This window comes from Phasianus colchicus, chromosome 19, assembly GCF_987193195.1.
Source record: "Phasianus colchicus chromosome 19, bPhaCol1.hap1.1, whole genome shotgun sequence".
NCBI lineage: Eukaryota > Metazoa > Chordata > Aves > Galliformes > Phasianidae > Phasianus > Phasianus colchicus.
Window position 1 is genome coordinate 7,360,885 of NC_143454.1, and position 115,209 is coordinate 7,476,093.

A 115,209-nucleotide genomic window follows, 5' to 3' on the forward strand; every position below is an offset into this window, starting at 1 on the left:
GTGCTAACAGTATATCACTAGGAGTTATGTTCAGCTTACAGTATTTTCATCTAGCAATCAATCCTGGGGCCTTTAATGAGTCAAGCAGTCTTGACTGGCGTGGATAATAAGACTATTTATAAAGTAAATTATTTCAGGATGGATTCTCTGGGACGGCAAAGAGCAGAAATGCGTCTGTACCCTTAGTAGGCATAATACAAGGAGTGACAGCACAATATTTTTTCACACAGAGGCCACGCACGTTGGACATGCTTAAAATTAAGTCACTGCTCACAGAAAACAAGTGCTGGAGGGATGGTTTTGTGGGAACTCTTGTGAAATAAATAAAGCACTGGTGGATGGACCTGCTAGAAAAGTCATCTCCGCCTATGCGCAGTGCAAAGCAGTGCTGCAAAATCACAGAATGGCCTGGGTTGAAAGGGACCACAGTGCTCATCTGGTTCCAACCCCCTGCTGTGTGCAGGTCGCCAACCAGCAGCCCAGGCTGCCCAGAGCCACATCCAGCCTGGCCTTGAATGCCTGCAGGGATGGGGCATCCACAGCCTCCTTGGGCAGAAAAAGGTGGCTGCTTGTTTTCTTCCAGATTCTCGTGGCAGCCTCGCCGAGATGCGATCGCAGCAAATGGCCAGGGGCTGTTGTTTGGGGATTTTTTTCCCTTGTTTTCAGAGACCAAAGATTCTCCTGGACCATTTAAAAAGACAAAACCCAGAAAACTAACGCGGTTGGACACCATCTGCTCCCTCCCTTCAGCCGGTTATCAATTCCCCCTGCCCCAGCCCAGGACAGATGGCGCCCATCCCCTCCCAGGCTTCCCGAGGGACGGGACGCCCCGCTCCCGCGTGCAAGGGACGAGAAACGGGGGTGTCGCGAACCGGGGCGGTGCGGGAGGAGGCTGCGGGGGTGATGCGCGCCTCGCAGGGCCGCTCTCCCGGAGCAGGGGACGCGGGCGGGCGCGGCTGGGTCCTCCAGCCCTCCAGAAGGAGCTGCTCGTGCCCGGAGCGGCGCCGGGCGGCCGTCCGCCGGGGGAAGATGGAGGCGGGCGGCCGGGAGCGGTGAGAGCCGCGGGGCGAGATGTGAGTGCCGGCGGGCAGGGGAAGGAAGGGGAGGGTGGGAGCGGGTTTTAGGAGGTGGGGTTTGGAAACCTCCTCCGCGGGCTGCCGCTCGCGATGACCCCGGGGGGAAGGAGGAGGAGGAGGAAAGGGGGGATCGGCTCGGTGAATGAATGGGCGGCGGCGGCTCCCCCGCTCCATGGCCGCTGGGCTGAGCCGCGCCGCCGCCTCCCTCTCACCGCCGCGTTTCGTGTCAGGCTCGCCCCGTTCGGAGCTCCCCAGCCATGTTCAACCAGCAGCAGTTCCAGCAGCAGCTGCTGCAGCTCCAGCACCTCCTCCAGCAGCAGCAGCACCACCACCCCCCGGCGCAGCAGGGAGGCCGGTAAGCGCCGCTACGCGAGGCCGGGGATCGCGGGCCTGTCCCGAGGGAACCGCTCTCCTCCGCCTCCGGCCGAAGCCTGGCGCCGTGCCTGCCCTCCCCGGGCGGGGAAGGCGACGAAGGGGAGCGGGGGACGGCGGGCGGGGGCGGGGGGTTGGACGAAGGCCCGGAGGCTTCGGGGCCATGAGGGGCGGCGGGCCGGGCCGCGCTGCGGGGAGGCCGCGACGCGGGGTGCCGGCGCTGCGAGCCGGCCCTGAACCGCACGGCGCCGAGCGGAGCGATGAAGGGATGCTGCGGGCAGCAGCCTCCCCTCGACTGCCCTCCTTCCCTCCCCGCCCGCGGTGGGGTTGGGGGGGGGCGGTGGATAATGGAAAATGCCTTTTTTTTCCCTAAACATCCCCGTGGTTGAGCCGTGTTAAACAGGGGCACGCGCTTCGCTGTTGTATTTTTATTATTATTATTATTTTCACATTTATATGACGCGGATTGAACTTGTGTTCTCTTTATTTTGTATTCCCTCCTATTCCCCCCCCCCCCCCCTTCCAATCTCCTGGTCAGGATGGGGTCATTGGGTGCTGTACAACTGGTCTGTGCTGTGGTACCGAGCTGGGGCTGTGTGAGTGACTGGGAGATGGCATTTATCTCCTTTGAAAAGTAATAATAAAAAACCAAACAAATGGTGTCTGCCAGAAACGAAGAGGCGAATAAGCAGGGTTTCTTACCGAATCTACGAGGGAGAAAACAACTGTTTGGGATGGAGCGGACGTCCCCGATGAGCTGAGATTTATTGCACTCATAAAAATGCTCTGAAATGATGTGTTTAATTGCAGTCGCTGGGCCCTGTGAAGCTGTGGAAATTCGCAGCAATAGGGTGTGATTTCAAGAGAAAAGCAAATTTTCTGATTTAATAAGTTACTGAAGCAGCTTTATAAAGCGTATGATTTTGAGGAAAATGAGGGAATCTTTCTGTTCTGGAAGTATTAATCTCTCTAAATCTTTTTTTTTTTTAATCTCTAAAACCCTTAACATGCCAAAATGAGGCTGACTGAGAAGTGGCATGGAGAGCTCAGTACCTCTCAAAGTATGATTTTTCCAGCATAAATTTCTTAGCTCTGAGACTGGAACAATCCAACAAAGCAAACGTGAGGATTTGCCGCTGTAAAATCTGTCAAGAGGTTGAGTTGATATTTATTTTTTTTGTCAACACGGTTATTTTGATCCATGTTTGTACCTCTTTCCAGCCCTGACAGATTTAGCTGTGTCAGCAGTCATTTTTAGAGGAGGCCCTGACCTTGCTATTGCCTGCAGAAACGACTGCCTGAAGAAATGCCTGCTGCTTCCCTCAGACTTTTGTCTCCTGCCTGCTCCACCCTCCTTGGGACCTGAGAGTCCTTTTCAGCACAATTCTTCCTCCTCCTGTTTTAAATGCGAAGGCTGTGCTTCATTTTATCGCCCTGTTCTTGCAGTTAGGGGGCACCATTTACAATTCTGACCTGTCTGGTTCGATGTGGGAGGTGTAGGTTTTGGAAAACGTTCTTTAAGCTACTGAGAACTCCCTGTTTTTCCAAACTTTTGTCGTTAAATGTAGCTGCTGATCTAGATCACTGGTTTTGACAGAAGAGCTGCTGCATAATGCTGTAGAGCTGCAGTCAGCTCCTGGGTTGTTTTTTTATGCTGCTTGACAGGCTCTGTGTGGGCTTGGTGCTAAGGAGTTCTCTCTGACCTCAAATTTCTTGATAGACAATCTGTCAGCTCTGGAAATTCCAGGAGAGTGGAAGAAAGAGGATACAGTGTTGGTGTACGGTATCTTTTCATGCATGTATATGAGGATCTCGACTCTTTGCTACTCTGTCGGGTGCCTGAAAATTAGGGGTATGGTTTTGATTGGATTCTTATGAGTAATACCTTCTTTTCCAGTGGTTTGCCACCGCCGCCACCACCACCACAACAGCAACAGATGCTGAGCTTACGGGCAACAAATCAACCATCCCTACTCAATGCCAATCCTATGCTTCAGCGGGCCTTACTCATGCAACAGATGCAAGGTACTGTCGTTATGGGAGACGCTTACTGCAGTTATTTAATCACTCTTCATGGGTTGAAACCACAGTATGGCTGTTTCTTCCTTAACCATTGCAGTGCTTGCATTTGGCATTTTTGTTTGTCATCTTTTTCCCCTTCAAATTTGTTCACATTACACATCGTGAATGTTCTTCACTTGATGAAAATCCCACGTGCCTTAATGTTCACAATTGAGAGTAGCACTAGAAGCTACCAGATCAATACAAAATATATACATTGGAAAATGATTTTCTCATAGAATTGGTGGAAAGAGTATTTTTCAGCAGTGTATTTAGAAAAATAGTTGGTTTTTTTTTTTCCTAAATCTGCTTGTCTCACTTGGGGGACTTAATTTATTTCATTGACTGTTATGTATATGCTAAACTTGTTTGCAGAAGTAGGTGCTTGTCTTTGTCCAGGCTTAGTGGAGTGCAGACAAATACAGTACATTGTGGTGAGAAGTGATTTAGGTTTCAATTGTTGTGTGAAATTTTGATTCCCTGAAATGACTGTCATTTGTCTGAAGTGTAGTATCACTATTTTTCCATCATTACGTTTCCACAAGTTGATTTTTTGGTACATTTTCAAGACAAATTTATGAAGCTGCCTTAATAATAGCATTGCTAATGTAAGGATATGAAAACATAGCTTTTTCCCTAATATCTTAAACTGACAGCTGTTTTCAATACAGAAGATCAGTACCTGGGACAGTTTTAAAGTGCCTATTTTAGATGAATGCCTTGAATTTTTGTTGGATGTATGAATTGTGCCCATATGTGTAGACAATAGATCTATTCTGCATATTGTTAACTTGCCTTTTGTTCTCTTGCCCATTTAGTAGAGGGCTCTCTAGTGACTCCAGTGGCTCTCTGTAGATCTTTGTCAGGTTGTAGGGAAACTCACAGTAATAAAAAACAAATCATACTCTGAATTTATATATCCAGATTGAAATGCATGTTTGTGGCAGAGGAAGAGAAGTCTGACGAGCCAGTCATTCTCCTTTCAGATACATTGGTGTTTGCATAGCCTGGCCTTTCCTCTAAAGCAAAATCTCTTATTGAGAAGTTGTATTTAATTAGCATGCCAAAGACCTCAGGCAAATTAGATATGAAAACAGGAGAAGGTTTATTAATGAGCACTCGGCAGCTCTTTGATTTTGTGTTGTTCCTCTCTCTTTTCAGCTCTACATGCTGAGTTGAGTTCTGACTTCTCTTTCAGTGATTGCACCAGCTAGCTGTGGGTAATGTGTAGTACAGATGTGGTGTTCAGTGTGGCCCTTCTTAGGGATCTGATTTTTTTTTTTTTGGTCATTTCAGCTTTGGGTTACATGTAAGAATATCTGATGCTTTAGTAGTTCTGAACCGGGGAGACACTGGGATGAATAATTCATTGTATGTGGCTTTAGCAGTAGGAATAGGAAAAAATAAATACTTCAATTGAAATATATTTATAATTCTTTAAAGGAAGTAAAGCAAGAGCAGGAGATGACTTCTTGCCTTATAGGTTATTTTCTTTTTAAATACTGCTACGTGTTTTTACAGTAAGAGATCATTTATGCTAAGTAGTAAGAGATGAGATCAGTTCTGAAGACAAACATGAGGGAATACTTCCTGTAGTGTTCCAGGCTTTCAGCAGCGTAGCTTGACTTCAAATTTTGTGTGTCCATCTCCAAACTTCTCTGGCTTGTTTTAACAGCTGCTAAGCAGTCGGAGGATGCAGTCATTCAAGTGAGAAGTAAAAAATTGCAGTGTAAGTCCAGGTTCCTGGAATGGTGGTCAGAATCTGAGGGTGTAGCTGAGACATCTGTGCACTTCCATTCCCTCACCTCTGAAATGGGGTTAGTATGGACCAGCTTCGTTAGGAACTCTTGAGACTTAGTAGTCTGTGGATGCTGAGAAGAGCTGTTCAGAAAGCAGAGCATTATAATTGCAAATGGCAGCTTCTCAAGAGTCTGAGTTCAGGTTGACACATTGAGCTTGTACGATAACTGGATGGCAGAGAAGACTGTGAAATCTCCTGTTTGAAAATTCTGGTGTTGTTTTCAATGAAATGCTGTTGCTGGCCCGTGCTAAATAGCAGCCACGCCATGGTGTGAGCTGCCAGCTGCACAAACGTGGGATGAATTTTCGTTTATTACTGAGAAATTCTGTAAAACGATACCTTGCTTTGTTGCAAATGCAAATACTGGTGTGCTCAGATCAGATAATTGCTCTAATGATCTTAGCCTGCAGGGACAATTATAATTACATGGCTCAATATATAGTAATAGATGCTATCACAGCAACTCGTTCAATGGGGACTAAAAAGGGTAAAGCATAGAGCAGTCATACAGTACCTGGGGAAGGACACTGTCTTGTGTGGATGAGCCCTTCCCTTCTCCCTGCTGTGTGTATGGGGGTAAGATTTTCTCTCTCCTTTGCATGCTGATGTGCTGTGTTTGCATTTGTAGGAAACCTGCGTGGATTTAACATGACAGCCCCAGCACTGCAGCAGTTTTTCCCTCAGGCTACAAGGCATTCCCTCCTAGGGCCACCACCTGTTGGGGTCTCATTAAAGCCAACTCGTCTGGGCTTCCCCAACCTTCCCTTCCAGCGGCAGAACCGGATGTTTCGCAAGGTGGGCTCCAAGCTTCGCACCGTTTTGGAGCTCAGTGCTCCTTTTGCACTTAGAGCAGTTGATTGTATTGTAGATAAAGAACAAAGAGAAAGGAGAGAGCCTACAATGAAAAGTGTTTGCACCACGCTGTTGGCAAAGAAATGGAGAAACAAGTCCATCCCTAAGGTTCTTGTTGTCTGTGTTTACATTTAGGATGCAAAGATTTCTTGTCTGTATCAGGACAAATAATTTGTCATAGCAGAACTGTTTAAACCTAAAAGAAAAGGAAACTTTAGAATTAATATCTTCCAAGTAATGACCATAAAAAAATGCTTTGCTCTTCAAAGGCCAGACTTTTTACCCATTTAGCTTTCCAGAGCTGTTTGTTGATCTCAAAAAACTTGCTACTATCATGGATATGTAACTCTGCCTTTTGGGGCTGCTTTTGATCCCTTTTTAAAGATAAGGTTCGTATCTGTTCATATGAATTTCATAAAATTTAATTTCAGAACAATTCTTAATGTTCTGGAGAATGTTTCAAAAACCAAACATTCTCCCCTTCCACTATTAAGACCCATTTTGTGTCCTGAAAATGGTTCTCAGATTAATTGATCAGTGTTCCCTCCTCTTAGATTAGCATTTGCATATCTCTTCCTGCTTTGTCAGAAAGATGTGCTGGATAAGGTAGACTTCCACACTTGGACTGTGCCTTCTGCTGAGACTCTCTGCCTGTTGCAGGACTTCCAGAGGGTCCCTGACAGGAAGCGGGAGCTAGATGCAGGTTCTTCATCTCACATGCATGGTGATGAGAAAATAGAATTTAGAGGGGAACTGCGAGCAGGGTCAGAGCAGAACAACTCCCTGTCCACAGGTAAGAGTGAGCCTATAGTGAAACGAATGCTTCTAGATTATAAACTCCTCTTGGTTGTTCCTGCAGCAAAGGCTGGAGACAGCTTTAGTCTTACCTTCTCTCTAACTGCAAATACCAAAATTAACTGTCACAGCCCTCTGCTTTTGGTGGTTTTAAAATACCCAGGTAAAAAGTATTTTTTTGGTGTTTATAAGCCTGCCCCATATCCCTTGCATGGAAGGCTCTCCAGAGGCACCCTGACAATGAGATTCTTTTAAGATGATGGAAGAAAAAAAAAAAAAAACTGGTTTGAAATGTAAGCTTTCGCATGGCCTTGACCATGCTGAACTGAATGTCTCACAGAGTCAAACACCTGAAACAGAACCAGTTGCAATCAACATGCTGAGGAAGAGTTGACTTAAGCAAGTACTCCAGTTGTCAGAATAGAAACTGGCACTGAATCTCATAGAATATCCCCACTTCTGTGTTGTGATTGAAAAGTGCATAACCTAAAAACACAGGCACGTGGTGAGGTTGTGGTCACTGTGTATGTGGTGGGGAAGATAACCTGATGAGATGGTTGCTTTCTGATGGCCGTGTCACCTGGTTAATGTTCCATGGTCTGTGCTCTTGTCATCTTGGTATGGGGCAAAGACTCATTTAGTAGACATAAGCATAGATTTCTTACTGAACCACACCTCTTACAATCACATCTGCAATAAAATTCAAATCTCCTAGGTCATTATTAATTTATTTTATTATTCAACCTTATCACTACAGTTCTCAAGTTCGGAATAAGCAAGTGTGTATTATTATTTGCTGTAAAATAGTTTTATAGGCATTGGCCATTCACTGGGACGTGCTTAGGGTGGCATGGTCTGCTTTGCTAAGGAGATCTTCTGTGTTCCTGCAGAACCAAGAACTCCGGCAGAATCTATGTTGAACACTGAGCCTGCAGCAAAAAGACTGAAGAGGTATTTATTGAATGTGGTATTGAAATAGTTACTGGCTTTAGCATTATTGTCTAATTTTATTTTCCTGCAATTAGGGCAGTGCTGTACTGGCCTGATGTCTGGTATTTAGGAGGTATTTCAAAGGATCGTGAACGACTCAGGAAGTCTGGTGATGCTTACTGAGATATGTTTGCAGGGGTCTCTGTTATAGGTGGCACAAGGATAGGAATGAAAAATAAAAGATACGTGTTAGGCAAGTGTGCAACAAAGTAATGCTTGCTCCTGTGTTCTCCTGCCAGGATTCTCCTAAGAAGCAGAGAGAGCTTTACTATTCTGAGCTATTTCTCTTAATTTTCTTGCCTAAGTGCAATAAAGGGAAATGAGCAGCCAGGTATCAGCAGAGAGGAAAAGCCTTGGGTTGAGTTAGGTTATGACAGGAGTAAGAGAACATAGGTGGTTTTTTTTTTTTTTTTGAGGAATGGGAAGGGGAAGGGAATCTGTACTCCGTAGTATTGAAGCCTATATTCAGGAGTGTTGAGTTCTGCATCCCCTCTGTAAAGATTCTCTTGCCAGTACCCCTGTCTGTTGGGTAAAAATAAACAAAGGCAATCCTATTATCTGCAAGGCAAGCTGGCCATTGCAGGCCTGTCTTGGCAGTCCCTGCATTCCAGAGGGTGCAAGAAGTAGATAAGGCTGTATTGCCATCTAGTGGGAAGGCACGTAACAGAGCTCCTCACGCCATCTGTACAGTGCTGTACCTCTTCCAGAACTGTCACTATTGCAGGGGGAGAACAGGAAGGAGTGAATAAAGATTTCTGGAGGCACTGATTTGAGAATTCTCCAACATATGTTAATGACTATGAGTCAGGGCTCCTGGGTCCTCTGATCTTCCATGTTAACAATTCACCGTGTGGTTCTGGACGAGTTTCTTCACCTCTCTGGTTTCCCATCTGTAGATTAGAGATTAATGGTTAGCTTCAGGGAGAATATTCCAAGATCGTTTTGATGTTTCGATATTACTTTCATCGTGTAAAACATTAAAGAGTGATAAATATTATGTGAGCAGAGACCATTGTGAATTATGGACTATGAACTAGCAAGAAAGTGAATAAATTCAGTTTAGGCTAAGTCAGAGGCTTTTGAGCATGTTTTGTTAATCTGTTTGCTAAAGTTAATTTAATTTTAATGACATTAATATTTAGTAGGTATTTAGTAGGTATTAATCAACGTTCTGTTACACTGTCACATGCAATAAAAAAAGTATCAAGTCTGAGCAATGACAGATCTCACTGCAGCAAACCTGCTTCTGGGAACATCCTTTCCAAAGCAATAGCTGAGTGCCAGATTTGATTCATATCTTATGGCTGGTATTTAGTTGGAATATATGACTCCTTAGCTTTTTGGAAGTGTTTGTTTATTTTTTATGAACAGATGATGGATCTCTGAGAAAAATAGCTTACTGTTCTAATGTTGCCTTTCACAGATGAGGATAGCTCTCCCCCACTTCGTGCCACACTTTTATTTCTTGTTTCATCATTTCATTTTCCATTGGCCAGGAATACCAGCCTCCTCCTTCACTTCAGGTTTTTCCCACTTCTGCTTTTTCTCCTATGTGCCATCTGTATGCCTGGAACAGCATCCTCATTCCAGTGTGGAAAGCACTCATCTTCAAATCCTCCTTGAACACCCATTTCTTCTAGCACGGCCTGACAAGTATCCATATAACACCATTTCCTTCTTGGCTCCTGCTTGCGATGGCTTTTGCTCCCCTAGATTGCTCCCTAGACTTTCAGTTTAAGCTGCAAACCCTTGCCCTGGAGTGCTGGCACCATCTGTGTGTGGTACAGCATTGAGCCTGTTGGCAGTATTTGACAAATAATGTTAATGCCAGCCACTCTTGTTTTCTTCATGCTTGCACTGCCCAAACTCTGCTGCATATTTATAGCTTTGTAACCCAGTTACATTATCACTTATCAATCTGATAAATCATGTGATACTTGTGTATTTTGATCGCAGGATTCAGTACCTGCACAGTCTGGATTCTTGTCTGTGCAGAATTTGCTGCTCCCTGTTGGCAAAAGAATGCTGGCCGGTGGGATATTGGGCTGGCCTGAAAGAGAAGGCATTCAAACCATGGTGAAAGTATTACCTTATGGGAAAAAATAGAGGATAGAGAACGATGTTGTAAAATATGCTCTCTGCCCTCTGCAAGTCAGCTTATTTTTTTTCTCAGCGATCTCCTCAGGCTCTTTTTTCTCCTTAGCAGATCAATAGCACCAAAGCAAACAAAGCAAAATCGTTTGATATGTGTTTCATAGGGCTCCACTCCCCCAAAAGCAGTGCAGCAGGGACTCTGGAATTAAACACTATTGAAACAAATAGAGCAGGCAGTTATGATGAAATCCCTGTGAAATATAACTGAGAAACTGTTCAGTTCTAACAGGTCTCTGTCCCCTCATGCACATAGCAACCTGGAGTGATGTCCAGATACTGCAGCTTCCCTGCAGGTCGCCAATCAGGAAAGGAATGAGCTCTCAGAGCTCTTGCTAAGAATATTTCCTGTATGAGCTTATTTCCCTGCAGGCCTCATGCAGAAGAGGGCAGTGATTCAGAGAATCAGTTCTAACTTTCTTGTCCAGATTATTTGGCTACTGCTTCTGAATCTGTTCTAGAATGCCATTCTCCATTGTTTTCATTCATTTCTGCTGAATCTCTGCCTGCAATACACATCCAGTGGCTTTCTGATTTGGGGGATTTAGTGGAGAGTGTGATAGCCTAGATTCCAGCCTATGCCTTTGTCTTCTGAATCTCTTGGTCTATAACACTGCAAATAAGGTTGTTTTCTTGATATCTTTTAAGTGTGACTGAAGAGTCTGCATTAGAGAATGCAGCAGGCAGCAAGGAAGAGTTGAGCACCCATGTCCAAGCTGATGGTGAGTTCCTGGGCACCATGATTTGTATTTTTAGGACGCTCCCTGCCTGAGCTGCATTTAACATTCAGCATCTCTAGATCCTGTGAGTCTTCAGAAATGTCCTCCCCCACATAAAGGGTGGGGAAAGGAGGAGAAGATGTAGGAACCAAATCCAAACATAGTCCCCTAAAAGCTGTTGCTGTTGCCTAGCAAATGCAAATGATGAGAAGAGTTTCCCCTTTAACAGAGCTTATTTGGAAACAGGTTTGTAAGCTGGGCTTATGGCCAACAGCATTGTGAGGAAAGCTCCCTGACTTCATTCACCTGCTGCTTTGTTTTTTGTTTTTTTTCTCATTGCTATTTTGATTTAAGGCAGCTGAAATGACTCTCTGTCCCTAGGTACAAATAATGTAAAGCAGTACGCAGCTGAAAGTCTCTCTAAAGAGAGGAAATTCTCTGAGGAACCAAAGGCTCCTGAGGTGAGTAGATGCTGTTCCATGCAGGCTGGGGTGGTACAGAACATAAAACCTCCCACTCCATCCCAGAGATGCCCGTTGCCACTGGGAACCAGATGGCACCCACGTCTGGAGCTCCGTCTCCTGCTGTAAGCTGTTGTCCCTAGCAATAAGGCATAATATGTCTGCAATTATTGTGCAGTCTGCTCTGACTTGCTGCTTCTGTGCCTCTGCTAGCCTGTACCTCACCTACTGCTGCCTGTTTGTGAATGCTGGGGTCTGCTAAGAGTTCAGAACTCAGACGGAAAGATGGAAAGGTGAATTGAAAGAACCATTAACAAATATCTGTATTAAAGGGACATGGCTAAAAATACACCTTTTGTTGCTGAAGAGTAGATGTAAAAAAAAAAAATGGGGTGATGGTAGTAGACGTGCAGCTGCTATGAAACTTGCCATTGCATGTCTAAAATGCAAGTATTTATTTTTAGTGTCTTCTACTTACGCTTTTGACTTAATCTTGACTCCTTCTTCTGGCAGGTGTTGAGCTCTGGAGGTTCACTGAAAGTGACTATCCAGCAGAGCAGCGAGAGCAGAGCTATCAGTACGACAGCTCTGAAACCAGGGCAGTGGACGTGCGAGATGGGCACAGCTGATTCCAACCCTGAATCAGCCCTTAAATTCTACTGTTACATCTGCAAGACCAACTGCTGCAATCAGCAGGTATAAATCCACAGGTCTGACTGGGATGGATGGTCAAGAGAAGTGAATTGGATGGCCAGCTGCCATGGGGAGGTGCATCATGAGACTTGCTAGCCAGAGAAGCATAAAAAAAAAATAATGACAAGCATGCAGATAAAGCAAACCCTTTCTGAGGAGCTGGCAAGCAACCTGCTAGAGAACAAGTGTGGGTGGATCCCCAGGCAGCCGTGGTCTTAAGCTTTTATACCATTTCATTGTTATACAGCATTTAAGAGAATGGAAAGTGTAGCTCATGCCTATTATTATTCTGTATTTTGAATATTTTTAAATGGATCTTTCTCTTAACCTTTTCTTAGAATTTCCAAACCCACATGGCTGGGATTCAGCACCAGCAGCGACTTGGGGAGATTCAGCACATGAGTAATGTTTGTTTTGTTTCACTACTACCTATGGTGAAGGAGCAGAAGTTGCTGGCGGAGAAAGATGGGTGAGTGTTGGTCTGAGGTAGCAAACACAATCTCAGCAGGGATCTACATGAGTTCCAAAATTCCTCAGTGCACCAAGGTGCCCCTGCGCTCCAGGATAATGTACAAAATCCTTCTTGTTTCTGAGGCCTTAGGCTGCTTCTGGCATCTTCCTTCCTGATAAAGGATAGTATTGTGAACTTTGACCTGGTGTGTAGTTCTTAATCCAGTAGATCAAACTGGAGAGTTGTTTTAACTGGTGCCTTTCTGTCAGCATGAGCTGTATTCCCTACGTAAGGGGCTGGAAAATGAAAAAGATAAATCCAAGCAAGTAAAGTTAGTGATACTGAGGAAAATAATGCTGAAACAAATTCCACATTGCAGTGTTCCATGGGGAATGTAAAAAGTTATGACTTACAGATGTTTCTGCTGTCACTTCAGAGAGACCCAGCAGCGGTGGTGTAACACGTGTCAGATACACTTCACAGGGGATCTGATCAAACATCGCAGGACCCAAGAACACAAGGTAATAACCATAGCACAGATTTCTCCTTTGCACTGACCTTTTGTGGGGGTTGAGTTTGTGTCTAGCATCTCCTACTCCCCCAGCAAGAGAAAGGTGATTGGAGAGATGCATGAAGTTGTGCTGGTTGCACTCTCACGAGGGCACTGTCATGCTGCCTACTGCATTTGATCACTGGTATAAGGCTGAAATTCCAGCTGTCAGTATGGCCTGAAGCAACTCTGGTTTAATTCTCAACTTTCTAAATAAGCATGGTCTACTGTATTTACCTAACCAATGGAATGGAGGAATTGGTTGGCAGCCTTTACGCTTTTGAGGTAAAGTTTAGGCAGGTCACTGTATTTACTGTGTGTGTATTTCGTTCCTAGGGAAAAACTGCTAGTAAACCTTTTATAAAACACATTTTTGTCATGCACTTTTTTTTGTGCATGACATGCACACATGCACACATGCATGTGCACTTTCAAAAAAGTGATTTTCCATCCCTTTCACAGGTAGGAACTAGTGATCCCTTTCTCTTGCAAATAAGACACTTTTTTTGTGGTTTGCCTGTTTTAGACACAGGGCTGTAACTGTTTTACCGAAGTTGAAGCTGTATTTCTTTAGAGTGGTGCCTTTTGTGACTGACTGGTCTTCTCCTCTCTCTTTAGCTGGCCAAACGCTCACTTCGTCCTTTCTGCACTGTCTGCAGCCGCCATTTCAAGACCCCTCGCAAGTTTGTGGAGCATATGAAGTCCCCTGAGCATAAACAGAAAGCCAAAGAGGTAATGCTGCCAGAGTAGAGAGCCACCCAGCACTGGAGGCAGCTACACTGCAGATTTCATTAGCTTTCAGCTTCCTTGACTACTGCAGGGATAAAGGGAAGGCATGCAGTTCTTCAAACCCTGTTTTAAGAGAAATTGTGTGAAAAAGGGAGAGGAAATGGATATGTCTGCAAGCAAGATAGCTTTGTGCCCCTCTTGCAGTTCCATCTACTGCAAGATGTGATCTGTTCAGAGCCTGGGGCCTTCTGTGTTTAGATGGAGAGTGCAGAGTTGATCTTTCTTTTCTGTACCCGTCAGGTGAGACTGGGAGAGAAGGAATTGGGCAGCCCAGAAGATTCAGAGGAGTTGATCACAGTGGATGCTGTTGGCTGTTTTGAAGATGATGAAGAGGAGGAAGAGGAGGAGGAAGAAGAGGAGGGAACTGGTGAGGGGGAAGACCTTGATGTAGTGCTGGTAGAGAATGAGGATTCTGCTGCCAAGCAGGTATGCCATGCAAATGAGGACTGATCTATCTGAGAATCCGCTGTGGGTTGTGTGACTTTGGTTGTTCTTGTCTGCTTGAGCTCAGGGTTTAGAGTCTAGTGCCACAGTGCAGCAGGAGGGTGAGGGCCCTGGAATTCTTCTAGAGCGCAAGGCAGCGCAAAAGAGAATCAAACACTGTGTGTGGATGCAGAATCACAGAATCACAGAATAGCCAGGGTTGGAAGGGACCTCAAGGATCATGAATCTTCAACCCTCCTGCCACCAACCCCCTCATTTAATGCTAGACCAGGCTGCCCAGGGCCCCATCCAATCTGGCCTTGAACACTTCCAGGGATGGGGCATCCACAGCCTCTCTGGGCAGCTGTTCCAGCACCTCACCACTCTCTCTGTCAAGAATTTCCCCCTGATGTCCAACCTAAATCTCCCCTCCCTCAACTTAAAACCATTTCCCCTCGTCCTGCAGTTATCTCCCTTTCAAAGAGTTGATTCCCCTCCCAGAGGGAAGAAGGGTATTTCTACTGTGCTACAGCTCCTACTGGTATCTTCAAACATTACCTTGTTGTGAGGAGCATAAGCAGTGTTTTTGTCAAGGGAACAAATTTCTTATCAAAGACATTGACATAGTCTCTTTGAATAGCCCAGCAGCAGCTTGGTCTCATGGCAAATGTGTAGAGATTTATCTCAATACATACTATTTTCCCAGTAAAGAGCTGTTACCAAGAGGAGGTAGACAGCTGAACTGCTTCAGGCTCAGAATGTAAGAGATGCTTTTAACCCTTGCCATGAAGTGGCCTCTGACATGGGGTATCTGGCACTAGCCAGATGTCGTGCAACTCTGTCTCTGGTATACGAGTCCTCTGTTTTGCTTCAAAGTTTACCAGAAAAAGGGAAGGGAATTGACATAGATATGCTAGGCACTAATGTTCTTTTGGTTTCCAGAGTGGGCTGAAGGAAGTGTCTTTGGAGGATTACAAAGGAAGTGAGAAGTATTGCCCAGATACAGCCTATGGTAAGCAAACACAGAAGCACTAAGGCCCACAGAACTTTCTCCGGCTGTGTGCCATAAGAGAGGATGGTCTCTGTCAGCTGCTGTTACAAATTCTTTGGCTATATTGCTTCAGCATCTGCATCAGACTGTTGCAGGTCACTGCTGTGTGGAGAAGGGGCCAGGTTGTTCTCTAAGCCAATGATAAGGGATGTGATGGATGTTTGTCAGCTGCCTTTTTGAGGAAGAAATGGCGAGAGCCAGATATCTTACCAAGGCAAGAAACAGAGCAAATGGGATAGGAGTACTGAAGAAACTAGGTAGAAAATGAGGGATGCTCTGGAAAAATGGAGCCTAAAAACTTATTGATGAGAACACTTTCCAGCAGAAATGCAGCTTACATGGAAATACTGAACAGTACTGATGGCATCAAGCTCTCTGCCAGAGCCCAAACTGTGCATGTTTCCTCTGCTTCAAAACCCCCACATTCTACTTAGTGGTTATTCAGACACGTTTCTGGACTGGTGGGCAGTGTTGCCTCCAGATGGCTCCCTCTTGTCCCCACCTTGTAAGTGATTCTGACTTCAGATGTCTAACGGCCACTTGTATTGTGCAGAGGGCAGCTCTGCAGAGGCTGTTCTGTGCCCAAGGAGAGTGCTGTTTACACCAATCTTCCATATCGCTGTAACCTTCCACTATCGTGTGGCAGATGGAATAATGATTCATGCTGTGAATGTTCTCTGCGTGTTCCTCTTGCGCGCCTGCTGTCTTCTGCTTGGTTTGATCCCATTACATTAGATCACATGTCCTCTGTAGTTTTCCATTGTATTCCTTTCTTTTTTTTTCCCCTTAATGCTATATGTAGTTTCTTTGCTCTGGCAGCCAGATTTCTCTCTGAATATCAAGCGCACAGCCATTCCATGGTAAGACAAGATATTCAGCAAGTCATCTTGCAAACCCCTCATTAACAGAAGCAAAGCTTTCCAATTTCCTTCCTTCTTTCCTCCTTCCCTGGTTTAACTTCCCTTTTAACATACTTTCGTTATTTTGAGTTCCATTCAATGTGATCTGTGATTTCCCTTCCCCTCCCGTTTCACAGGCCTGGATTTTCTGGTCCCCGTCGCAGGTTACCTCTGCAGGCTGTGTCACAAATTCTACCATAGCGACTCTGCTGCCCGGCTCGCACACTGCAAGTCCCTGATGCATTTTGAGAACTTTCAGGTTAGACCCTTTGGCGATTGCATGGCCTGGCATTTGTTACTACCCCTGTGCGTGTCTCTTCAGTGAATCCGCCACGTTAGTTGTCTTGTCTTCAGTTCATTTCCATCACCCTTGGTGTCCGTTGTGTCACAGCTTTCTCCTGATGTGCTCCGTGCTTGTCTCCCATCACCCCCTTCAGATCCAAAACCAGTCCAGTCCTGCTTCCCAGCTACTGCTACTGTCATCTTGTTGCCCGTTTCTGGTTGGAAGTCTTCCTCAGAGTGTCTGATCTGTTTGCTGAGCCTGTAGAGTCTATTGTTTAGTCTAAGCCTCTTCTTTTCTTTGTTAGACAGATTGCAGGTGGGTCAAAATGGGGAAAGACCAAAACGGAAAGAGGCTATTCTTTTTAAAGAGAGCTGATGCTTATGCATCTTTCCATGCAGTACAACAGTGAGCACAGGAACAGCTCCTTTAGGCAATGTTTCAGGTGTGATCCGTCCATGAAGGAGCCTGGTAAAATCAGATATTCACCTTAGAAATCTGGAAATGTAACAGCACAGTGCTCTGATACATGGGAACTACAAGCTGAAAAAGTCCATTTGTCCCCAGGGTCAGCCTGCAACATGAAGTCAGTCATTCTGTCTGCAGTACTTTCCTAGAAACTCCTTAGCATAAATCTCTGCCAGCTGATGCTGTTCTTTTGCTTTACTGGTTTCACCTGAAGTAGCAGCATTGCTCCTTGTTGCTTCATATTTAGAAACTTTCCCTGCTAGGCTGTCTTGGAATTTGCCTCCATTGTTCTGTCGTTGTTGGCTTGCTAGGGGTGAGGTGCCTGGATTAGTACCTTGAGGTGGGTGTGCAGAGTTTGCACTGGCTCTGCCCTCTCCTTTGCCTACCACTGCCCATGTAGGAGAGCAGTACTCCTTCACCCTGGAAAGAGGGGAGGATCCCATGCTGACTTTGTTACCTGCCAGCACACAAAACATGTTTCCTGAGCACAGATCCAGTCATTGTTGCATTTTAAGAGTCTTCCTGCTAGTCTTTCAGACAGGTTAACTGTTCCCAGTCAACCACTGTGTCCTTCAGCAAGGATTGGGGTTGCTGCAGAAGCCAGCACTTAGGAGCTGTGGATTGGGAATGGCAAATAGCAGGAGAAGCAGCTGTTCTTTGAGGGTTGCTCATCCTCTCCTGCAGCTCGTCATTTCTGGAATGAAGGAATTGGCCTTGCAGCTTCCCTTGCTTATTTTAGATCAGCATGGAGTGAAACTGCAGCAGCAGTGTGTATACCTTCTTTCTGGCCCATTTAAAAGCTGAAATCAGATACTCTTCAAATGGACACTGGAGTGACTTACAGGAATTATTTGTGGCAGAAGTCCAACCTTAAATATCTGCAGGCTAACATCTATTCTGCTTGGCTGTGTCACAATCAGAGTGAAATCATTTCCAATTTCAGAGTATTCTCATCAGAATAGACTCACAGAGGATTTCAGAGCAGAGAATTGTCTGCTGGTGAGGCAGTTCACAGCTTCACTGTGAAAACAAACTAGCACACTTATGCCTGGTTAAATTTGGGTACACTGTTATTACTTGACTCACTGACTTTGCTCCAGTGCGTTACAACATTACACATATCCCAGTATTTGAGAATGGGGAAAGAACAAGCCTGTGATGATGTACTAAAGTCAAATGTAAAGCTGTCTGTCTGGTGTGCTCTAATTCCACACTGCAGACTGCAGTAGCACTGCTTAGACAGTGGTGAAAGCCAGTGTGCTGCAGATAATTCTGTCATTGTGAAGTCTAATGCTAGTGCCAGTCCAAGGCACCTTTTGGCAGAAGGATGAAAGGGAGTTGATGGTAAAGAGAATGGCTGTGGAAAGGAGCTTTGTGTCATTTTCTTACTTCATACTGCATCTGGGTCTTCAAAGAGCAGATTCCTGCTGCATGTTAGCTAAGTAGCATCACTGTTTTTCTGAAATCCAGTCTTGAAAAAATGGCTAGTAGCCATTTTAATTTCCTTACAGACCTCTACTGGTTTATCACGGTAGCTCATGTAAATGAGTCATTTTATTGAATGTGTGCTCACCTTTATTCTGGAGATAACCTCAGTACCTTTTAAGATGAGGATACTTGAGATCTCTTAGTATTCTTGCCAGCAGCTTTGCACGGATTGTATCAGCAGAATGAAAAAGCTTAAGCTTTCAACTTAAGCCTTGCTGTGGCTGTTAAACATTAAACCACTCCTCTCTAGGTAAGGGCAGGGCATAGCCTTGTGTATCCAGAGTGCGTGTCCAGTGTTAGGTCCTGGCAGCAGCTGGAGCAAGAGCTGTCACTTGTGCTGTTGTATCTACAAAGTCCTGAATCTGACTGAGATCAACAGTTACCAGACATGATTTTTGTCTCAGGAGTCACAGGTGCGCCATGCACTCACTCAGCACTAAGTAATTACATTTTTAATATCACTGCTTTTTCTCACAGGAGCTGGCCTTTCCCTGCTTGAAAGCCTCTGCAGCCAGGCCAGGAGACCGGCTCAGTCAGGTTGTGCTCTTGCAGAGTCTAGCTGTCACTCACCATTATTTTTGTACAGGTTTTCCTGGACCAGCTGCTGCTCGCTGCAGTGCCAGTATCTGGCTGGACTTGTGTCTCACGGTGGTTTGTTTGTGTTTGCAGAGATACAAGGTAGCAAGGCATCGTGCCACAGCTGCCTATCCGGAGGCTGCCTTGCATTCCCAGGGCTCCAGCTCCCAATTGCTAGATGATCAGAAACAGTCTCCTGCTACAACAGAAGATACCAGCAAGAAGATGAATGCCAATCATGGGATAGACAAGGAGGGTACAGAGCTGTCAGCACTGCAAGAACAAGCTTTGAGGTCTCCAGAGGGTAAGGGCAAGCTGGCCACCTCTGTAGCAGAAAGCAAAAGCCTAGCCAGCATGACTGATGTGTGTGGAATCATGGTTGTAGAAGAAAGCCTACAGGAGAGCGAATCCACTGCCACTTGCCCGCTCCCCGAAGAGAGCAGCGCCGCAGGGGAGTTGCTGGGACATGCTGTGTGTGAGGAGGAGGAAGCCAATGCAGCCAGGCAAGGGGAAGGCACAGACCACTGCCAGGATCCGGGGAGCGGAGGGGGGTTGGGACAGAAGGAAGCATCAAACATAAGCCAGGAGGCAGCAGCAGAGCCCTCCTCCCTAGCCAAAGGTGAGACTGCCAGTCTTACCTCTGCTGGGTGCAGACGCTCTTCCAGGCGCAAACCCAGATAGAGTGGCCTTAAAGGGAGAGCCCTTTACACACCATATTTGCTGGAAATGTTTATTTTCGGAGTCTTTTAATAGAGCAAAAACCTTCAACTTTACTGCTGTTTTTATTTTAAGAATAAAAGAAGCCTGGCTTTAGCGTGTCTAATATGGGATGGTGTTGATTATTACTTGTATAGTTTGGATACTGAAATCATGCTTTGATTGTTGAACTTGAAAGAAGAATGTAATGTGATTATTTTTCTTTTTCATAGGGGATATGGTTCATGAAGTAGATGGATGCAGACATTTTTTCTCATTTTCTTCCACTAAGAATACCACGTAGTTCCCCTCTGCTTCCTTCTAAGGCAGAAAAGTTTATTTCTTGGGAGACTGTGCCCAATTCTGCTCTTCAGAATGGTTTTCTTTCAAAGATGCACACTCTCGGACCACCACTGTGTCCTAAGCTAGGCAGAATGTGCATCTTGATCATTTGTTAATACTATAAGGCTTAATACAGTCTGTTCTCATAGTGGATACTCTCAGGAACAAATTTTGTTTCAAATGATTTTAATAAAACAGATTTCTTATAACTTCTTCAACTTTCAAAAAAACTCCTTTAACTCTACAGAAGTAGAATAGTTCAGACTTGCCTCACAGTGGTGGCACCAGGCCATCCTGACAAGTTCACAAAGTTTCAAACCAGAATACTCATGATTGCTCCTGTTAAAATATACAGGGAGGGCTCTGCTCTCATCCCATGGCAGGCAGAGCACCATACCACCAGTTCAGTGGGGCAAACCAGGCTGCTCTGCCTCTCTAAGCCTGAGTCCTTAATGGCAGCTCAAGGAGTTAGGCAGCTTCTGATTCTAAGTCAAAATCATCACCTTGGTAGCTCATCTTATCTGCCTGGAAGGGAACAGGAAACTCCAGTGATTTGGGACTACCTGTCAGTACTTACAGTGAATGTGAATAATGGGGAAGCTGTAGTTTCAAGTCAGCAGATCATCTATGGCCCCCCTCCTCCAAGTCTGTACCAGAGCTGCCAGAGAAAGCCTGGAGTCAGGACAACCCCTGCCTAGTGTGCTTTGTGAGGGAGGGGGCTAGAGCTATAGCATTCCTCAGCTGGAGTCAGCAGTACAAAACACCACGATCATTTTTCTACTTTGTGAAGAGAGCTTCCTTGCAAACAACCTGCACAGCCTCAGGCTTTCTGCAGCCAGCTTCAACCACGTTACGTGGCCATGCTTGCGTTAATGCTGGAAGCAAAAAGAGCCAAGTCTCCTACACCCATTTGTGTGCACCCATCACACAGCTAAGGAAAACAGAACATGGAGGTGAATGGCTGGGCACTACCACAGGAAGGATTACGTAATGGGCAGAAGGTAACTCTTCAATTTTTGATAAACCAGTGACCAGTAATTGTTCCCTTAGCAATTAAGTTTGGGACCAGTGCACTAGACAGGAGGCTGTGGTCCCTTCATGTCAGCTCCCATGCTGTGCTGCTCGCTCTGCTGCTGGAACTCCAGGCGGGTCTGGCGGTTTGACTCCAGCAGTTCCTTCAGGCAGGCATGGAGGTGATCGTTCTTCTCTTCCAGATGATCCAAGCAGGAGCTGATCTGGTCCAGCATGGAGTTTATTGCTGCATATTCTAAAAGCGAGAGAAATAAGAGGTTTTTTAAGGCAAGTATGTTGTCACTGCAGTCAGTGAATGCTCTTGCAGAACATGCCCACAGCATTTTGGCTGTCTCTTACCTGCCACCATGTGGGTGAAGTAAAACGCAACGGAATGCTGCAGGTATTGAATTCACTTGTCAAGTGAGACCAATGGGAAGCTGAAGAACTGGTAACAAGATCTAAGGCAAGTTACCTGGGGACAACACACTCATTTTGGGCAGCCTGAAAGCCTTTGATCTCATATGTAAATAGCTGACCATGGGCTGATTAGCAGCATGCAGTGATGCACGTATCAACAGGACCAAATCCCAAGGGCAAGTCAGCGGTTAGAGCTGCCTTAGGGATCAACATTCCCGATGAGGATGCAGGCATTCTAGCAGTATGTCCAAGCATTTACATTCTGTGAATTACATGTTTAAGGCTCCCAGGCTGAGATGTGACTCACGAATGCCTTCCTGGGTTCAGACTGCCAATGCAGCACAGCCGTTGCTGTGCCCACACCCTTTCCAAGGGAGGTGTGAAGCACTGAGCCCAACTACAGTGTTTTTGTGCACCGTTAAGACTTTGGGTAATGTGAGTTAAAACCAAACTCATTCAAAACAATCCTGATAGCTGTTTTCCTAGCTGATGTTTTATTTAAAGAATCTGTTTCAAGTCTTAGCTTCACTGCAGTGGCGTTTCAGTCATGTGGATCAGCACTGTTAATCCCTGTGATGTATTAGGGCTCAGGCAGAGCAGTGCTGTGCTCCTTCCTGAAGTGGGACGGGCTGGCAGAGTGCAGGGAGGCAGGGACCCGAAGGGCTGAACCCGGGGAAGATGGTGGGCAGGGACTGGGAGGTAGCGCTGCGTGCTGGCTCTTCCCTCTGAGAGCACCGAGCCAGGCACAGCGCGGTGCTGAGGGATGAGGAGGAGGTGCTCGCTTCACTCCTATGGGTGATGCTGGGGCTGCACCAAAATCGCTCAGCCCAACTTTGCCCCACTCGGTTGCTACCCTGGTGTATTTGTATGGAAGTTTAACCAAGAGATGCTGGCTGCAAGCACAGCAATCACGTCGCTTACTCCTCTGACGAGAAAGGTGGCAAGAAATAGGGTTTCCTATTTGAGGTCAGGGAAAGCGATCCACGGCCTCAGCTCAGCTCACCCAAGAAATGCCCACAGCTCCAGCAGGCAGCCCCAGCTAACTGCAGAACAGACAACAGCTTCATGGAGACCCACAGCACAGATCACCGCGGGGCGACACAGAGCAGCGACCGCAGCCTCGAGGTTCAGCTGCGCGGGGCCGAGTTTGGCCCCGAGCGAGCCCAAGGCCCGTCCTTCCCCGGGCCTCCTACGACAGCCCCGCCCCGCCGGGGGAACCGCAGCGGACCCGTCGACACGGGGGTTCCGGTGAGCGCGGAGGGCCGCGCTGCCCGCACGCACCTTCCTCCCCGAAGCCGTCCCCGTCCTCGTCGCCGCCGTCCCGCCCGGCAGGGCCCAGCGCCACGTGCGGATCGCCGTTCGGCCCCGACATCGCCGCCGCCGCCCTGCCGAGCGCCGGGCTGCCGGGGGGCGGGGCGTCCGGGGGCGCCGCTGGCCAATGGGGTGACGCGGTGCAGCGCGCGCGTCACGTGAAGCCGGGCGGGAGGCTGCGTGTAAAGTCTGTGGTTATCGGGCAGGGGGCGCGGCGCGGGAGGGCGGGAACTGCCGCCTATCAGCCGCGAGGGGTCCAGTGACGCCCCGCGGTTCTGGGGTCGCAGCTCCGCCTTTGCTGTCGGGCTCCGGGCCGTAGCTGAGCACCGTGGCGCCGGTTCTGCGCAGTCTGAGGCGGTTCGCGCCGCCCTGGGGTCACCTTCACGTTTCTGCCGCAAAGGACGAAGGCAGCGCGCTGCCTCTCCTCGTCCTTTTCCGCTCACAGCCGTCCGTCACCCGCCGTGCGGGAACCCAGGCGCCCGAGAGCCGTTCCGTGACTGAGGGACGCGACCGGGGCAGAAATAACGCCGCGTTAGGCGGCTCAAAGCTCTGCGGTTTCACACCGCAGGATGCCGCCTTCCTCTCTTTCTGACTGAAGCGCTGCCGCCAGCGAGCCGAGCCGTGACGGGGCGGCACCGACCGCCAGCGCCCCTCAGCGCGGCCGCCATTTTGGGGCGTGGAGCCGCAGCGGCCGCCCCGCCCCGCCCGTCTGCGCCCCCCGCCCCCGTGCCCGCAAGATGGCGGCTGCCGGCAGGGCCTGGCGGCTCGCAGCGCTGCTGCCGCCTTGGCGGCTGCGGGCCCCGTGCCGTTCCTTGTGCGGCGCGGCGCGGGGCGCTGCCGGCGGCGGCCGCTTGCTGCTGGGCGCTGCCTTCGCGCTGGGCGGCGGTGCCGGTCTGTGCCTGGCGGCGCGGCAGCGCCTGAGGGAGCACTCGGCCGCCGAGGTAACGCGGCGCCGGGCCCGGCGGCGGGAGGGACGGCGGGGAGGCGCGGGGCGGCGGGCATTTCGTCTCCGTGAGGCGCGGGCCGCCGGTGTCCCGCTTTGTATCGGGAAACGGCTTAAAATGAGGTGAAGGAAAGCCCGGCCGCGTTTCCCCCGGAGGAGCTGTGAGAAACGCCCGTCAGAAGGCCGGGGCTCGCCGCGTTCCCAGCGCCCGCTGAGGGCCGCGCGGCCAAACGCGCCGCAAATGAGAAACGAGCCGAGCGGCCCGCGTTGTGTTACGACGTGTTACCGAGCGCTGCGCGTGTCGGGCTGCTGGAGCCGGCAGGGAGCGGCCGTGGGGCGGGGCTTCGTGTCTGCGCCGCCCCGGTGCCTCCGTCGGTAAACGCCGGGGGTCTGGGTGCGGGCCGCTGTGTCTGAGGGCTTCGTGTCGGCTCTGAGCCTCTGCCGTCGGCGCAGCGCTGCTTCACCGCACCGCAACAAACGGCAAAGCCTCTTCCCTGCACCCAGGGCTCCACAGAGGTTGTAGAACACCGGACTGTGTGTAGAAGAGTCTGCTGCTGGATCTCGCTGCTTTGTTTTGGCTGTGAATAGGAATAGGAGTTTCCAACAGGTTGAGCGGATGCTGAGGAAAAGAACAGTTGGTCCTGTGAGGTGAATGTTAGTGATGTTGTTTAAAGAAAGCCTTTTTGAACTGAGATACACTGATTGTCAGGTGTTGCAACTCAGTGACTATGAGTTTATAACAAAAATAAGGGTGAGATAAAGATAACGTTTATACTTCTTAATAGAAAACAAAAGCTTTTGGTCTTTTTTTCTTCCCCAGCTGCCTGCAGGGAACCTGCAGCTTACCCTCTACCAATATAAAACCTGTCCTTTCTGCAGTAAAGTCCGAGCTTTTCTGGATTATCATGGGCTGCCCTATGAAATTGTGGAAGTAAACCCGATAATGAGGAAAGAGATCAAATTCTCTTCCTACAGGAAGGTGCCCATCCTGCTAGCTGATGCTGGAAGCCCTCTGGTAAGTTACTGTGGGGAACTTCAATAGGGAAATTTGTATCTCTGGCTTTTCATGCACTGTGTAATCTTATAATCATACTGTGTTCTTTTAAGGCTAAGATTTGTTCCTTGTGTAGTAGCCTCTGCCATGGCCTCGTGAGAGGTGTTTTCAGTCTTTCTAGACATGTTGTTTTATGTAGTGACTCTGTAGTCCAGTGATTATCTGGCTTCTCTTAGCTCTTATGCAGGACACACGTTTCATGTCAGAGATAAAAAGGTCTGCTTACATTTTATGGAAAGAGATCGCTCACGAGTCAACTCTGTGGCTTTTTAGTATCAGTGTTGCTTTTTCTGCTTTGTTGCTGCAAAGTGCTTAAATCCAAAACCTAATGGTATTGCCTGTGGACCTGTCCCTCAAGTCCTCTGAATGGAAGATAGATTTGAAATGTGTATGGGAACTGATGAGTCAGGGCTTGAACCACTGATTGAGTACCTGGGGAAAGGAGCCTGTCAGTCCTGAGAGCACAGCTGAAGGCAGTTCAGCTGTGTGACCAGAAGGGGTGGAGCCTGGCTGCACCTCTCTTAGACCTCATTTAAAGGCTGACTGCCACAGGGAGGGATTTCTTTCTGAAAGTCTCTCTTTGGTGAAGCTTTCCCCTGTGAACCTAGAATCTTCTGATACGGGTGAGCAATCTTCTTCCCTTCCTTTATAATGCTTTTCTATTGTGCTGTTCCTTCTGTTGTTACACCTTTGTTATAATTCCTTTCCTATTATATTGATTTGTCCATTTGCTGTAAAATGATACTCTAAGGTGCTTGCAGAAGAAATCTGCGTGTAGGGCTGCCTGTGGAAGTTCATGAGGAAAAAAGGGACTGCAGCACTAATTTGGAAGTCTCAGCATGCAGGGGGAATGATTAAGAAATTCTTTTTTAGTATCACCAATTTCTGAAAGTTTGTTTTAATTCTGTTTTTCAGCAATTGAATGACTCTTCGGTGATCATCAGTGCAATAAAGACCTATCTCATTTCCAAGTAAGAAAACAAAACAATGGAAGAAGAGTTGAATATGACTGGTGTTGTGAATCTCACCTGTGAGATTTTCTTTGCATAAAAACTGCTTAAGCATGTGTTAGGGTTAGTCCTGGAACTAAGCTTACATTTAGTCATAATGTCCAGAGTGAAATCAAATTTCTGTAGCTGTGGTCTGTCCTTTGGATCCACTTGAGAAATGTAGGAAGTTTTATGCCTGCAAAAACATCCTGTCTGACACAGGGAAATAAGATACATTAATAATTTGAGTGCAGCTGTTCCAAAGTCTTTTCAAAACTTATCTCATATAGAAATTGGATCCACGTGCACTTAATGTTTTAAGTATGTGTCTGTCTGTATGTTCTTTGCTCTTGCCCAATTTTGTAGCAGTCTGATCAGGTGCTAACTGTATCACTGTCCACAGGAGGAATAGCCTAGAAGAAATTGTGTCCTTTTATCCTCCCATGAAAACCGTGACTGAGCAAGGCAAGGAGGTACTTGAGTATGGGAATAAATACTGGCTCATGCTGGATGAGAAGGAGACGAAGCGAGTCTATCCTGTCAAAGAAGTGAGAGTGTAAGTGCTCTGAAGTTTGTGGGTCCTTCAAGTAATGTAAAGCCAGCTCCAGAGATCCTCATGGGTAGTGTGTATATTAAATCCTGTGGGTGCTGGCAACGTCTGCCACACTCCCTCGGTGTCTAAAACCTGGGTAGTTACTGTGGCTTTGTGTGTTGTATGTAATTTGAAACAATGCTGTTGGGTGACCGAGTTCCCTCTGTTGTGGTCATACCAGCCTTCAGTTGCCTTCAGTTTATTTCTTGGCCTTTATGTCACAGAGGAATGCCATGGAATACTAGTTTCCCAAGGGTGTACTTGCTGCTTTAGTTCTTAGGGGGAGGAGAAGCTAGTGCTCTATCTTCAGTCTTAATTACAGATGGAGATTGGAGGAGCCTTGCTGAAGATAATGCTCCTGAGTGCATTTCAGAGAGGTCACCAAAGCACGTGTTTAGGTAGGGGTTTTGACACAGTTGTCCTTGGTAAAACCTCTGGCTAATGTCACTGTGATTCTCTCTGCCTCCTCTAGCCCTGATTTCCATACTTGGACTTCCATTCGCTCACAAGTCTCTTTCAATACCTGCAGGGAAGAAATGCAGTGGAGAAAATGGGCAGATGATTGGCTTGTTCACCTCATCTCCCCCAATGTTTACCGCACCCCCAAAGAAGCCTTGGCATCCTTTGATTACATTGTCCGTGAGGGGAAGTTTGGCACTGTGGAAGGTTTCTTTGCCAAGTACGTGGGGGCCATTGCCATGTTCTTCATTAGCAAGAGACTGAAGAAAAGGTTGGTACCACTGAGCACCAAGTGCACAGTCATCACTCTTAATGGCCATAGCTGTGAACTTCAGAGCTTTAAAGAGCAGAACCTCACTTTGAAACCAAACCATTTAATGCAGTGTGAGTAACAGCTGTGTTTCCCTACCTGTGGAGGTACCAAGCTCCTCATCTGCTCTTTACACACTAGCTGTCCCCCTCACCTTAAAATACCTTCCTGATTTCCCCAGCAAAGACCAGCCCAAAAGATTAGAGATGATGAAAGGTTCAAGAACCAAACCTATGTTTTCAGTCTAGTTCTTTTCTTTGTTTAGGCATCACCTTCGAGATGATGTCCGAGAAGACTTGTACGAAGCAGTTGATAAGTGGGTAAAAGCCATTGGCAAAAATAGACTGTTCATGGGTGGAAGTCAGCCAAACCTTGCTGACTTGGTAAGTGGTTAATAACTGGTTAATTCCTGTTTCTATGGTTACATATATTGCAGATTACCTAGTTGTTCATCCATGTGAAATGATGAATATGAACATAGGCAGAGAAGGTGATTTACATAAGCTACAGGCGCATAGAACGCTTTGTTAAAATAGAACAGTATTTGCTGTTTTTAGAGAACACTTTGCTGAAGGAAAAGAACCTGCAGTACTCATCTGCAGGTGGGTGTTACAGATTGTGTGGAAGAGTGAGAAAAGCAGTTTGCAAATCAGAACAACTGCTCTGAACAGTGGGTGCTGGTGAACAGAGCCTCACACCTGCATGGGCTTTATTGCACTTGGTGCTGAGGAAGTGTTCTTTGCGGGCAGTAGTGTGGAGCAGAGTGATTCCTTCCCTGGAATACAAGGGAAATTTTTTCCACCAGGGCTTGATACTGAGATGGCTTAAATTCTACTCCATAACTGCATATAGATTCTTTTTTGTAACTATTCCCTTAAAGAAATAGTATGTGTGTTTTTGCTACCTTTCTGCCAGTTCAGTCTTCCTTACTGTTCAGAGCCGTGGAGCGTGCTGTAGGCAGGAAAAGATACTTGCTTTCTGTTTTCTGGGCTGCAGATGCACTCTCATTGATACCCCAAGCCATTCTCCACCAATGACTTTCTCAGTGTTGTTCTAATCTTCATCCTGTGGCACAGGCAGTGTACGGAGTGCTGCGGGTCATGGAGGGGCTGGAAGCCTTTGACGACATGATGGTCCACACCAAGATTCAGCCTTGGTACCAGCGCATGGAAGAAGCCATTCAAAGAGCTGCAGCCTGATGTCAACTGCAGCCTCCTTCCTGAAGTACTTGCATGGGGAGAAAAAAACTCAAGAAGGAATGGTTTTTATTTTTTAAAGAGTTGAACGGACTGATCACACCTCATGAACTGACACGCAGGCACAGAAACTGTCCTGTTCAGGGTCCTGAGTTTCTGCAGGGATCCTGCAGTGTGTAAGTGTAAATGAGATGTTTAGAAGGATGGGAACAGGTAAAAGAAAGGTGTTTGGGGCACTGCTGGAAGGAAGAAGCTCAGACTGAACTGAAGAAGCACTGAGCAGACTTCTTTTAGGTGAGAGCCATGCTCAGAGCACATTACTGTAAGAGCAAGCTGCTTTCTTGGCTAGGGAGTGTTACAGCCAGATCCGGTCTGATGGCTCTGAGCAGCTTTTGCTTCAAGCTGTCTTCCTCCATTCATCCACATGTCTTTTCCTGACTGAGACAGTGGATGCTAGATTTTAAATAAGAGTTTTTCTGCAATAGAATCTTGTAAACCCAGTGCTGTGGGAGCTGGGGGAGAGTCCCCAATTCTGGGAAATGAGCCCTTCCTCTGCTGGGCCGTGCTGTGCTGCCGGGCTGTGAGCTTTGCCATGTGAACGGTTCTTCTGATGATCCTGTATGGTGTGCGAGGATAAAAGCTTCTCTGACAGGGACACGTGTGAGCTCTTACCTGCAGCACCCAGACATCACACCCTGCACAGGCACCGCTACTGCCAAGCACTTACCTGGAACACCCCTGAAAATCAGTTTGTTTTGAGGGAGGAGAAAAAATAGAAGGGTTAAGAAGGATTGGTGCGCGTGGGGGATGTGTGAGGGTTGCTGCTAGAGCAGCTGAGGTGGGAGCGATGGCTGCAGGTTGGGCTGTGGGGTTGCTCAGCCCTCAGCGGTGCTGGGGTCGGGGTTGGTGGTGTTTCCCTGAGGGAAGGTCGGAAGGAAGCAGCTCGTTGCTGCGGGCAGCAGAGCCCGCGTACCCGCACCCTGCGCTTTGAGGGGCTCTGCGGGTGCGAGAACCGCTACGGGGACAGTCCTGGTTTGCTTTTTCCTTCAGTGTACAGATTTTAGAGGGAATGAGTTGCGATTTCAGTTCTGCTTTGGCACTGAGGCGAAAGAACGTTCGCAGTCGGCGGCTGTTCTGCTCATCGCTTCCGCGTTTGCTGGAGCCGTTCCGCGCCGAGAGCGGCGCCCCCCGCCCCGCCGCTCAGAACGAGGCTCCGCGCGCCTCGCGTTGCCATGGCGACGGGGCCCGTTGTGGGCGGGGCGGCGCGGCGCGGGGGCGGCGCGCGGCTGCCGAGGAGGGTTTGAACCGCCCAATGGGAGAAGCGCGGGCGGCGGCGGCGCGGCGGCCCCGGAAGTGCTGCTGCGTCTCCTGCCCGTGGTGCGGCGCCCATGGCAGCGGGTGGCACCGCCGCATCGCCGCCGCCGCCGGCGAAGACCACCTGAGGCGGACCCGGCCGTGGAACGCGCTCGGCACCTCGCGGTGAGGAGCAGGGGTTGGAGAGGCCGTCGGGCGGCTCGCGGGGCGGGGCGGGGAGCGGGCAGCCCGGCCCTCGTGCCCTGCGCGCGGAGCCGAGGAGATCCGCGGCGCGGCGTCGCCGTGCGGTGCCTCTGGTGACGTTTGTGTAGCGCAGCTGTTGTGCTGCGTCCGCCGTGACGGCGTGCTTCTAGAGCAGCGCTGGCCGCTTTGCGCTTCCGATTCCGAAGTGACACAGCGATCCGCCGCACCGGCCGCCCGTCCTTCCCGCGCTGCAGCTCGGGCCGCCGTTCCTCGCCTGCAGTCGGTGTGACCGCCTCAGTTCTGCCTCGGTTACGGCGGCAGCGCTGCAGATGAAGCGCAGGAGGGCAGCGCTGCTCCTTTCCCTGAGCCGGGTGATGCTGGCCGTGCCGCAGTATTTCCTCGCCCGGTCGGTCACTGCTGTGTTATGGTGCTACTCACCAAAACCGGACGTTTTCCATAACTGATGTGGTCGTATTGCCTCTATTCAGAGCAGGGTATTACACGATCCTTGGCAAACTGTCAGATTAATCACGAGCTATGCATGGTTATCTGAATTCTGTTCTAGCAGCAGCACGGCACAAAACGGCACTTTAACACCTGTACCGTGTCCCGTTATGCAGCAGACTGTGAGGCAGTGTTTCCATAAGGTTAGCAGTGAAGCCCCGATGGCTCTGCACGCACTGGGCACAGCAGCCAATCCTTTCTCCCAGTCCCATCAGCACTCCCAGACCAGCCGCTCGCTCTGCTCCCAGATCAGGTCTGCGGATGGGCTGGTTGGCCACCAGTGCTGTATGTGTTTGCTGGGCTGTGCAGCACCAAGACTTGTGCTGCAGGCTTTTCTTTCAGCTTTTCTGAAGATGATTAAGAGTTGCTGTTAAGCTGTCTGGGTAAGCTCCTCTTGTGTCATTCTAGAAAACAGTTTTCCAATGTTTAAACCAACATAAGTGATGACAGTCTCAGTTGTTTCCTCATCCTGCACTTGTCAGAGGAAGCAATGGCACACTGACTCTTGTTTGAATTCATACATCTGATATATTTGTGTCTGCGTGTTGCCTTTGTTTGAAAGGAGGAGAACGTTCTGAGATTGGCACTGTTCCCCGTGAGCTGGACGTGGTGGTCCTTAGGGGTCCCTTCCAACTTGGGATGTTCTATGACTGTGTTGTTTCTGCATCAGGTTTCCCTCATCCATCGAAAATGAAATGACATCAGTATCTGCACAGAGCACAGTGTCAAGAGGAGCTAAAAGCCTTAAAATAACTGTAAGTAATTATAGCTGAGCTGACAGAATTCTGCTGTTGGATTTTTCTAAGCTTTACAGCTACGTTGTACTGAAGAATCATTACCTTGAGGAAAGATTCGTACCTACACGGATTTCTTTAACCTTGTGTCTCTGGGCTTTTCTGTGCTAGGCAATTAGTGTGTGAATTTTTACATGTATGCATTGCAGAGGGAAAATCTGAAGAAGGATCTGAAGGCTTTGAAGCATTGGTTTAACTTCAAGAATTTGAAGTTAAGCACATGTGTAAGAACTTAGAGGTTCAGAATGATCTTTTTGTTTCCTGTTGGCTTTTCTAAACTTAGCTGTTAAATTGATGCCCTTTTCATCTTCCTCTATGAAATTTCTATTCAGAATATGATGGTGTTGGTTACTGAAATCCTTGATTTGCTCAATTTTCTGGGGCTTTGAACATCGGTGACTCTTGCAGGCACCCTCTATCAATACAACTGCTTTTGTTCTTTAATGGCCATAAAAGAATTAGCAGCAGAGGCATGATTTGTGTTAACAGCTTTACAGCATAATAGTATGCATTTCAAAATGGCAGATGCTACTGAAAGACAGCACATGCTTTGACCAAAACTGGCCACTGTTGCTCTCTGGCACGGAGGGAAATGTTGTTATTTCCAGTTTCCTTATTCACAGGTTTCCTTTCATTGTATTGCCCTTTCCCGTCTGTGGGAGAAGAGCCATGAAGAACCGTTCCTCATCTCCCCCTTTGCACGTCCATGTGGATGAAAACACCCCTGTCCATGTCCATATTAAAAAGGGTCAGAAAACCACACCTGCAAAATGCCAGGTAGGAGTGTGCAGCTGGGTGTTTGTGAGGGCTGCAGGGAGGAGACAGTCCTGGAAGCACCACAGAGTCTTTGAGGTCTGTTTTGCCATGGTGTCAGAACTGAGACCTGTTGCCTTGTTAACTATATGCATAGCCAGTGGTGAATTTCAGTGATGTGTTTTCTGTGTTTAAGATGATTTAATTATGCTATAGAATATATGGCTTGTTTTCATGTTTAATTAAGCGATTGGTGCTGGACTCCATCATCTCTAGAGGTCTCTCCCAGCCTCTACAATTCCATGATTATGAGAATTGTTGCTTTCAGTGTGATGTAGCTTGGGGGATTTACTCGTTTTATGTCTTGGCTTTGCGTTCTCATATTGTTATTTCTTTAGCTTCGTCCCTGTTTTTGTAGGAAGGGTTTGGGGTAAGGAAATAACTGAATGTTCCACATTTTGTCTTGATTGTATTACAATTAACATGTTTAAAAGAAGAGGGACTGGATTCAAACCATCTTCTGGCATTAAGCACCTTGACAATGTGCAGAGCTACACAGCAGAGAAGGATCTCTTTATGCCCTTGTCAGCAGTAGACAGAAGGCTGTACTGAAGCTGAGTTGTAGCTGTTTTGCATCCTTCTGAAATTAAGAGTGTGAAGTTTTTCTCTACAAGTAATGGAAGTTGCTAGCTCATTCTTATGTCTGCAGTCATGCTGTTACAAATTCTCCACTAATTTTCTCTTTGTTGCTAATGGCAAATCAGGGTCTGACACTGAAGTCACCTCCTCCTATTAATTAATTGCCCATAGGATACTTTGGAATGGCTTTTCTTGCTCATCAGGTATTAAAGTTGTGCAAACACACTTTGACTTTTCATCATTTAGAGCACCTCAAATTTAAAGCAAATAAATGTGGATGTGCTTTTGACTCTAAAACAAGGAAAATGCTTCAGGGGCTTTTCATAACCAATCACACTGTATAATTCTTCTTCCTCTGGTAGTGCTGTCAGTTGATACAGATGCTGTACTGTGAGATTAATCTGGAATGGAGAAGGAATCTACCAGGTTGTTCCTTTTGCACCCAAATGGGTTTCATTGCATTATTCTTTGTATATCTCCCTACAGAGGAGACTTCCTTCCCCATGCTCTGTCCCCAGATCTTCCTGCTGGCTGAGTAAGGCTTTCATCACGTCACAGTTGTGGCTATTTCAGTCATACAACAGTCTTTACATGATAAGCAACAAGAATACATCAGCTGAACGTGCAATAACCTTTCCTTCTGGCTAGTGTTAGCCTCCTCTGCTGGCTCATCTGATCTGATGTACCACTGATTTTTCATGTATGTGTGTGGATGATCTTCCATTTCTTTTTGCAGCAATAAAAATTGTACATAGTTCTTAAAAGGTCTAAGTGATTGTTCTTATTTTCTCTGTTTCTTCTTTAGCAAAAGCACAAACAGAAAATGAAGGGGAACACTGTGAACGTGCGCCGAGCAGTGCAGGTGAAAACAAAGGCCCCCTGGATGCCTCCAGGAAAAACATCAGTCCTTGATTCCACCTACAAATGGGAGGTATGGCTGCTTCTGCTTCCCCAAGCAAGGTTTAGCTGAGGTTGAGGAGAGCAGTTGTGTAGTGTATCAGGCTGGAGGGGGCTGGGCTGATATTAAAGAAGGGCATTGTCACTTGCAATCCATTTTGAGTGTTTCTTGTACATCTTTTTCATTTTTTAAATGTAGAAAAATAGGAAATTCATTAACAGCTGATATCCATCTCATGTGTTTTCATCTCTAGAATGCAGACAGATTTACTCGTTAGTTCCTGCTGTGTTTAGCATTGATGTGATCTGACCTGGAATATTGTGTGCAGTTCTGGGCTCTACGATTTAAAAAGGATTTTGAGATATTTCAGTGCTCCCAGGGGAGAGCAGCAAAGCTGGCTGAGAGGCAGCTAAGGACTGCATGTGTTAAATCATCTTCATCCCACTTCACAGCTGCAGCAACTGCATAGTATTTTTTCTATTTTCTTCCTGATTAGTTGTCAGCTTAAGCTTTTCAATTCCTGGCTCTTCCAGGATGAGAATTTGAGTTTCTCTTTTTTTTTTTCTATTTTATTCTTTCTGCATTTTTGAACTTTCACAAATGGAAATAAAAGAACTGATTACGTTCTGTTTTTCCTCCCTAGTCTTATTGCAGTGATGTGATGCAGTCTCTAGTTTTGGTAGTTAGGTTTAGAACACAATTTATACCTTTCTGTGAAAAAAAGATGCCATTTATTGTGTTTTTTATTAGGGTCCAACTCACCGCCTGGAAATCACACCTCCAGATTCCGAAAAAGTGATGTCAGTGTTGCGCCTGAGTGATCTCTCTACAGATGAGGAAGATGCAGTTTACTGCAAAATGAATGAATACGAAAGGAAGATAGATAGCCTGATGAATGTGGTGGGAACACTGAAGAACGAGGTGAGGGAACCAAAGACCTGCTGATTCTGGCTTTATAGCTTATTATTTGGCAGGAGGAGACCAGAGCCTTGATGAAGTGAAGACTGCTCAGCCTGTTGCTTATTTTGATTAAAGAAATCAGTCTGAGCTGTTCAGAAAATCAGAACTAATTTACTGAAAAATTCACTATGCCCTACTATGAAAGTTCTTTAAGCCATGTCAGTTTCATAAGGTATCACTGTGCTTTAGTTTCCAAAGAATCTTTCTTCTACTCAAGCCCAAAATCTGAGTTGTTGTCACTCCAGAAGGTGAAAAGCACAGCTTATTGATCTTCTATTCTCAAAGAATCCACTTATTCCTCAAAATAGTTTCTTCTGATTCTCCCTTAAAATACACAGACCAGTGATATTGTGTTTTCCAGCTGAAGAGCTTCTCATGTACTTGACACCATTTAAAAAATGGATAGGAGAGGTTTCCAGATTTCTTTAGATGCTTGGAGAGAGAGGGAAGGGTAACTATTTATTTCCTCTGAGGGCAGCAGAAATTGTATTCTTACATAATTTATGCAGAAAGTTCAAATCAGTAAATGAGAATAGAATTTGAGTGTATTTTTAATACTAAGCCTTTTCTATTCCATTTGTGCTACAAAAAATTAAAGAAGTTACTTGTGTAATTGTAAATAATAATAATAATAATAATAATAAAAATTCTGTTTTGATACTTAGTAAGTGAATTGAATCGTGGCATCGTTTAACTAAATCCATGCTGTAAGATCACTTTCATTTTGTTAGCTGCAATTCTGTGCAAGCAGGGGAATCTCAGATGACCTTTTCTGCTGTAAAAACAAACCAACCTGGTGCACCAATTCTCAACCTCCCTCCATATTCTCTCTTCTTGTGTGTTTTCAGCTGTTTGTTGTGCTCCCAGCTGCCCAATGAGGGGTGCATGAGGAGCAATGGTCAACTTGTGGTTTATCTGAAATTCTGTTTAAATATCTTTTTTAGGCTAAGTTGCAGAAACAGGAGCAAAAGCAGCAAATGACAAAACGTCTGCTTGAGGAGCAGAAAGAAGAACTGAATGAGGTCACACAAGAGCTGGTAGAAACAGAGCATGAGAACACGCTGCTCAGGCGCAATATTGAACGCATGAGGGAAGAGAAAGATCTGACTATGTAAGAAAGCTCCAGTTCTCCATTGTAATTAGTGGTATTTACAGGACACCTTACTGCTGATGTTATTTGAGGGTGTAGTTTGTACCCTAGGTTGTGGTGCTGCTGAGGAACTGATGGTTTTGGTTTTTTTTATCATCTGTTACAAAGGGGAATTCAGATGGCAGAAGCTGCAGAGAAGGATTCTAACGTGGTCATAGGGATGGAAAAAATCCTGCTCTGTTGGGAAGCTGAAAGAGGTTGGCTTCAGTAGCCTGCTGTGGGGTTGTCATGGCTTTGCAGTTAATAGTTTGAATGTTGAGATATTCTTTGGATTGTGATTGTGTTGATACGACAACAAATAAATGCGAAACTGAAAATTAGAGAATTTCTGACTTCTGGAAAAATCACACTGAGGCCCTCACCCTATGGGAGGGCTGAATTGTGTTTTTTTCTTAGTGATCCCTGAAGATCTGTGATGTTTTTGTATGTGTCTGAAGAATTAGGGAAGTTTGCCTCCATTGGGGCATTAGTGTTTGGAGAGTTCTTTTTCTTGAAAAGATCACCAGGTTGTTAATACTGTGGATTCCTTCTACCAAAAATATGAATACTGCTGAAGTTACAACCTCTAGCTAAAAATTTGGAGCTGGATGCATTAGTATTTGTTCTTGTTTCATGTTGAGCCACTTGAAGCCTTATCTCCAGTAATGCTTAAGGTCCCAGGGAATGCCCAGCATTGTATTTGGCCTTAGCAGTGTGTGTAAGCTTTGGTACAAACTAAATTTGTCCCCTCAAGTTACTATTTCATAGTTGTGATCCTTGCAAGTTTTGTAGCCTTCTTACTGTCTTCTGTCAGAACAACTCCTATGGTGTGAGAGGGTGAACTTAGGTAGCTTTTATCCTTTGTTTAGTGTATTTTTTTTCTGTTTTAATCCAAATCATTGTGTATTCATACTGTCTGGTACAGCTGCCAAAGCTTCATGTTCCCCTGATGGCTGAATTCTCATTGCAGGCTACAGAAGAAGTACTTGCAGCATGAGAAAGAATGCCTGATGACCAAGCTGAGTGAGGCAGAGAGGGATGGAGCAGCAGCAGCCAGAGAGATTCATGCCCTGAAAAATACAATTGAGAGGCTCAATGTTGTAGGTGTTGGCTTTTTGTTCTGGCCTTTGCTGCATTGTACTGTTCTATGGCTGTCTTAAAAATATATATAAATTGTTACAGTTCCTGATCCAGAGAAATGTAAGAAGTTGAGGGACTTAACTTGCTGAAGATGTTAGTTAAATCTCTTTGGAAACTGGGTATTTATTTGCAGCATCCAATCACCTTCTGTGCATGTGGTGCTGACTATGGCAGTACCCATGCTTTTATCAGCTTCATACTTCAATTCCAGGGTTTGCATGTGAACAATACCCTTCTTTTTTTCTTCTTCTTCTAGGAGAAACACATGAGCAGCTCAGACATTAACATGCTGACGAGACAGAAAGAGCTGCTGCTACAGAAACTGAGCACCTTTGAAGAAACCAATCGTACACTCCGGGAACTTCTCAGAGAGCAGCACGAAAGGGAGGTGGGCAGTGCTGAGTGCTGCAATGGATGAGTACTGAAGGCAGTGTTGTATAATGGACTGAAAATGGAACTTGAGAGCTCTTTAACTCTTTATTGCAGTGCTGCCTTTGACCGTTGTGTCAAAAAGGATGGTTTTGTTTATTTCTACCTACTTCACTAAAATAAGGTTGAGTTTTCTGCTGTGGGGATGTCACAGCATCTAAGCCTTTGGCTACATTAAAAAGTATAGGCACTGTGCTGTCGAATTTCTCATCTGGAAATTGCTATTCTTCCTGTAGCTTTTGTTCCCTTTGAACACAAGCAGGCCAATGTTAACTATTCTCTCAGCCACCAGTGTGACTGGAGAAGAAGATTGAGTTCTTTTATGTGACTCTCTCTGAATAATGAGAGAGTTCTAAAAGTTCTTAATTTGCCATCGTGCTTCTTGTTATCATCTTTGTGTGGGAGAACTGGGAAAGCTTTTTGAGATAGGTTTTGATATGTGAAGTACTGAGCAAATTCCATGCTTGGTATCTTCTGGTAATTGCTACTGCAGCAAGGGGGAGACCTGTTGATTTCTGCAGTTCCATCTTCAAAATCTGTCAAAAGCAGGCTTTTTAGTTAACAGTTTTTCTCACATATTTATTTTGCAGAGGGATGCTCAGAAGATACTGCAGAAGCAAGGTGTGCTGTTGAAAATGTTGGCTGACTCAGATACGGAGAAGTTGGTAAGCAAACCAAAATATCTTATTCTGCAGGGAGAGAGAAAATTGCAAGCTCTTTGTCTGTGTTCAGCCTTCTGGTCTTACTCTAATGCCTTTTAGAAAAGTATTCTTGTGTTCGTGGTTGTTGGAGCCCCTCTGATTAACAACCTGCATTACAAAGTGAATCGATTTTCAGAGCCTTTCAAATACGGAGCTTAGATTGGGGATACCACAGCTGAGACATACATACAAGGATACTATTATGATTTGCAGTATTCTGCTCTGAGAAACAGTTTGGGATATTTAAGTGTGTCCTTATCACATCCAGTTCAAGCACAAATGATTCTGCTTGACTTTTTCTTTGTGCTGGATGTAGAAAGCAAGAATTATACTACATACTTCTTAAAAAGGTATCTCTGGGAGTGGGAAAGAAAAAAATAGCTACTACAAAAATACCCTGACAGCTGGGATATTGTTCTTCAGTTTGGATATCATTTTATTGTTTCTGTAGGTTTATCATGTTATCCTTATTGATAGCAAAATATATATAGGGTAAGCCTTCTGCTCTGCTTTTGTAACTGTGAATGATCTGGCACCATTTTTTTTCCCATTTCCTCCTCTGTAAATTGAGAAAAGTGTTCTTATATTGCCAGAAATTATAAAATTTGAGATGCAGGCAGTGTCCTTAATCTATGGACTATGTAGTCCTATCAAGTTCTGGTTTCTGATTGGGTGTTCAGAGCCCTTTTAAGCAATTGTATGTTTCCTTATTGCTTTCTGTTTGAGGAGACAGCAGACTTTTTTTAAGGCTAAAGGTGGTGTTGCTGTGGATACCAGACAGAGTTGTGGATCCAATGGTGTCTGGAGGGAGGCAATTACACCTGTTTCCCTCCACCTGCTAACCTGAATGTGTTTGTTACTTAAAATCTGAGTAGTGTTTGTTTTCCAGCAACTTCAGATGAGGCTTGAGGAGAAAGAAAAAGAGATCAACGATCTTGCTATTCAGATACAGGAAGAAAAGGTAGCTTCCTTATTCTGTTTTCCCCTTCTTGCTCCACCTTCACAAATAGTCCAGAATATGGGTTTGTACCTGCAGCCAATTACTTGATAAGGAATCAGATGACTGATTTGTTTATAAATATATTGTTTATACGTATATATTTATAAAAATAGACAGCTACTTATTCCCACACAGCTGTGGGCTCAATATTCCGCTGGGAAGCATCCATCACCAAGATTAATAGGCAGTATTCTCTCCTTGTTTGGGCCTACTACTGAATTACCTTTCTGCTTAAGGACTGGTGGGTTCTTGATATCAAATTCCAGTTTGCTCCTCTGTTTAAGAAGGAAAAGGCAAATGTAGTGAATGAGATGTGTTTCACTTGAGGATGTTTTTCACTTGAACAAATCTTCCACGTCAGTCATTTACGTCTGATATAAAATAAATGGTTATTTATTTGTTGCCCATTTTGCTGGAAAAGAGGAGCTGTGAAGGTCCATCTAAGAAAGGTGGAGATGGCTAGAGACAGCATCAGATTTCTTCACCAAATGGCTATGTACTGGAAACTTCCTTCTTACTTGCTTACTGAAGAAAAGCATGTGAGACTTGTTTGCTTCTTATTTAGGAACAGGCAAAGACAGCAGGTGAGCTCTCAAAATCTTTGGAATCTGTGAGAGGCCATTTACAAGCACAGCTACGACATAAGGAAGCTGAGAACAACCGTCTGACCACGCAGATCCGGGTACGTTTTCCTTCATGTACTGTGTGTGCAAGTGGTTGATGAGAGTGTTTCATTTTGTTAAGCTCTACAGCTGCGTAAAGTAACAGCATTATGTGTAAGTATCTCAGTTAATAAAAAGAATGTTTTTGGGTAGGTCAGAAGGCTCGTAGACCCATATTTCCCTTGGTCAGGGTGGAAATCAGTATTCTGGAGAGCAGCTTGTGAAAGAGGAAATGAAGACTTTCTCAGGAAATATACAAATAGGAATGAGGACAGACAAGTTTAGTTCTGAAGTACCAGGAGGCTGTAAAAGTTATGGCCCTTTAAATTAGAGTGAGATTTGCTTCATTCCATTGGTGTTTAAAGGATGCTTGAGAGTCAACTTTTAATTCCGATATGTGGAATCTTTTATATCAAGGTGGAATACTGGGAATGATTTTTGTTTTTTAAGCCATTCTAGAAACCAGATTGGTAATAAAGACTCTCTTGAAGGACTTAATTTTGGCATCTTCAAACTAGTTTTTCTCCTATATTATTATTTTGTAACTTGCAGTGAAATAATTTGTGTAGCTAGAATAGGTTGTAGCTTTTTGTTTACAAGCAGACAACACTCTAGAATGCATTGGGATTAAATATATATATATAGCTTTGCAGTCTTTCAGCTTCCTATATCCATGTGGGCATAAATGCTTTTTTTACTCTTAGAGTTTGTGCTGATGTATCTGTTAGCTTTAGGGCAAGGTTAAGTAGCAAGTACCTACAAGCTAAAGGTTTGAGGTTACATGCCAGTCTTTTTCCATTGTTTCTAGGAAATTAGTTGCTGCTTTTGGTATGTAGGTATAAGGACATTATTCCCTGTGCTGTGTTTTCTCCCCCCACGGCAGAATCTGGAGCACAGTGAAGCTCAGCATAAGGCAGAGGTGGAATGTATCAAGGAACAGCTGAAAGAACTAAGACAGAAGGCAGACCGTGATAAAGAAGCCCTGAAGAAAGCCCTCCGTGCACAGAAGGAGCGGGCAGAGCGGAGTGAGGAGTGTGCAGGGCAGCTGGCTGTACAGCTGGCAGAAAAGGTACCAATGATACACAAAGAGAGACCTCATTTCAGGTTGTACCTCTAAGCCTTTGGTTTCTGGAAGCAGCCCTGGGGAAAGCCTCTGCTTTCAACTAATGAGGTTTATTTTTGTCTCAGTGCCTTGGCCCATTTGCGCTAAGTTTAGAATAAATCCAGTTTTCTCTGCTGTCACAAAAGTAGCAGGTCTGACTTTTTTGACCTTGTTCTTCAGAACTGTCTGAGTATTGACAAAAGCCAGGAAAATAAAAACTTGTGGTTTTGGCTGAGAATTCTGAATGAAGTTGTTTGTTAATCCACAAACTAGTTAGAGCAGAAAAGTACGAAGGCTTCAAAATGCACTGGAATTTCCTACTGAAAACTTACTGAAGGATATCAAGTCAAAAAAGAAAAGTTAGATGGTCAGAAGGGAATGTGGATTTTATGCTACCTTGATCTTTTAGTTCTTTTTAGAATACTGGAGACCAGAGCCAGTACCAAAATTTTACTTATGCTTTATACTCCTGGTTATTCATTTGCTGTCTTCCTTTCAGTGCTGTTATGTTTATTTTCTAACAACAGTGTTGTTGAAGACCTCTATGTGAAGAATCGGGAAGAACAAAAAGAAATGCTATGATATTTTTAAGTCTTAATGAAGTCTCTGCACATATGATGCTTATTCATACCAGCATGCTGTCTAGATATCCCACATCTAGTCCAGTGACATTTCTGTCATCTGTGTTTCCTTTTGATAGGACAGTTACGTTGCAGAGGCACTTTCTACTCTGGAGTCTTGGAGGAGTCGCTACAACAAAGTAGTGAAGGATAAGAGCGACCTTGAATTGGAGATGGTTACAGTGAACAGGTTAAAATAAGATCAGTATGAAGAAACTAACATGAGCGTGAATGAGTTTGTAGTTCAAGGGTGATTTAATTGAATACAATAATTAAATAATTTGAGTTGTCAGTAAGCATCCAAGCAAAACCAGCCCTGTCAATGGGGTAGCAGAGTTTGGAGGGATCAGGAGACAAAGATGTGGCTTCTATTGTTCACTTGCCACAGCAAAGGTGGGCTGCAAGGGTTTACTCAAGCTTAAATCTCTCTGATCCTTTGCCTTTTTTAATGCTTTTAAATAATTGGGGATTTCTTTCTTTTGAGATATTTGAGATCTTTGCATGAAAGGGATTAGTTCATGGCAGTTTTCAGATGATAGTAAATAAAAGTGTATCACTGCACTACAGTTGTTGCTGCAGGAAGACAAAGTAGGTAGGGATATGAGACAACAGAGAATTATCTCTTTATGTGTATCTTAGAGGCAGTGCATTTGAGTTCCAGGGAGACAATTCAGGTTGGTTTTTGGTGAATGAAAAAGATTGAGGTAGCTGAACAGAATGTGGTAGATACGTATATGTGAATAAAGCAGGAGGACAGAAGGATAGTGAAAAGCCATGTCTCTGAAGCTAATAGTGAAGAATTAGGGGTCTTACTCTTTCTTCTCATTTGAGGGTTAATTTTCTTTCTGCATGGCAGCCGTATTGCAGATTTGCTAGAACAGCAGGCAGGCCTGGAGGACAGGATGCGAGAGGACAGAGATGCCTTGATGGATAAATTGCACCAACAAACTACAGAGACCACTTCTTTCAGAATGGAAAATGAAAGACTAAAGGTTAGTGACTCAAAGCTGAGATGCTGCACAAAGAAGCAGAAATTATAATGAGTTTCTTGGCCTCCGACAACTGAAGTGAATTGCTCTGTTGCTGCTGCTTAGTTTCAAACTTGTTTCACCATCTCCTGAATATGATGGGGAAGCTTGCTAGGGAAGTTTGCTTATTTATTTCTTTTCCAATCTAGACAGCATTAAGCAGCTTGGGTAACAGTTACGTTCACACACTCAGGAGAAGATGCCTTTTTTTTCCAGGCTAGTGTGGTCCCAATGGAGGAAAAGCTGAATCAAGCACACATGGAAGTACAGCAGCTCAAGAGCTCTGTCAGGAATTATGAAGAGTTGATTGAAACCTACAAGTCACAGGTGGGCACCTTTTGGATTTCTTCCTCACACAGATGTGCTTTTTCTCATTACTGTTGTGGTTTATTCTGCTAACCTTTCCATTGCTCTTGGAGATTCCTGTGGTTTTGATTCTTTTGGCATTCACACTGCCATGTGCTTTAATGCGAACATGTGGGAGAATTCCCTTCCTCAGTATCTGCTGGTAACTGCTATCATTAGGGACAGCTATAGCATTAATCTTGATTAATGGAGAGGAGAAAAAAAGAAAAAGACAAACCCAACACAGGCCTGAATTATTTTTCTTTTCCTTACTCCTTTTCAGAAGGTAAACAGTGAGATCCTGTTCTTTGCTTTTTCAGTCTGATGAGTTCTGTCCCTGGATTGTTTGGTTTTGTGTTTTTCTTTGTGGGGGAGATTGGGAGAGAGAGGGAGAGGAGTAGATTTTGGACATTTTGGTATTTAGGAACATAAAGTAAAAGGGATGAATATGTGGCAGAAAACCCAAATGATATGGGCAGGAGAAGCAAAAAATGAATTTCCATTCCAAGTTTAGCCTGGAGTGATATGATGGTAAGAAACTTCTTGGTGATTCTTGAGCAGTTTTAGCTACTCCAAAACACAGCATGTGTGTTGAAAACTATAAATAACAGGTAAAGTATAGTTGTTTTTTGTATGCCCAGGTGTTGAAGACCCGCATGGAAGCAGATGATGTAGCAGCAAAACTGGAGAAGTGTGATAAAGAGAAGAAGGCACTTAAGGATGAAATGAACAAGGAGATCGAACTGGTACTAATTCCTCTAAGGGCTGATATGTTGTAGACATTCGTTGCCTTTTTTTGATTGGCTTTTTTCAGGCTTTGTTCATTCTGCAAAAATTATTGAAGATGTAACAACTTCTTGACTATATAATGTTCTTTAGAGATGTTTAGATTGTGTAGTGCGTTTTTTTGCTGTGGAAGTGGTGGCTTAGGATTGTGCCATTGTCTGCTATGGAACAGCTGTCTTTGTAAAATAGTCCTTGTAAAAAAACTTGTGCTTCTAGTAAAATTGAAGCCCAGGATCCATGGATATCAAATCATAAGGGGGTAAAGACCTTAATTACACTTTGCACTCCAATACCTGACAAATACCCACAGTGTCCCCATGGTGCAAATTAACAAAGCTTTCAAAGGAATACTGTTTAGACTAAAAAGTTTCTAAACGTTTGAAACTTGCTTATTTCCTTCGTTAGGCTCGCAAGCAGTTCCAGAGCCAGCTTGCTGAGTTGGAAAAGCTGCCTGAGATCCTGAGGATCACAGAGACACAGTTGGCAGAATGTCAGGACCAGCTTCAGAGTTATGAGAAGAAGAACATGGACCTGTCTGTCATGATTGCAGATCTTCGTCAGCGGGTAAGGGACTGGCAGAGAGCTCCTGCAACACAGCATCTCTGAGTCTGAGACCAAGATGAATTTCTGATCACAGGAAGGTTCGAACTGCTCCGTCTCTGTTCTTGTCTCTTGTTGAAAAGATTAAACGTGCACTGCAAAATAAAGGTGTGTGCCATGTCTTTGTGCTAGAAGCTAACAGTGTAGCTACCAGCATTCCTTACTGCTTGAAAGGCTTCTAATCCCTCGGTGCAGAACCATAACGGGACCTGAACTGCAGCAGTGACAACACTTGCAAATGTCAGCACTCCCTTCTGTTACTTCCATCATCTTGTTGGTTTTTCCTCCTGTGGTCTTCTGCTGATAATGCTGTCCCAACCTTGTTTTCTCGCCCTCATCTCAAGTGTTTTCTCAGTCCCTGTTTTACGTTCCCAGGAGCACTGTGTAGGGGTTTCAGGACAATTGTAGACAGGCAGGACATCTACAGTCATGCCTCAGGATGCAGCAGATAATCTTATAGTCTTGACAGCTTTCCTCTCCTTGGCTTGGAATGGTAAACCTTCCTCGTGTTTAAGTCTGTGGTGTCTCTGTAGGCTCCTGTCAGGTATGTGGCTGTTCTTAGTGCGTGTGCTTTGCTGTTCTTAGAGGTGTCTGCTCTGCATGCAAGCTTTTACCAAGCTGGCCTTTCCTTTCAAGTATTGAAGAACTTTCTCATACCTATCTAAACATTAGCTGAAAGCTCCAACAAAATGGATGCTATGTGTGTTCAGTGCTGTGCCTTCTATCCACTGTTCCTTTTCTAGGACTCTCCAGAAATATGAACTGAACATTTTCTTCTGGAGAGCAGCGTGCGTTTTAGGTGGTTGGTCGTGTGTGTAGTGACTGTTCTGTAAAGTAACCTATGGCTGTAATTTTTAGATTGAGCTCCAGGGGGACAAAATGGAGATGACAAGAGAGAGGTATCAGTCTGCCCAGGAGGAGAAAAAGCAGCTCACCTTGAAGGTGGAGGAGCTAGAAAGGTTAGAAATATTAGGCTCTCTTGTTCTATTAACCTTTCCATATTCTATTGTTTTGTTTTTTTTTTTTTTTTCCACAGAATTGAAACATCTTCAGTCTTGTTCCCATGCCCCCACTTGCCTCCAGGATTCTGCACATTTGCTTATCTCTCAGGGATCACTAATCCACTAGACAGGGAGTTGTAGGTTCTTGCAGCAAACTTGACAAACATTGTTAGAAAGGACTGTGCTTACACAGCAGATACCAGCTCCTTGTCCAGTCTAGCCAGACAGATTGGAGGTTACTGAATATTAGACTATTTTTGTTTGCGTTTATCAGTTCTTGTTAGTGACAATACCTGGAGAAAGGTGTGTGTATGAATACTCAGCATCCTTCAATCTTTGAAATTCTGATTAGAGAAATGAAGTATTTATTAGGACACAGAATCACTTTCCAGGCTAGTCAAGACCTGACAAAAAGGTAGTCTGAAACACTCTCCATTTAAAATGAATAGGTTTTCTTGCCTTGTCTTAACCTAGAAAACTAGAAACAACGAGTGCCCAGAATGTGGAGTTCCTTCAGGTCATTGCAAAGCGTGAGGAGTCGATCCATCAGTGCCAGCTGAGGTTGGAAGAGAAGACCCGTGAGTGCAGCTCCCTGGCTCGTCAGCTGGAAATGGCCATTGAGGATGCCAAACGACAAGTAAGGGATTTCTTTTTTGATGTTCCTGCAACTACCCAGACTGTAAAATGAAAATGCCACCTCAGCCTATGACACTTTTGTTTGCAACAGAAGTAAGAAAAGCCCTGGCTGACCTGCTGGTTATGTACAGGAATCTGTGCAAGTAAATGTATAGGGGATTTATGGACATCATTCTTCCACATTCTTCCACCTCTGACAAGGTTGTTTTCCTGTTGTTATGCACAGGTCGAACAAACTCGAGAACGAGCAACATCCAGAGAGAGGGCAGCCCAGTCCAAGATGCTGGATTTGGAGACGCAGCTGAGTAGGACTAAGACAGAGCTGAACCAGCTGCGTCGGAACAAAGATGATGTGAGTGATTTGTGAGGAGTGCTCACTGTGCTGGCAGCATCCTGGTAGCAGTCTGTCCATAGACAGAGGTCCCTGCAAAAGACGTTTAGAACTTGTTCTAAGCTGAAGTATGTGGAATAAAGCAATCAGGCTTATGTTCAAAGGGGATTTGTGTCAGATGGTGTCAGAGATATTGTGATCCTAGAAGTAAGACTCTTCTATATTATGTATCCATGCTGCTTGTTTACATTATTTTTACTTGAAATTGGATTGGCACATGAATCAGGTCAGGTTGGCTTTCAGAGATGTATGTTTAATTCCACACAACTGTGCCAGTCAGTTTAAAAAGGCCAACCAATTAGCTGCGTTGTCTCCTGTTATTTATTGTCGGGTTGTTGAACGATGTTGGGAATGAGCAGAACAAATGCTAAAGGCTGCAGCACCATCCGTGGCAGTGCCATCCAGTACTGTGCTAATCCTTGCTGGCCGTGGGGATTTCTTGGAACAACTGAAGAAGTGAGCAGGGTGAGTACTGCTGCCTTTCAGCCTCGTTCTGTGCTTTGTTACAGGCAGAGCGCCGCTATGAGAGCCGCCTGCAGGACTTAAAGGATCGGCTGGAGCAGTCGGAGAGCACAAATCGCAGCATGCAGAACTACGTCCAGTTCCTCAAATCTTCCTATGCCAATGTGTTTGGAGACAGTGCCTTGCTGGGCTCTCCCAGCCGCTCTCGTTCTTCTCCGTGAGGGCTGTGCTCTCTCTGCACCTCTGCTTTTAAGCACAAAATGAGTCCTGTGTCAAAGCCATACGTTGTTTAGAAATGGGTTGAAAATGGAGAAATTTCAGGGACTTAAGGGAGAAGTGTTTTCTTTGCAGCAGGAGATGATGGAATGATGGTGGCATAGAATCTTAGCGTGCGGAGCATTAGCAGTGCTGATTTGGTGATGGAGGTTGGCATTACTCTGTAAGCTGTGCCCCAAAACAGGATGGTTTTGCATATGGTGGAAAAGGCTCTCTTCATCCTATGCGCTCTGGATGCTTTCAGCTCTTTAAACCCAGCAGTGCTTTTACTTGTGTTAATGTTTCACACTTCATTTTTTTTCTTTTTTTTTTTCCCCTGTTTTCTGTACTGGGGGAGATCATGTGCTGTTTCTGCTTTTGTTGTTGTTACATGCTCTGGTGGCACAGTGGATGATGGGATGGTGGGAGAGAAGTCCACCCACCTCTCAGGGAAGCGTGAAGCTGAAAATAAGGGACATGCCTGGGGCTTAACGCTTACGAGAGATTATCTCCTGAACCACTGTGGTGTTTGTAAACAGTTTTATACCAGAAATAATGATTTTTTTATTATTTTTTTTTAACTTGACTCTTGTGTGCTCTGTGATCCTCACGTTTTTTAGCGTGATGCTAATTTTGCTTTACCCCTCACCCCAATCCCGGTCTCCTGAGCCTGAATAGCCCCAGGACTGTGCCCAGCCCACCTGCGTTCAAAGGAAAGGCTGCAGCTCAACCTCAGCAGCACCTCAGCCGGGTCTCACTGCGAATGCTGGATGAATGCTGGATGAATTCAGTGTGTGTGAAATACTCGGCTCATAGGAGAGTGGCTGCTGCTGCTTCATGCCTTCATCAAACCCAACCGTGCTGTGTTAACCCGGCTCTGTGGTGCTGCCCTAACGCTCCTCCTGTGAGCGGTTCCTTGTGGGGACAAACGTAGGCATTGCTTTTATTTTTTAACAGTTTGTATCTTACTGCTGTGTGATACGGTCACGGGGCACGATTTGTCATCAAGGTTTTCTAAGATAATCATTATTGGGGAATTCTGTCATTTTGTGTGTAACTTTAAAAAAAAAAAAAATCCTAAAGGTGCTATGGTAATAAAAAGAAATAAACTAAATTTTAATTGATTATATCGGAGCGTTCGTCTTCGCAGTTTTTCTGGGCCCGGCTCCGGACGCACCTGAGGCACCGCGAACTCGCGCACGTCGTGCCGCCCCCTGGCAGCGCCACAAACGGCCGTTGGGTCACAGAGCGGCGCCGCGGGAGGCGCGAGGAGAGGAGAAGCGGCGCAAAGCGGCACGGCAGCGGAGCCGCTCTTCCCGCGCTCGGCGCTTTCTGCGATAGGCGGTGCAGGGGGGCGCGGCGCTGCGGCTCCTGGGCGAGCAGAGAGGCTCAGAGCTCCGCCCGGCCGCCAGGGGGCGATGGCGGCGCCGCTGGGGAAGCGGAAGTCGCTGTGCGCCCGCTGGGGCGGCGGCGCGGCCTATGGAGGCGCGGGGTCGGCCATGCAGGCGAGGGATCTGCGCTGGGAGACGCTGGAAGCCCTGCGCGCCTCCAGCAAAGGCCGGCTGAAATACTTCCGTCACTCGGACGGGGACGAGGTGAGGCTCCTGAGGGTGGGGCGGCGGGCACCGCAGACGGAGGAGCGCCGGGAGCCCCTCTCGGCCGTAGGGCTGGGCGGTGCTGCGCGGAGCCGCGGGCTGTCGTTACCTTCGCGACAAGTTTCGTCTGGCCAAAATGCGTTTCTCCTCAGGATATCTTGGAAGGATGCATTTCTCCTCTGGTGCTGTCCTCCTATGCCGGCTGGGTCCTGGATAGGATGGCCGGTTCGTCAGCCCAGGCGGCGGCGCGCTCCGGTTGTGCGCCCGGAGGAGCCGCTTCTCACGCAGCTCCGCCCGCTGAGAGCTCAGCGCCCGCCTGCGAGGAGCCTTCATCGCCCTCACGGAGCGAGACCAAGGTAGTGAGTAACCGCAGCCCGGCTCTGAGAAAAAGAGCTTCCTGAGCGCTGCGAAACGTCTGACGCGTTTTGGGTTGTGCTCTGTTAATTTGTGGAGGGAGGCACTTTATAGCATAACGGGGGTGATGTGATGGGTATGAAGGGCGTCGTTCCCTTTAAAGGGGCAGGAGGGGGGAGGCTGAGCTGTGGAGCAGTGAAGTTGATGAACCCCTTGGGTTAGAGAGCTTCATGCACAGCAGTGATATTGAGTGGTGAAGGTTTGCATCATCTTGGCCCCATGGAGACTTGAGAAATATATCAGTGGGATCTGACAAAAGCTCTTAGGGAGGTTGAGGGCTCCTCCTGAAGAACAGTTTAAAAAAATAAATGAATACTGGTTTCCTCCAGCTTAACATCTTCTGTGAATGCACAGAAAGCCTGGGGGTTCCCTCCAGTCTAAGTCAGTGAACTCATGCTGTCTCTGCTTCCAGATTTAATGATTGGGAAAAGTGATCATCCAAACCTTATGTAGCTGTTGGAAGATACCTTAGAATTGTGAGGCTGGGTTATTTAACCGCTCTACAAATTGCACGTTGGTTGACTCATCTGTCTGTTTTCCATGAATAATGTGCAGTTTAAGAGGTTTCCTCCATGAGTTTCTGATAGTGTATTCAGTCACTGATTCTACTTGTATGCTGGCCTTGCAGGGAAGCAGTGATCCTGGTGTGCTGGAAGTGAATCAAGAAGTCCTTCCAATCCCTCCTGTATCTAAAATGGCAAAAGTCGAAGGCTGCATTCAGATGTACGAAGAGATATACAGGATGAAAGGAAGGGTAAGTAAAAACAAAAGCATCCTAAACCACTGCCTGGGACATTGGTGTAGGACAGCATCACCTGGACCACATTGCTGTCTCTGGACAGCTTTGTTTGTATTTCCTTCTGGTGAATTCGGGTGCTACATTGTGATGCTTCTGACACCTGTGCATCCTGCAGGAGAGGCTCCGGCAGCGGCAGGAGCAGCAGGAGCAGATGGTGAGGGCAGCATATGACATGGCAAGAGAACAGCTGAAACGGTTTGATGAAATGAAGGAGCTGAAGCGGCGTCAGGAGATCCAAGAATTGCGAGAAGTGATGGAGAAGAGGTGAGATTAGCTCTGGTATCCTTAAGATGTTATAACGTTTAATCAGAGGAAGGATTAATTTTTGAAAAATATTACAAGTAATTCACTGCGTGTGTGTGTTTGTGTTTTCTTGTTCATGTCTTTAACAGAATGCTTTTTCTGTGTCTGTTTTAGTTTAAAGGAAACTCAGGGACAGCAAGAGAAGCTGAAAGAAGAACACCGACACAGAGCAAAGGTGTGTGACAGTTCTGTGTTATCAAAGAGCATGGCTGTGCAGTGGGAAGTGAGAAGAGCCAACTCATGTATTTGCCAGTACGTGGCAGCTGTGCTGTGAGAAGATATTTTGTGGTGCTGTCCTTGGCCCTGCTGCATTGTGGTAGAAATGTGGTAAAGGCACAGCGTTGTAGGGGCAGAGCAGTGAACTGAACTGAACTGAATTAACTTCTGTTCAGAGATTGCTGAGGGCTTTTGTTCTGCTCTATGGAACTGGTCAAGGCATTGTCTTTAATACAGGAGGCACTATTCTTTAGGGGCTGGTTTGCCTTTTGTAGAGTCAGAGTATTTTATCTCATATATAAAAGTGGCACATTGGGATGTTCTTAGGCAGATCCTTATAACTTTGCTAACTTACTCGAGGAATGTGGAATATGCTTTCTGTCTTTAGCTTCTACCAAACAGTCCTAAGATTCCCTTTGAACCTCCAGGCTGTGGTTCCAAGGGGCTGCAGGCAGCAAAATTTGTCAGTCATGCTATTCCAGGCTCTGTAGTACTTCTTTGGGAGGAATTCAGACCATAACTGGTGAAAAATTGTGGGATTTTTGTGTTGTTGTTTTTTTCCATATGCATCTTCCTTTCCTCTGAAAGGACCTCTAAAGCTGCTGTTACTGGACTTTGTCTCATCCTCTCTCCAGATACTGAACCTAAAGCTGCGTGAGGCAGAGCAGCAGAGGCAGCGCCAGGAAGAGCAGGAGCGATTGCGTAGGGAAGAAGGGCAGGAAAGATTACGTCGCCTCTATTCAATTCAGGAGGAACTGCTGCAGCTGAACCAGCAGATTGATCCCAATTACAAGCACAAGGACTTGCCAAAAATTGACCTTTCTACATACAGTAATCGAGGCAACCAGATCTGTGGGCTGGTGTCAGGACTCATCCGCACCAGTAGTGAGGTAGAGGGTTGTTCTTCCCTTTGCTTGTCCCTTCTTAAAGCTTCCCATGGTTCTCTTCCAAGGCAGCTTGTTCTAATACAGCCTAGTGCTTCCAAGGCTTTGGGCTCTTTGATATGGTTGTCTGCATATAGCAAAGCCAAAAACTGGTGCTGTATTGCCTTCTCTGTCTCTTGATAGAGAGGTTTCCCTTCTCAAATGGATGTGGCCAATACTGAACAAGCCCTGAAGGAAATGCGAGGGCTTATCTCCAGCATGCAGCAAGAAATCGCTGCAGCTGTGGAAGAAAAGAAGAGGAAAGATGAGCAGGAAAAGAAACAGAAGCAGGAGGAGTTACTGAAGAAGCAACAGGCAGAAGCTCAAACTCCTGCCCCTGCACAGCCATCGGGAGGAAAGCAGCAGAAGAAAGGTTGGTTGGGCTTTCTTTTCTCTCCTCATTCTCCTTTTCTCTTTATGCTCTATTTTAGTCTCTTGCCAGATGCTACTTTAGCATCTTATTCTTGTGACAGCACAACTTCTCTAACTTTTTAAATTGTTGTTTTTTCATGCAGCACTTTCAGTTAAGGCAGGGGAAGGCACTATGAAGTGGTACCAGCAGCTTCAAGATGCTGCAGCCCAATGTGCTGCTGCTTTCAGTGCAATGAGCCACTCCAAAGACAGCGAGGTATGAACAAGTGATTAACACTACTGAAGAGTGATTATCTTCCTCTTTAGTGGATGTGAGGGAGCTTTCCTTAGAACAGTTTCTAACAGCAGCCTCTGTTCAGTCTGCTCATTCATGCTGTCGTATCGCTGCAGCTCTGCCTTCCAGCCTTGGTCAGACCTCTTGTTCTGTGAAGGTTTTTAGAGTGGTGGTGGGTTTTTTTAATTGTTGTTGTTCTTCTGCAGGTTAAGAAGATAAGAATGGAATTGCAGAAAGCAGTTACCATCCCTGTGAGCCAGATCTCTACCATTGCAGGTCAGGAAAATGCTAAGAACCCAATCCAACTATAATGCCTTTAGCTGTGATGATTTTGGTAGGACACGAAGTACCCAAAACTTCTATAATTACCCCTACAAGAGAGAGCTGCTATAGGAAGCACCCGATTCTTTAGAGCACAGCATTGCTTATGGTTTTCAAGTGTCTCACTTCCCTCAGAGGCACCTTGCTTCATCATCATCCAATTTCTTTAATTGAAGCAGTTGGAGGAGCCTCGCTCCTCAGGGTGTAGATCTATGGTTTGTTGATGGGATCTGATTAAGATTTGTCTGCTTTTTCCTGACCTTCTGTCTCTACATTTCTGCTCTATTTACAGGCTCTCAGCTAAGACAAATATTTGACAAGCTCAATAACTTGCTCTCTGGAAAGCCTGTTCAGAGCGTAGGGGAAACTGTATTGGTGACTCAGCATCCACAAGGCCTGGATTTTGTTCATTACAAGCTTGCAGAGAAATTTGTGGTGAGGAACTGTTCTCTTTATCGAACAGATAAAGGTAGCTACTGCTTTAGGAAGTTCTTTTGGACGCTTATCCTTCTTCAACTTTTTTTTTCCCCCTCCAGAAACAGGGAGAAGAAGAAGTAGCTTCTCACCGTGAGTCAGCTTTCCCAATTGCACTGGTGATCTCAGGAATCTGGGAAGTGCACCCTCGAGTCGGAGAACTCTTTTTAGCTCATCTGCACAAGAAGTGCCCCTATTCTGTGCCATTCTACCCTGCATACAAAGAGGGGGCTTCTATGGAAGAATATCAGAGGTAAATTAATTACTGAAGTTCTTCAGCGTGCACTCTAAAAGGACAAAGAATGCATTCTCCTGAGTGAACTCCACTTTTTCCCACCTTTAATTACAAAGGTGGGAGTCCTGTTGGCACAGACTCTGAAGGTTTATTCTGAAGTGTGCAGCTCCTGAAGCTGTACGCCTGGAGGATGCTGTGTCCTTCAGCGTTGGAAATATTTTTAGGAGTAATGGATGCTCCTTCTCTTCATCTTCCCAAAGAGCCAATAATAGCCATGGCTTGGTTTCAGTGAAATATCCAATACACATCTGTATATAAATACAGATATAAATCAGTAGAATGATATAAATCAGTGGAATATATGATCCACAATGTAACAATCAGCCTTTGCAGTAATTCTTACAGTTTTAGAGTATCCTTTGTCTCAGCACAGTTGACTTAAAGCTGAGAGCTGCAAAAATTGATGTGAATGTGTTTAGTTGTACTAATATTGTAACATCTTCTCCTGTTTAGGATGCTTGGGTATCTAGTTCAGGATTCTAAGATGGAAGAGGAAGATCATTTTCTTAAACGAATGTCAGGACTGATTCGTCTGTATGCTGCTCTCATTCAGCTCCGCTGGCCTTACGGGAACAAACAAGGGGTATGGATGTGTAACAGCACAGTCAGAACTTTGCTGCAATCCCAAATGTATTGAAAACTCAGCTTGCAGCTGAAATATGCTGAACCTAAACCAACTTGTGATGTATTTGGAGGGAGGTGGTCACAACTGGAACAAACAAAGCAGTCCAAAGTAATTACAGTGTAGACCTTTACTTTTGTAGCACTGTCATCACAATCAAGTTGTATGTAAGTCTGTTGTAGAATAACTATAAAAGAGAATGGATGTTAAAAGATATGTCTTTTTCTAATAGCATTTTGCATGTTCTGTAACATTAAACTGTTTTACTGCTTTCTAGGCACATCCTCATGGGCTGAGCTATGGGTGGTGCTGGCTTGCTCAGATGCTGAACATGGAACCTCTGGTGGTTGTGACAGCCACACTTCTGTATGATTTTCTGGAGGTCAGTGATGTCAGTGTGAGCCCATTTAGCAACAGAGCACTGAAAAAGAACATAAGCAAATGGGATTTTTGTCTCTTTAATTAAGAAAAAATAAAGTCATGCTGGTTTTCTGAGATGAGACAGTAACAGGGATTACTGGTGGTTAAAGGGATCCCGATTGGTGACATTTTAGTATGAGAAAGAAGAGATTGCTGACTGAGGTGGGCTTTGGAGTGGATTTTAACAGCAAGGTTTTTTTAACCTGTCCGTGTTTTTCTCAGAAAGGAATGTGAATATTTCCAGAATCCTGTCGGCTTTGAGGCTGAATCTAGTTCAAGATTGCTAATATTTTAAAAGTAGTTGCATGCTCCTGTAAGAATAACATCTGCTTATCATTTGGTGCTGGTTTGTACAGTGCAGTGCAGAGAGTGAGGTCCTGTGGCCTTTTCAGCTTCTGTTGCTACTTCATAAGACAGGATGGATTTTTTCTCATTGAAAGGGATGGAGCCTAATCTGTATTGATCCTGTAGCCTAGGATGCAGGGATGTCCTAAATAAGAGCCAAATCTGAAGGTTGGAGGTAGGAGAGGTGTGTTGTCAAACACAATGCGTTTGTATGCAGCTCTTGTGCTTCTCCAGTGCCTTCTAAAAATGTACAAAATGCAAAAGTAAAGTACAAAACAAAACACACCAGAAGTATTCTGTAGGCTATCCACATGAAGAAAGCTGATGGGTACATACTGCAGTATTCAAGATTGGGAAATGGCCGCAGTGTGCCTTAAGAAATGGTGTTTTAGGGAGAGGTGTTGTATTTTGGTGGGTGGGGGGTAGAGACTGGCATGAGAGGAAGGATAACACCAAGCTGGTGTTAAGTGATGGCCACCCATTCAACAGGAAGAAGCAGGTGATTGTTCCAGCAGTGGGGCAGCCAGGAAGCTTTGTTTCTTTCTCAGTAGATGTAGGTGTCTTTCTTAGTGTTCAGATGAAATATTAAGCGATTGATATTGAACAAGTTGATTAAAGGTGTCATGCTAATCTGAGGCCCAGATCTGGAATCTGATCTTTGTGTGTTTCTGTACTGCAGGTGTGTGGCCATGCTCTCATGAAACAGTACCACTGTCAGTTCTGGAAACTGTTGCTGCTGATGCAAGAAAACTATATCCCACGGTACGATGGTTGTGTTTGGGATGGGAAATAGTCCCTGTCTTTACCTTTTGAGTGCTTGCTCTTAAGTGACTCTTCCACCTTTTCTCATCTCTGTATATGCTTGTAAATCAAACTCAGCTAAGTAGATTTTGAGACATGCTGTTATTCCTGTAGGATTGAAGCAATTACCAACGTTGGACAGAAGGCCTCTTTAACACGTTTCAAGCAATTCGTGGAGGTAAAACAGCTTTTTTCAGTTCTCAAATTTGTTTTTTTCCTTTGCTCTGTTCTATATGTGCATCACTCCAATAATGAGGCTGGTGCTGCAAGCAGCATGCTTGATAGTCCAGCCTTGTAACTATGATGTAACCTGTTAGTGAATTTTCTTAATGATAGTTGCGATGTCAAACATCTCGCTTCCTTCTTACCTCACACGTGTTTTTCTCAGTGAAAATGTATTCTGATGTAATGGATATTCAGTGAAGACTGGTGGCAGTGAGAGGAGGCATACAGGTTGGGGAGGGTTCTGCTGAGTCATTTCTAACAGCTGAATTTTGTCAGCAGATTGCTTGTTTTTGCTTGCCCTGATTAGCTGTAAGAAGAAGCAGATGTTTGGAGCTGTTCTTTGTAGCATCTGTGCAGCGTTGTGTTTTGAATCCTCTTTTAGAGGAAGCCTGCAGAACTGTTAAATGCTGGATTTTGTTTTGCGAATGTTGTCTTAAACTGAAGCTATCATGTTTTAATATCATACTTTGCACTTTCATTTCAAACAATTTTTGTAAATTTTTGTACTTTGTTAACAGTACAAGAGATGGCAAACTAAGATGTCTATTTCTTATTTTTCTCACTTTGTTTTGTTGTCTTTTCTTCACTAGGAAAGTCTACAGAAAAAGGACATCCCATTACCAAAGGGCTATCTGCAGCCTTCCTTTTGGAGGTCCTGAATTGCTGCATACTTCATCCTTCCTGGATACCAGTGCTGTCAGAGCTCCTTCCTGACTGAGCATTTTGAACGTCGATGGACAGGGAGTTTATGTTCCATCCATTTGTTTCTGTTTAATAATAATTTTATGTTGGACAGAACAGAGTCTGGTTTTATTTGTTGGAAATGATGGAAGCTGGTCGTTGTGTTTTTATAAGCTTTTGTATAGTAAATTATGGAACACTGAGGATTTCTACTTTGCATGTTTAGACGTGCAGAAGATGCTCTAAATACAGCATTCTGATTACTTCTAGATTTCAGAATTGAAACATTCGCTTGGTGCTGTTCTGTTCATGGAAGTTCATGTTCTGTTCATGGAAAATACCTCAAAGCTTTATGAAGTCTTAACAGAGCAATCAATCTTGGAAACACACTGGGGAAACCTTGAAGTTTTGTTATTTATTGTATCTCACTTTTATAATTTGTTTTCAACTATGGTGATGTAGTTGCATCCTATTTCTTGCAAACAACATCTTGAAATTACCGAGAGATGGGTGAAAGGTATTTGGCCAGTCAGCCTTGACATTCATCTCTGTTGAATGTAACTTTGCTCCAAGACAGTGCTCTTCATTTAAGAGAGGTAGACTTGCTGTTTTATAAGCTGTGTGTTGATAGTAACTCGATGGGGAAAGAACTGAGTTCCTTAAATTACAGAAATGTCTGTTATCAACTGAGTAAATGGAAATTAATAATCTATTTTATTAAAAAAGTGGTGAAAGGATTCATCAAAGCACTTTTGCCAATGTTCTGCCATCACTTGAGGGGGAAATGGCACACTTGAGTTCCTGCAGTGCACTGCATTATATTTTATAAGGGCCTTTTAATATCAGTATATTTCTTTCAATGTTATGCCATTTTTATTTATCAAGTACTGTAATACTTTTATGCCAGTGGTGGATTATTCTGAGAACAGTTCATTTTTAGAATCTGTTTAATATTAAAAATGTATTAACTTTTTATTTCTCTCTAATCTGATGCAGTTTGTGTCTTTTCTGTAGCTGTTGGAGGAAGATGTCAGTAAACTCAATGGCTTCCTTCCTATTGAATGTGGGAGATGAGGGTGGTAGGAGGTGTCTTTGATGTACAGTGCTGTTCTTGAACTATTTTGGTGGTTTCCAAGATAAGAAAATTTGCTTCAGAGTTCTGGAAGGCAGTACATGATTTTTGCACAATACAGTTGCCAATTAAAACTTATTTTTACCAGGTAGCTTTTTGATAATTGTGAAGACTTCAGAATTCAAAGCTGTAAAAAGTGGAGATGAGGGCCATACATCGATGTGAAATGGTTTTGTTGTTTTTTTTTTTTTAATTACAAATTTAATGTTCTATTTTTTTTTTAATGTACAAATTTAAAATTTTCTGAGAAAGGGTTGTAACATATGTATTATAGTGTACTCGGGCCTTTTTTAAATACTGAACTTTGACTTGAAAATTGGTAATAAATCATGTTTGTATTTGGTGTATGTATTTTGTAAACCGACGCTGGAATCCATTCAGTGAGTGTTACTGGTGGCTGTTCTGCTATACTGGAAATCTCCCCCAGTTTCTTTTCACCACATACCATGTAAACTCTACACTTGAATTAGTATTCTTGAAAATGCTCAGTCTTTGGTTTTTGTTTTTCAGGGGAGCAGTAGTGTTAGAAACTGCTGCCTGATGTGATGGGATGTGCAGGACACAGCTGTCTCCGTTTTGCCTGACAGTGCTGAGGTTTTCTGACATATTTTGAGGAGGAACGTAACTATATTTTTGTGAATAACAAATACAGCATCTCTTTCTGCCTCAGTAAAGAGTATACACGTATTAATAAGCTATTTCAAAATGTTCATAAGAATTTTGAATAACAGGAGGGGGAACGGCTGTTTACAAGGGTGGGCAGTGATAGGACAAGGGGGAATGGTTTTAAACTGAGACGGGAGGTTTAGGTTAGATTTTAGGGGGAAGTTTTTCACTCAGGGTGGTGAGGCACTGGAACAGGTTGCCCAAGGAGGTTGTGGATGCCCCATCCCTGGAGGCATTCAAGGCCAGGCTGGATGTGGCTCTGGGCAGCCTGGGCTGCTGGTTGGTGACCTGCACATAGCAGGGGGTTGGAACCGGATGAGCATTGTGGTATTTTATCAACCTAGTCCATTCTATGATTCTGTGTTATTGGTAATAAACCAATATTTATTTTTAGATGTATCTTAAGGTTGTGTCTGCTGTTCGAGCTGATGGCTGACGTGTGTGACGCCGTTCTGCTTATTTTAGCGGCTTTGAACGTGGCCCATTTGGTGTTATGAAGTCCCAGTGCACATAAGGTTTTCTGTTCACACTAAAATCGTATTTTCATACGCACATTTGAGTCCCAAATGCCAGCATCTCCCGTGTGCAGGCGCTGTGTGTTCGGGACCAGATGCACTAAGATTGCTGTGAGTCACTCTTCCTTAGAGACAATGGTTCCATGCAGTCCTACGGCTTCTGATGCAACGTCAGTGTCAGTGTTTTTTTTTTCCATTTAAACACTTAAATAGAAGTGTCATTAACTCAAACATCACCAAGACCCCCTCAGTACTTCGATCTGATGGCATACTGCCTGTAAGAACCTGAGAGATTCGGCTAAACCTTTCTCACGTGTCTATTTCAAACACTCGTACTGAAGGCTCATTTTCCTTTGGATTTATGCTTTTAAAAATAGATGGCTTGTGCCAGGCGGGGAGCCTGGGCTGTGCTGCCCTTGTCAGCTTTTGATATCAGAACGCCAACCTCCTCCATCGTTCGGATCTTTAATAACGCAGCACTGCTGAGGCTGCTTTGACTTTATCGATTTTAACTGAAATCTGCAACGGATCTTCTGCCTCTGCAGCAGCTCTGCGCCTCAGGAGCAGAAGATGGCCAAAGCGGGGGCTGAAAAGGCGGCAGAGAGCCCCACCGCCGCCGTGCTGCATTGGTATTTTAAATAATTTTCGATGCTGCCCCGTTTTGTTTTTTTTTTTAATATTTTAAGGCTCACAGAAGAGTCAGAGAACAAACCACCGCCTCCCGCCCCCACCCCGCCCTTTCTCTCAGGCATCCCGCCACGCCCCTCGGCTCTTTCCGGAGCCACTCGGCACTTTCCGGAACACTTCGGCTCTCTCCGCATGCGCTCTCTCTCCGCTCTGCTGCTCTCGGATGGGTGGGGCCCTCCCTTCCCCCGCCGGTTTTTTCCGAATCCCTTCGGCACTTTCCGCCAGTCGGGAGCCCGTTCTGCGGCGCTGACGTCATCGCCTGCCGCTGTATAAAAGGCAGCGCCGGCGGCGCGCGGTGTCCGTAGCGGAGGGGCGGCGGGCGCGGAGCCGTCGGACTGCGCGCAGAGCCGGTGAGGCGGCGGGCTGAGGCGGGCGGGCGTCTTCCTCCGCCCCGCTCCGGGCGCACAGAGCCCGCTCCGCCGCTGCGGGGACAGGTGTACGCTCCCCTCGGCCGCGGGGGGGGCCTCTGAGCGCCGTCCCTGAGGGGCTTTCAGCGCGTGCCGTGCCCGGAGGGGGGAGGGGGGGATAAAGGATAAAGGGCGGGCGGGCAGGGAGCGGCGGGCTGAGCGGCGGGATCCGCCCCGGGAGGCCTCGGCCGGCGGCAGGAATTCCATTCAGCGCCCCGGGGAGGGGAGGGGACGGGCGGCGGTGACAGGCGGCCCCGCGAGCAGCAATGGCTTCCGCAGCGCCCGCCAAGGTCAGCGGCTGAGGGGAGCGCGGGGCCGTCAGTAACGCGCGGGCGCTGCGGCTTCAGTCAGCGGAGGGCCGCGATCGTCCCTGGTTGCCCTGTGCTGCGTCTTTGTGTTAAAAAAGGAAAAAAAAAAAAGAGATTTAGGGTTTTTTTTTTTTTTTTTTTTCCCCTCTATTAGGGAAGAACGAATTCTAGCCTTTCTGTGGTTAGTGCTTCGGTAGATGAGAGCTGTACACGGAAAGCTGGGGGTAGAACTGTGCGTTCCTGTGCAGCTCCCTGCTGGGTGTGGGGGTGGATGGCGGGGATGGATGGATGGCAGGGATGGATGGATGGCAGGGATGGATGGATGGATGGATGGCGGGGATGGATGGATGGATGGCAGGGATGGATGGATGGCAGGGATGGATGGATAGCAGTGTGTCTGCCCTGCCATTGCGTTGTGTACGTGTGTTCTGAGCAGCAGTTGTCCGGAGATGGCAAATGAACACATCAGGGAAGGAAAAAGGAAAAAACAACAACAACAAAAAAGGAACCCAACCTGCCTGAAATGCTTCTGTGTCTTTCTGGAAAAGGAAAAAAAATAATCTGTTTTCTTCTGGCATTGTGTTAGGAGTGAAGTGCCAGAAGATTCCAAAGGCTGTGTTCTCTGAATGGCCTTGCTCACAGGCTCCATTTTTTATTTTTATTTTTCCAAAACGATGATTAAATTGCCACATGCGACTCTTTTTTTTCTTGCCTTTAAACACACCTAACAATGGTTTGTGGTTGTTTGTGCCAAACAAGTTATAAATAATGAACAAAAGGTTGGAAATAGGGCGCGCTCTGCTGCATTGCGTGCAGGGTCTGTAAGTGCAGCAGTGGAATTGCTGGCACCAAGCGAGCAGGTTACCTTGTTTGCATCAAGTCCTTTATTTCTGTCACTGCTGGGGGGCAGGAGAAACTACATCTGAATGCTTTAGGTTGAAATAGAATTTTTAAAATCAGATCTAGGAGTGATGCTTTCTTGATGTCGACGGTGGATGAACTTGGACAAATGTATCTGTAGTATTTTTAATTAAAGTAATAATAATAACAAGAATATCAGAAGGTAAAGGCTGTCTTTTTTAAGCCCTCTTTGCATGTTTTTCTCCTGCACAGGAGGAGGAAGGCAGGAGGAGCCTTGCATCTCCTACAGCAGGGTGGTACCTCGGTGTGAAATCCCTGTTTCTCAACCATTACACATATAGCTCAGCCCGGTAACTTAATGCAAATAGCTCAGTGTCACTGTTGACTTGTTTTTATCCACATCATGTATTTATGGCACGCAGTTGTGTTCTTCATAAATACATTGCTTTTTTGGGGGAAACAGATCGCTCCCCTTGTGTTGGAAGAAATGATACGAATTCCTCCCTTTTCTCTACTGCATGTTAATGTAGTGTGGGAGTCTGTTTTTTCCATTTGTCCCTGGAGTGTAGGCAGCAGAAAAATGGGGTGGAGCAGACTGCAGATGCTGTTGGTGGGGATTGCCAAGCATAGCCCGGCGATATTGCTGATCAAACGGGTGGCACCCTGCCTTCCCTGCTGCAACCGATCCGCGGTCAGCTATGCAGATGCCACGGGAGATATGCAGTGGCTTCAGCAAGCACAAAGACAGCAAACTGCGCTTGTCTGTGAGCTGCTTCAGGGACTGCAGTGTATTCATGGGGAAAATGTAGAGGTAGGGGCAGCAGGGCAGCTTTCAGCTGGAAATTTATTGGATTAGATATACTTAACAGCTATATAATGAGCCATCTCAAAAAATATCTCCTGCTGCAACTGTTGTTTTGTATTTTTTAACTATGGCAATTGGAAGTAAACATCTTTGGAGATATTTGAAACCTCCTCATTGCAGTTGTGCCTTGAAATTAAGCCACCCCATTTGATCGCTGTGTCGCGAGAGGCGTCATTTGCCAAGTCCAGATAACTTCCTTTAGTGTCTGTTTTGACCTTCAGATTATGGTAGGGCTTGGTTTGTTTCAGTTAACTGGGGAGGTTAGCACTGACCACATTAACTCTTCCTGCTGGTGATCGTAACCTGTTTGCATGGGGGGTTCTGTTGCCTGCAGTCACTTGTAGAACAATAACACCGGACTGCTGTGTGTGGCAAAGAACCAAAGGGGCAGTGTGGGGTGTGTGCTGTGATGGAGTTTGCGTGTTAGAAAAAGAAACAAGAGAACGAAGCCATGTCCTTGCACTCATAGTGAGCTGAATGTTATCTCGATCTCCCCCTCCCTTTTAGACTCTGCATTCTTCCATCATGTTGTCATCGTTTCGTAAAGTCAAAGTCCAGGTATTGCTACGTAATGCATGTGGTGCTGTCGCCATACTTGCCTGCCTTTATTGCAGTGACCTATTTGTAACAAAAACCCCTTGATTTGAGAGTTTGTATGACATAGCAAATGCTTTATTTGTACTTCACTGTTCATTTCTGGTCTGGCTTTCCCCTAATACTTTGAGTTTCCTAATTTCTGCGATGCATGATGTGTGAACACTTTGTAGTTCAGTATAATCAGCTGTTGGTGTGGATTAATTTTCTAAGAGCTGCTTGTTTTAGAGAATTCTTGTGCAATGTCTTTTTAGCTACTTAAAAATCAATGATGATAAGATTTACATCATAGCACATCATACATTTGAAGTCAGCTTTGGTTCCTGTTACATCCACTCACACAAGCATATAACCCACACACTGTGCTCTCACTGTTCGTCTGTGCCATTTTCAGTTTGGAGATGGTAAAACAAACGGGCCAAACTTCTCCTGGGTGACACAGCAACTAGGTTCTATTTGGAAATGAGTCAGGTGAATGTCTGTGCTGGAATTAGCATTATAATGAAAAGATGACAGGAACGGAGCATGCTGGGTGAGTTATGTAACATCCCATTACCTGTAGCCCTGCGGTTCTGCAGTGCGGTGGGGGTGCTGTGTTGGAGCAGAGCTGCACTGACACCAAAAAGCAGAGCGACCCAGTTATGCATCAAGGCACCAAACTCAGACCCTGTTATGCAGCTTCACCAGTTTGGCTGCAGAATGAAAATGTTAATGTGCCTAAAAATGAGCAGGTGTTTAATTGCTGTGCAGGTTTTGAAACATGGGTGGCTATGCACAAGCCCTCATCAGCCCTGCGTTTGCAGCCTGCTTTAGTTCAAACACAAATGCGACCTTTTTTTGTGTCCCTGCAATGCCAACTTAACTCTGGGTGCACGTTGGGACGTTACCTGTGCTGCATTTGGTCTGTGTGATCCTACAGCACTACACTGCAGCTCCAGCATATTGGGCTTTTGTGCTGCAGCACCTGCCTTACTGAGGCTTGGCTCTGCAGTCCTTGTCTGACCCGTGATGGTAACCAGGAGCACTGGGATGCAGGGTTCTGTTGCGTTCTTCCCTTGGCACTTCCCTATTTTCTGGATTTAAATTAATAGCAAGCTAAATGACTGTGCATTAATTATCCCTCGTTAGCATTTAAAATCTGCAGCATGGTGTGTATGATGGATACCCTTGGTTACTTCTGAGGCACGCACGCTGCACCATTCCCCTGGCAGCAGCAGCCAGGGTGGTTCCTTTGCTTTGAGAAAGCCATGGGTGATTGGATCCCATGGGAGGCAGTGATGATGTCCCCATGGCTCAGGGCCGCATTGCCCGAGTGTGACACTGAGCACAGAACTGTGTGGTGCTGCTGCTGGGGTCAGCGGTGCTGAGTGCATGCAGCACATCAGGGCTTGTCATGACAGCAGTCGTTATTTTACTAATTTCAAGATAATGATCTTTATATAGTGATATCTGATTGCTTTGCAGGTAGAGTGGTTTACTTCTTTCAGCTTTGTGTAATTGTTTGAAAAAAAGCTGCCAAAATCTACCGTGCAGCACTCAGCGTAGTTTGCATTGGAGTTTTTAAATCCCTGAAACCACATTTAGGTCAGGAAAATGCTGACCTCTGACATGCCTGCCCTGCCAGCATCGCTGTCATTCCCGCTGAGCCCACCTCGCTGCCTCCCACACCCCAGCACTATTGCTGACATCATCACTGTGCACTGCAGTGGCCAAAGCTGTCTGTGGTTGGTGTGTGTGTCCTGTTGGTGTGTCAGCAATCAGTGTGCATAAAGGGGCAGGCTGGCTATTTTGACCTGTAGGAGGAGAGTGATAACTTCAGTTGTTTTTTTTCTTGTTTGGTTGTTTTTCTGGTCTTAAACCTGCTTGTGCTTTTTTTATTTTTTTGAGCACCACTGCAGCAGTGCGGCGTGACGGAGCATTTTGGGTTGCCCTTTAGCTAGCTGTGAGCCAATTAATGACTTTCCAAGTGCAGTCTCACAGGACAAATTCAGAACAGCAGACATTCTTAGAGGAGCAGGGCCTGGTTCAGAGCCGCCTCCTGCAGCCATTTAGTGCAGCATGAAGAGCACACTGCACCCCTAACCTGGCCCCATGCAGCTTATCAGCCTGTTCAGGCAGTGCAGGGTGGGGCTGCTGTCCCCCAGGAGGCTGGAGGGGGGGTCAGGTCACTGTGGGGTGAGCTGTGCTTCTCACAGAGCTTCTGTTCAGCCCATCTGCTGCTGGGCTTGTGGAGGTGTGCTCGTGGGGGAAGGTGGAGCCTCCATAAAACCCCAGCATGGTTTGGAAAAACCTTAAGGATCATCTTGTTCTGGCTCCTGCTGTGGGCACAGCCCCCCACTGCCCCATCCATGGCCTTGGGTACCTCCAGGGATGGGGTACCCACACCTCTGGGCAGCATTGCCAGGGCTTCACTGCCCTCAGAGTGAAGAATTTCGTCCAAACATCTAACCCTACCCTTCTTTAGTTTAAAGTCATTACTGCTTGACCTATCACTACACCCCCCCACATTCTCTGCAGGCCCCTGTTAGGCACTGTAAGGTCTCCTTGGAGCCTTGTCTGGGCTGAAATGCAGATGGTGCACTGAACCAGAAAGCCTTGGAACCACCTCACAGAGTCCCTTGGCACTGAGGGGTGATGTTCTGCAGCATCCATGACTTCAGAGCACAGAGTTCCCCAGCGACTGCTGATTGTGTTCTGGCACCATCTCGCCTTGCTGACGTCAGCTATCTGCTGCAGGAAAGAACAGTCTATTATTGCTAGAGCAAAGCACTTCTTTTACAATGGACTGGCTCGACTTGCTGTGTTATAAAGGGAGCCTTTCTTTTAATGGATTCCAGCAAAAAGAGGAGCCAGATTGCGTAGCTGGTGTGCTGAGAGGCAAACCAGCGACTGGCCTAAATCACAGGGGGGCTTCATTTATTTAGTGATCTAACTAACTTTAACAATTTAATATTTTAATAATTATTTAATAAAATAACGATTTAAAGTAATTTGAGATCATTTGTGCTGCGGAGGTTACTTCTCATACTGCTATATAAGCTGACAGTTGATCTGGTGACTGTGTGGTGTTCTGAAACATAATGAGGGTTCTTTTTTTTTCCTGGTGATGCCCAAATCCAGAACAAGGAGCAGTCCATTAGGGTTAGGCTGACTGCCCCTTTGTCATTGCTGAGCAGAATTCAGCTTAAAAAAAGGAAAAAAGTAGAAAAAAGAGAGTTGTTGGAGTTACTTCACAATGTAGCGGCACGGGGAAGGAAATTATTGCTAAAAACTTCCTCTGATTTTTCTGGTTTGCTCCCTGGAGGAGAAAGACAATCTGAAGCAGCCCTTCACACAGCTGTCTTCTGCAGGAGATGACCCATAGCTGGCCTCCAGCTATATTTGGGGTTTGATCTTTTAAAGCTCGAATACACCAATCCAGTGGAGCTTTTGGTCTCCCTGGGCTTCATTCCTGCCATTCAGCCCACACAGCCCCTTTGTTCCACAACCCTCTTGGCAGCAGAACAGCCAGGCCTGGAAGAGAGAGCGGAGCTGTGCTTTCCTTCCTTCCTTCCTTCCTTGAACCACTGCAGTGCAGCTGAGCTCAGAGTTCACCAGGTAACAGCTGCTGTGGCACAGCAGTGCTGGGCAGGGGGCTCTGTCCCACTGCGAGTGCTTGGAAACCACATAGCAAAAACAGCAAATAGTGTTCCAACCTGGCCAGTTTTTCATATCATTATGCGAGATATGCATCTAGTTAAAGCATGCAGCTAGCTAGTGCCTAAGTAATTTAATTTTGTATTTAACAGTGTATTTTAGAGATCGCCTGTGTCTTTCCATGCAGTTTTACACTTTCTCTTCCACTTTCTATTTTGTAGGATTGATGGGAGGTACGTTTAGTTTGATGCTTACAGCATTTATAATAAAAGCATTAACCAAGCTGTACATGTAAGCACTTATACATCCAGACATTAATTGCATAATTGCTCAAGCACTGATTATTTGTTGCAACAGCTGCTTGATATGCATAGCAAGTTGTCAAAAGAGCACGTAAGTACCCAAACTCTTTGACAGTAATGGTGCTTCTTAATCTGTGTCACACTTCTGTTGTAATGCACAGGTTCCTTACAGAAAATCAAGGTGCTTTCTGAAAGTTTAGGATCTGAAAAGTAAAGATGATCCCAGCGTTAATAGAAATTAGATAAAACAATGATCAGTTTTTTTGGGTCTGCAGTAACAGTAACAGCTTTCAGTGCATGAAGTGATACATAAGGATCTCCAGTTGAAGAGAGATTGTTGGTTATACAAAATACTCCTTAAATTCCTTCTCTGTTTACGACATCAGATCTGTGAAACAGAGCCTGAGCCTCTGGGTTGGCTTTTGCAGATGTGTGGGGGGTGTGACAGGGTGGGTTTATGGCTGCTTGATTGTCTGAGAGCAGAGAGTGGCTGTGTCACACATGTGTGTGTATCAACATATGCACGTACAGTCCATGTATGTGTGTGTCTGTATGCATATAGATGTACTTATGTGGGCTTGTTAGCTGTGATACTGTAAGGAACAGAATTAAATATCATTACTGAAGCTTATCTGCACTCAGTATTTTAACTAAGTTTTCATGTTGTCCAGGAAACATCTTTATTTATTTATATATCTACACGTGAATATATGTATGTCTACACACATATATGCATAAGGGCACACAAACATGTTTCTGAAGCACCCTTTTACAATCTGGATTTCATGCTTGCATGGTGAGCTGTGGGTGGCATGGCCTTCATACTGCTGGGCAGGCAGTGGTAGCCATAGCTTTCCAAGACAAGTAGATGTTTAATGCTGTTGGAAATGCTCTTTTTCCATGATCTCCTGCTACATGTTCCTATTTATTTGTGTTCTATATACATACCTACATACATTTACTGTACGTAAACCACATTTGAGTTTAAAAGAAAGAAATGCACATCAGTGACCAGCAAACGAAAACCAGGTTCTTCTTTCACGGATCTGTTCATACCTTTGTTTTAAAATACAAACAAAATGTTAACTGAGTGTTTTTTGGCTTTCAGAAAATGGATCCAAGTGGGGTAAAAGTGTTGGAAACAGCAGAAGATATCCAAGAACGGCGTCAGCAGGTTTTGGACCGTTACCACAGGTTCAAGGAACTGTCTTCTCTGAGGCGCCAAAAACTCGAAGATTCCTATCGCTTCCAGTTCTTCCAGCGCGATGCAGATGAGCTTGAAAAATGGATCCAAGAGAAACTCCAGATAGCATCTGATGAAAATTACAAAGACCCAAGCAATTTACAGGCAAGTCCTACTGCTGTCTTATGGCGCTGTACTGTTAATGTTAGGATGTACCACGTCAGTTGGAGTAGGAACAAATGCATAAGCGTAGCTTGGTCTGAGAGCAGTGAAAAAAAGTTGGATGCAAATACATGCAGCCTTGCCAAGTGCTCTCCAGGAGCACTGTGTCTTTGCTGACATGATTGGAATATTTCTGATAGCAGACTATATACTAAATCAATATAGAAAAAGTTAGTGCAATGTACTGCAAAACCAGCTTGGATTAATCCTAAAATCTGTTGGGCTCTGTGAATAAACACTATAAAAGATATCTGAAGAAAACAAACTTGTGTGAGAGATGGATTTTCAGATGTTAAAACTCTCAGGTGTGTGAGAGCAAACAGAGCAGTGACATACCTAAATTGTATCTGCTCACAAAGCATGGTGCAACTGTGACTTCAACTGTGCTATTGTGTTGTTTGCTTTCAGTACGAAATAGCAAAAAATAAGTGAAAAATCCTGATGCAGGGATTTGTAGGGGAGAGCTGTGCACCAAATCTCAGCCATGTTCTTTGTTTTACTTGCAGGGGAAGCTGCAGAAGCACCAGGCCTTTGAAGCTGAGGTGCAGGCCAATTCAGGGGCTATTGTTAAGCTGGATGAGACTGGAAATCAAATGATCAATGAAGGCCATTTTGCATCTGAAACCATAAGAGTAAGTTTGAAAACTTTTTTCTTCTTACAGACTTTTTCTAGAACAGTTTTTGTAGGTTACATGCATAACTCTGTGTTCTAGAACACATTTTAAAATGCTACAATTACTCTGAGTGAAATCACAAGAGAATTTGTATATGGAACGTTTACAGACTTTAAGCACCAAGCTCATAGATCTGCTTCATAAGTGAACTTCCTACCCACAGAGTTCAGGAACTTGGCCTGGAAAATCTTCAGTAATTCCAATGTGTGTTGAAAGTCACAAGGCAAATGATGAATGATGCTTATGATTCTTCCCAAAAAAGGCACAGCATCAAGAAGCAGCCAATTCACAAGACCAGATGTTAGGAATATTAACCACTGCATTTGTTTTCTTAAGTAGAACATTATAACTTGCTGATTGAGTGACCTTAAATAATAATGTTTCTTAGCTGTGCTGCTCAGTGTAAATCCTCACTTGTGTTGTGCTTGGAGTGATAACTTGTTTTTTAATGGTTCAGTCTTTCACGCCGTACAGGACTGCACAGCGCCCAATAGTAACAGCCACCCAAGTTGGGTCCCACATACGAGTAGGTGAAACTCCTGGCTGTGCAGTGCAACTTCTTTTTGTCATGTCTTCTGTCTTCCTTGCTTGACAGTTTGCATTATCCTTTGGGGCAACAGTAGAAAATTGAGTAGTGTGAGCTTTCTCTTCCCTTGAAACCTACCTAAGTGAATTTTCTATAAGGTTTACATAAGTATCCACCCATGCTGGGTGTTCAAAAGCTTCTCTAGCGTGACTTTCAGGTTTCACATCTAGATGAGCAAAGCCTTATAGGTGATGGGTGGAGCAGATACTTTCCTGTTTTGCAAGCTGTGTGCCTGTGTGGGAGTGTGGTTTTTCTTTTTATTGTCTATAAAATTTACAGTTGCTCCCAAATGTCTTGAAAGGCAGAATGCAGCCACAGAGACTCAACATTAAAACTAGTAACTGTTTCTAGCATTTAAGTACTGTAATACTTAAAGTGTTGGCTAAATATATTAACTGACTGCTGCTAAGACAAATAGTGAAAATACTGTGAAGTGACACAAATTTGACCTGACACAAAGCATGTGGCCTTAAATAAAAATATATTCCAAAATGAGAACAAGATCTGTATCTTGGCAGTTGACTTAATTTTAAAAGATTGGAACGTCAGTGCTTTACTGGAGTTTTTGGGTCTGACTTCACAGTACTGTAGAATTTAGGTCCAATTATGTCTCAAAATGCTTACTTCACTTTATGAATATAACTGTATAATGGTTTCAATAATTAATAAGTGTTTAAATATTCAGTTAAGTAATTTCTAATTTTATATTGTTATATTATTTTATATCACTGAAACTAATTAGTGGAGGTGAAGATTTCATGAGATACTTTCACTCTCTGTCTATTAAGATTTAGGAGCATGACACAGTGGAAAAAAACTCATCCTAGGAACAGGAAGGGAACAGATTTGTTCTTGTCTGATATGGGATTTTAATATCAGTATCCTGTTGTTCCAGACTCGTCTGCAGGAGCTGCATCGACTATGGGAGTTACTACTGGAAAAAATGAGAGAGAAGGGAGTGAAGCTGCTGCAAGCACAGAAGCTGGTGCAGTTTTTACGGGAGTGTGAAGATGTCATGGACTGGATCAATGACAAGGTACATTATTACCTATGTTCGCTGTGTTCTTCTTGGGAAATTGGATTTATCTGTGTGGAAATTTCCAGCTTTGTATAGTAGCTGGAGTCCAGGTAGCCCAAGACAACTTCTAAAGGCATTTCATTTTACTGGTACATTTTATTTAGGTTATTCGTGAGCAGTAGGTATGCAAACCACTCTCTTCCTTTTGCAGCCACAAAAAATGGGAACTAGAGTAAGGGGAAGTTCTGCATGTTGGAGAGCACAGCTAAATGTAATCAACCCTGGGCTTTACTCTAGGAAGAACTTCATATTTTTCATAGAAATCAAATTCAGGTTTCTTGTAAGGGAAATCTACAACATGTAAAAGAAAATTTTTGTTATAAATGTTCTAAATGATTTGTTAGGGAAAGTGGCCAGCCTAACCAGCAAGCTGTGTGTACAGAATTGCGTATATAATTACTTAAGATTGCAGTATCTTCAGGTGCACACTGTAAGGACACTTTTCTGCAAGAGAACTGTTGGCTGTGAATTCTCTGAACTCTGAGGAAAGAGACCACAAACCACAATCTCAAAAAAAAGCCACAAAATGATCATCTGGGTTTTCATAATGATAGCTTTTGGTTTTGTGTCACTGCGGGTTCAAAGTTTAAACCCTGCATAACTGTTAAAGAATATGGCAGTGCACTTCTCATAAATAGGTCTTGTGTCAGAAGACTACAACAAAATGCATGAGTAACTGAAAAACATAAATTTCAGACACTGCATGGGCAATTATTTTCTTGTTACAAAAATATGTTTTTTCCAAGCATATTTTGTTTCAGTATTTTAGATGGTTGTAGCATTGGTCATCACACACAGAACAGTGAGCCTATAATAATGGAATTGATTTAATGACTTGGAAATTGAACAAAAATAAAGATGAAAAGATAATGCTTATAATGACCTAGGATGTTTTCTGTAATTATGGAGAAGTGTTGGGTGGGAGAGGTTCATGTTTTGGAGTAAGAAAGTTTGTAGTTTAAAATCTAATTCGTCCAGTTTGCTTCCTAGTAATGATTTCTCCTAGGTTATACTGAAATATACTTTTTTTTTTTTTTTGTGAATTGTGCTAGGAAGCAATAGTGACCTCAGAAGAGCTTGGACAGGACTTGGAGCATGTTGAGGTTTTGCAGAAGAAATTTGAAGAGTTCCAAACAGATCTGGCAGCTCATGAGGAAAGAGTGAATGAAGTGAACCAGTTTGCTGGCAAACTTATCCAGGTAAACGTTCATGTATGTTGAATATCTCTCCTGCCTGGTGTGATGTATCAGCAACATTTTGTCTCCAATGTTCCCTACCCTCTCCCCACTCCTGCAGTTTGATAGGAGATTTGTATTGTATACTGCACATGTGTTTAGATTCCTGGCTGTTTCAATGGGTGGAGACAGGGCAGGATGTATTGTGTTCTAGAATGCAGTATATTGTTTACTGGCCCCTTCCTGTTGACTAGATAGTTCGTAGAGAGACTGCTGCATGACTATTCAATATTTACACTGTAGGAAAACTACTGAACTGAAAGATCTTTTGGAAAGTGCAGTGATTATAAATTGATTTTTTTGGAAAACATTGTTTTTTCAATTGATAGAATAGAACATCTGAAAATGGCATATTTTCCTTTACTTACTAGGAACAACACCCTGAGGAGGAACTTATAAAGTCCAAACAGGATGAAGTAAATGCAAGCTGGCAACGTCTTAAGGGGCTTGCCCAGCAGAGGCAAGGAAAACTCTTCGGGGCAGCTGAAGTTCAGCGCTTCAACAGGTATGATTCTGGCTGGATCTGCTGAAGTGATGTCATATCTGTATTTAGATGTCTGATGATCTTTTTAGCTACACACAGTATTGTGAGAAGGGCTACCACTCTGGTTTTGTTTTACTCTTCCTCGTGACTGAGAAACTTGTTCAAAGGGAATTCTGAAAACAGTCATTCTGTTCTAAGTTTTCAACACCTGGAAGTTCTGTTCATTATTTGCTTGGCAGTTCTCCCAGTCTTTACTTTGAGAGCTTTCCCCTGTTCTATCCTACATGAGCCTTTAAAGAGGTTGTTTTTCTTTGTTGTTGTTGCTGGCTAGATGTCAGTCCAGTTGTTCAGGGTAGGAAGGGGGTTGGGTGGTTGTCTTTGAGCAGTGTCTTTCGATCTTATCTGCTGCTTATTATTTTGAGGTTTTTATAATGAAGTTGGAGAGGGTTCTAGGGTAGAAAAGTGACTGGTAGTTTCCATTTAGTGACACCATCTGAAGAATGGCCTGCCAGTACATTTGAATGCTTTTAGGGATTAAAAAATATATACACATCATTTCAGGTGCCTTTGGTTTGTTAGTTTTCTATTGTCATCAGCCGCAGTGTTTATATAACAGTTTGCAATGCAAGTATGTCTGTAATAAGTGAAAACATCCTGCTTTCTTCTGCTTTCCTTAAAAGATTTACTACTCTCAATTTGTGCTTTGTTTTGAAGGGATGTGGATGAAACTATCAGCTGGATTAAGGAGAAAGGGCAGTTGATGGCCTCAGATGACTTCGGCAGAGACTTGGCCAGCGTGCAAGCTTTACTGCGTAAGCATGAAGGCCTGGAAAGAGATCTTGCAGCTTTGGAGGATAAGGTACTCGTATGAGATGCATTTTACCTACTAGTTAAACTAGGTAACCTGTTTTTAAAAGGCTAGAAGCTTATGCGGTGTTTGTGACTGTCTGGGTTTAGGTTAAGGCCCTTTGTGCAGAAGCTGACCGTTTGCAGCAGTCTCACCCAATAAATGCTTCTCAAATTCAAGTGAAACGAGAGGAACTGATTGCCAACTGGGAGCAGATCCGAACTCTGGCAGCAGAGAGGCATGCTCGCCTTAATGACTCCTACAGGTAGGAGTACTGAATTGCTTGAATGGCTTTTTTTTTTTTTCTTCCTTTCTTCCATATTCAAATTTGATATAAGACTGTGTGAAATAGAAGAAAGGGAGGCTGTACCCAAAAGTCTGAGATGATGCTGGTGTTTTCAGTAGTTGTCTTAGTCACCAGATGATACTTTACATCAGCTTCTTGTAAAAAGAACTATTTATATAAATACTTTAAAGCTCTTGGTCATTCTCTGAATACACATCAATTATGAAGACACCTTGAATTTTTAGGACAAGTTCACTTTTTATTGATGTCTGCATTCCAAAATGCTATCTGACTGTGCATATTATAAATCTGTTCACTGTGGAATCTTTGTGATTTTGTTAAGAGTTAAAGTATGGCATATTGTTGGGTGTACTGTCCCAGACTAAAAGAAATATTACTCTCATCTGTGGCAGTTGCCTTGTTGCTGTGGGGTTTGTTTTCATCCATACTTGTTTCTGTACCTGCATGGTTCTCTATGAAAACTAAACTATTAGATCACTATTAAGAAGCTGTGCTGATAAGATACTTAGCCTAATGTGGTGGTTAGTTTGTCTTTTCTGGTATTTTGTTTCTGCTCTTCGTTCCCTCACATTGTTTATGTCTTCACCACCATAAATCTTGCACCAAGTAATCATTCTTACTTTGCCTTTACTGGCATATTCAGTTTAAAAGGGAAACAGAAACTGATCGTTTTTCCTGATAAGTGTTAAACATGTGCCAAAGGCAATAACTGTAAAAATGTGCTGAAAGTCATCTGAGAATTTATTTGTTCTAAGGCTGGGGCATGTGCAGTTGAAACTTTCTGTCAGTCCTTCCCCCCACACACACTGGTATGGCTGTGACAGAAGCATTGCCCTGGGCTGTCTTGAAATGCTTTGAGAACTGTCTTTTGCTTTCTGTTGTCTTCAACGTATAGACTTGTAGCTAAGAACATTCCTTTTACTATCTATATAAGATATATGAAAAACATATGTTGGAGGAACACTGAAAGGTTTCTGCTTCTTAAACGTAGTGTTTTCCTAATTTTAAATGACTCTTTTAGATAGAAAACTTAAATTATTTAATATTCTAATTGCATTTTGGTATTGCATTGTTTTGTTTTTATCCAAGGAACTGCTTTCGTGTTTGTAACCTTTACCTTTGGTTTAAGGCTTGAGAAAATATGCAAGCAAATGATTCCCAAACATTTTTTCTCTTGTTTTCATAAGGTTGCAGCGCTTTCTTGCAGATTTCCGGGACCTCACCAGCTGGGTAACTGAGATGAAGGCTCTGATAAATGCTGATGAGCTTGCCAATGATGTGGCTGGAGCAGAAGCCCTTCTAGACAGGCATCAGGAACATAAGGTATAATGGCTAGCCAAGTCCAGTCAGCAGCTCTCTGACTGAATTGTGTGTGTGACACAGTCTCTGACTCAGGGCTGCTAATGTCATATCACTGCATCCTTGGATTGTACAACACGGTTCACTGTTCTTATTTGAGGATTTTTTACTTAGTTGTTCTTGATTGCAGGTAGATATACTGATAACTATTTAAAAGTGCTTATGATAATATTTTATCAAAAATACTTAGAACTGATAGCAATCAGTTGGACTAACAACTGTTTTAATTCTCCATCATGAGGAATTGCTCTAACTAATAATGCAGCTTGAAACCAATCCTTAGTTTCTGTTTAACATATGAATTTATACTTTCCTTATCTGCAGTACAAGGTGATGCATTTGAATCTAGTTTTCTTGTTTGGCACGATGTATCTAAATACCTCAGTGATAAACTTCAAACTCTCCAGGCTGTTGCATCTCTTATTTTCAGTTAGTAGTATTTTGATGCTCTGTTGTAAGCTATGTTGTGGGAAATAACTTTCTCACTTCCATTTCATAGGGAGAAATTGATGCCCACGAGGATAGCTTCAAATCTGCTGATGAGTCCGGCCAGGCTTTGCTTGCAGCTGGGCACTATGCTTCTGATGAAGTTAAAGAAAAGGTAAGTTGGGCAACTTGAGAGCAACTCCTAAAGAATTATGTTTTTTTCCTTCTGTGTCCCTTAATTTAGAAGTTCTTAAGATTTTAAGCTGCGAAGTATCATCTTAATAGGTTACAGAGCTTTTAAGACTGACAATTTCTGTTCAGACTTCCATCTTGATTTTACATTGAGAAGTAAACGAACCAGTCTGTTAAATACAGTGTTTCCTTTTCCCAATCCCTTAGCTGACTATCCTCTCAGATGAAAGATCTGCCTTGCTAGAACTATGGGAGCTTCGCAGGCAACAGTATGAACAGTGCATGGATCTGCAGCTTTTCTACAGAGATACTGAACAAGTTGACAACTGGATGAGCAAACAAGAAGTGAGTGCATGCATTTGAACTCTCCAGTTTGATTTTCATTAATGCCAATCTTCTGTAGGCACAAACCATTTTTAATTACTAGTGGCAGTGACTCTGCCTACCACTGGACATGCACTAGGGTTACGGTGCTGTGCAGTTAGTTACGTGGCTACCCAAGATGCTACAATGACTATTTCTTTCTAATACTTAAACTGTGAGCTGGGGCAAGTTGGCCTCGTGTTGCTTTTATGTTTTTTAACTCTTGTGAAATACTGTTTGAAGAAGAAACTAAAAATAATTATTTGGAGTCTTTGGCTGCTAGAGGTGTATAGGGAACACCATCCCAGTATTATCATCCTTCCTTTCCAATCGTATGGTAGGAAAGAGAATCACAGAATCACAGAAGCTGAGGGCACAAACAACAATCCACTGATGTTTGTTGCCTTGCTTTAGGCTTTTCTGCTGAATGAAGACCTTGGTGATTCTCTGGATAGCGTGGAGGCTCTTCTAAAGAAGCATGAAGATTTTGAGAAATCCCTAAGTGCTCAAGAGGAGAAAATCACAGTAAGGCATTTATATTGGGTCGTCACTAGAGAAGTGAGAAATGAATGAATTAGTTGATTGGAGAGGCAACATTGGTGGGGACTGACAGAGAAGAACGTGGTTTGTTCTGCAGAATGATTCACTGTGGAAAATAATCAGTGGAAAAGCTAAGATAGGGCTTGATTGCTGCCTCAGACCAGCTGAATAACCCAGTTCCTTGCTTAGCACACCAGCATGGGGAAGAGGTGGATTTTGATAAATGGTCATCTGTACACATGTAAGAGGATGGTATTAAGTTACTGTTACTAGACCTGAACAAACAGTTTTTATTACACAAAATAAATGGAAAATCTTTTCACTTTCAGGCATTGGATGAGTTTGCTACTAAGTTGATTCAGAATAACCATTATGCCATGGATGACGTTGCTACACGCAGAGATGCTGTAAGTATTTAGCACAGATTTAGTCTGCAGGTTTTCTGCTTTATTATTTTAATTGACTGCTTCATGGGATAAATCACTGGAGCTTTCAGTGCATACAGTAGACTTTCTTATAAACTGAAGATCTTAAAAAAAAAAAAAAAAAAAAAAAAAATCTTGACTTAATTTTTTTCTTTTTCTTTTTTTTTTTCAGCTGCTGAGCCGCCGAAATGCTCTTCATGAACGAGCAATGTACCGCCGTGCTCACCTGGCAGATTCTTTCCATCTCCAGCAGTTTTTCAGAGACTCTGATGAACTAAAGAGTTGGGTTAATGAAAAAATGAAAACTGCTACCGACGAGGCTTACAAGGTAAAAACAAAGATCAGAGTCAGAGTATTTTTAAGGCAATACCAAGCTTAATATAATCAGTACAATGATGTGAAGCAGTATCAGAGAGATCTTGCTGAAGCAGGCAGTATTAATGACAACAGGAAGAACTGCAATTTCTCCCTGTCCCGTCATGCTGTAATCATGCTAATCAATAGCTTAAATGTTCTGATTTCAAAGATGTATTGGTGGCACCAATTCCTTTTGTGACATGTTGGCATGCATATAAGTGTCGTCTAATTTAAAAATGTCTTCTGAGATCTACATATATTAATTCTGTATTGAAAGTTTACTTTTTTTATCTGTAGGATCCATCGAACTTGCAAGGTAAAGTTCAGAAGCATCAGGCTTTTGAAGCAGAGCTTTCTGCTAATCAGAGTCGTATTGATGCCTTGGAGAAAGCTGGCCAGAAGTTGATTGATGTCAATCACTACGCATCTGATGAGGTGGCAGCTCGCATGAATGAAGTCATCAGCTTGTGGAAGAAACTTCTGGAAGCCACTGAGCTCAAAGGTAAGATCTAATCATAGGAATCCAAGTGCTTTTTCTAGAGGCTTTAGCTGGGAAAAGACAAGGAAGTGAGTTAAATGAAGTGGAAAATTTAAATCATTTTTTTGTCACTCTGTCTTTCTCAGGTATAAAACTGCGTGAAGCCAATCAACAGCAGCAATTTAATCGCAATGTAGAAGACATTGAGCTGTGGCTGTATGAAGTAGAGGGTCACTTGGCTTCTGATGATTATGGAAAAGATCTTACCAGTGTTCAGAATCTTCAGAAGAAACATGCCCTGCTAGAGGCAGATGTTGCTGCCCATCAGGTGAGGGGAATAATTTTTCTTCCTGTCCTTTGAGATGTGCTCACTTGAAAATAATCACTCCAGAGACTCTATCAGATGACAGTAGGAATCTGTATTTTCATGTTTTGTATGTTTGGGCTTCACAGCTTGTTTATCAGAAAAAAAAATCTGAACTGAAATGGTTTGTTTAGAGTGGCACATCTGTAAAGCTAATGAAATTGCAAAACTCTTTTGTCTGTATGAATTTGACAGATTAAATACAATTTACATATTCTGCTGAATGTAATCAGGGATAGAATTTTTATCAACAGTTATTACTGCACTGACAGCGTGCAGCTGAGTTTCTTTTCCTCTACCACAATGTAACTTACTTGCTTAAACTTGAAAATACTCTTTAAACGTTCACTGCATCAAGCAGAAAGCCTGAAATCTTGTAAAGGTTGTGACATAAAACTATTACTAAATTAATTTTAGGATCGGATAGATGGCATTACCATCCAGGCACGCCAGTTCCAAGATGCTGGGCACTTTGATGCTGACAATATCAAGAAGAAACAAGAAGCTTTAGTAGCTCGTTATGAAGCTCTGAAGGATCCTATGGTAGCTCGTAAGCAGAAACTTGCAGATTCTCTTCGCCTGCAGCAGCTTTTCCGTGACATCGAGGATGAAGAGACCTGGATTAGGGAGAAGGAACCTATTGCAGCCTCAACAAACCGAGGTTGGTCCATTCTGATACCTGCAGGATTTAGGTGTCAGAATTGCTATGACTTACGTTTTTAATAGAAAGTTCTCTATGAAAAAAAAATTCTAAAATGTTTACTGCAATTAGCATTGCCTGCATTTACGTATTTACCCATGGTTCTTTAAATATTCTGTTACGTTAATTGTACAGTTTCATTGGGTAACTCAATTTTCTGCAGTGCTCTGTGGTAGTACTTACTCTGCAAGTTTGTCTGATGTTTGTTGCAGCTTCCTTGATATTTTGAATTCTGAGTCACCAGACTTAAACCAGTTAACTGTCTTCTGTTTTTCAGGCAAGGACTTAATTGGTGTCCAGAACCTACTAAAGAAGCACCAAGCTTTGCAAGCAGAAATTGCAGGCCATGAACCCCGCATTAAAGCAGTTACACAGAAAGGAAATGCAATGGTGGAAGAGGGTATGTCTCAATATTTCTTAATTTTTTGTCTTTCAGAAATCCAGGAATCTTTGTATAGGACTTTGTTCTCTAGCCTTCTACCATTAAAGATTATTGACTGATTTGTCTGAGAACTAGATAGGTACCTGCAAGGAGGATGAGCTTCTAGTCATTCTTTCACTTGGAAATAAAAATAGATTCATTGATGGGAACCTGTCACCATTTTCACAGACCTTCACCTGATCTTGGCAGACACATGTATTCAAATATTCCCAGAGCAGTTTAATTGACAGGTACAATCTCTCTGAACCGAAAGGACAAACTAAAATATGGTTGTCTTATTGCAGTCAAAATAGGCTATGTAGATCTAAACAGCTCTAATTTTTGTGATTTTTTTTTTTTTTTCCAAGAAGTACAGGTGACCTTTTAGTCTCCATTATTTATGTCTCTAAGTCCTTCAGTCTCCTCTTTTTGCTACGTAGGACATTTTGCTGCTGAAGATGTGAAGATCAAATTGAATGAGCTAAACCAAAAATGGGACTCTCTGAAAGCCAAGGCATCTCAGCGGCGACAGGATCTAGAGGATTCTCTGCAAGCTCAGCAGTATTTTGCTGACGCTAATGAGGCAGAATCATGGATGAGGGAGAAGGAGCCCATTGTAGGCAGCACAGACTATGGAAAGGATGAAGACTCTGCTGAGGTATTTGACACTGTTTGGATTACTTTTGCATAAACAGAGTGAGGACTTCATTCATTAGCAGAGAAAATAAGGAGCTCTGCTATTTTAAGGATTCTTACAAAAAAATTAAGCTTGATTTTTGTATCAAGCTCAATTTTGACTCGGAATCAAAGTACAATGGCTCTTTTTCCTGTATGCTAGCTATTATTGTATGTGTCATTTTGCTGTTCAATGTATTCACTATACTATAGAGAATTTGTATGGTATACCGAGGTAAATATCAGTAAACTCTTGCCTGTTGCAGTGTTGTATTTCAGTATGAGTTTAGCTTTGAGTACTTCATCAGTTCTGAAGTATTTTCTTATGCAGAAGTTGCTATACAGGTATATTTCTGTGGCCAGACACTGCTGACTGACATTTCATTGAAATTAACTGCAGTTTAAAGGTATTCTTTGAAACTTACCTCTATTTCTGGAGTAATACTTGGTACTCCTTCCTGGTAAGAAGAAAAGAATGATTCTGAGATAAGGTCGTGCAAAAGGATTAGAAGCATTTAGACAGCTCTCAGACCTGTGAATAAATAGATGTAGCTATTCTCATGAGAGTCGGAGGTCTGGCAGCTTTGATGAACCCACATTCCCTGTGTATGGAGCCCAAGAATATATTTTAAGCAAAATAGCATTTGTAAAAATGGCTTGGTGTACATGTTATTTTTATCATTTGATTTCAGGCTCTCCTGAAGAAACATGAAGCTTTGATGTCTGATCTTTCTGCTTACGGCAGTAGCATACAGGCATTAAGGGAACAGGCCCAGTCCTGCAGGGTAAGGAAGGATGCTAATCATGTTGCTGAAATTCTTGGGTCAGCAGAAGTTACAGACCAAGCTTAATAGCAGCAGTTGCTTTTGAGATCTTACTGCAGACTGCACTTAGTTTTCTAATTAAAAAAAAAAAAAGAAAAAAAATCTTTTCATAATTGTAACAAACTGCTATGTTGCTATGTTACATGGGAAGAAAACAGAAGAGTGTGATTGTTTCCAATGTTTGAGCCCAAGAATGCTAAAATAAGTCCATCTGTGCTACGTTTATTTCAACAGGAATCACTTCAGAGCATTTACAGTACCTTTAAGGCTGAAGTATTTTTTAGGATCGCTACTTTGGTTGTAATAACCATGCAAAAGTTTCTGTATCTTTACTCATTTTTCTTCTGTTGCCTTCTTTGTTAGCAACAAGTTGCTCCCACTGATGATGAAACTGGAAAAGAGCTTGTGCTGGCACTTTATGATTACCAAGAGAAGAGTCCTCGGGAGGTGACTATGAAAAAAGGAGATATTCTCACCCTGCTCAACAGCACCAACAAGGTATGCTATTGCCTGCCAGTTTGCTGAGCTGCTTGGCTTACTTGGTTTTGTGTGTTTTTTCCTTAAAGCATTTGCACATTCAGTCTGTGTTCCCATGTAGCACTTTAGCATACTTCTTGTCACTCTTATGACTCCCTTCTGGCTGCCAGCTTTTTCTAAGTCATAAACACCGTATGCCATAGGGCACGTGTGTGCAACAAAACTTACTTCCTTTCATTTGAAGAATTTCTGACCAAACACAAGGAGAGAAGTAAAAGCAAAACCTGGGTGTCTACAAGAGACAGTTTGAAATGACCTCCATAAAAAGGACAAACTCTTGTTTTCTTGTATTAATAGAAACCTCTAACTTTGCCACCATTCAGGTACACAGCATACTTAATGCTTTGTGTTTGCCTCACAGTGGTTACTTTTATTTTCTCGTTACAGGACTGGTGGAAGGTTGAAGTTAATGATCGTCAGGGTTTTGTACCAGCTGCCTATGTGAAAAAACTAGATCCTGCTCAATCTGCATCCCGAGAGAATCTTCTGGAAGAGCAAGGCAGCATAGCATTGCGACAGGAGCAAATTGACAACCAGTAAGATGTAACTTATGAGATATGACACCCATCCAGTGCTTGCTGGGTTGGCCTTCATCTCACGTGCCCTAAGTTTAGGTCGATGCCACTTCTGCTAGGGAATAATTAATTGGAGCAAAACAGAGGGGCTCCTTTACTAGGAGCACCATATTGAATCATTCTTATTCCAGATATTCCTGTTGCTTTTTCCATTTTTTTAACTGTAAAATTCATGACACTTGAGCTCAACTTACTGTCTGACCTGAGTATTATACGTGTCCCTTTTGTTGTTGTATCTAACTACTTAAACTTGTTTGTGAGTTATATCTGTCCTAAGCAGCTCTTGTATTTGTAGTTGTCACTTCTTAATGTGTGATCTGTTTTGAAAAGCTTTCTTAAATTTGGCTGCAAAAGTACAGTACCCTCCCTATAGGGCTGCCTCTGGAGATGTCTCCTTAGGAGCTGCAGCTCTCTTAGCACCAGCTTGTTGGTTTTGTAGGATTTTTTTTTTCCTGAAATGCAGTGCCATCACATGGGTTAAAACCTACTTTCTTTCTCTTTTATTAAAGAGGAACACACATGCCATTGCAAATGCAGAAAACTGCACAACTGCTTGGTAACAACCTCCTGAGGCAAATGGTAGTTATAGATTAGTTCAAGCTGTCAGTGACAGCTGTGAGCTACCAGCTCTTCTTATCAAGCCACTTGGAAGCCAGAGCTGACAGTTCAGTGCACACTCCCATCTGTTTGCGTAGTTACTCTACATGAGAATGTCTTTCTACTCAGTTGTTTTGAGTCACTAGTTATTACAATGTCATTCAATAATTAATAGCTTTAGTTCTAGGACTTAAAGTAAACCAAACTAAAAAGGTAATTTATACCAATTAGAAGAAAGGATGGCTCAGGATTTTAATAATGTGTAACTATTCTGTGGGCTTGCCTGCAACTTTTAAGAACTGTTAGAGGTGTCTTATTTGAGAGCAGAGGAGTGGGGGCCATCCTTTGGTTTTAAATCAAATGGCACAATGATCAGGAAATGAGGAGACCTTATAGAGAGAGTTCAACTGTACTGCTGAGGTTCCCTCCCATGAATTTCACTCTGGTCTGATTTGCTTTGTTTGCTTCTTAATGACATCTAAATTTCTCCATTTAAATGTGAACTTTTAACCATCTCCTACCACAGACAACCCATGGATGGAGCTGCTGCTTTCATTATTTTGGTTAATCTAACTAATTTTTTTGCATGCGTTTGCTGTGCTCCCTCTGTCTGTGCAGGACTCTCATAACTAAGGAAGTCGGCAGTGTATCTCTGCGTATGAAACAGGTCGAAGAACTGTGAGTAGGATTAGCCCTTTCTAAACCATGCTGTCTCTGTACTGTCACTGTTCATCCTCTTTGTTTCTTTCTTTCTTTGGGAAGGCTGCTCCAAAGAGACACAAAGGAAGCAATTTCTGCAATGTGTGTTTTTTTAGTTTAGATGAGTGTGTCGTGATGTGTTTCATGTGTTGTGTACAGCCAGCCATCCTGCCAGCTGCTTATCTTGTTGGTCACGTCGGCACTGCTAGATTGGTGATGGTGTCATTTTCCATTATACTGATTTGACTTGCCAAGTGAGGGTTCAGTGATATCTAGACTGTTTTCTTTAAAAAGCATGCATTGCATTTTCTGAGGTGCAGATACAGTTACTTGTTTATATAAATAAATATACTTGGTGTATCCGTTTTATATATAACATCACATAAATGTCTGCTTCTGGTAGAATTTTGCCCCAGGTCCTCTTATGAGCTTTCCAAGTATTCAGTACCTAAAACTATGCTGAAGCAAACATCCGCAGTTGAGTCAGGCTTTAAAAAAGTGTTTTCCTGCATGCAGTAGCTCATGCAAGTCAAGCTAGAATGCTGCCCTTTCATACAAAAGGTTCTTGGTTCCTGAAATCCAGTTGAATTCAGGATAGATGGGAAACCACAGAGTCTCAGCTATTGAAGAGACTTAGAGCTGCTTATCAGTTGGATATACAGGCATTGCAGCCCAGGATGTCAAGGCTTTCTGGCAGATGTATACAAGCAGCACATGTAAAACAAGTTTAATGTTTTCTAGTTGAATATAATTGTGTTATCAGAGAAATAACAGCTCTTTTAACCACGCAGCAGATTTTGCACTGAACCATAGCTAGATAAGACATTTTGTGTCCAGTAGCTGTCAGGTTAGTGTGTTTAATCTCATGGCAGACTTCATGTGCTATAGGAAAATATTCTCACAAAGTTAGCTCTTTTCTTTGTGTATCCTGTGCAGTCATTCCTGCACTGTAGTGCTGCTGTAGCCTTGAGCTGTGATTCAGATTTGCCTTTGCCCACTGAAGCATTAAATGTGGGAGGCCTCATTTTAGTGTGCTTACCCATATAAAGGAGAGATGTGCACAGTTTGCATTCAGCTGATCCTGAACTAAGTCATTCTGTAGAGTAGCATTGTGTAGATTGCAGGCACTTCCAGCATCTTTGGTGCTACATGAACTTGTTTAATGACTGTGACTCTGCTCAATGCAATCTGACTGCTCCTGCCTTCTTTTTCTGCTTGTTCCAGGTATCATTCCCTTCTTGAGCTGGGAGAAAAACGTAAAGGCATGCTAGAAAAAAGCTGCAAAAAGTTTATGCTGTTCCGTGAGGCTAATGAGCTTCAACAGTGGATCAATGAGAAGGAAGCTGCACTCACTAATGAGGAAGTGGGTGCTGATTTGGAGCAGGTGGAGGTGCTACAGAAGAAATTTGATGATTTTCAGAAGGTATGCTGTAATCTGTGTGCTAATTCTTCATATCTGAGCATAGCAGAAAAGTACCAGCCAAGTTCTGGAAGAATTCCATTTTGTGCAACACATAACCTTCAGTTAAGCTATATTTTTTTTGTTCTTGTTGTTGAAAGGAAAAATGTGTTTTAGTTTTCAGCCTTAGAGCTTTTCACAAGATAGATAAAAATAGTTGTCTGCTTCAAAATGCCAATAGGTTTTTGATTTTTTTTTTTTCCCCTTTGTGTTTGCAACACTTGTTAGTATTTCTTTGCTTGAGGTGGAGGAATTACTTTTCACACACGTTTGTTCCATCCACTTTGGTAAGGTGCTGGATACTTAAATGCAGCAGTGCCTGACTCTAACAGTGGAAAAGCTGGTGACCTGATAGCTCTGTGCATGTTATCACACTTATAGCTTGGAAGTTGGCTAACACAACTTGAGCCAGCCTAATAGTGTAGGTGTGAAGATGACAGCAGTTACTGGATTTGTGGTGGTGTCTTTTTATTTGTTATTTTTAAAGCTAATGGTTGAAACTAAAATGTGTTATCTAATAACATTTAAATGCAAGTTCTCCTCCATTTATTTTTGTTGTTGTTTTTTTAACTGAGTTCCCTTTCTGATTGATGGAAAGGTCTCTGTCAGTCTATTTGCTGACTGTTTTAGTAAAAGTACTTCTCAAAACTGGCTTTTTAGATTACTTATCTACAGCAGTATGGATGACAACTTTTGATCTCTATGTTGGTAATGCTGTATACCTGACAGTTCAAACATGTATTCCATTGCAGATTGTGTATGGAAAGCTTTGACAGTGTGCTTCTCTAACACATTGACACTTGGCACTGATAGCTGGGATTTCTCAGCACATTCTTCATTCAATGATAACTGTAAAGGTTGAATATGCTAAATTCCTGCTGTTATCAAACTGTACTTCTTGGCATCCCTGGTGTTCCAACTTGATCCACATGTTTAGCCCATGTGAATGCTAATGCTGTGAATGTAACTGTTCTCTGCAGGATTTAAAAGCTAATGAATCACGACTGAAGGATATAAACAAGGTTGCAAATGACCTGGAGTCTGAAGGGCTGATGGCAGAGGAAGTGCAAGCAGTAGAGCACCAGGTCTGCTTGTTTTTCTGACTTAGTCTAATGCTCTTAAGTAGTAAAATATTTCCTTCCTTTCTTTAGTCTATCCTGCTTGGTGTTTCATTGTAACATTCTGGCTGTTACAGTTTATTGTCTGATTAGAGACACACAGTGCCTGTTCTGTAGTATGGCCATCACGAGGGTAACCTTTGAACAGTTTCTTTTGAAATAATGCAAGTTGCACCATTTCTTTCTTCCTTTTTTTTTTTTTGTTTCTTTTTAAAATTAGCTTTGCTTCTTCACATATAAGTGTGAAACTCCCATTCCTATTGCACATGCAGGTTGTGAGAGTACTGTTGGCTTTGTGACATGCTAGTAACTGACCAATAGAAGAAGCTGCCTCAAAGCATGTCTTCCCTTTCTCAAAAACAGTGGAATTTTTCTTTCTGGAAGAAAATATGAATTTGTTTGGTAGGAAATGACAAGACTGTTTTTCTTTCCTTTGCAGGAAGTCTATGGAATGATGCCCAAAGTAAGTGTTAATTTCCATGTAGCAATTTTTAACAGTTTGGAATGTAGAAGTTCTGCCATGATTGCAATCTGTTTGCATGAAGGAACTCATTAATGATTTTGAGTGGATGTAGAAGGATTATCTCTTAGATCTGTTCATTTACTGGGTATTGTACTCAACATCACAAATCAGTGCTGAGCAGGATAACCCAAAATAACAAAAATACATATTTGTAAAAATTGATTTATGCTGTTAAGGATGGAACACAGGGATGTCTCAATTTCTAAACATTTTCTGGTAGTTTCAGATTTTGCTTTGTATTTAAAGATGTTTCTTCCATTTTTAAACAGGACGAAACTGATTCTAAGACAGCCTCTCCTTGGAAGGTAAGTTGCTGAATCCATGATAAAATAAAACAAAAACTACAGCACATGTTCTTGGGTTTTTTGCTTTTCTTTTTTTGCTTTTTTAGTAGACTGTGCACCTTCTCATAAGCCTCCCCTTTTTCTTTTTCTTTCTTTAAGATTTGAGGGAATGACTTTAGAGGTGTCTTACTCTCAACCAGTGTTTTGAGTTGATATTGACTTAGGGTTAATGAATTTCACTTCACTTTGCTTGTTTACTTCAGCAAGTGTGTTACAAAAACTCGCAGAGCATTAAGCAGGAATTTGCCATCATATACTTACATGCCAGTTCTCTGTCAATACAGATGAGTTGTCATCCTGTACTGCTCTTTGTTGCCAAAATGAAAATTCTTCATTTTAGTGGATTCCCAACAGAGAATTTGCTGGCAGTCTGTTTTTGACCTGTGCAGGGGAACTTCCTTTTGTTTTGAATTCATACTATCAAAGCAAATCATAGTTGTTATACCAGTGTTTATAGGTATTACCAGGACCAGTGATGTAAAATCCTCCCCATTTATTTAGTATTACATTTATTTATTGTAATACTTCAAGGGGAAAAAAATGTTTTTATTCCTGAAAGTCAAAGGCACTAATGCCAATGTTCCTTCAGCAAGGAATACACTGTCTGAATGCAATATCTTTGTATTCCACTGTTTACTGATGCATCAAAATATTCAGAATATTTTTACCATTATCCAACATTACTTTCATTATATAAAAGGAGATTGTGTTGTGAGGAATTGGTGATAATTTTTCTGATTAGCTTTCACCAGTTTTTATTGTCATTCTGTATTCTAGAAGTATTTGAATTAATAGCTGATTCAGTCAGAAGTGAAACTGTTCGGATAATTGTTGTTTTCTGTCTCCTACATGTATTTCATAGAGCTGTATTTTACAAAGTCTGTGGTTTTAACTTAGGCCAATTGATGGATTATTTTTTTTATGAAGAATTTTCTTTCAGTTTAACTTTGGCTCTGATTGAAGTTGACTTTAATGCAACGTTTTTTTTTATTTCTGCCTTTTCACACAGTCTGCACGTATGATGGTACACACAGTGGCAACATTTAACTCAATCAAGGTAACAGTACAGCTTTTCCTGTCCTTATGTAGAAGTTGGAAACTAATTCACCTTCCTTTCCATAGCCTTTGTCTGTCATTATGTTTTATAAGCCATTTTGAATAAATTAATCAAGAGAATTATTTAACATATAGCATTTCCTTCTCAAGTTACATCAGAATCATCTTATATACATCGAATTATTTGTTCTTCCATGTCAGGAGAAGCCCTTAAAATTATTATTCTGAACTAGACTAATTGAATTTGTACTCCCTCTGGAATTAAGCAGAAACAGTAACCTTCACTTTCACTGAAGTCCAGTCTCAACTTCTCATTTGATATTGACTACTTGGTAAAAATTGCTTGCATTGTCTAAATAATACAGGTGTAGCTGTTATCAGTATTTTCCAGCACTGCTGTGAGTTTTCTCAGTAGAATTGTGAAAAATTACCTATCAGGATATGGACATGGAGAAGGTGTAGTTGGCACATTCACAGATGTCAGCAAAATAAGAAAGGGGTTTATAAGCATGGTAAACAAAACTTGCCCTTAGATACTAAGTTTTTCTGTTTGTCTTAAAGCTTCAGTGCCATACAGGAGTTTCTTTATGCAGAAGTGCTATAGAACTGTGGTTTGCAGTATCAGTATGGGGTTTTATTTTTTGTTGTTGTTCCAGGAACTGAATGAACGCTGGAGATCTCTGCAGCAGTTGGCAGAGGAGAGAAGCCAGCTGTTGGGCAGTGCTCATGAAGTCCAGAGATTCCACAGGTGGGATGTTTATATCGTATCTGATCTTATTTCAGTAAAATACTTTGTTTATAAGAGTTCTAAAAGATAGCAGGACCTAACAAGTCATATTTCAGCCCTCAATTTGCTCAGTGGGAGGTGGGTTACCCGCAAAACAAGTTTTTTTTTTTTAAATATACTGCCTAGAAAAAGAAAAACTTTAATATGGAACATGGAACTGCTGAGGGTTTGGGAGATGTGAACTGCTGTCCTATTTTGCCAGAGTTCACTTCGGTCTTGCAGCTTAATAGATCCATCAACTACTTGAGCATTCTAAAAAAGAGAAGGTGTAGTAGGTAACAGAGATCCTAGTGTGGCCTCCATTTTAATTCTCTTTTTGCCTCCATTCAAATCAGAGATGCTGATGAAACAAAAGAATGGATAGAAGAGAAGAATCAAGCATTAAATACTGACAACTATGGACATGACTTGGCCAGTGTGCAAGCTCTGCAGCGCAAGCATGAAGGCTTTGAGAGAGACTTGGCAGCTCTTGGAGACAAGGTGAGGATGAGAGGGTGAGAAATGCAGAAGCTTTCCTTTTATCTAGCAGAGGTGATTGCACTGTAGAAAGGATTATTTTTGTCTTCTTTGTGTTTATTTTCCTCTTTTTTTTATTCTAGGTGAATTCTCTTGGTGAAACTGCCCAGCGTCTGATCCAGTCGCATCCAGAATCAGCTGAAGATCTTCAAGAAAAGTGTACTGAGTTGAACCAAGCTTGGAGTAGTCTGGGAAAACGTGCTGACCAGCGCAAAGAGAAGCTTGGAGATTCTCATGACCTGCAGCGTTTCCTCAGTGATTTCAGGTAAAGAGTCCATCCCCCTTCTCCCCAGTTTGTCTGGTTTATTACTAGAAGAGTATATCTAACGCAGTGTTTCGGAGGAGTATTTCATGGGAGGGATTGAAAAAGGACCTTTTTTCCTATTCTAGCTTATTTTAGTGGAGGAAGGGAATTATTTTTATATTAATCTGTGCTCACAGAGACCTTATGTCTTGGATCAATGGAATCCGGGGTCTGGTCTCCTCAGATGAACTTGCAAAAGATGTGACTGGAGCTGAAGCTCTGTTGGAAAGGCATCAGGTATGTGAAAGATAGTAAGTGAGTATCAAACATTAATAGATGTTTTTTTGACACTTTCCACTTACAGTTCCAAAAATTAATCAGTTGCTGCTCTGTCCTTTATTTAAATAACAAATTCTGTACCTTGCAGGAACACCGCACTGAAATAGATGCACGGGCTGGCACTTTCCAGGCATTTGAACAATTTGGACAGCAGCTTCTGGCTCGTGGACACTATGCCAGCCCAGAGATTAAGGAGAAACTGGATATTCTAGATCAAGAACGGACAGACCTAGAGAAGGCCTGGGTCCAGCGCAGAATGATGCTAGACCAGTGCTTAGAACTACAGGTACCCTGCTGCATTTTTAAAAAGAAACATAATTCCTTCTTTTGTAAATATGTATTCATTTACAATGATGAGTGATGTTTGTGGTCTGTCTGTCTCATACTTTGGAGTTTTTCCTCCCCAGCTGTTTCATCGGGATTGTGAGCAAGCTGAAAACTGGATGGCTGCCCGAGAGGCATTCCTAAATACAGAAGATAAAGGAGACTCCTTAGACAGCGTGGAGGCACTCATCAAGAAACACGAAGATTTCGATAAGGCAATCAATGTCCAGGTGAGGGGCGTAGCTGAATTGAAGAGAAAATATCTTTTCTGATGTGGTTTGTTAACAAAATGAATTACTACCACACGTGGCTTCTCAAGTTTCATTCTAAAGCCATTTGGCATCTGCAGCAGCAGTTTAGCAATGCCTTATGCAGGTACAGCTGTATTTCACTGTCTACAAATAAGCTGTAGGAAGAGTGGCAAGTGTTTGCATATATCTCTTATTGACTTGAAATTTACTTACTTATTACAATAGAAGAAGGTGTATTGTCAGTTTCTTGAGAAGAAAACTGCTGACATTTACATACTGCTAAAAGTCAGGAAGATGCTCTTTTCCTAAATGCTGCAGGTGAAAGCTCCTGTGAAGTTGATCTTTCCAGTCCTGTAGAAGATAGTCATCCTTAGTGGGAAATAAACTCCATTCCAGACCCTGCTCATCACTTGATGTAGTTTGAAGTACTGCAGTTCTCCTAATTGATGGCTTCTCTTTTGAACAGGAAGAGAAAATTGCTGTCTTGCAGTCTTTTGCTGACCAACTGATCGCTGCTGATCATTATGCAAAAGGAGTCATTGCTAACAGGCGCAATGAGGTTCTGGACAGGTTGGTACATGGATTGCCTTGTTAGATGGGATGCAGCTGTGAAAGAGTGCCATTTGGCATCACTGTTACTGTTAAGCTGTTAAATGCAATGCCTTGTGCAGCCCTGTTTTTTCATTCTATGCGTGTATTTAATTGCTTACAGGTGGCGTCGTCTGAAAGCTCAGATGATTGAGAAGAGATCTAAGCTGGGAGAATCTCAGACCCTCCAACAGTTCAGTCGTGATGTTGATGAAATAGAAGCTTGGATCAGTGAAAAGCTTCAAACTGCAAGTGATGAGTCATATAAGGATCCCACAAACATCCAGGTGAATATGATTCTCAGCTTAGGAATCATAAGAAGGTATTTAGGTTCACAAAGAATGCTCTGTTTTGAAAGAATGTGTTCAGAGAAATTCGTGTTCGGTGAGAGAGGATAATCCACCATGTAGGACACGATCTTCCTTTAACATAGAGAAAATGGAAATTTCATTATGCATAAAAAGAGGCCCAAAGTGGAAGTCTCTTAGTAATTATTTTGTACATAATTAGTGAGATATGTGGTATCTGCAGCAGCAAGTTTCCTGAAGGTACCGCTGAGTAGCTATTCTGTTTTTCTCCTAACAGAATAATGAAACTAAGTTCTTGGGTCTTATCTCCACCCTACATTCTGAAATATAAAGTCTTATTCGTTCTTCATGTTAAGGACTAATTACAGTTACCTCCTATGTTGAAATGCTGGCTTATGAAGTAGTATGAATGCACTGAACTACTTCTTCTCTCAATCTGTTTTATAGCTTTCCAAACTGCTGGTAAGTAGTTTGGACTAGCCCTGGTATGTGAATTTGTTTTCTTTGTATAGCTTATATGTAAGCACAAGGTCTGGTTGCAGTTTGTTGCTCCATCCATCAGTTCATGCAGTCTCTTTGTTTTCTATTAGTTATTGACCTTCATTCAGGTGCAGCTATCAGTCTTCATGTTATGGATGTGGCTTTTCTATTAATGCACATACAGCATCATTTATTTCTGTATTTGTTTTGCAGGTGTTCTGCATGATCTGTTTAATTTGTGGTGCATAAGGGGTGCAGGGTGTTGGGTGGGGATTTTTGTTTGTTTGTTTCTCTGTAGGAGTTAGCTCCTGGAGAAGTGGGTAGCTAGCCTCCTTTTTCAGAAGTCTGCCTGCTAGGCCTGTCATCCTTTCTGCATCTGGAGTGGTGATGACATAACCCTTGATACAAAACATCAGCTCTGTTAGCTTAGGCTTTCAACATCAAATGTTGAAGATGGAGAATTTAATAAAACTGATAGACCTGATGTGCTTACCTCTTGTGGCAGTAACTGCAAGAGAAGTAGAAGAGAATAATATAGAAGTAACTCTCTGGAAAAAGATATGTACCACATAGAAAGGTATGGGGTTATATGAAAGGAGAAGACAACAAAGAGAGGGAAGGAATTGGACTAAAGAAGGAGAGAATAATTGTTTCTTTAGGGTGTGGTACGTTAGATATCCTTTTTCTTATTTGAAAAAAAAAAAAAAACAGCATTTCATATTAAAGCAAATGCTCGTCTTGGATTTGTTGTTCATGGTAATTATATGAAGGTATGCAATTGGCAGCTCTTAAATTGAGTTTTACTTGTTGGTAAATAGTGCTTTGAAGGATACATTTCTGTAATCTCAGCAGTCAGGATTGGCACTTTCTAAAATAAAGCAGTTCATGCAGAATTTCTCGTGCCAACGCTGTAGTATTTTTCATTTCTTACTTCTAGTCTAACATTTCCTTTCATTCCATTCTCTCAGGGCATTGCATACCCATGTCCAATGCTACTAGCATTTCCAGTTAATACTCATAAATTCTGTTGTGTCATTTTTGTGCTATTCTTCTCTTTCTGGTGGGTGGATCTATCATGTGTATATGAGAGAGATCTGTGTATTTCCTTCCACTTCGAAGCTCCTGTTGTTCTCATGGTGCTCTCAATTCAGAAAAACTTTTAAAATCAATATTTTATAGTTAGATTTATAAGAATTTTGGGTTGTTAATCCTGAATTTTAATGTATAGTGTGATCATGTATGACTGAACGATATCAAAATGTGTAAGTCAGATTGCAGCATTGATTTGTGTTAGCTGTGTATTGGTTAGGAATAGAAATTGTAGCTTCACAAATTTCTGTAGGAGTAAGAAGAATTGTCTCTTTATGTTCATGCTTAGAGTTTGTATAATTGCTGCCTTTTGGAAGTGATGGCACCGTACAGGAAAAGCTGTACCCTAGAAACAGTAAGGGTTAGTGCAAGGAATGTTACTGGCATCTGTAAAATGCAGAAGACATTGCCTGATTTATCTACATCAGCTCACTGGAAGTTCTGCTGTGTCAAAGCTTGATGCTTACCAAGATTAATAAGAGGATTCTTACTGAGGGAGAACTTCTTTAGGTCAGACTGTAGACAACAGCCATGCTCTCCTCTCGGCCCATGAGAACAATGTAGGAGCCCTTTGTGCAGTTTCTGACAGTTGTGCTTTTTCTCACATGCAGAGCAAGCACCAGAAGCACCAAGCCTTTGAAGCTGAGCTCCATGCCAATGCAGATCGGATTCGTGGAGTCATTGATATGGGGAACTCTCTGATTGAAAGAGGAGCATGTGCTGGCAGTGAGGATGCTGTGAAGGTAAGTACAGCAAATCTACTCGGAATATCTGCTTACATTCAGCTTTGAAGAGTTGGGGTAACTGGGTGAGAAAAACAAGCATTACAAACAAATCTTGTTTTATAGAAATGTTTCTGTTTCAGCTATGCAGTAGAAATAGGAACAGTCATTTTACTTCACTTTTGAGAGAGAGACTTTCAGGTCCTATAACAAGACTTTTGAACTGAATTATAGCTAGGCAGCATTAAATAGTTACTGTGTAGTTTGTATGGAATTGGCAGCCAAACTTGTGCCTTATTCAGCTGCTGCATTTATCAGAACTTGCATTTTTCATTTGTAGCATTTGTCCTCTCCATTTTTACAATAGGCACGGCTGGCTGCCCTGGCTGACCAATGGGAGTTCCTGGTCCAGAAGTCAGCAGAGAAGAGTCAGAAACTGAAAGAAGCTAATAAACAGCAGAATTTCAATACTGGCATCAAGGACTTTGATTTCTGGCTTTCAGAGGTAACTTACTGAGATGGGGATTATTTACTTGCAGGAGTTGTTTTTCTGCTTTTTTAATCCCTTTGCTGATTTTAGATTTTCCAGAATATCATACACCTTTGATTAAATGTAGATTTCTTTTGAAAATGCAACCATTAGAAAAGGCTAAAAATCTTGTGAACGTATTTTATGTTATTTGTAAACAAAGTGAGAAGGAGCGTGTTTGCCTTGAATCTCTAAAAAAAATTAAACAGGTGATGAGACAAAGGTTTAACCTCACTGTAGAAAGTTAAGGAAATAATTTATATAATTTCAAAGGCAGTATAATTTCAGTATTTTGTGAAAATACGACACGGCTTGTTCTTTGTTCCCTTTTTCCTTCCCCACCTCTAGGTGGAAGCTTTGTTGGCATCTGAAGACTATGGGAAGGACTTGGCATCAGTTAACAACCTTCTGAAGAAGCACCAATTACTGGAAGCTGATATATCTGCTCATGAAGTATTGCTTTCTCTTTCAGTTTTGGAATATAAATCATAGAATTATAGAACTGCTCAGGTTGGAAAAGACCTTAAAGATCATCCACCTCAAACTAACCATACTACCCTAACTCTAACGACCCTCCACTAAATCATGTCCCTGAGCACCACATCCAGATGGTTTTTAAACACATTCAGGGACAGTGACTCGGCCACTTCCCTGGGGAGCCTATTCCAGTGCTTCACAACCCTTTCTGTAAAGAAGTTTTTCCTGATATCCAACCTAAACTTACCCTAGTGTAATTTAAGGCCATTTCCCCTCGTCCTGTCACCAGTGAGACGAGACCAACTCTGCTCTCACTGCAATCACCTTTCAGGTATTTGAAGAGAGCAATAAGGTCTCCCCTCAGCCTCCTCTTCCCCAGATTAAAATCATAGTAGTTGGCAAATTCTGCAGGTACTGCTTCAGAGCTGCAGTCATACATTGAAACATGTTTTCTTCATGTGTGGTTCTGCACAGTAGTTAGATTTCTATGTTTATGTCAGTGTAGAAATCATGACAAGACAATCTTATGCACACCTCTTTTCTCCACGTTTCCAGGATCGGCTGAAGGACCTGAACAGCCAGGCTGACAGTTTGATGACCAGCAGTGCTTTCGATACCTCCCAAGTGAAGGATAAACGTGAAACTATAAACGGGCGCTTCCAGAGGATCAAGAGCATGGCAGCTGCCCGCCGTGCAAAGCTGAACGAGTCCCACCGCCTGCATCAGTTCTTCCGTGACATGGATGATGAGGAGTCCTGGATCAAGTGCGTATTTGGAAAGTTTGAGGCTCTGCCATGAGAGCAGGTGCTTGCTGTCAGCTTGCCAGCAGTGTTCGCTCCGTAGTATGGTTTTATAACACAAGTGTGTGTCTCTACAAGGAGTCACCTTTGCCTTCTAGTCAAGGAAATCTATATTCAAAATGACTTCTGCTCCAGTTTGGGTGTGACTTCTTACCTACAGTGCTCTGCGGTCTAACTGCAAGAGGGAAAAGTCTGTGCTGGAAGAAGTAGCAATCTTTAGCCTTGAACCAGATAGCTGCAATTTGATTAATCTTCTTTGGGAAAGCTCACAGAAGAAATTGGGACCTTACTTTTCAGTCTGAAGTAATACTTCTGTTGTTGTTCTAGTCAATTGTAGTAGTGAACTTAATGCCCTTTCTGCATTGGTGTTACGTCCCTGAAGGAAGTGAACTTCATAGAAATCATTCAGATTAGACTAATTCTGTTGTCTTGCTTGTGGAAAATTAAAAATAGTAATTGAACAACAGCAGGTAAACTTCTTGAAATGCAGCTATCTTAGAAAACAGTGCAGATAAGCTCTCCTTCATAGAGAAATGATAGACCCTCTGCCTTTCCTTTCTTCTCCCTACTCATTCTCCTTTTGTGTGTCAGGAGCCAGCTGCTGTTTGATAATACCTCATGCACAGCACAAAGACTTGTGTTGTGAAGAGCATTTTGTTATTTGCAGTGATTTTTTTTTTTTTGTGAGATTTGGTCTATGCAAGTAATTCTCAAATTTTTTATTTCTTCTCTCCTGATTTTAGAGAGAAGAAACTGTTGGTGAGCTCAGAGGACTATGGCAGAGACCTGACTGGTGTGCAGAACCTTAGGAAGAAACATAAGCGCTTGGAAGCAGAATTAGCTGCCCATGAACCTGCTATCCAGGTGAATACCTCTCTCCTTGACAGATTGCTTTATAAAGAATGCCATTCTTTGTCATTCTTTGCAGCAAGTGTGAAAGCAAATAATTAGTTTATAAGCATGCAAACAGAATGCCTAAGAAAAGAGCAAATGATACTTTATTAATTAGCTGTTTCTTTGCTTTGCAGGGTGTTCTAGACACTGGCAAGAAGCTTTCAGATGACAACACGATTGGGAAGGAGGAGATACAGCAGAGACTGGCTCAGTTTGTGGACCACTGGAAAGAATTAAAACAGCTGGCAGCTGCTCGGTGTGTGAGAGATTGTAACATACAATTTAAATAAAGCAGTTACATGGGTTTGTAAGGACCAGATATATTGAATTTCAGGTTTTTAGATATGGTTAGTTAGTCAATAGTATCATGTAATAGGTTCTATGAAACTACTGAAAAGAGTTTTAGTGATAATAGTTCTCAACAGCAACATGACAGGTAGGTTTTTTGTTTATTTTCTTGAAGTTGTGCTGTTATCAGTCTTTTCTTGCACGAGCTGAAAAACAGAAACTTGAAATTAATTGACCTAAGTCCGCTAGCAGGATGTCTTTCTGAATGGAAGCTGTTGGGAGAGAGTCCTTTCAATCCTTCAGTAGCTGCAGGTTTTGAGGCCAAAAAGAAAGAAGTGAGAGCGATGTATGTTAGCTTTCAATCTCTGTACATTCTTAGGTTTTCAGCTGTTTGTGTATTCGTTTCCATCTTACATCTAAAAGCTGTAGAGTAACACTGCAGCTAATTTTACCTTTCTTTACCCATGCAGGGGGCAGCGTCTGGAGGAGTCTCTGGAGTACCAGCAGTTTGTAGCAAATGTTGAGGAAGAGGAAGCATGGATCAATGAGAAAATGACATTGGTAGCCAGTGAGGATTATGGAGACACACTTGCTGCTATCCAGGTATGAAGGAAGTTGTTGGCTCTTCGGTGATTTCATGGCATCATCATTGATGAGAACTTTGTGAACCTTTGCTGTAACTGTTTTTTTCAAATATGGAAGTTTTTTGTTGATTTATTTTTGTATTTGCAGGGCTTGCTGAAAAAGCATGAAGCATTCGAGACTGACTTTACTGTCCACAAAGACAGAGTGAATGATGTTTGTTCTAATGGAGAGGATCTCATTAAAAAGGTCAGCATAAACTGGTAAAGAAAAACCTTCAAAAGCTGCCCAAAACATTTTCATTTCAAAATAGACTTACTCTGCTCTTGGGACTGATTTGTCATCTCTTTGAAAAGAGTTCTATTCAGTTTTTTTGCAGCTGAACAAGCAATTGGTGTTAACCAATTTCAGTTAACCAATTGTTTCATGTTCATGTTGTACATTGAGAACCAACTCTTTTGGCTAAAATCCTTGCTCTGTCACCCTCTTACTGGATACCTTGGAAAGTCTTAAGGGTTGTTGTTGTTTTTTCCTGATATGTAGAACAATCACCATGTGGAGAACATTACTGCTAAGATGAAGGGCCTCAAGGGCAAGGTGTCAGATCTGGAGAAAGCTGCAGCTCAGAGGAAAGCCAAATTGGATGAGAATTCTGCCTTCCTCCAGTTCAACTGGAAAGCAGACGTGGTGGAGTCATGGATAGGTATGTTCTGTGTTGGAGCACAGTATGCTATCACAAAGAAACTGAAATGCACCTCCATTTCTCAATGTGTAGCTTCTTACTTTGTTAGAGTAAGCAGACATAAACCCAAAGGAATGAGTGGTATTGTACCTGATAGATGCTTGTGAGATAATTGTTAGACCAGAATTTGGAACTGAGGGAGAATTTGAGATAGAGGTGTTTTCATTTTTACTGAACGTGCTTCATTTTCCAGGTGAGAAGGAAAACAGTCTGAAGACAGATGATTATGGCCGTGACCTCTCCTCTGTGCAAACGCTACTCACCAAACAGGTTAGTGCTGATGCTGCCTTCCATCTGTAAGTGATCAAGGAAACAGGTCAACACTTCTCTAACACCAGATTTTGGTATTCATATTTCTGTTTTTATTTAACAATTCTTACATAATCTTGCATCTATTTCTATATAAAATATATTTTTTTTAATGCTTCAGGAAACTTTTGATGCTGGACTTCAGGCTTTCCAGCAGGAGGGAATTGCAAACATCACTGCTCTGAAAGACCAGCTACTGGCAGCCAAACATATCCAATCAAAGGCCATTGAGGCTCGGCACGCTTCCTTGATGAAACGCTGGAATCAGCTACTTGCTAATTCTGCAGCCAGGAAAAAGAAACTCTTGGAGGCTCAGGAGCACTTCAGAAAGGTGAGTCACCAAACCACGGGGATACAAAAATCTAAATGTTTTCTTTGGAGGAAAAACAGCACAACACTCGGCACTTAGGCAGCTTTCTTATTTGCAACTAATGACTATGGAGATCCAGAGGACTTAAAAGTTTTTTATATACTTGCAGGAAATGAGTAATAAAGGCAAACTATTACTTGAGCTTGTTAACTTCAGATAATCTCATACAGAATATTTGCATTACAGAATTGAACAACCAGTTTATTTTCTCTTTTCAAGGTTGAGGATCTCTTCCTGACCTTTGCCAAGAAGGCCTCTGCCTTCAACAGTTGGTTTGAGAACGCTGAAGAGGACCTGACAGATCCTGTGCGCTGCAATTCTCTGGAAGAAATCAAAGCGCTGCGAGAAGCCCACGATGCGTTCCGTTCATCACTTAGCTCTGCCCAAGCTGACTTCAACCAGCTGGCAGAACTTGATCGCCAGATCAAGAGCTTCCGTGTAGCCTCCAACCCATACACTTGGTTTACTATGGAGGCTCTTGAAGAAACTTGGAGGAATCTGCAGAAAATTATCAAGGCAAGTTGGAGAGCTGCTTCTCATAGCTTATGACCTCTCAGGTCTTCCTTGGAATTTGTCTGCCAGATAATCAATACAAAAGTTTGTCACAGCAGTAGAAGTGGCAATCTCTCAAATTTGGGGAGCAAATTAAAACATTCATTAGCTTGTGCTGTTGTCCAGATTTTTTGATGATCTTTCATTCCTCAAAGACAAAGCACATGTCCCTCAATCCTGATTGTAGAGGAAGTTTCACATTCAGGCTATACAGTCAAGTAATGGTTGCATCAGTTCTAATTCTCAAGGATTTGGTTGGAATGTTCTGCGCTGCGGTCTTAACCTAAGTTAGCTGTGGAGGACACTTTTTGAGTCCTCAGTCTTTTGACTTCTAGATTTGTGTTTGAATGTACTGTTGGTTTTGCTTTGTTATGGGATAAAGCCATCCACCTATTTCCCTGATTGAAACTGTTTTTGTTTGTTCCTCAGGAGCGTGAATTGGAGCTGCAGAAGGAGCAACGAAGGCAGGAAGAAAATGACAAGTTGCGCCAGGAGTTTGCTCAGCATGCTAATGCCTTCCACCAGTGGATTCAGGAGACAAGGTATAGTTTGTCTTTCCAGGAGCAACTCTTAGAGAATTGTGCAGCTAATTGTATCCCTCTTACGTCTGCTCAGTCCATCTAAGTTGTAAATATTTCCTGTTGAAAAGCAGCTATTGAGAATTTGTTCATTTCCTACAACTGGGATTTGAGGGAAGCCCCATTAGCCACAGGAAGAGAGAGCTCTGAAACACCAGGTTGTAGCAGTGATCCTGCTTCTGAATTCATGTTTCTGTAGTGATACCAGGTATCCAGGACTTGACCCTCCTCCAATTATTCCTGAACTAGCCTGCATGACAGCTGAAAGGGGTGGGGAACAGACAGCTGGAGCAGCCTGCAGGAAGTGCTCCTGGCATTTCTGTTAATGCCTCTTTGTTCACTGGCACATCAGGAATCTCACTAGGACTTCAACAGAGAAAGAAATTGTGATAAGAACCTGAAGGCAAGCACTTCTCTGGGGTGCTGTCTGATAATATCCATGCTGGGGGAGAAAGAGCAGATATTAAACATATGTTGTAGAAATAAAAAATCTCAGGGTTGAGAATTGCAGTGAACTGAAGAGCATGTTTCTGGAAAACAGGGGACAGAGCTGTTAGCCAGTTCTGTGTGGTGAGTTCTGTTTTCATTTAATCCTGTGATTCTCTGTCTCTGTGTGTTTACAAATAGTTCTGTATGTGTCTTCATGAAATACTGAAATTTAAATGATTTAACTTTTTGATGTTTACTTCCCACCCAAATCTGTCCCTCTCTTACTGTCTTGTCTCTGTCCTGCTGCCTGATGTCTGGATCTTCACATTCCACAGGACTTACCTGCTAGATGGGTTAGTATTGAATTTTATATCTTTCAAAATATGGTGATGTGTTCTGCTCTGTCTGTGTGATTTCTTCTGTCATTGTGTTGCTTGTGAAAGCCACACCAAAACCCCTTTTATTTGAAAAGAGCAATCTAGCTGAGGTGCACAGGAAACAAGATTTTGGAGTGGATTACAAATAAACCGATAAAAGCCCAACTATTTCCTAGTCAAAAGCAGAGGAAGTTATGAGTGGGAAGCCACTGGCATCCCATGGAAGTGCTAACTTCTGTTCACAGAATCATAAAACCTCAGGTTGGAGGAGACCATGAGGACCATCAGGTCCCCCCCCCTGCATTAGCTGGGCTGCCAGCTGCTAGGAAGACAGGTACTGCATCAGATTGCTCCTCGTCTATCTGAGCACTCGCACAAGGAAAGGCTCTTACTCTGACATGTGGGAGAGTACAGAATGATCATCTTCACATGGCTTTTAAAACAGTTTTCCAATAGTCAGAGATTTGCTTAGCAGAATGGATTTTCTATTCTGACTGTTCTCTGAATGATTAAAGTCCCAAAATACGGACTGTTTTGTTCTGGGAGGAGAAAGATCTGTTCCTAGGAAGAGGCTTTGCTGAAATTTCTTTAAGACTTCATAATACACAAATGAGAACTTTTTAATCTGCTGATTGGCCATACTGTGGAAGAGGTGCTTACCCTGCTGAGATTTTATTCTTGATGGCAGAAAAGAAAACCTTCTAACAGGAACACAGAGACCTGCCCAGGTTGGCTGGCAGCTGGATGCCTGCAGTCTGAGCTCCTGTCCTGCATCCCCCAATGAAGATGCTGGTTGGTGATTTGTCAGGAAGTAGAAGGGAAACAATACAATCTTTAACTGCCTTCAGACTGCCAAAACCTCCCAGAGTGTGTCTGTCCATTTGCATTTCTTCAGTATTAAAAAAACTGCAACACAACAGAAGCTTTGTAACAAGACATAGTGTAAAATGTTAACAAACACTGCATGGGCCTGGCGCAGAGGCTGTCGGCCGTGCAAAGGGCTGGAGAGGAGGCAGGGGCCTTTCTTACGAAGATAAATGGCTTTTCATAATAAAAGGGTGAAATTCTTCGCAGATAACTGCTGCTTATGTGCTCTGTAATGACCACAGTGTCTTGTTCTGCTGTTCCTGCCAGATAAAAAATAGTTTGCCCCATTTTTGCTGAACAGTTTAATGGAACCGAGCAGATTTTCCTGGAACGGATGCTGAATTTTCTGCTCCTTTGTAAATTGGTGTGTAGATGAGTTCTTGTATCCAAGAATGAGCTGACAGAAAGGGGCCATTTACTAAAAGCCACCCGGGCAGGGCTGGAGATCACCATGCCAAGAGCTTTTGTTGAACAAATTACCAGAAGGCTGCTGATACGCAAGGCAGAGTCGGTCCTTAATTCTGTGTGAATGGGTTACAAACACAGACTGAGTCAGAGAGCCCTCGGCTGTGCTTGGCCTGCCTTGGCAAGAGGGAAAGCAGAGCTCCAGAGAGCTTCCAGGGCAGCAGAGGGGTCCTGCAGGCAGCGAGTTGGTGTGGTGATGGCTGTGTGCTGTGTGGGAGAGGGGAGCAAAGGAGTGTGCAGTTGGAAAGAACGCCTTTGTAGAACCTGTAGATGAGCTAACTGCAAAATGCATTTTTTTATCCTTTTTGTGTGATTTACACAAAAATAACCAGTTAGTTTCCTGTGTGTGCAACCAGCTTCTGGATTTATTTCATTAGTAATGGCTTCTGTTTGCTGCAAGGTGGTGATGCTGCAGTGGCCGTGTTTGGGTGTGTTCTGTCCACTGTTCTTTCTTCTTCCTTTTTGGAATTTACCTGGTTTCTTTTCTTCGATTAGCATAGCCTATCGTCGTGTCATTCGTGTCTATCAGTATGAAGTTGGGGATGATCTATCTGGAAGGTTTTTTTTCCTCTTTATTTTCTTATCTCACTTTGGTTTTCAAATGCACTCTTTAATTCCAAGGCTCGCTTTCCTTCCAACTAACTGTCACAGCTTAGAGATGCTTGGAGGTGTGTTCCCTGCAGGGTGTCCCTCCCGTGGTTGGCTCCCAGCTTCCTGCTCAGGGCTCTGGATGTGCACTGAGTCTGGCTTTAACCCTGTTGGTGGGAAACACCCACATGTTCGGGGTGTTTCCGTGGCTACAGCGCAATCCAGCACTTGCAATCCCCTCCTCAAAAGCATGTAGGGTAGACTTTAGAGGGGCTGAAAAGCTGCAGTTACTGACAGGACCCTCAATACCAGTAGAAGCATGGCACACCCAGGTGGGCTGTCCACACACAGGTCGGTCGGTGAGCTCTCACCATCAGTGGGAGGATGGAGGTCCCTGAATGCTGCAGCTTGAGGGCTGCTTAGGTTCCTAGGGGGGAGGAGGGCAGCAACCAGAGACATTCCTTAGCTGGTCCCTACAAGGTGATGGTGGAGACATCCCTGCAACGGGGATCCTGGTGTGTGAGGGGGGGCTGCATGGAACTGGCGCTGAATGGAGCAGCACTGCCTCAGTTCCTCTGGGTGCTGGGAGGGTTGGGGGGCAGGAAGGCACCTCTCCATCAGCCTACATAGGGGAGCTCCAGGGTTTTCTGCAGTGATTGTGCTGTGCTAAGATTACTTTCCAACCAAACCAGCAGTTCTTAGGAGGTCTCTTCTCCCTGTTTTATCCCCAATAACACACCTCTATAGAGTTCCAATGCAGCCCATCTCAGTGAATCCCTCATGGTTGGTGTGTGTGTGCTGGGCACGGCGGAGCGGGGTGGGACTGCACCAAGTTTCTAATTTCATGAGGCCCAGCAAAGCGGGTGCTGTGGATTTGGCATGAAGTGTGACTGCTGATCGTGTTGCCTTTCAAATGGGGCTAGAAATTAACTATATAAAGAAATGAGAATTAAACAAGATGTAATGTGTCTGCCTGAAATAGTGAGTCAGAATAAATGAAACACTAACCCAGCATTGAAATATTTGCAGAACAATACTGCTGTAAGGCTTTGTAAGGAAGGACTGTTAATTTCAAGCCCCACCTGCCATTTTTTTATGGGAGAAGTCCGGGGTCTCACTGTAATTCTGTACGTAGGTCCTGTATGGTGGAGGAGTCGGGAACACTGGAATCCCAGCTGGAAGCTACCAAAGTAAGCAATGCTCACCTGTCTGTAAAGCACCTTCCCCAAGTGATAACTCAGAAACATGGGGTGGGAATGAAACTGCATGCAATTATATGGTAAAATCTTAATTGATTTTTATACATTTTGAATACTGAAGAAACCTTTATCTGATGTCTGCTTATATCCCAAGACATTAAACAACACTCCAGTGCAGTTTTCCTTTTTCCTCCTAAATGAATGTTCATTTTAAGGCTGCTTGTTGTTGTTTTGATTTTTGCACTCCTTGATTTTCTCCTCTCTCACTCCTACCAGCGCAAACACCAGGAGATCCGGGCTATGAGGAGCCAGCTGAAGAAGATTGAGGACCTCGGAGCAGCCATGGAAGAGGCACTTATCTTGGACAACAAATACACAGAGCACAGCACCGTGGGGCTGGCGCAGCAGTGGGACCAGCTTGACCAGCTGGGAATGAGAATGCAGCACAATCTGGAACAGCAGATTCAAGCTCGGTACTGCCTGCCCTCCATGCAGTGTGTGCTGTGCCTGGCCTGGGGGGAGGTGAACAATAACACACTGCTGTCTGTCTGAAGGCAAACCTTGTGCAGTCAGTGATGCTGATGAGTCTCTCCTGTGTTCTGCAGTGTAGAGCTCCTTAACCCCCAACATTTCTCAACTCTCTCCAGGGGGATGAAGTTAGCATGGTTTGGAATAGTTCCTATTGGCCATTAGCAGTGATGTTTTGGGGGAGCTGATTTGTTCCTTTGAGCTGTGATGATGTGATGTATTGTCTGCTCATTCGTCCTCAGCTGTTGCAGACTGCTGGTTTGGGTGCTGGTTTGGGGCAGATGGATTCCATCAGAGTTCTGCAGTTTAGGAACTGTTCAATAACTTTGCTTCTTCCCTTTCAGAAACACAACTGGAGTTACAGAGGAGGCCCTGAAGGAGTTCAGCATGATGTTCAAGTGAGTTGCAGGGAAAGAATGCCAGTGGAATACTCGGGAGATATTTCTGGCACGTGGATGGCTCCTGTTCACAGGATTCTCTGGCTGTTCTGTTTGTAGCTCCTTTATTGCCTGCCCGGTTTTGTATTGAGCTGCTCTGATCTCTGCCAGATGGCAGAGCCTCCAGACACACCCACTGCTGGCTGGGTGCACAACAGCCATGAGAGCTTTTCCTAGGCATGCTCACTTGTGGGCACGGTTGTGTAGAACCAAGAGTGAATTCCAGCTGGGAATACAGCCCTTCTTTGGTGTTTTTTAAGCAAAGTAAAGAATTTATGTTTACACTGTTAGGTAGGAAATGTCTGTTAATTCAAGCTCGCTTCTCCAGAACGGTGGACTGGCTGTAAGGTTCTCATTGTCAGCCCACTGTGTAACTTTAAATGATACTCAGCATCTAAACACTTAGTAACATGGGTTTTGGTTTTGTGTTTTTTAGGCACTTTGACAAGGACAAATCCGGACGTCTTAATCACCAGGAGTTTAAGTCTTGCTTGCGCTCCCTTGGCTATGACCTGCCCATGGTTGAGGAAGGAGAGCCTGACCCCGAATTTGAGTCTATTCTTGACACTGTTGATCCCAACAGGTACGTACATCAGACCTTCTGCTTTTCTATAGCCAAGTATTTTATCAGTACCTTTTTGGGGGGGTTAGCTGGAAAGTCTCTTAGAGGCTGAGAGCTTTGCTTTCCCTAGGGCTGTTTTCACAGTAATTCATGTGCAAAAAAATTCTCACAAAGGCAAGAATGAGATTTATCAAGAAGATATTCCACTCGGACAGTGATCTGGTGTTGATGCAGCCTCCCTGCGTTGAGGTTTTTACTGCTCCCAGAGCAGTCAGAGCCCTTCTCTCAGGAAGAAGTGCACTGTGGTACGAAGGGATAGCAGTGCTCACATGCTGGCTGTTTCATTGGCAGGGATGGCCACGTCTCACTGCAGGAGTACATGGCGTTCATGATCAGCAGGGAAACAGAGAACGTGAAATCCAGCGAGGAGATTGAGAGTGCTTTCCGTGCCCTCAGCTCAGAGGGGAAGCCTTATGTGACCAAGGAGGAGCTCTACCAGGTAAGTGCCATTTGTGGCCCTCTAGAAGGGAACAGAGGGAGGTGTTTTGTTCATAGGTTGTTAACAAAAGTAGCACTAATGATTTGGAAGTTCATGTTGCTGTTGTTAAGCCAGTTCTGAACCTGCAGAGGTAACCCCTGCAGCAAATAAAGAAACTGTAGTTACAGCTCTGCCCATCTGCTTTCTTGGCCCTAAAGAGGAGGATTAACTTAACTGCCAAAGCATTTACTCAAGTAAAGCAAGAGCTGCTCCAAGGCCCAGGAAGGGCTGCATTCACTGTCTCTCTCCTCAGAAACTCATGCTTTCCTATAATCATGTGGGAGACTGGAGGGAGGTGTTTCTCCAAGCAGTGATTTGAAGGAGAAACTTGAGTCTGTGCTTAAACACCGAGAACACAACCTCCCTCCCACTGCCCTGCCAAGACAGCAAGTTTTTCCTGTCTGAATCAGTTGGCAAAAAAATAAAGAGGCTGCTCTTCTTCCTCTTATTTGTTACCTGTTCTGTCTTCTCCATGGTGGGAAGCTGCAGGTCAGACCTCCCAGCCTTGAACCAAAGTGCAAACTAACAGCTCCTTTCCACGCCGGGCGCAGTTCTGGTGCTTCTGCTCCCAGCTGTGCCCCTGGGGAGGTGCAGTGCTGCTGCTCAGAGCCCCACCTGCAGCCCCAGAGCACCCATCTCCACCTTTGCTGTTTTTTTCTTTCAGAACCTGACCCGGGAACAAGCCGACTACTGCATTTCTCACATGAAGCCCTACATGGATGGCAAGGGCAGAGAACTTCCTTCTGCCTATGACTACATAGAATTCACACGTTCACTCTTTGTGAATTGATACAAAACACTAGTACCAAAAGATACAAAGAACATGCTCACGTTTGCTGACTATAAGCTCTGCATGTGTCTCTCTTTGTGCTCTACAATAATCAATGTTACTTTATGATGTAACCTTAAACTGCTTAGCTTAAAACTCTTAGGGAAGACAAACATATTGCAGTGTGCTTCAATAAAAGTTACTGGTCGAACCACATCATCTCGTGTTTAATGGTTAAATGCAGCTCTGTCATATGGATGAAACTCCAGCTGTAGTCACAGTTAGGTGCTTTGTGGGTTGAATGGGCAGCTTTTCCCAGAGTCAGCAGTGAGGAGCTCCCTACAGCTGCTGTGCTGCTGTCTCAGTCTGTGAGCTCACTTGCCAGCTGCTCCAGGTGATTCATTTCCCTGGGCCGCTGTTCAGTGAAGTCAGAACTCAGCTGCCAGACTTTGACTGTTCCAGCAGCATCCCCTGCTGCCAGGAGCTGAGTTTGCTTGGTATTAAATTCTAAACAGTACACGGGGCACTCATCCACGGCCTGCTTCATGGAAACAGCTGGCTTCTGGGAGCTCTTCTCAAAGTCAAACAGGTGCACATCTCCTATAAAACAGAAACACTCCTTACAGCTGTACAGTAACAGACCTTACATGCAGAATGTTACCTACTCAGTCTGGCACTTCACAGATGCTCTTCATTCAGATGGAGTCTAGACTTTGACAGGTGACATCACTGTAAGACAGCCCACATTTATTCTGCTGTCACCTGAAGGCAACTCGCAGGATTCTGTGTAATCTCCATTCTCCTCACTAAACGTATTTGGGAAATTTTCTAAGTTGGTGTTTACTCTTAGCTCTAGAAGTAAATGTCAAAGGCAAGGAAGCTGGAGGTAAGTTTCAGCCTCAGTTACTGCTGTGTTATATCCCTGTGAACTGCTGGAGCCACAGCTTTAAAGGTAGGATGAAAATAACTACTGATATTATCTTGCTTGAGTTCAAAATGATTCTGTTGTACTCATTGCTCTGCACAAGCAATGGTTATCGCTCTCTGCTTATGGGATATGGTGATCAGAACTGAATGGTATTAATTAATAGCCAGCAGAGGCAGCTCCAGTTACTTGCCTTCCCCAGAAGCCACTGCAAAGACCAGAGGTCGGACGGGAGACCAGCGAACACAGAAGAGGTATTTTGTAGATAACTGAAGAGAAATGAGGGGTTGTGTCTGCAACATGGAGCTCAGGTGAACTTGTCCATCAGTCCCACAGCTCAGAAAGAGATTCCTGGGTAGAGGGGGTTGCAAGAAACAACGTTTTGGGCTTCACTGCCAAAGATACAGAACAAAACTCCCTCAAGAAGCACAATCCTGCATGCTGCTCCTGTTCTGTCAGTTATCTGACTATTTCCTAAAGCAGCAATTTCTAAGCTGTACTCTGGGATGCAGTCTGCAGAGACACAGCTTTGTCAGTGCTCTCAATTAAGTTTAATGAGGGCTCACGCTGCCCACTGAGGATGATGGGTTGTAGGCCGGAGATGCCTGAGAACTGCTGATCTGGAGACAGGCATTGTTAGCACTGTTTGTCTCATGCAAAGTAAATGCAAACCCGGGCAGTCAGCATGTTTTGTGGAGAGACGGTGCTGGGCCTCTCCCATGGGCAGGGTGGAATTCAGGCAGCTGCTAGTGAGACACGATGGGCAGTGTTAATTCAGTAAATAACTCTATTTTCAGCTGTTTCCCCTCAACTTCTAATTGCTCTTCAGTATTCTAGGATGATCTAAGGAAGATGCTAACGTTCTACATGGGCTGGGTGCAAATGCTATTTTGTTTTACTTGTGTTCTGACCACATGCAGTGTATGCAAGTGTGCGGCTTCACCACAGCCACTGGGCAGTGGTTTTCCTTCAACAGTTAGTTAGATTCCCAACGCTAGGTGAGACTTGTTTGGAACTTGTACACACACAAAACCCCAGTATTGTCTGCAAAATGTACATTCAGAACTAAGTAACAACTTGTAACCAGTGTGCAGCACTGGTGTTTGTGTACAGCTCTTGCCTGTGGAAGGGGGAGCAGCTGACGGAGTACACCGGCCCGCTGTGTGGGGAGAAGGCGAGCTCAGCTGGTGCTCTGAGGGGAACAGAACCTCCTGTCCGGCAGGGAGCTGGAGTGTCTGCTGCAGTGGAGCACTTGAGTGAGAAGCCGCCTTCCACACCAACAACAAACACGTGGGGATCGAAGTGTGAAAAAGAGAGCGATGTCACACCTACCGCCGCCTCTCCCCACACGAGCTGGGAGAAAAACAAACACATGATGTAAGTGATGGGGGCTTCTGTTGTGGGTAAGCAGTCAGAGCAGCACCAGCCAGCTCGTCACAGACCAAAGGAGTTGTTCTCCACACAGCCTGTACCAGCTACGATGCTCTTAGCACCGCTGAGCCTTCAACCCCTGCAGCATCCACCTACAGTGTGAATTGCTAGTGCTGTAAGCAAGTTCTCTTCTTGGTCCCAGCAACTTTAGACCATGGCAAAACCTCGGCTGCTGCCAGCCTCTGAAGGAATGATTTTCACTATAGGAGGGAGATGGGATCAGGGGTTACTCTTTATGTTCAAAAAGGAGCTTTTCCTGGTCCTTCTCCTGTGCCAGGCTTGGCCTGCTGTCCGGTTTCTAGAGCCAGAGCACAGCTGTTGGCCAAACTCATGAACTCACCTTCTTCAGCTGAGCACTGCGAGGGATCTGCTGAGCCACCAGGGCGAATCCTTCAGCCACCATCAGCCGCCCATCTCGCTCCTCCCTCCACACCAGGATCTTACCGTCCGTCGATGCGCTCAGCAGCTGGACGTGGTTTCTATGCTTGGCATCGGGCAGCCAGTGAACCTGAAGCAAAGGAGCCAAGCTCTGGGTGAGGGGGCTGTCAGCACTGCTGCCCATGTGCTCAGCAGCCTGCAGGCCCTTATCCTGCCAGACCAGATGAGCAGCAGGCACACAGACATAGTTGTGCTAGGAGACAAATAAGCTTAGGTGTTCAGGGCTGAATTCTGGTTTTCAGGTTTTTGCCTGCGGTTATTTTTGAGCTCTGTTATTTATAGCACTTCCACTCTGTTGTAAATAAAAGCATTTTCCTAACTTTCAGATGAGAAAATACACAGACTGCCCAAAGTCACAGTGCCTCAGAGGAACAACAACAAAAAAAAAACATAGGAAGCCAAAGGGCACTGACAGATTGTGCCCCTTCATGTAACTTTAAGCTTCCACCTAAGGATCAGTGATACTTCACTACTTAATTGTTGGCCTAATCTGCATGAGTAAACAACTGCAGCATAGGAACAGCTCTGCTCATTCATCCTGAACAAGAAGTTGTTTTACAGGGAAAGCATCCAGTTCAGCACATGGCAGTTCTGTATTAGTTCTGGGGAAAAATGGTAAATGAAAGGAGAGCACAACAGCTGAAATGAAGCAGTTCGTCTGAGAGCTTCAGGTGAAGTGCTAACGAGGGATAAAATTGAAGGGATAAAATCCAGCACTGATAACTCTCTTCTCCCCCAGCTGTGCTTACTGTGCAAGCTCTCACCTGATAGACTGGATCAGTGTGAGTGTCATCTGTCATCCCTGTCCGCCAGATCAAGGGGTCTTCTGGTTTGCTGGTGTCCCACACCACCGTTTCCCCACTGAACAGACCGGCTGCAAGAGAAGAGGTAACAATGACACTTAAAGGTGCACACAGTGAACAGTGCAATGGGCACTTTGTTACTGTGACTGCTCTCATTGCTATCATGTATGAGCAGAGCCCTGAGAAGAGCAGTCCTCAAGGAAGAAGAGGGGCACATGCATAAATAAAGTTCTGGTGGAAATGGACCAACAACTTCAGAGGACTGGCAGCCACACTGAGGGCACCTTCAGCTCTGGTTTAACAGAACACATCTTTGCTGAAGTAGCACGCACTTCCTGCTCATAACTAGGGCTGGATTTGCCTCTGTCACCTCCCTGAGATCTCTCTCTGTTAGAAAGGCAGATGCCATTGAAAAATGTAAGTATCAATTTCTAGTTCAGAACCAACAGTGCACTCAGTCTTGGTGAGCATTACTTCCTTCAGTTGTGGAGCTGCAATACCATTACTTTAGGAAGAAATCTCAAGCTGAGGTGAGAGAAAAATGATCCAAGCTAAAGAACTAGGGGTACATTTCAAATAAGATCTAACCTACCAGCTATCAGTGAAGGCTGGGAGGGATGGAAGGCCAAGCACATGACAGAACTGGGAGCATCCACCACAAGGTCGGGACGTTGTGGATCCAACCTTCTTCTATCCAGATTCCAGGTACAGACATAGGATTTCTCTGTGCTCCAGTCCCCATCATTCAACCTGATGAAGACAAAGCTACACCATACTGTGCCTGATACGTGACAATCCCAGCTCGTGCAGAGCTCTGCTACGTCCCAGTCATCGTTTATACATGTGCTGCTTCATGGCCAGAAGGAAAACTGAAATCAAGGGATTGTGAAGTGACAGAACTTCTCTGCATGTTGGTACACACACAGAATGTTTCAGTGCAGCGACTGAACAAAATGCCTGCCAGGAAATCTCATACACCATTCCCTTTTTCCAGGTCTATTAACCATCCAAATGCTGGGAAGAGTCATAAGAGCACCTGCAGAAAGTTCCTATGAATAGCTGAGAATGAAAACCCAACAGACCACACTGCTGCTGATTTGCAAACAGCCAGATCTGCAAGGCAGGTTTTCCCAAACAAGGACCTGAAGAACCAGGGTCTGAGAAAAGACGGTTGTCCCTCTGCTTTCTTTGTTACTTCCTTCTGACTCTATCACTGCATGCTTACCAAGCTGTAACCCCTGTAGACAGGAGAACAACACCCCCAAAATGCTGACTGCTGCAAGCCACCTGCCCACAGCAGACATACCAAAACACCTGCATGCTTACCCCCAGCAACCAGCACATATTCTGAAGGTAAAGGTTTCTACAAGGAAGATACTTTGAGGTGATATGTGTGAGGAGCTGTTCAGGCACATGAGGGTAATGATGGGAAATGCCTTGTCACAGTACCTCCATATGTTCCATCCTCAGCACCACACTGCCCAACCTCACAAGTGGTGATGGCTGAGGGCAGAACAGAGAGGGGCCAGGACAGGAAGCAATTGTTTGAGCCTGACTTCTGCCTTTCCCTGATGTTCTTAATTATTGAAAGAGATACTGAGCAAACAAAAGGAGGACGTTTTCATAGCGCGTAGCTGAGCTGTGAAACTCCTTATTAAAGGAGGTGGTAGAGGCTAAAAGTTTAAGACAGACTGCGTAAGTTCACAGAAGGGAATTCTACTGAAGGTAACCACAGGCCTAGAAACCACATTCTGATCTGAAAATAGCTGTGAACTGGGAGAGCAGAAGGGGAAAGGGATGTACAGGTTGGCCCGGTTTTACTTCTCCCTGTACATTTACTGCTGGATGCACTTTTTGCTAGGGCTTTTAATCCAAGGAAACCATAACAGAAAGCAAATTGAGTAAGGGCAACGTAAAGGCAGAGAAAGGAGACGCTGTTACAGGTGTTCATTGGATTAGATGAACTGTCCCACTCTCATTTCAGAGAGTCTTGAATGTTTGTTAGCACCATGGCACCAGGCGTGAAGGGGTGCCAGGTTCATCCAGGTTCATCCAGGGTGCAAAGAAACCTCCTTAAAACGACATGATCTGCAATGAACAAAGCATGTGCCTTGAAACCTCACCAACATACGTCTGCAAGTGTGCTTGCTCTTTGCAATTCTTTTTCAAACAGAGTCTACCTGGAAATGGTTCTGTAAGAGTATGCCTGTCTGTTTTATAAGGAAAAAAGTAGAAGACAAAAGCCATAATTTAAGAGTGCCCTCAGTTTTGTTTTCTTTGAATGTGGCTTTTTTTTTTTTTTTTTTTTTTTTTTTTTTTAAGAACTAAGGTTCATTTCTGTGCAGTTTATTACTACAGAGAAAGTGAACATATGTAAAACTGAAGTCAGCCCAAAATCTCACATGAACATCAGGTGTGCTCCCAAAGCCATGTGGATACTCACCGGCCATACGAGCATGCTACAACAGATCCTGTTGCATTCCATGAGACACCAGTAACCTGCAGGTGTTGATCCTGAGCCTCTGGGTATGACAATGTATGCAAACACAACACCTGGGAGAGATTAAATTCAAGCACTGAAGCAGTCGTTTCTGAACACGAAGACCTGAGATCTGTACATGGCCTGGCTGCAATCACATGGCCTCACTGCAGGCTTCCCCTCTGTCAATGTACCTTATAGGCATATGTGAAAAAAGAAGGTGAATTCCTACTAGAATAAAATAAATAGAATTTTAAAAAAGGTGTGATCCCACCAAACCTCTCATAATGACCCTCGGACTGCACAGCTCAGGGGCTGCATGATGAGCAGCAGGGATGCACTGCTGGGTTTATCACAGCCCTCCAGCACCATCCCAGCACCCACTGAGCTTCACAAGAAACGGTTTGGAAATGAGTGCACCAACGTGTACTGACAAGATACAGCCTGCTCCCATTCTCCAATGCCATACACTGAACAAATAAAACCTAAATAAGAAGAGCTGCCAAATCGCTGACTTCAGCTGTTCCTGGACAGCCAGCCTGACACGCTCTGAAGGGCTCCTGGATGCTGAGGATACGGCAGCACTGCTGGCAGCTTCCTTCTCATAAAGCTGCTGCAACACAGCCACCAGCAGGAAGAACTATTTCAGCGGGCAGGAGCAGGGCATGGGCAGAGGGGAGAGCTGCAGGAAATCCATCAAACCCTGCTAATTTCTAGTGATTAGAATCTAACAAGGTTAGTCATGGCAGTAAGGAACAGAACTAAGGAGTCACAGCCACCGTGAGCAGCTGTCCCAGGTAACAGCAAGGATCTGAGCACTGCCAGCTTACTGTTCTGTTCTGATCCGTCCAGTTCACATCAAAGCCATCGAAGGCACGACTTGTCACGTTCTTTTTCAGCTCTTTGATAACGACCTCCTCCACCCTCCGGAGGAATGCCAGCACACCGCTCTCATCCACACAGGCTCCTTGCTGCACGTCTGGGACAGCGCTCCGATCCGTCTGCACGGCGGCATCTCTGCTGCTCCGCGACTGCACTGCAACCTCTGCCACTGCAACTTCCCCAGTCTGGCAGCTTTTCTGGTTAAAGAAGACAGACTCTGTGAGCCGAACAGACCCGGAGTCACACACGGAGCCTTCCTCCCTGATCCAGCATCCTGCAGGCACGCAGTAAAGGCGGAGCACAGGGCAGGCCAGGCATTGAGCTGTGCAGTGCTGTGCTGGGCAGTGAGCAGTGCAGTGCAGTGCTGGGCAGTGCACTGAGCTGTGCAGTGCAGTGAGCTGGGCACTGGGCTGTGCAGTGCCAGGCATTGAGCTGTGCAGTGCAGTGTTGGGCATTGAGCAGTGCAGTGCATTGAGCTGTGCAGTGCAGTGCACTGAGCTGTGCATTGAGCTGTGCAGGGCAGTGCATTGGGCAGTGCAGTGCAGTACATTGAGCCGTGCAGGGCAGTGCACTGAGCCGTGCATTGAGCCGTGCAGCACAGCGTTCCGCGCACGTCCCGGCCTCTTTGCAGAACGGCCTCACAGCTGCTGTCGGTCAGCGCGGGGCAGGCGGGCGGAAGGAGCCGCCGCCACCGCCCAGCACAGCGCCCGGCCGCCCCGGCCAGCCCCCTCCCGGCGGTATAAAAGCACGGAGCGCGGCCGGAGCCGCCTCCATCTCTCACCGCCTCGCAGCACGCGTTCCGGGCGCTCCTCCACAGCGACTGCACCGCGGCGCCGGGCGCCGTCTCGTCCGCGAACATGGCGGCGAAACCGGTGGGGGGATCCCAGCCGCCAGAATCGCCGCTCCGCGCCCGCCGGTTGCCGTGGAGACGGAGAGGCGCGGCGGGATGACGTCACGACGCGCGGTAACTGACTCGCGCGGCCGCCATGTTGGGGAAGGGCGCGGAGGGGCAGTGGGCGGAGCGGGGCGAGGGCCGGCGCTTCCGCCGCGTTCTGCGGGCGGGCTGCGGCGGGGTAGGGCCGGCGTGGCGTTTGCAGCGAGGGTTTTTCCTTCACCCCGTTGCCGCTCTCGCGCCGGGCCCCGCAGCGCCGCCAGGGGCACGAGTGCAGGGCGGGAGAGGGCGCCAGGAGTTAAGATGGCGGCGGGCCTCAGGCAGGAGCGCGGGGCTCGCGCCAGGCCCGGTGCCCGGCTCCGTTCCTCGCCGTGGGGGTTCTTCTGAGGGGTTCTTCTGAGGGGTTCTTCTGAGGGGTTCTTCTGAGGGGTTCTTCTGAGGGGTTCTTCTGAGGGGTTCTTCTGAGGGGTTCTTCTGAGGGGTTCTTCTGAGGGAGCCGCGGTACCGGCAGCGTGCGGCTCCGCCCGTAGCTGAGGGAGCCGGGCCGCGCGGGAGCGGAGCGGGAAGCGGCTGCGTGCCGCCGGAGCAGCGCTTTGTCCCGTGTGGAGATGCGGCGGCCAGAAACTCGTTCCTTAACTGATGAAATAAACGTTCAGCTACGCTATGCTCGATTCACGGTGTTAGCTTTTTCCGTTGCGGGCGGCAGGGCTGTGCGCTGCTGTGGGACGGCAGGCAGCACCGCCGGCCTCCTGTGAGGAGTTGTAAGGGCTTAAAATAACGGCGTCCATAACGAGATCCCTTCCGTCCCGCTGACGCCCTGCGGTTGCTGTGAGGTGCGGGCTGTGGTGGGAGATCGGCTGTTCCAGCTCACTGTTATGTGCGCACATCGTTATGTACGGCTGCGTCCCGATGAAGGAGTGAAGCGCGGTCCGTGACTTCAAACCCTGACACAGCGATTGTGAGGAGAAAAGTTGGCGCGGTTTTGTTGTGGTGGCTTTTCGTGGTTTTTTTGTTGTTGTTTGTTTGTGAAATACACGGAACACCAAAAGCACATCGACGTGCTCTCACCGAAGTGACCGCGATGGCAGTACGCGTTTCCCCACGACAGCTGCGCTGCTTTGAAGACGAGATGTAAGCAAACAGCTCCGGAAGATGACTCTGCTAAACGGAGTGTGGGTTAATTCTCTCCTTTATTGCAGTGCCTGATTTGCCGGGGCTGTAATGTGGAACGGTATTTCAGTGAATCTTATCTTGCTTTTTCCTTCTGGCCCGGCGGTGTCGGACATGTAGCTGTTCTGATGTGGTCTCGCAGCGCTGGAAATAGAGTGAAAGCACGGATGTGGGGGGAGGTTCCTACCTGCCCCGGGCTATGAAAGCTCTCTCAAGTGGCTGGAACTAACACAGCGCTGATCTGTGCTTTCTCTTCTTTGTGTTGCAAGAGATAAAGTATCAGTGAGTTGTCACTTTCGGGAAATGAGGCAAATGAGCATCAGAAAAGAGGGATAAGAGAAGACCGAAGTGAAAACTGGGAAGAAACGCTGGGGGAGAAAGTAGCAAGGAAAAAAAAAAAAAAGCATGCATGCTTTCTTGTATAATTTCTGTAACTTTGTGCAAACCAAGTATTTTCTGCTACATCTCAGTACAAATTCACCCACTAGTGGGTGCAGCAGCCGCCCTCTGCATGCAATAAATGAAACAATTGAGCTCTGTTGAGGCTCCAGATAGCGGAAACAGCAGACGACCCAAAATAGAGAGACGGTTGAGCCTTCCCCTTTTACCTTTTCCCCATTCCCTCCACCCCAAACAGACGCAAGTGAGGACGAAGAAAACAACACACGTAGCTCAAACAAGAAGAGAGTGCCATGAGAAGGATCTTTTAGCACTTAGACTGGCAGCAAGAAGCTTAAAATAGGAGAAAAACGTTGCCTTTTGCTGCTGGATGGGTTCTGTACAGAGAATGTAACTCCTTATGTGTTGTCATGTATAAAAAAAAAAAAAATCCAAAGAACGAAAATAATAGCAAAGGCTGGCACCAAAGAACCACTCCATAGAGCTCTTCTCTCCCCAGGCAATATGTCCGTCAAGCCCTAATTCTGTTTCCCTAATTGTTCACTACTGGATTGCACAGCATCCAAGTTTGGTTTGGCTGAAGCCTGGGTACTTGCCTATATTGCCTCTGAATGCAGCATAGATGTTAAACAGGCTTTATGCTGGTATTTCTTGCTTGGCATCAAGGTACAGACAATACCTGATCAGTTACTTCCATAGAATTGTTTTAGACCTAGGCCTTGAGGTCATTTGCTTTAGAGTGAGGTGGTTTGCTCTATGATCTACAGGGTAGTGTCAGTCAGAGACCCTGAGGTTTGCATTAAATGGGAATATCACTGGAGAGAAACAATCAGGACTGTGGAAACGTGAAGGCAAGAAGACAAATAAGCAGGTATGACCCAAAAGGAAAATGACTGGAATGCCCTGACATCTGTAGCATTATTTGAAAGGACACTCGTTAAGGTTCACCAGTAGCTTGGT

At 44.2% G+C, this 115,209-nt stretch overlaps 7 protein-coding genes across 24 annotated transcripts; 5 read left to right on the forward strand and 2 right to left on the reverse strand.

Annotated features, from left to right (window-relative positions):
• Positions 1–893: 893 nt before the first annotated feature.
• Positions 894–19,953, forward strand: CIZ1 (CDKN1A interacting zinc finger protein 1). Of its 2 annotated transcripts, XM_031601646.2 has the most exons (16): positions 894–1,073; positions 1,307–1,431; positions 3,346–3,473; positions 5,939–6,105; positions 6,823–6,955; positions 7,848–7,908; positions 10,747–10,820; positions 11,199–11,278; positions 11,792–11,974; positions 12,310–12,440; positions 12,859–12,943; positions 13,591–13,704; positions 14,002–14,187; positions 15,127–15,196; positions 16,272–16,393; positions 19,040–19,948. In XM_031601646.2, the coding sequence occupies exons 2-16, from the start codon at positions 1,334–1,336 to the stop codon at positions 19,625–19,627; spliced, it is 2,220 nt and encodes a 739-aa protein (XP_031457506.2). In that variant the 5' UTR covers positions 894–1,073; positions 1,307–1,333; the 3' UTR covers positions 19,628–19,948. The 2 variants fall into 2 exon arrangements, with proteins under 2 accessions (XP_031457506.2, XP_089977342.1); XM_090121216.1 differs by lacking the exons at positions 15,127–15,196; positions 16,272–16,393 and having other exon boundaries at positions 941–1,073; positions 19,040–19,953.
• Positions 19,954–20,153: 200 nt separating this feature from the next.
• On the reverse strand, positions 20,154–22,855 carry BBLN (bublin coiled coil protein). The gene is made up of 2 exons (XM_031601647.2): positions 22,697–22,855; positions 20,154–21,251 (listed from the first exon to the last, which is right to left on the reverse strand). The coding sequence occupies exons 1-2, from the start codon at positions 22,785–22,787 to the stop codon at positions 21,058–21,060; spliced, it is 285 nt and encodes a 94-aa protein (XP_031457507.1). The 5' UTR covers positions 22,788–22,855; the 3' UTR covers positions 20,154–21,057.
• A 590-nt stretch (positions 22,856–23,445) lies between these two features.
• PTGES2 (prostaglandin E synthase 2) lies at positions 23,446–28,924 on the forward strand. The gene is made up of 7 exons (XM_031601653.2): positions 23,446–23,667; positions 24,490–24,684; positions 25,639–25,694; positions 26,116–26,268; positions 26,834–27,034; positions 27,339–27,456; positions 28,150–28,924. The coding sequence occupies exons 1-7, from the start codon at positions 23,464–23,466 to the stop codon at positions 28,270–28,272; spliced, it is 1,050 nt and encodes a 349-aa protein (XP_031457513.2). The 5' UTR covers positions 23,446–23,463; the 3' UTR covers positions 28,273–28,924.
• Positions 28,925–29,528: 604 nt separating this feature from the next.
• On the forward strand, positions 29,529–47,703 carry ODF2 (outer dense fiber of sperm tails 2). Of its 2 annotated transcripts, none has more exons than XM_031601649.2 (20): positions 29,529–29,748; positions 30,941–31,025; positions 33,262–33,387; positions 34,105–34,275; positions 35,259–35,425; positions 36,414–36,543; positions 36,840–36,971; positions 37,603–37,677; positions 38,603–38,674; positions 39,279–39,395; positions 40,259–40,444; positions 41,178–41,287; positions 41,954–42,089; positions 42,342–42,452; positions 43,112–43,216; positions 43,662–43,820; positions 44,715–44,815; positions 45,332–45,494; positions 45,720–45,845; positions 46,394–47,703. In XM_031601649.2, exons 1-20 carry the CDS (start codon positions 29,582–29,584, stop codon positions 46,565–46,567), a joined length of 2,613 nt encoding a protein of 870 aa, XP_031457509.2. In that variant the 5' UTR covers positions 29,529–29,581; the 3' UTR covers positions 46,568–47,703. The 2 variants fall into 2 exon arrangements, with proteins under 2 accessions (XP_031457509.2, XP_031457510.2); XM_031601650.2 differs by lacking the exon at positions 29,529–29,748 and adding an exon at positions 31,688–31,841.
• Positions 47,704–48,013: 310 nt separating this feature from the next.
• Positions 48,014–57,304, forward strand: GLE1 (GLE1 RNA export mediator). The gene is made up of 16 exons (XM_031601652.2): positions 48,014–48,196; positions 48,349–48,552; positions 49,239–49,364; positions 49,525–49,673; positions 49,827–49,887; positions 50,564–50,818; positions 50,996–51,224; positions 51,367–51,479; positions 51,704–51,773; positions 52,111–52,253; positions 52,355–52,545; positions 53,041–53,170; positions 53,487–53,591; positions 54,654–54,736; positions 54,890–54,953; positions 55,591–57,304. Exons 1-16 carry the CDS (start codon positions 48,020–48,022, stop codon positions 55,657–55,659), a joined length of 2,169 nt encoding a protein of 722 aa, XP_031457512.2. The 5' UTR covers positions 48,014–48,019; the 3' UTR covers positions 55,660–57,304.
• Positions 57,305–58,875: 1,571 nt separating this feature from the next.
• Positions 58,876–105,046, forward strand: SPTAN1 (spectrin alpha, non-erythrocytic 1). Of its 15 annotated transcripts, XM_090121548.1 has the most exons (60): positions 58,927–59,031; positions 60,510–60,607; positions 61,630–61,680; positions 66,763–67,002; positions 67,566–67,691; positions 69,215–69,355; positions 70,450–70,596; positions 71,004–71,137; positions 71,831–71,975; positions 72,074–72,228; positions 73,458–73,593; positions 74,129–74,230; positions 74,455–74,592; positions 75,025–75,135; positions 75,480–75,557; positions 75,748–75,903; positions 76,230–76,434; positions 76,557–76,738; positions 77,192–77,435; positions 77,752–77,874; positions 78,336–78,553; positions 79,263–79,355; positions 79,758–79,892; positions 80,319–80,467; positions 81,722–81,781; positions 83,027–83,225; positions 84,242–84,346; positions 84,819–84,842; positions 85,172–85,207; positions 86,256–86,303; positions 86,959–87,050; positions 87,425–87,569; positions 87,689–87,870; positions 88,047–88,146; positions 88,277–88,474; positions 88,596–88,742; positions 89,230–89,333; positions 89,476–89,638; positions 90,107–90,121; positions 91,840–91,971; positions 92,318–92,455; positions 92,828–92,932; positions 93,512–93,720; positions 94,500–94,620; positions 94,785–94,906; positions 95,409–95,541; positions 95,671–95,769; positions 96,064–96,223; positions 96,456–96,532; positions 96,693–96,902; positions 97,161–97,457; positions 97,923–98,035; positions 98,836–98,853; positions 100,705–100,767; positions 101,933–101,987; positions 102,273–102,469; positions 102,869–102,922; positions 103,398–103,544; positions 103,875–104,022; positions 104,726–105,046. In XM_090121548.1, the coding sequence occupies exons 3-60, from the start codon at positions 61,648–61,650 to the stop codon at positions 104,849–104,851; spliced, it is 7,533 nt and encodes a 2,510-aa protein (XP_089977674.1). In that variant the 5' UTR covers positions 58,927–59,031; positions 60,510–60,607; positions 61,630–61,647; the 3' UTR covers positions 104,852–105,046. The 15 variants fall into 15 exon arrangements, with proteins under 15 accessions (XP_089977676.1, XP_089977674.1, XP_089977678.1 ...); XM_090121552.1 differs by lacking the exon at positions 100,705–100,767; XM_090121551.1 differs by lacking the exon at positions 61,630–61,680.
• On the reverse strand, positions 105,040–112,907 carry DYNC2I2 (dynein 2 intermediate chain 2). 2 transcript variants are annotated; one of them, XM_031601661.2, is made up of 9 exons: positions 112,570–112,907; positions 111,737–111,985; positions 110,871–110,980; positions 109,020–109,192; positions 108,389–108,498; positions 107,527–107,694; positions 106,876–107,108; positions 105,949–106,106; positions 105,040–105,430 (listed from the first exon to the last, which is right to left on the reverse strand). In XM_031601661.2, exons 1-9 carry the CDS (start codon positions 112,645–112,647, stop codon positions 105,192–105,194), a joined length of 1,518 nt encoding a protein of 505 aa, XP_031457521.2. In that variant the 5' UTR covers positions 112,648–112,907; the 3' UTR covers positions 105,040–105,191. The 2 variants fall into 2 exon arrangements, with proteins under 2 accessions (XP_031457521.2, XP_031457523.2); XM_031601663.2 differs by having other exon boundaries at positions 109,020–109,177; positions 112,570–112,906.
• Positions 112,908–115,209: the final 2,302 nt, after the last annotated feature.

What these genes read in the sequence shown, in the direction of transcription:
- CIZ1 (XM_031601646.2), top strand. Translation starts at nt 1,334, where the DNA reads ATGTTCAACCAGCAGCAGTTCCAGCAGCAGCTGCTGCAGCTCCAGCAC. An exon ending in ACTCATGCAACAGATGCAAG is followed by an intron (nt 3,474 to 5,938) that starts GTACTGTCGTTA and finishes TTGCATTTGTAG; the next exon opens with GAAACCTGCGTGGATTTAAC. An exon ending in GCAGCAAAAAGACTGAAGAG is followed by an intron (nt 7,909 to 10,746) that starts GTATTTATTGAA and finishes ATATCTTTTAAG; the next exon opens with TGTGACTGAAGAGTCTGCAT.
- BBLN (XM_031601647.2), bottom strand. Translation starts at nt 22,787, where the DNA reads ATGTCGGGGCCGAACGGCGATCCGCACGTGGCGCTGGGCCCTGCCGGG. An exon ending in GGACGGCTTCGGGGAGGAAG is followed by an intron (nt 21,252 to 22,696) that starts GTGCGTGCGGGC and finishes TCTCGCTTTTAG; the next exon opens with AATATGCAGCAATAAACTCC.
- PTGES2 (XM_031601653.2), top strand. Translation starts at nt 23,464, where the DNA reads ATGGCGGCTGCCGGCAGGGCCTGGCGGCTCGCAGCGCTGCTGCCGCCT. An exon ending in GGGAGCACTCGGCCGCCGAG is followed by an intron (nt 23,668 to 24,489) that starts GTAACGCGGCGC and finishes TTTCTTCCCCAG; the next exon opens with CTGCCTGCAGGGAACCTGCA. An exon ending in AAGACCTATCTCATTTCCAA is followed by an intron (nt 25,695 to 26,115) that starts GTAAGAAAACAA and finishes CACTGTCCACAG; the next exon opens with GAGGAATAGCCTAGAAGAAA.
- ODF2 (XM_031601649.2), top strand. Translation starts at nt 29,582, where the DNA reads ATGGGAGAAGCGCGGGCGGCGGCGGCGCGGCGGCCCCGGAAGTGCTGC. An exon ending in AACGCGCTCGGCACCTCGCG is followed by an intron (nt 29,749 to 30,940) that starts GTGAGGAGCAGG and finishes TTTCTGCATCAG; the next exon opens with GTTTCCCTCATCCATCGAAA. An exon ending in TGGGAACACTGAAGAACGAG is followed by an intron (nt 34,276 to 35,258) that starts GTGAGGGAACCA and finishes TATCTTTTTTAG; the next exon opens with GCTAAGTTGCAGAAACAGGA.
- GLE1 (XM_031601652.2), top strand. Translation starts at nt 48,020, where the DNA reads ATGGCGGCGCCGCTGGGGAAGCGGAAGTCGCTGTGCGCCCGCTGGGGC. An exon ending in TATACAGGATGAAAGGAAGG is followed by an intron (nt 49,365 to 49,524) that starts GTAAGTAAAAAC and finishes TGCATCCTGCAG; the next exon opens with GAGAGGCTCCGGCAGCGGCA. An exon ending in GTTTCAAGCAATTCGTGGAG is followed by an intron (nt 54,954 to 55,590) that starts GTAAAACAGCTT and finishes TTTCTTCACTAG; the next exon opens with GAAAGTCTACAGAAAAAGGA.
- SPTAN1 (XM_090121548.1), top strand. Translation starts at nt 61,648, where the DNA reads ATGTTGTCATCGTTTCGTAAAGTCAAAGTCCAG. An exon ending in CAACATTTAACTCAATCAAG is followed by an intron (nt 86,304 to 86,958) that starts GTAACAGTACAG and finishes TTGTTGTTCCAG; the next exon opens with GAACTGAATGAACGCTGGAG. An exon ending in CTCTGTTGGAAAGGCATCAG is followed by an intron (nt 88,147 to 88,276) that starts GTATGTGAAAGA and finishes TGTACCTTGCAG; the next exon opens with GAACACCGCACTGAAATAGA.
- DYNC2I2 (XM_031601661.2), bottom strand. Translation starts at nt 112,647, where the DNA reads ATGTTCGCGGACGAGACGGCGCCCGGCGCCGCGGTGCAGTCGCTGTGG. An exon ending in GGACGGATCAGAACAGAACA is followed by an intron (nt 110,981 to 111,736) that starts GTAAGCTGGCAG and finishes AATCTCTCCCAG; the next exon opens with GTGTTGTGTTTGCATACATT. An exon ending in GCAGTGCTCAGCTGAAGAAG is followed by an intron (nt 107,109 to 107,526) that starts GTGAGTTCATGA and finishes TTTTTCTCCCAG; the next exon opens with CTCGTGTGGGGAGAGGCGGC.